At 33.5% G+C, this 113,001-nt stretch overlaps 6 protein-coding genes and 4 long non-coding RNA genes across 61 annotated transcripts in view; all 10 read left to right on the top strand.

Annotated features, from left to right (window-relative positions):
• Window positions 1–8,917: 8,917 nt before the first annotated feature.
• Window positions 8,918–12,702, top strand: LOC129874898 (uncharacterized). The gene is made up of 6 exons (XM_055950283.1): window positions 8,918–8,934; window positions 9,588–9,652; window positions 9,750–9,834; window positions 10,681–10,808; window positions 11,553–11,678; window positions 12,359–12,702. The coding sequence occupies exons 5-6, from the start codon at window positions 11,576–11,578 to the stop codon at window positions 12,682–12,684; spliced, it is 429 nt and encodes a 142-aa protein (XP_055806258.1). The 5' UTR covers window positions 8,918–8,934; window positions 9,588–9,652; window positions 9,750–9,834; window positions 10,681–10,808; window positions 11,553–11,575; the 3' UTR covers window positions 12,685–12,702.
• A 1,306-nt stretch (window positions 12,703–14,008) lies between these two features.
• LOC129872790 (uncharacterized) lies at window positions 14,009–18,031 on the top strand. Its single transcript, XM_055947674.1, has 9 exons — window positions 14,009–14,063; window positions 14,346–14,543; window positions 14,796–15,002; window positions 15,103–15,749; window positions 15,908–16,007; window positions 16,372–16,514; window positions 16,927–17,043; window positions 17,314–17,400; window positions 17,785–18,031. The coding sequence occupies exons 1-5, from the start codon at window positions 14,009–14,011 to the stop codon at window positions 16,001–16,003; spliced, it is 1,203 nt and encodes a 400-aa protein (XP_055803649.1). The 3' UTR covers window positions 16,004–16,007; window positions 16,372–16,514; window positions 16,927–17,043; window positions 17,314–17,400; window positions 17,785–18,031.
• A 2,301-nt stretch (window positions 18,032–20,332) lies between these two features.
• On the top strand, window positions 20,333–30,600 carry LOC129874893 (uncharacterized). 3 transcript variants are annotated; one of them, XR_008763022.1, is made up of 14 exons: window positions 20,345–20,381; window positions 20,533–20,750; window positions 20,841–21,161; window positions 21,600–21,659; window positions 21,937–22,155; window positions 22,713–24,608; window positions 25,687–27,096; window positions 27,172–27,331; window positions 27,522–27,669; window positions 27,975–28,107; window positions 28,832–28,870; window positions 28,992–29,036; window positions 29,823–29,880; window positions 30,283–30,600. It is a non-coding gene; the product is annotated as an uncharacterized LOC129874893 (long non-coding RNA). The 3 variants fall into 3 exon arrangements; XR_008763021.1 differs by lacking the exon at window positions 21,937–22,155 and having other exon boundaries at window positions 20,333–20,389; window positions 20,529–20,750; XR_008763020.1 differs by lacking the exon at window positions 21,937–22,155 and having other exon boundaries at window positions 20,338–20,381; window positions 20,529–20,750.
• Window positions 30,601–39,592: 8,992 nt separating this feature from the next.
• On the top strand, window positions 39,593–53,413 carry LOC129874890 (uncharacterized). 20 transcript variants are annotated; one of them, XR_008762975.1, is made up of 26 exons: window positions 39,593–39,741; window positions 39,890–40,045; window positions 40,357–40,470; window positions 41,212–41,250; window positions 41,372–41,419; window positions 41,862–42,011; window positions 42,101–42,158; window positions 42,640–42,730; window positions 42,806–42,952; window positions 43,043–43,058; window positions 43,175–43,263; window positions 44,816–44,935; window positions 45,274–45,575; window positions 45,665–45,794; window positions 45,890–45,993; window positions 46,882–46,926; window positions 47,144–47,319; window positions 47,397–47,503; window positions 47,654–47,702; window positions 48,424–48,485; window positions 48,878–49,019; window positions 49,317–49,471; window positions 49,558–49,666; window positions 49,736–49,810; window positions 49,901–50,006; window positions 52,417–53,413. It is a non-coding gene; the product is annotated as an uncharacterized LOC129874890 (long non-coding RNA). The 20 variants fall into 20 exon arrangements; XR_008762976.1 differs by having other exon boundaries at window positions 48,598–49,019; XR_008762991.1 differs by having other exon boundaries at window positions 48,424–49,019; window positions 52,417–52,491; window positions 52,975–53,413.
• A 1,017-nt stretch (window positions 53,414–54,430) lies between these two features.
• LOC129874891 (uncharacterized) lies at window positions 54,431–72,773 on the top strand. 27 transcript variants are annotated; one of them, XR_008763019.1, is made up of 28 exons: window positions 54,431–55,053; window positions 55,248–55,613; window positions 55,720–55,767; window positions 56,409–56,561; window positions 56,646–56,703; window positions 56,801–56,858; window positions 56,974–57,131; window positions 57,522–58,059; window positions 58,166–58,950; window positions 59,055–59,111; window positions 59,195–59,252; window positions 59,368–59,684; window positions 59,774–59,789; window positions 60,060–60,677; window positions 60,941–61,014; window positions 61,109–63,111; window positions 65,789–65,863; window positions 66,233–66,815; window positions 66,912–66,965; window positions 67,035–67,109; window positions 67,200–67,306; window positions 68,170–68,229; window positions 68,362–68,769; window positions 68,993–69,171; window positions 69,769–69,813; window positions 69,900–70,171; window positions 71,075–71,904; window positions 72,011–72,773. It is a non-coding gene; the product is annotated as an uncharacterized LOC129874891 (long non-coding RNA). The 27 variants fall into 27 exon arrangements; XR_008763017.1 differs by having other exon boundaries at window positions 68,993–69,813; window positions 69,900–69,936; window positions 70,065–70,171; XR_008763016.1 differs by having other exon boundaries at window positions 68,993–69,813; window positions 69,900–69,957; window positions 70,065–70,171.
• Window positions 72,774–74,753: 1,980 nt separating this feature from the next.
• Window positions 74,754–75,396, top strand: LOC129874450 (uncharacterized). The gene is made up of 2 exons (XR_008762892.1): window positions 74,754–75,070; window positions 75,284–75,396. It is a non-coding gene; the product is annotated as an uncharacterized LOC129874450 (long non-coding RNA).
• A 2,776-nt stretch (window positions 75,397–78,172) lies between these two features.
• Window positions 78,173–83,240, top strand: LOC129874447 (uncharacterized). The gene is made up of 16 exons (XM_055949733.1): window positions 78,173–78,480; window positions 78,694–78,806; window positions 78,908–79,016; window positions 79,112–79,176; window positions 79,952–79,990; window positions 80,209–80,305; window positions 80,417–80,504; window positions 80,669–80,732; window positions 80,821–80,897; window positions 81,003–81,084; window positions 81,323–81,402; window positions 81,564–81,648; window positions 81,740–81,808; window positions 81,887–81,954; window positions 82,036–82,084; window positions 82,587–83,240. The coding sequence occupies exons 1-16, from the start codon at window positions 78,414–78,416 to the stop codon at window positions 82,977–82,979; spliced, it is 1,545 nt and encodes a 514-aa protein (XP_055805708.1). The 5' UTR covers window positions 78,173–78,413; the 3' UTR covers window positions 82,980–83,240.
• Window positions 83,241–88,612: 5,372 nt separating this feature from the next.
• On the top strand, window positions 88,613–90,667 carry LOC129874449 (protein LATERAL ORGAN BOUNDARIES). 2 transcript variants are annotated; one of them, XM_055949734.1, is made up of 2 exons: window positions 88,613–88,792; window positions 89,981–90,667. In XM_055949734.1, exon 2 carries the CDS (start codon window positions 89,988–89,990, stop codon window positions 90,456–90,458), a length of 471 nt encoding a protein of 156 aa, XP_055805709.1. In that variant the 5' UTR covers window positions 88,613–88,792; window positions 89,981–89,987; the 3' UTR covers window positions 90,459–90,667. The 2 variants fall into 2 exon arrangements, with proteins under 2 accessions (XP_055805709.1, XP_055805710.1); XM_055949735.1 differs by having other exon boundaries at window positions 89,978–90,667.
• An 8,273-nt stretch (window positions 90,668–98,940) lies between these two features.
• Window positions 98,941–100,108, top strand: LOC129874541 (oleosin H2). The gene is made up of 2 exons (XM_055949839.1): window positions 98,941–99,336; window positions 99,923–100,108. Exons 1-2 carry the CDS (start codon window positions 98,967–98,969, stop codon window positions 100,066–100,068), a joined length of 516 nt encoding a protein of 171 aa, XP_055805814.1. The 5' UTR covers window positions 98,941–98,966; the 3' UTR covers window positions 100,069–100,108.
• Window positions 100,109–101,158: 1,050 nt separating this feature from the next.
• The window catches only part of LOC129873489 (protein RST1), a 14,803-nt gene continuing 2,960 nt past the window's right edge, over window positions 101,159–113,001 (top strand). For 2 of the 4 annotated variants that reach the window (XM_055948592.1, XM_055948595.1), the window contains exons 1-21: window positions 101,159–101,618; window positions 102,093–102,374; window positions 102,519–102,602; window positions 102,749–103,025; window positions 103,408–103,658; window positions 104,123–104,303; window positions 104,403–104,593; window positions 104,771–104,871; window positions 105,554–105,629; window positions 106,242–106,373; window positions 106,446–106,527; window positions 107,203–107,275; window positions 107,912–108,080; window positions 109,336–109,466; window positions 109,552–109,643; window positions 110,008–110,099; window positions 110,186–110,401; window positions 110,484–110,561; window positions 110,771–110,953; window positions 111,443–112,327; window positions 112,436–112,732. In XM_055948592.1, the coding sequence (XP_055804567.1) occupies window positions 101,232–101,618; window positions 102,093–102,374; window positions 102,519–102,602; window positions 102,749–103,025; window positions 103,408–103,658; window positions 104,123–104,303; window positions 104,403–104,593; window positions 104,771–104,871; window positions 105,554–105,629; window positions 106,242–106,373; window positions 106,446–106,527; window positions 107,203–107,275; window positions 107,912–108,080; window positions 109,336–109,466; window positions 109,552–109,643; window positions 110,008–110,099; window positions 110,186–110,401; window positions 110,484–110,561; window positions 110,771–110,953; window positions 111,443–112,327; window positions 112,436–112,732 (4,260 nt within the window). In that variant the 5' untranslated portion in view covers window positions 101,159–101,231. The remainder of the gene's footprint in view (window positions 101,619–102,092; window positions 102,375–102,518; window positions 102,603–102,748; window positions 103,026–103,407; window positions 103,659–104,122; window positions 104,304–104,402; window positions 104,594–104,770; window positions 104,872–105,553; window positions 105,630–106,241; window positions 106,374–106,445; window positions 106,528–107,202; window positions 107,276–107,911; window positions 108,081–109,335; window positions 109,467–109,551; window positions 109,644–110,007; window positions 110,100–110,185; window positions 110,402–110,483; window positions 110,562–110,770; window positions 110,954–111,442; window positions 112,328–112,435; window positions 112,733–113,001) is intronic. The other 2 variants (XM_055948593.1, XM_055948594.1) reach the window with 2 other exon arrangements.

Below are 113,001 nucleotides of genomic sequence, written 5' to 3'. Positions count from 1 at the left end.
TAGGTTTATCTTTTTCTTTTTAAAGATTCACTGGCCTTTTCTGATGAAAAATGTTGTCACTAACTTTAAACCTGAAAACTTGAGTACAACAGATATACTTAGCACATGGTAAGTAACAGAAGAACTTTATGATTTTTGGAAAACTAGAGCTATTGGAGTTAGCAATTTCTCTATTGAAAAATTGAATATCTTCTCGAAATAACTCTTCAGTTGCATTTGCATTATCAAAGTCGGGTTCTTGATTTGCTTTAGTAGCTCTTCATTTATCTTGTTCTGTTGTAATTTTCCATTCCAAGATGAATTTATTGCAACTTATGCATGAGAGGAATGTAAGTTCCAAATTCTATTTTTATGAACTACATTGATCTCTAAGACAACCACGTTAACATTTCAAGTGAATTGTTCTGTAATCTTTAACTTGCTTCCATTCAATTGTTATTAGAGTAAGTCCACAGAATATTATAATATCTTCAGTTCCGTAAAGCAGTTGCCAGTTTTTCAGCTTTTTCTCTTTGGAAACTATTTCCCTTTTCTTTTCCAATCTTTTTCCCAGACTACTTGGTTGGATGAATAGGAAAGTTCTCGATCTATCCTTCAGGTTGAAGCCAAAGGAACTTTCAAACGCATAAATATTTGAAATTCAGGCTCTTCTTCTTCTATTTAAACCTAAATAACCATTTTCACTTTAAAAACAAAAAACCCTAACAATGAAGAGAAAATAAGAGAATTTACCTTTAAAAATCGAAACCCTAACAGTGATAAGGGAGGACAATGACGGCGACAAGATTGACAGAGATGAAAGGAGAAGAAAAATTAGAAAGAAATAGAGATTAACAAGAGAAAATAGTTTTGAGAGAGATTTGAAAGAGTGCAGAGATGCGAGGATCGAAGAAGTTGGAGAAGAGAAGAAAAGTCTCAACTTACAAGAAGTTGAATATATTTGAAAAAAGAGTTTGGAACTATTATATTTTAAAAAAGATTAACAAGTTTTAAATATTACATTTTACCCCATTTAACCTAATCACCTAATTAAAAGTATTTTAACTTGGACTAGGTCAATTTGTCACCTACAACTCAATTTTCCTAGTTTCTTCCTCATTATTTTCCCTTCATTCACCTAAAAAAAAAAGGAAAAATGATTTTTTTATTATTGAGTATGGTTAGATGGACTTTGTTATATGTATAGAGTGTTAGTCAATCAAAATATCACACATTCACAAAAATGAATTTAATAGAGAATGTTTAAATGAATGTGTGGCATATTAGAAGTGATAAAATTAGGATAATAGCTTTCATGATGGACAAGATGCAAAAAACAAGGCAGAGATGATTTATGCATGTGGCGAATAGTAGAAATGTCTCTATTTGCAATAAATTTTTCTACTATATAGAAGAGTGATTCAAAGGACGACCAAGGACAATAAGGTAATTTTACGCAAACAAATGCACTCTCTGCATATAACTCTAGAACCATTCGACGCAAGATATTTAACCCACTCTAAACCATCGGTCTTCAGTTTTTCCGTCCCTCTTGTTGTTCCAACATCAACGAAACATATAGATTTTTCACAATTCTTCATAATTTCAGGTATATTTTCTTTCAAATTTTTCTACAAAATTCTTTCAGTTTTCTACCGACTTGAATTTTACGACTCAATTTTCGGACTGATGTCTTCGTTATTCTTTTGAATTCTCTTTCCCAATTTTATGGCTGAAATTCATGGTTGATGTGAAGGTTTATATAAGAAAATAACAAATTACTGATTGGTTCGAGTCCACACTTTTTGGAATTGAACCGTTTTATGGCTGAAATTCATGGTTGATGTGAAGGTTTTTATAAGAAAATAACAAATTACTGACTGGTTCGAGTCCACACTTTCTGGAATTGAACTGTTTTTCTTATCATTAAGTATGCCCATACCGATTCCTAAAGGCTATCCAACATTGTAGTCTAGATCCAGTTACTCTATACTTTAGCTCTTCATTCTCTTTGTGTCACTCCTTCTCTGTATAAATGTCTATGATATCGAAATTTCTTTCGGGAGTAAATAGACAATTGTTAGGTCTAGGGCTGTACAGGGCAAACCGATAAACCGCACCAAACCGACAAATCGAACCAAACCAAAAAAAATCCGACTAATGATTTGGTTTGACTTGGTTTGGTGTTTGGAAAAAAAAATGACCATTATAGGTTTGGTTTGGTTTTAACTAAAAAAAGTCAAACCGAACCCAAACCGACCCGATTATAGATATACTACTTTTAAATTATGTCTTACATAAAAATATTTATTAAAATGTAATTTATAAATATTTTTTAAAATTTTTTCGTAATTTTTGTTTTCTTTCTTACATTTAGATTTGGCTTGAAAAGCCCATCTAAATAATATACAAAAAAAGTCTATCTTATAAAATTATATTATAAAGTTAAAACTTCAAACAATGTTCTGCCTCCATCTTATATGTTGATATTTTGTACTAGAACTCTTTTTAAGAAACACTGCTCTGTGCTTTTTATTAGGTACTATGAAAAATCCGAGAAATCCGAAAAAATCCGAAAAATCCCCAAAAAATTAATATCGAAAAATCCGACTTTTATTGGTTTGGTTTGGTTTATAGATTTAATACCCGACACAAATGGTTTGATTTAGTTTATAAAATATCCGAACCAACCCGGTCCATATACACCCCTAGTTAGGTCTATAGTGATATGCCTTTTCAATTAGATTGAAATCGAATTGAGGGCTCTTCTTCTACTCGCTCTGTGGAGATCTCATGAACTAAAATCTAACAACGACAAAAAAACAACATACCCAGTATAGTTCCACAAGTGGAATTTATGGAGATAGAGTGTACACGGACCTCAACTCTAAATTGTTAGATGGTGAGTTTGTTTCTGATAAGCATTTGACTTAATGAAAGCAAAATCACAACACTGACCTCACGCACTAAAACCTAGCTCAAAAAATTATGTGAACTCACAAATTTGTTTTTTGATATTCTCCTTTACAGTAAGAAAATTATTGTGGTTAGTGCTCTTCATTACTTTTGCTATTAATTGCACAAGAAAAGAATGTTAAGATGAAATTTGAATATATCCTAAATAGTTGTGAAAGTTTCTTATTGCTTTTTGATTCTCATACACTAATTTAGACATAGTAACTTTGACAATCGGGTTATTACCTTATCTTCTTGTTGTATATAAACAATTTCGAGATGAACATCAACTCGCTCATCCCTTTGAAAACATATGAAGCATGAACCAATATAAGTTATCTGGTATTCAAATGATTCATCACGAGCTTGAGGCACGTAGGAAATACATAAGATATCCTTGCATTAGCAAGAGTGTTTTTGGAAGATGACATGTATAGCCTGAGAATAGAGCTGTCTTTTTTGAACCATTTTCTATCTCCTTGGAAATCATTTCGGAAGATGTCTGCATTTGAAGGAATCTTATTAGCAGGTTGTAGATTTTATTCTCCTCTCAACATGTTTTGGTAGTTTTGTGGCATCAAAATGGTATTGACTTTGAATGGCTAAACTTTCTCATATTTTAGGTCTTCTCTTCGTTGTTATATTTTATACTTCAATTAACTTCTTCTTTTCATTCTTGTGCTATAGATAGCTGCAAAAATTCATTTAGTCGTTATTGTATCATGTTATCACCAAAATACTAAGAGATCCTTCTTCGTTTGTATACTCTCCTAACCAAAATTGTATTGAGGCTTAAAATGTTACCTTAGAAGTCTAATGAACCAACAGATCTGAAAACTCAAATCATGCATTATTGACATTGTAAAATATGTTTTCCCTCAATGTTGTTTACTTGGAAGAGATACCCATCCACGTTTATACAAATAACATTCTGCAAGAGTTCCACGGCCTGTTTATGATCAGAATTATATTTTGATTGTCTTGATTATTATGTTTTTTTGAGTGAAGGGTCAAAAACAGACTTAAAGTATCTCGGTTTTTGAGTTTCATATCTAATCTATCACCAACTATTTATCAAAATACACTTTAATTATCCATTGTTGAGGTATGCCTTTTCACTATAGAAAACCTATTTCTCCAAGATAAATATTTGTCTCTTTGGTCCTGACTTTCATTCATTTACATTAAGTAATAATATTACTGATCAAATTTTTCATTTATCATTTGACATTGGCAGATAGTGATGAATTGGCGATAGTAATATTCCAAGTCAACATTTTGTCAGGTCTTTCATTAAGAGAACAATATTACTAAGTTTATTGCCCTTTTTCTCTGTCCAATAACTCCATTTTTTAATCATTACGTTAGTTTGATAGAGCGGCAACTGATATACTCTCCTAATAATAGGATTTAGTTATTTGCAATTTCAAAGCTTAAAATCTAAAAATCAGTGTCTGCATTCAGTTGTATTTTATGCAACTACAGTATGCTTTGTAATATCTTTATATGCCTTTTGTTTTAGTTTTCTTATTAGTATAACATTGTTAGAGATAGATGCACAAATCAATCGCGAATTTGAAATAGAGCTACTTGAGCTAAATTCTATATTTAATTTTTAAGAAATCTATTTTTTATATATAAATATTAATTTATAATCTCATAACTTAGGATTAAAATTTCGAATCATAATCTAAATTGACCTATGAAAATTGAATAAATTAAATAATATCAATGGAATAGAGTACTCTTATTTGAAAAAATAAATAAGTACTACGATAAAAAAAAACACTAAAAATAATATATTTGGTGTTAACGAGTTTCTTTTCGGCGGGTATTAACTAGTTCGAAAACTATAAAAGAGACACCACCTACACATTTTACAATGTCCGATGAAAACCCAAAACCCTGCTTAAGTCTTCCGCTGTTGGTAATCAATTTTTCCGGCGACCAGGTAATGCTACTGTTCTTCCCATCCATTAAAAAAGAAAGAAGGAAAATTCGAGAACTCGGTGAAGTTATACATGGGTATTCTTGGAACCCTAAATCAGATTATCTTGGAATTCGAGACCTTGATTAACTTGGAATTCTTGCATGCATTCTTTTTAAGAAAAAAAATCAAGAACTTGTAGTTTTCAAGAATATTCTTAAATGCATATTTTAAGGAAATCAAAGAAATTGTAGTTTTCAAGAATATATTGGCATTGCACCTATCAAGAAATCTTTTGAAGAAAATTATGTTGTTAGTCTCGCAGTGTGTGTCAAGAATTTGTTTTCTGATTTTGTTGATGTTTTGAGAATCGATAAGAGGTGGGCTGCTGAGAATATGGCAAGTCGTGCTTATATGCAGATTTAATCACTTAGACTAGTCTCACAAAAGGCAGTGAACGGTGGGGCTCTTCAATGAGTTCTTATGTTCCTTTGTTTGCTACTTCTGATGACGATGTCATATCCTTTATATGAAAATTGATATACCTTTTCTCCTTGTAGTATGCTGTTCCGTTCGTATATCACAACTCTATTACTTTTTTCCATGAGATTTATGAGACTGTTCTTTTTATGTTTGTTATTCTTATAAGTAGTTACTCCTAGTTTGAACTTATCCCACTTTCCATCAGGTATCTGTTGCTATAGGCATTGGGACCTTCTATGTGAAGGTGGATGACGATGGTAAGTTTTAGTTTCTTTGACATTGATCTAATATATTTTGATGTGCAGAAAGTTCTGTTCAATTTATTATTTAATTCATCATCTGAAGTTGTACTTTCTTTTGAAGGATATGGTGTTTCACGAGATGGACTGGTGCTGATGGGAGAAAAGTATGGTAATCTTTTTGCAAAATGTTGGACTGCCATCACCTTTTTTATAGTATTGGTGTTGCTGAACATAATTTCTTTTGCCTAACAGCTATGATGTTCATAACTTAGACTGATTGTTGTAGTCTATAGGATTGCATGCATTACTCATCTGATAAGCTGTTTGACAGTTCGTTGTTCACCCACATTCTCAAACCTTTTACTACACTTTATAGCTTATTCTCTTCAATATTCATATTCCTCCCTCTGAAGGATATATGCCTGTCTAAATGTGGAAACAAAGCATGACAAGCACTTCTTCTCAGACTAGTTATTCCATTCTGAGGAATCAATAACAGTTTATATCAGTTCGGTGCACCATTTTGTTAAAAGCAAGAATGATTATTGAGGATTTAATGTTGTCAAGTGTCATTTGTGCTCATTGTCTCTTCAGGTCCTTTTTATGTTTTAAGTGGGTTGATTATAGAAAGTGAATTATGAAATGTAACTTATAAGGGAAGAGCTTTTTTGTCCTAATACCATCAGTAACATGACAATGCTAGAGGTTCTCTCTTTTTGAATTATAAGGCCTTGAAGCTTGAATAGCTGCCAACTTAATTTGGAAAGCTATTCATGACATCATTCATGTTGTAGGAAATACTCCGCTAGCTAACAAGATTCTCTTGCACATGTTTCCTAAGAAAATAATTGTTTTCTTGATACTACAGGTTCCATGTTATTTTTGTGCGTCAATCTAACTGATGTTGATCTTTTAGAATTGCTTCAACAGGTTAGTCCATCTACACTAACTAGCTCTCATATTTCACTCCTTCATTTAATTAACTCTAATCTTTCTCATGTGGACTGGTGCTGATAGGAGAAAAATATGGTAATCTTTTTGCAAAATGTTGGACTACCATCAAATTTTCTATTGTATTGATGTTGCTGTACATAATTTCTTTTGCCCGACAACTATGATGTTCATAACTTGGACTGGTTGTTGTAGTCTATAGGATTTCATGCATTACTCAACTGATAAGCTGTTTGACGGTTTGTGATCATTAGTTTTTTTTTCCGCTGATGTTCTTTTATGTGTTGTTTGTGGTTTTACTTGTAATTGGGCAAAACTTGTACGACTGTACACAACACAAAATATTGATGCTTACATTTTGGTTTTGCTTTTATTATAAAATGTTCATGTACATCTCTTTCCTGGTGATTTATTTACAAGAAAATACTTTCTTTACCTGTACCGCCTCCCCAAAAGAAAAGGAGCAGCTTTGGGGGGGAGGGGGGGAGAGATTAAATATATTTTTTATTGATCACTACTGTATCTAGAGATGTTTTGATTATTTATTCTAGCTGAAGTTGAGCTGGAACATACATATTGGTTCTTAGGTACTTCTAGCCCAGCTTATGGAGACATTGACAGAAGGTGCATTTCAGTTTCGCTGAAACAGGTCCAGTGTTTCACGCGCCGCCTCCATGTTTTATTGTAATTCAGGTCAGTAGTACCTTCCAATCGATATGCTCTGCTATAAAATAAGTGATATGCTCATGAAACCAAAATACAAATATAGATGAGCTCTGCCTTCCAATACAAAATGTGTACTCGAGATTGAGCACATATAAAAACAATGTTGTACGTGTTATCATTTAACAAAACCTTTAAATGTAATTGTGTTCCTTATGTCTCCAGGAGTAACAAAGGATACTGGCATGTACCAACTGCCTCACAACTTGAATCTGAAGAGGAAAGGACGTTGTTTTTCATTAGGAGTGCCAATTCACCTTTGGCAAATCAAAACTCTGCCAGTGTAAACATATGTAAGTGCCTTTTACCAAAAAAATGGTGAACGGATATAAGATAGTCTTTTGTGAAATCTGACGGATTGACCAACTGACCTAAATGCCAAATTTGGGTCAAATATCCTCCAAAAATCCCATGTACATGTTGAGAATATCATCTTTTCAACTTACTGATCCCCATTCCTTATTATTGTTTTCTAGCTAAAAGAGTGAAATATCAAAAGGACACTGGATATAGCCTTAGGATTTGAATGAGTGATTTGAACTCAAAAACTTCGTACTTGCTGTATTTTCAAACTTCCCCTCCCCAACTCTATGAAATCTCAATTACTTATAAACCTGTGTGTCATATACACCTTTCTGTTTGTTGTCCGTTCTTCTGTTTTGTTGTATATGCAATATTGCGTGAAAGAATTGTTGGAGACTCTCTAATAAACAACCTTGGAGATGGAATGTTAAAAATAAAATTAATTTTAAGGTATCAATGTATTGGTCAACTGTTGTCTAAAAATCAACAACTTATGGGAGCTGAATCAGGTTCCACCCACAGGTATTTCCAATCAACTAATTAATGTGAAATCTAATCCATGACCAAATTAGCAATAAAACACCGACATGCAATTCAGAAATCAAGTAGAAAACTTCCCAAAATTCAAGATGTGGCAAAATCTATTCTGAAACACATGAACGGCTGAAAAAACAAAGGTAGTTCCAGTGAGCTTCGTGATTCCAGATTTCTAGCAAGTTCAGTTCTGTATCTTTTTTGAATTTCATGAGTACCTGTTAATTTTCATATGCAACCAATTGTGCAGTGGCTATGTTCTTTGTTATTTTTACAGACGGTGGCTATGTTGCTCAAATTCCCAGAAAATGTTTTGCTCCCTTTCTCTAAATTACTTCCATTTCTCATTCCTTTACTTGCAGTCTGCTTGGTTGATTTACTTCACTAATATCATCTTTGTACAAGTTTTAAGTGAACACTCATGTGCCTGGTAAATTGGTGATGCTTTTGTATCTTATATTCAGGACTACTTTTTGAATTTGATCCCCAAGGTATTCTTGGATTGGAGAAAGTCTGTAGTCTCAAGATATTTCTCTTTTGGACACATGTGGCATGCTTAAAAATCTGATCCGGGATTAGCAGCAAGTGGTTATATTGAGAATTAGAGTTCTGATTGCGAGCAATTAATTGAAGTGTTATAGCTGAGTATCATAGTTTCTGTAAACTATACAAAGATTTGAATATTTTTTGGCATGTGTTCTTCTATCTTTTCACATTATAATAAGAATGCCCCCGTGATTGTTCTTAGCTATTTTTTGCATTACAGGAGTTACATTCTTAGAAGTTGGTGTATCTAATATTCTACCATCCAAACAACTGATGTGCAACATCTTCGAGGTAGGTTCTCTTTTCATTAATATGGAGATCCAGATTAGCAATGATGTGGCCTACTAGAATGATCAAAAGTTTTCTGGGGACAATCCCTGTTACATCAATACGATTTTCCTTGCATTGGCTGTAATAACTTTTATCTCGGACTACCTCTATTCCCTTCTTTCTTTAGCTATGGTGAACAAAGATTTGAAATACAAAGTTCCATTCTCTGTTTTTTTGGTACGTCGGACTCATATTACAGGTCGCTACCAATGAAACATTTCATGTCTTCTTCTAATGTCTTATGGTGTGATGTTTCCAGAGGTGTGACATATACCTTACTCAAATCTAACTCCATTGGGCTGTTATACAATACCAAACATATTTAGAAGAAATGGAATAAGTAGAAGCTAAGATGATTGATAGTTTCAAATCTTACAAATTATATCATACACATTAGAATTATGCCCTTGATGAGTTGCAAACACCCGATAAAAGCTATTCTGAGACTGTCATCCTTATATTGGCATTTTGTGTTATAGCTAAATATCCAATACCACTGTCCTGATAGCTAATTTATGTCTTTTTTCCTCGTTTTGCTTGCGATTGGACTCGCTAATGTGTTCAAAGATTAGAAGACGATTAAAATCCTCACTGTGCTCTATCTAAATCTAAAGAGCATGCAGAAGTTGCAACACCAGAAGAAACCCACAGATTGTGTTGTTGTGGTTGAAGAGCTATGGTTTGTGATTTTACCTTCTGAAAAATTGTATCTTGATTAATGTGTGTTCTACTTTATTATTATTCAGTTTGTTCAATTGGTTGTGTGATATATTTAGGTGGAAAGCTTCGAATTTTTCAGCTCTCAAAAGAACGGGCCTGTGTCATTCTTCAATGTATAGAATCAGAAGTTATTGTCTTGCGGTAAGCTGAAGCACGTAAAAGAGTCACCAAGGTGGAAATAGGCTGTCAGAACATGAGAAGCTTCAAAAACTTGTTTTAAGTTGCACATAATATTGCTTAGTATAAGTAAAACCTATACTTTAGATCCAAAGTATATGTGAACTTAAACATTTATTAACAAATATGTATGCATTAGTATATTTGTCAGATCAATATTTGCCTAAGTAGAAGTGAAAAAAACAGTAGGCGGAGAATCTGCAAAATCAATTGATGTATGCTATTTTTGGGCGACTTAAATAAGGTAGAGTTGCAGAATGCTTTTCATCTTTATAGTTGAATTGGATGTCGTTGGATTAAATTAATTCAATTTCCTTTTGCTCTGTGGCTATTGTGAAAGTTAGTTTTGTATAATTGTATAAATGTAAGTTGCAGTGTTGGGCCCATGCTAAGCACGGCCACATGCCATCTAATTTGGAAAGAAATATGACGTTAATAGTGTGGCCAATGAACCTCTCGTGTGGTCCAGGGATGTCAATGTTTCAGACTCCTCCATTCTTGGATATCCAAGACTGCATTTGGTGTTCCAAACAATTCACACTTTGGCACCCCAAGATTTGATTCCTATTCCTTTGCCAACCAGCAGTATCCATGTCAGAGAGCAAAGGCTTACATTAGTGTCCTTTTTCTCATGTATAGGAGCAGATGCTATAAGATTATATAATGTTCAATGTGCATTACTATATGATCTACATCGATCTGAAATCCATGTCGCTCTTTTGTTAAATATTAGTACCAAGTACTATTTGTTCTTATTTTATATTGTTGGATATCCTAAGTGCTTAATCTAAGATCAAATTTGCAAACCAGGAAACGGAAGTACAACACCTTTGCTCAAGAGCTCTGGTTTTGGAAAGTCTGCATTTGGTTAATCAGAAAGGAAAGTAGAACAGCATCATACGAGTTGAGGTTTGAGGACTACCAGTTAGGTGCTAAAGGTATCCTTAACTGTTCTCATATATTAACAACATGCTTTTTAATTTCTCCACTTGTGCATTCTTGATAACCGAATCTGGGCATGTTCCTTTCGTATTCTTCTTTATGTGGTCTCTGGAATCGTGCATGTTGGTTCTATATATGAGAATTTAGTTTATCCACTTTCTTGCATTCTTGCATATTCTTGATAACTGAATCTGGGCATGTTCCTCTCTTTCTTTCTTTCCTCTTTTTTTTTTCTTGGTTCCGTGTTTATGCTTTCTTTGTGGGTCTTGCATATTGGTTTTAGTTAGTTGATGTATTGTTTATGTGGCTTAATTTCTCCTTCTTATCTGTTTCGATATATTGCCAATACTTCTTACTTTCAGCAATTTCCCATGTTCTTGGTATTAATTGGGTGCACTCAGATTACTCCGGAATACTAGTAGTATTCTTTATTAAACTGTTCTTGTGAAAAAATGAAGAGAAACTGTCCTTAGACTGTTAGCAATTAAAGTTTTAAAGCTTGGTGCAATCTTTTGAAGTCCTTTAATTTTGACCTAATTAAAAATTTGATAACCTATGATCACGGTATTTAATTTATCCATTTATGTGGATTCAAATTCTGCTTCTTCAAATATGTAATTGCTACGACAATATGCGCATAGTAGTTGTCTTCTTGATTCCTGTAAGTAAGTTGACTAAACAAATTCTTTGGTTACATAATTAATATAGCGATTGACTGTGTTTTGACGATCTTTTGACAGCTTCAAGCCCGTCATTTAGCAACATGAACCTATTTGGTTCTACATCCGGAATTCAACAGACTAGCAACTCCAGTGTGTTTGGAACAATAACCTCATCTCCTTTTGGAAGCTCAACATCTTTTGGCGGTAAAGACTTTTGTTATAACATTTTTAAGCTTGCATGATCACATCCAAACTAAAAAGAATAGTGTGCAATTTTCTCAGAAAAAAAAAATCACTATCATCAACATATTTTCTTTGTGCAACTTTCTGCGGTTAAAAACTGCCTCTGTTTCTAGCTGGATTTTGAAACATTAATATGTCTTATCAATTGAATTTTCCATAAAATGCTCTCTCATCTCTTTCTAAACACGCTCAGAAGAAAAGCCACTTGAGCTATTTCGTGGGAATAACCTATAGACACTATTTGATATGTTGTTCCCATGATTTCTCTGCCAAATGGATTAAGTGCAGCTTTCTTTTTTCGCCTGTGGTCCAGGTGAGGATTGGCATATAATATAGATACTACACTTATACTGCCAATTTCATGAAAGAAGAGATATAACACTTACTTTCCTAGAGCAGCGAGGCAGCTTTGGAATTGGTTGAAAAGCTAAATCTGCTCCTTGTGAAAGTAGCTGTGCACATTGAGCTGTACTTTTCTTCAAAAATGTTAAAAGTAATAACTGCAATACCTCAGTGGGATTTCTTATGGTGGGTAGTGTTATTGCTTATTTCTGAACCCGATCTTGAGCCAGCTATTGATGCTTGTTGTTGTCTTTAATTAGTGATTAGAAAATCAATTCAATCTGCTTTTCCTGCTGCAGGACCAGTAGCCTTTAATGCAGCAACGAATGCTACATCTGGTCAAACACACAACATATTTCCGGTCTCATCCACTTTACCATCTAATTTGGAAAGAAATATGACGTTAATAGTGTGGCCAATGAATCTCTCATGTGGTCTAGGAATGTCAATGTCTCAGACTCCTCCATTCTTGGATATCCAAGAGCTTCTGCATTTGGTGTTCCAAGCAACTCACACTTTACCCCCACAAGATTTGATTCCTATTCCTTTGGCCAACCAGCAGTATCCATGTCAGGGAGCAAAGGCTTACTTTATTGTCCATTTTCTCATGTATTGGAGCAGATGATATAAGATTATATACTGTTCGTGCATTACTATATGCCTTACATTGATCTGAAATCCACGTTGCTCTTTTGTTAAATATAATATTAGTACCAAGTACTATTTGTTATTATTTTATAGTTTTGGATATCCTAAGTGTTTAATCTTAGATCAAATTTGCAAAATAGGAAATGAAAGTACAACTCCTTTGCTCAAGAGCTCGGGTTTTGGAAAGTCTGCATTTGGTATTAATCACGAAGGAAGTAGAACAACATCATACATTGCAACTCCAGAGATAGACAGTACAAGACCCGGTGGTGCAAACATTCAATCCATTTGTGGAATGCAGACTTATCAAGATAAAAGCCATTACGAGTTGAGGTTTGAGGACTACCAGTTAGGTGATAAAGGTATCCTTAACTGTTCTCATATATTAACAACATGCTTTTTAATTTCTCCACTTGTGCATTCTTGATAATTGAATCTGGGCATGTTCCTTTCGTATTCTTCTTTTTTGGTAATGTGTTTATGCTTCTTTGTGGGTCTCATATGTTGGTTCAAATTAGTTGATATATAGTTTATGTGGTTTCATTTATTCTTCTCCATATCCATGATATATACTTGAGAACACGAAGATCTGCTTCTATATATTGAGAACACTTTTTACTTCCAGCAATTTTTCATGTTTATTATCGCGAAGAGTTCTTGGTATTACACTCTCTCCTTTTCAATTTTTTTGTCCGGTTTTGACTTGCTGGAGTTTAAGAAAGTAACGAATACTTTTGAATCTTGTGATCTTGAAATAAAGATATGTAGAATATACCGAAATGTCCTTTAATCTTTTGATCTTAATCATGCCATGTGAAAGTTGTGGAATTATAGAGTTGCCAAAACAGGAAAGAAGCATTCTCTTTTAAACGGACTAAAAAGAAAAGTAAGACAAACAAATTAAAACGGAAGGAGTTCATAGACTACCATAAATGACCAGGTGGACAGATAGATAGGGTGCACTCGTATTACTCTGGAATACTAGTAGTATTCTTATTAAACTTCCCTTTGAAAAAAACTATCCTTGGACTTTAAATATTTTAAAGCTTGGTGCAATCTTTCGAAGTGCTAGTAACTTAAATAAAAATTTGACTACCTATTGTCACGGTATTTATTCATCTTATGTGGATTCAGATTCTGCTTCTTCAAATATTTTATTTCTACCTTTATATGTGCATATCTTCCTGTAATTAAGTTGATTAAACGAATTCTTTGGCTCTGTCCAAATACACTCAGAAGAAAGACCACTTAAGCTGTGGCATAGGAATGATCTACATACACTCATTGAATATGTTATTCCCATGATTTCTCTGCCAATTGGATTAAATACAGCTTTCTTTATCGCCTGTGGTCCAGGTGAGGATTGAGATATATAGATGCTACACCCAATAATTCCAATTTCATGAAAGGGGAGATCATATTTACTTTTCTAGAGCAGCGAGGCGGCTTTGGAATTGGCTGAAAAGCTAAATCTGCTCCTTGTGAAAGTAGCTATGAACATTGAGCTGTACTTTTCTCCATAAATGTCGGTAATAACTGCAATATCTCAGTGGGATTTATTGTGCCAACTATTGATGCCTTGTAGTTGTCTTTAATTAGTGATTAACAAATAAATGCAATCTGTTTACCTAACTGCAGGGACATTAGCCTTTAATGCAGCAATGAATGCTACATCTAGTCAAACACAAAGCATATCTCCGGGCTCATCCACTTTACAAACATTTGGAAAGAAATATGACGTTAACAGCGTGGCCAAGGAATCTCTGATGAGGGATGCCAATGTCTCAGACTCCTCCATTCTTGGATATCCAAGAGCTCCTGCATTTGGTGTTCCAAGCAACTCACACTTTGCCACCCCAAGATTTGATTCCTATTCCTTCGGCCAACCAGCAGTATCCCCATATCAGGGAGCAAAGGTTTACTTTACTTTATGTCCGTTCAATGTGCATTACCATATGCTCTACATTGATTTGAAATCCATGTTGATCTTTTGTTAAATATTAGTACCAAGTACTATTTATTCCTACTTCATATTTTTGGATATCCTAAGTGTTTAATCTTTAGATCAAATTTGCAAACCATGAAAAGAAAGTGCAGCACCTTTGCTCAAGAGCTCTGGTTTTGTAAAGTCCGCATTTGGTATTAATCAGAAAGGAAGCAGAACAGCATCATACATTGCAACTCCAGATATAGATTGCACAATACCTGATGGTGCAAAAATTCAATCCATTTGTGGAATGCAGACTTATAAAGATAAAAGCCAGGAGGAGTTGAGGTTTGAGGACTACCAGTTAGGTGATAAAGTATCCTTAACTTGTTTTCTTATCTGTAGCTAACAAAGAAATTTACCTTGTATTTCATTAACTTTTTTGATACTTCATGGATGAATTTGCAGGTCAGAAATGTGGTTCTTCATGTGGTATTTCCGGTACACAGGGATTTGGTATCATCAACAACACACGGCCTTTCATATCACCAGTATTTAACCAAGCAACTGTTGATCAACTTTTTTATTCCCTTTTTCCAAGTACATTTGTAGTGGAAAGAGCAGAGGTTGACTCTCTATCAGATGAAATTTCTACAGCAACTGCATCTACCCCATTTCCGAAGTCACAGTCCATTTCCCATATATTTCCCCCCAATACATCATTGTTAAACTCTTGTGGCACTGGAAGTAGAGTGGAATCTACTGCCTCAGATGTTTCTTTTTCTCTGTGGATCCATTCAAGGCCGTTTGCACCTTTAAATCCATCTTCCAATTCTTCCACTACCTCCACCTTTTCTCCATTAAGGAATCCATGGTCTTTATCAACATCTGTCCCTCTATCTCCATGTTCAGTCTCACCTTCCACATATCCTTTGTTAGCAAAATCATCTGCCCATGTTTTTGGTCAAAAGAACTCTTTTTCTCCCACTCCTGTTTTAACTACAGGAGGCGCTCCACAATCCACATTATGCTTGAATTGCCTAAAGCTGTCTCAGCCTACTCCACCAGGACTTTGTAATGTTTCAAGCACTCCACTTGCTGTGAGTCAAAATACTGTAAGTGTTTCTCAACGTATATGCAATTAGATCTCATTGATATATCTCTGCCATTTGCTTTCTGTCATAAATAATATAAAAGGCACCTTGTAGTCTATAAAATCGGTAAAGGACTTCTATTGTGATGTTGTACATCTAAGTTGTTGCTACTCTTGCAGCCTCTGTTCTTTGGTCCTCTGCAGCCAGAAATGACTCCTAAAGTTGGAGCAATACTTCCAACAACCAACGCTTCTCACCCATCAACAAGTACTTAATGCAGTATGTCTTGCTCTTTTTGAAGTTGTCAGTATGTTGGATTGTAATCCATGTAACTAATCTTCCCAGCACCTGTTTTTTTAAGAAGGTGCTAGTTGCTCAGAAATTGGACGTGGAATTTGTCAGCCAAGTATCAATGACAAACTTAACCATCTATTGTTTTACTTTACTACGTGTGCTATTAATTGCCTAATTTTGACTTCTAGACTTTCCTGACATTCTTTTTATTTCCGCTACCTCTGTTATTACTCCAGAGTCTCGTTTTAACCTGATCGTTTTATTCTTCTTCTGTCTCTTCTTTTTTTGCCTCTGTGATCCTTTTATTTGTACTTTCTCATGCAGTAGCAATACCTTAACATATTTTCAGGTCTTACTTTCCGAGAATCATGGAAGTGAATGCGTCACCAATTATGCCTCCTGCTGAAATACAACCTTCAGTCCAAATCTCGGTTGAGCACCTGAATTTGGCAACATCCATCCAGCTGGATGTGTTCAATGGTCCCAAACCAAGTATCATACTCACTAGTAGTTACATGATGTTACTGGGATGTCTCATTACTATTGCTATAAATGTTATGAACCTTGAATGACAGATTTATTTATTACCTTTATTGTGTTGTAATTACTGATACTTTCCTGTCAAGGTAGATGTAACTGCAACTGCGTCTAGTTGCTGGCCTTTGGCTTTATATTTGTTCGGTTTTACTGCATCAATTAGGTTTATATCAATTAATTCCAGTATTTCTCCAATAAGATATAAACATCAATATAGTTGTCCAAGTTCCAAACAAACTCTTCAAAGTATCAGGCATGATTATGTTTTTATAGCTTCACTATGATTTTTAAACTCATATTGGTTATGTTTATGGTGAGTACAAAGGTTATAGGCTATTATGAAAGATTCTCCTGTTGTAAGTTGCAGGTTTCTAACAACCCTGCTCCGGTCAGACGAAGATCTGCATTGATAATTCGGAATTCATCTCTAAGTCAGCATAGGTTGCCACCTCAGAAATACAAACCTACAAGTGATAAACCAAAGGTGAGAAGTATAATTTTATGTGAGACATGTTTAGTAGTTAGTGGGCATGCTTTGTTTGATGGACCAAAAGTTTAAGTCAAATAAGATAAAACACAGATCATATGCAAAGATTGCAAGTAGGGGTATTCTTTTGGTGAAAAAATACAGGACAGTCCATATTTTCCTCTAATTCAAGTGAAACATTGGACAATTTAACAGGACTATAATATTTGTTTATGTAAGTACCCTTTTTCATGGATAACGAAAACATTTCTGGTGTACTAAGGACAGAAGTCATCATCATTCCAAGGGAAAATCCAAGGGACTGGGTTCGTCCTACCTCAGAATTTCCATTGGGGGCTGATTCATCTATGAACAGTAAGTTTTCTTTTTTAACAAGCGTTCCTTTTGTTGATTGGTTCAGGTGGTTTCTAATAAATGCATAAGTCACTTATCATAGTTACGTGTAATGTTTTAATGGATTACTTAATATCTAGTATCACTTTATGCCTGCTCCATCAAGATCCCATTTCCTTAAAGCTCAATGCTTCAAATTATCAAATTAAAACCAATTAGCTTCATGGATTGGTGATTCTTTGTGAGACTTTGGACACTAGAAAAATTATCATCTGTTATCTATTTGAGTATATCTGAGGATATAAAAGTTGACTTGCTATTTTACAAGTTCCAAGAATTATGAACCAAACTAACCAAGTTTGATATTTAATTGCGTAATAATTTCCTTTTTTGTTTAAAATGTAGGGATGCATGACAGAGACAAAGCTGGTGATAAGCCCAAGTTAGAGGCTGAAGAGATGCATCCTGTTAATTGTGATGATAAGCCCAACTGATATATTTTTACAATTTGCTCACTTTGAGTCTATCCCATTTACTTCTTTTGTGCTTATTCTGTCTCAGTAGTAGTGTTCCACCTTCTCCTCGTCCATGAACATGATAAATATTAGGGTGGGAACCATTAAACTTTCAAATAATTTTATAAAGATGTGTTCAGTCCAATTAATTAGTAATTAGTATTTTTAGTTTATATTATTTTTTTTTATATGATAGAGATAATCTTTTCGTTCTGTTTTGTAAAATTTAAAATTTTGGGCCATTTTTTTTAGATAAAGTATAAATTTATAGGATGTTGTGTGGTTCTGGATTAATATTTTAAAGTGATTCTGAATTAATATCTGAAATGATGTAATAAGTTTTATTTCTGGAAAATAATTATTTTTAATATGAACAAAATAGTGAAATAAGAATAAGAAACTCAAATAATGTTAACTTATTTTAAAAATTATTAATAAAAGGGCATTTTCTATATCTATTTTATTAGTTGAAAAGTCATTTTGAGCTAAAAATCTAAGGATAGAAATATTTTGAAACAAAAATATAGTAAAACATAAAATGACCCATTCTAAATAATTCTGATAAAAAACATACATTTCTCTTATGTTCATTTGATTTCTTGATTTGTTTTTCGTTGTTTTGAATTTTTTGGCTTTCTACATTGTGGCTTGGTGAGCTCATTTTTTTTTTTCATTTTCGTGCACCTTTGGTGCTAATGTGGCACCTTCTTCAACTAAATAAGTTGGATATGTTTGTACACATGTGCTTGCCACATCAGCAAATATATATATATATATATATATATATATATTATTATTATTTTTAGAATAAATTTTTTAAATTCTTTTTAAATTTTCTTATTTTCTTTATCTTGAAGTTAATACACGTAAAAAAAATTAAATTTCTTTTTCCTTCTATTTAAATTTTTTAAATTTTTTAAATTTTCTTATTATTTTCTTTATCTTGAAGTTAATTCTTTGTCTTGCCTTTTGATTTGATTTCAAATTTAATTCCAAATGCCTTGTATTTAAAATAGGTTAATTTTGAAAGGATACTTTTTAATTATTTTATTTTAAAAAAGTCACATAAGTTTTTTAAAAAAATTAAAGGTGTAAAAATAAGAAATAATGAAAGAAAAAAATTAAAGTGGAGAAGAGTGTGATGTGTCACTCATCACTTGCCTTAATAAGAGTGTGCACACTCTCTGTGCCGCGTCAGCTTTTAGGATGTATTTATTCCATTTTAAAATAGTTTAAGGGGTAATAAAATTCTGATTAAGTTAAAGTGTATCGCTGAAATTTCGGCTTTCCGTATTGTGGCTTGGTGAACTCCTTTTTCTTCTACATATATTTCTATGTTACCTATATTTATCGATTTATAGTTTTGTAATATCTAATTAATGTTAAATTATTTAATTTTTAAATTAATTCACTTTTGATTGATTCTTCAACTTAGCTACGTACATTTGTAAATGTTATTCTATAAATAAAGTATTAATAATCTAAATATAATATATTTTTTGTATTAGAAGAAACAAAAAAAAATAAAAAAGAAATAATTTGGAAAAGGTATTAAATAAAATAAAAATTTTGGGGAGGAATTTAATTTGGAAGCATAGCTTATTTATATACCACCACATTGCCATTTATTTACAATAACACCGACGTCTGTTCTTCTTTGTTGTCTCAAAAAATGTCGATATTTACCGCCCGCTCCAAGTAAGTAAATATTCATCCCTTATGCCTTTAATATTGTCTTGTGTTTCTGGGTTTTTTAATTTTCTTGATAACTGAATCTTGAGCTTCTCTGGAATCTTGCATGTTGGGGTCTCTCCATATCCATGATTCTTGACAACAAGAATTTTTTCTCATATATTGAAAAACACACTTTTTAATTTATCCACTTTCTTGCATTCTTGCTCTTCTCCTTTGTTGATTCCACTGATTTAGTTTTGATGATCGTTGAAACTATTGCAACTATCGGCAATGGGGATTGTCCCTGCCCATTATGACAAGTCTTTTTGGATAATGGACCGACTCCTTCAGACAAAATCAAAATAACAAAGATGTGCTTGGGGTAGTCTCCAGGGTTATGCTTTGAACATTTTTTAAATATTCTAAGTCCTTATTTTATCTATTGTTGATTGAGTAGTTCCCTCCTGAAAATGAGATCTTCTAATTATCTGTGTAATTTCATATAGGTTTCATTGAGATTTGTCTACTTAGCTTTGGGATTGTGGCCAACTGCATTTTTTTGTAAGTTCTCATTCCGCCTTTACTAAGCATAGGCAATTTTGAATTATTATTGAAGTTAAATTAATATGAGTGCTGTTTAGAGGTCCCTTGTTGGATGATCTCTGGTGAAAGACAACCTTCTCGAATAAGGAGTCTCTATCTGAAAACTATTTTGCGGCAAGATTTAGCTTTCTGTGATAAGGAAACCAATATGGGAGAGGTGGGGGGGGGGGCGGATGTCTGGTGATGCTCTTCTTATACAAGACGCCATGGGTGAGTAGGTACTCATGCTGAAAAGCTACTCTACTAAGCCCTTCTTTGTGAAACCACTACATAGTAATTTGCTTTCTACATAAAAGATCCTTTGTGAGGATATGATTGCTCTTTCTATTCTTGATATTATTTCCTTAACTGTGGCAGGTAGGGAAATTTGTATAGCTGACATCAACATTCCTTGCGGGCTTTGTCATTGCATTTACCAAAGGCTGGCTTCTCACACTTGTATTGTTATCCATCATTCCTCTACTTGTCATCTTTGGTGGAGTGATGTCCTTCATCCTATCTAGGATGGTGTCCCGTGGACAAGATGCTTATGCCAAGGCAGCAACGGTGGTTGAACAGACAATTGGCTCCTTTAAAATGGTATGTCATAAGTTTAAATTATTGTGATGCCCATGCTCTGATGAAATTTATATTGGGGGTAAAACAATTTTTGTTTCACTTTCTTTTCAGAAAATAACCACCAGTAGATGAGATGTATCTTGTTTCCTTCTCAGGCTGCATCTTTTACAGAGGAAAAGCAAGTTGTGGCTAGCTATAACGAGTCCCTAATTAAAGATTACCATTCAGGTTCAAATGAAGGGCTGGCAAGTAGATTAGGTCTTGGGTCGCATTTTGCTACATAAACATTTTGCTATTATGTACTCCAGCTATGCTTTGTCTATCTGGTACGGTGCAAGGTTCATCTTGGAAAAAGGATATATTGGTGGTCAAGTTCTCAATGTTTCCGACGCGAAGCTTCTCCATTAAGTAGCAAGCGATTTAATTTTTAAGGTACACTAATTTCACTACGCATAAGTTTGCGAGTGATTATACTGGATGCACTTAGTGTTTTTATAATAAACTAATAATAGTATAAGTGTACTAATTTGACGGGGCTTCTCAAAGCTTGCAGTACTGTGCTTAACACGTGCAATGGGGATACTGTACTTAAAAAGGGAAGAGATGAACCAGGACAATACTTATAATTCTTTCTATTTCTCCTTTTGGTCGATCATCCCTTCCCTCTAAGGACGTGAAAATAGGCGGAGCTGGAGAGTTAGTGAGAATTGAGGAGCATAAAATGATTTTTTTGATTAATCCCATTCCCCTTTTCTAATTCTTCTTTTCAACGTTGTAGTTTACATATTCCTCCTTTTAGAAGTTTATTTCTTGAAATGTATTTAGCTTGAAACCATAACTTAAAAAATTATGATAAGTAAATTTTTGTAGGGAGAATTTTCTGCAAAAAGGTGTGATGCTGGTGGTGAATTGGCGATGCATGAGAGGAATGTAAGTTTCAAATTCTATTTTTATGAACTACATTGATCTCTAAGACAGCCCTGTTAACATTTCAAGTGAATTGTTCTTTAATCTTTAACTTGCTTCCATTCAATTGTTATTAGAGTAAAAAAGGGGCAGCCCGGTGCACTAAAGCTCCCGCTATGCGCGGGGTCCGGGGAAGTCCACAGAATATTATAGTCTCTTCAGTTCCGTAAAGCAGTTGCCAGTTTTTCAGCTTTTTCTCTTTGGAAACTATTTCCCTTTTCTTTTCCAATTTTTTTCCCAGACTACTTGGTGGGATGAATAGGAAAGTTCTCGATCTATCCTTCAGGTTGAAGCCAAAGGAACTTTCTGTTTAGACGGCTTTTGCTGTAGGATGTAGAACTCCCAAAAATCGGAAAAGTGTAAAAGCAATGGGGGCAGTTAGGCTTGTTTTCAATTTGAAGCTGAAGTGCCAGAAAGCAATACTACAAGAAAGGCTCTATGCCTATTCCTAACTTCTGATGTAAGTGCTTAAAAGTTGAAACTGAAGAAAGTTGAAGAACTGTGAAACCCCTATTCTTCAGGGTTCAGATCATTTACTTATGTATTTGAACATTTGGAGAAGAGAGTGTGAAGATGACATGCAAGAAGGAAGAAATAAGAATAAAACTGGAAATAAACCTGTCTTTTTCGGTTTGATAGTGGGATTTCATTTAGTTTGTACCATAGTACTATTTTTTTTAAAATGAGAATACACAAAGGTATCATTAGCACTCTCTAAATCAACACCACTTTTGTAAGGGTCACCAATTAGTTTGCTCTATGCTATCTTTGTTTACCTCGTTAAATATATACCGACTTCAAGGAAGTTTTATGTTGTGCTTGATTGGTGGCAGGTAGGACATCACAACTGATATCTTCTTCTCAGTTGGGAAAAACTTGATCCATATAGTTGTACTTCTTATGCAACTAATGTTCTAAATGAAACTTACAAGATGACTGATTTATTACTCCAAAATAGTGTTTTTAGTTTACTTTTCTAAATTTTTCATTCTTTTAAAGTGCATCTCCGTTCTCCAGGTTGTGTGTACTGAAGGACCTGAGAAAAATTAGAGAACTGGGTTCTATGGGTGCTTCGTTCGATCATGGGAAGGATGGCAATCTGCATCTAGCCAGGGAAGGTGGCCACTCCCATTGCCGAATTGTCTATGTTGCTGATATGATAGGCAGAGAGATAGAAAGGGCCCTATTAGAGGCAGATGTTGAGGATCCTAATAAATATGTGTTTGAACACCATTTTGCTATAGATTTGTTGACCACTCAGGTAAGTTTATTCCTTTATAGCAACTGTTTGCATTGGTTATTATGGTGAAAACTTTTCTGTTCTAGCATCAATTTGGTCCAAAATGAAGGGCTGTTGCTTTAATCTAATTAAACTTGGCATTATTCTTTTGCTTATGTGTCATAGTTGACTCAAATGACATGCATTCAAACAATTGCTATGTTGGTGATCCCTGGTTCTTTCACCAATAACTTTTATCGTTTTTTGGGTTTAAAGATATTCATGATTATGATGTATGAATTTGTGTAGGTGCATTGATCATGATTCTGAAGATGTACCAATGGCATTTAACAAAGTTGCAACTTGACTACATTAGATCTTATACCTGTAGAAGTGTTCCCTGAAGCTCTATTAATTGGCGCTATTACTTTCAATTAATAGGTCTTAAAAATAAGTACTCATCAAAATGGGCATTCAATGAGTTGTTAAACTTGTGCTTGTCTTACATTTTTATTTTCCTATTGGTTTATCTTTTTCTTTTTAAAGATTCACTGGCCTTTTCTGATGAAAAATGTTGTCACTAACTTTAAACCTGAAAACTTGAGTCCAACAGATATACTTAGCACATGGTAAGTAACAGAAGAACTTTATGATTTTGGGAAAACTAGAGCTATTGGAGTTAGCAATTTCTCTATCGAATAACTGAAGATCTTCTCGAAATAACTCTTCAGTTGCATCTGCATTATCAAAGTCGGGTTCTTGATTAGCTTTGGTAGCTCTTCATTTGTCTTGTTCTGTTGTAATTTTCCATTCCAAGATGAATTTATTGCAACTTATGTGAGTATAGTGTTATAAATTATTGTTTTTTCACCTAAGGCAAATTAATGAATAGAAAGTGCACGTGTTTGTTCACTTGATAACCTTGAATAGCGCAGAGAATCTTTTGTTCATGATCCAATTAGAAGTTTTTTCTCGGGAATTACATATTGTGGCTATTATGCTTCTTATCTCCTACTTGACGTTTTGTATCATGTAGAATTTTAAGTCGAAGCTCTAAAGAACTAAAACTTTGGATTGAGTTTCATCCTGAAAATTCACCTTTTCATCCGATAAGTTACTTGTCTGTGTCGTTTACTTTTTGAAAGTCCTCAGTTAAACTTTTGATGTCATTGTAGTTTCAATGTTCTTATACTTTTACATATAAACAAAGTCTCTGAAATAGTTGGATCCATGTTTTTTGGGAAATGATAACCCGACATGAGATCTCAATCATAGAGGATCATCAAAAAGTTACATTTCATTTGGATGAGTCATTGATATTTGCTTTGGTTATCTTGACGGGGGTTGAGAGATTTCTCTACTAGAAATTTTGTAAAAGGAAATGGCCTGCGTAGATATATCATCGAAGTTAGATTTCGAAGAAGATACTATTGATCCTCATGTAGCCAGATTCTTCTTATTTGGTAAGTAGACAATGATATAAAAATGAAATTCCTAAATTTAAGTTTAGTATGTTAGAAAGTTGTATAAATAAAATATCCTTGATAATTTATACACTTGTTTGTCTACTGAAAGGTTAATTTTTAGAAAGTGGACTATATATTTTAATTTCCTCACTAAGGTGGTGTTTTTTGCAGGTTTAAGATTTTCTTATTTCTTTTCGAGCTTATTTCTTCTCAAGATATATTTTGAAGGTATGCCAAATATCATTCTTTCCCTCTTTAATTGATCATTTTACTTGTGTTCTATTATCTTTTGCTCTTGTTATATATGCAATCAATTAGTCATAAGCAAACACATTATCTGCAACTATTGATGATTTATGTGTCAATTGAGTTGATGCATTAACTTAATTAGCTTGATCCTCTTAAAACTATGAGCAAACACACTCTCTGTAAAATAAATTCCATGAACATGAAAAAAGAAAATCTGTATATGTCCATGATTTATGCGTTAATTATGTTAGTTCATTAACTTAAGCATTTAGATCCTTTTTCTTGACCATCAAACTTTTTGGGGAAAAACGACGAGATGGTTGTGGTACACCACTTGAAGGATAAGCAAGAGAAATTTCTTCCTCTTTCTTGGGTCCAATGTGATATTTGGGGATTTCAGAGTAAAGCATCATGTCTCTAGACCATGCATGACATGGAGGTAGTTGTCTTCTCAGATCCTCCTATTTGATTCTGTTTGGTTGAACCTAATGTCAAAGTTTTATTCACCATTCTATCCAAAAATTTAAAAAAATGTTGCCACATATTTTAAGGTTTCACAATAGCCGCAATAATTTGGAGATAGTGAATCTTATTACGCTCTTGATGTGGCAAAGCTCTTGAGCTCTGTTTTCCCCTTTTGGTCGAGTGAGTTCTGCATTTCGACTTACATTATTCAGAAATTGAAGTCAAATCTTCATCACCGTCCTCTACATCTGTAGCCACATGACCACATCAACACCACTCAAAACTGTAGAACCCTCAAGAAGAAAACTTCTCATAGATGAGGACAAAATATAATATAGCTAAATCAACTGAAAGATATGATTGGAGGCTGAGATTCTTAATGAATTGCTTGCTTCATTGTCAAGATTGGACAAAAAATGTGTAGCACTTGAGAATAATATTTGTTTCTCACTCTTTCTCCTGGATTTTGTAATTGCATGTCTATTACTAATCTCTTTGTTGTCGTAATTTCTCGCGTTTCTTCAACTTGTTTTGGTTCCATGTCAACTACTATTACTTTTGTTGCTTATAAGTTTCATGTTCTTTAATTCAGTTTTTTCTTTAATTTGTGGGAGTATTATTCCTGCGTCTGCACAACATGTTGGATACTTTGGATTTCTTTATGTCATACCACTCTTTCAGTTGTCTTCATCTTTTCAAGGTATCACCATGTTAGGTATGATTTTCTTGCACTTTTTGCACAAATCTTCTTCAAGCTCAAATTTTGGGTATCCATCTTTCTTAAACTTCTTCGTCTCCTTTGTGTTCAAACTGGGTATCCATCTTTACTATCAATTTGGATGCTAAAGTGGGTTGCTTAACAGTTGATGATAAAACTGGGTATCCGTCTTTAAACATATGTGTGTACATATATATACACAGTTGATGCATAGGCCTTTTCATGTTTTTTTGTTCCATTTTCGTTTGTGGGTCTGTAACTCTGTGTAGAATGTAAACATGCTTGATTTTGAAGATTCAGTTTATCTTTTTGGGAACCTTTTATGTAGTTGATTTTCATAGTCTTCTCTGGGCTAATTAACAAGAATTGCACTAGAACAAAGATTCAATTGATCAAGATGTCACCTACAACTCCAAGAGTAACTTCACAATCGTGGAGGGGAAGGTAAATTTGCACTTCTATGAATAAATGCAACTTCTAAATTGCAATTAAATGTGCTCAATCAAAATGAAATGACTGCATTCATCTACTTTTATGTCTAGACACTTACGTTGTTCAAATTCCAAGCACACATTCATGTCGATATTCGATTCGGATGCAGATTTAGAGGCCGGATTGTTCATCAAATAAATTTATGACTGAAAAGTAAGGATTCGAGTGCACGAGTGCTGGGATAGGACAAATAAATGTATATTACGACATATAAATAATATGATAAATAATATTCTCATGAAACCAAAATACAAATGCCGCATGTTCGACGTTTCTTTGTTGGAAATTGTTACAAAACTCACTGGAGGCCAAATGAATATTGTAAGGTTTTGAAGGTAAAGTTCTTTTGAGATTCAGTTGGTAGTATCCATTAGCGTAGGTATAAAACTACTAACTTGGTCTTTGTTCTTGCCATTGTTTACAAGACAAGATGTTGGTACAACAGGTAATTCTGTATAAGCCTAGCTGACACATGAGTTGACTGCTGGTTGCTAATAAGGAAATTTGTTGGGATTTTTCTTTTTGCATTCATTGTTCGTGATGTATTTTACAACCAACCAGTTTGAAGGAAGCAAATGCATTCCAAGTACTTGTAGTTTTCTCACAATTCAAACAAATGAAAAATATTGATTTACGTACTTTACTTCTAAATCTGTACTCTGTCCTATTTGATCTTTTGGATTGCATATATAATCTGGAAGCCTAAAGAGGGTCTTGCATTCTCCGAAAAGAGTCTCTGCTAAGAATCGCCCTTGTGCATCCCAGTGTCTTCAAAATTGTTGGTATTTAAAGGTCCGTCTCTGTTACACCAGCTAACTTAAGTATATTTCCTGTCTGGTTTCTTAGATTTTATTCATTTGCATGTAGTGAGTATGACCTGCTTTGCACACGTGCTTCTCCTTCCCCATTGCAGCTGTTGTCCAGTGAATTTGGGGTTCATTTGAGTTCCCTTAATAAATCGAATACAACTGATGGTTCATTCAAGCTCTCAGGATAGATCTCAGGTCCTGATGTTTACACAGTGAAGGTATACCGACCCAAATTGATGGATAAGAGATGTGATAAGTTGTCTTGTCTACACTTTGTTTCCCTAATTTAATTTGCAAATCTTTCAATATTTCTGTATCCACTTATTTCAGTATATTTTCCTGAACAAAGAAAATGGAAAACTAATCTTTAGTTAGCATTTACTATTTTCCCCTGATTTCAAATTACAGATGCCCACTCAACTGCAAAATCGGAACTTAATACGCTACCGGCACATCTTAGAGTACTCCACCGGATTACTGCTTTTAACTGTCCTGGTGACGATGTCTGATCAAAATCTTAAACCCTATATCAATTTCCGCTGATCTATCTGCTCAAGTAATACTACTGCTCTTTCCATTATCTTGGTATTCTTCCATCCATTGATAAAAGAAGAAGGAAGATTTGAGCGAGAACTGGATATTGTTAGATTATCTTGGAATTCTTGCTTGCAAGCTTTTAAATAAAAGTTCAAGAACTTGTTGGCTTTTTGAAGTTACATATTTTAGAAATTGTAGTTTTTAAGAATTTATTTTCATGGAACATATCAAGGAAATTCAAGAAGTCTTTTAAAATAAATAAATTATGTTGTCATTTTTGCAGGAATGTTAAGGGTGTTTAAGAATTTGTTTTTACTTTTTTAGGGAGATGAGGAGCATTAAGCGAATGCCTGAGGTTATTTGGAGTTCAATTCGGTCGGGGTTTGTTATCCTGTATGATTTCGCAAGGGTTTTTGAGGAGTTGGTTTTCAACTGCCTCAATGCTGGTGCTACCAAGGTATACTATTTTCCCTTTCAAAGTTTCAATATTCTTTATGACTTTACTAGACATTGAATTGAAAGATGTGGAGTTGTTATTAAAGGCCTCACTCACACAACTCTAAACAAAAAAATAGTTCAATTATAAGAAGTTGTGATTTGTAGTATATGAATGAAGACGCTCAATTGGACAAGATTTCATAAACACCCTCCTGTGGTCAGTTTCTTTTATATGGTCTAGACTTTTTTTCTTTGAAATGAACATGGTCTAGACTATTTAATTTTGATTGTTTCTTAAAAGTTGAAAATTGTGCCATGTAAGAGAGTGGGGAATTATATATTTTTTTCTGATTTTGTTAATGTTTTGAGGATCAATAGAGGAGGGCTGCTGCGAATATGGCAAGTCGTGCTTTTATGTAATTTAATCGCTTAGATTAATCGCTTAGACTAGTTGCACAAAAGGCAGTGATCGGTGAGGCTCTTCAATAAATTCTTATGTGCCTTTGTTTGCTACTTCTGATGACGAGGGCATATGCTTTATATGAAAATTGATATATCTTTCATCCTCTTAGTATGATCCATTCTAGTTCATAAGTATTTTTCTTTTTCAAATGAATATTCTTATATCGCAACTCTATTTCTTTTTTCCATGAGATTTACTTCCTTATAAGACTGTTCTTTTTATGTTTGTTATTCTTATAATTAGTGTAGTCGTAGTTTAAACTTAAATCAGTTTCCACCAGGTATATGTTGCTATGGGCATTGGAACCTGCTATGTTAAGGTGGTTGACAATGATAAGTATTAGCTTCTTTGACATTGATCTAATACATTTTGATGTGCAGATAGTTCTGCTCAATTTATTATTTTACTTTAGCACCTGAAGTTGGTACTTTCTTTTGAAGGACCTGGTGTCTCACGAGTCCAGGTGCTGATGGGAGAAAGATATGGTAATTTTCTTGCAAAGTGTTGGGCTGACATCATCTTTTCTATTGTACTGATGCTGCTGTACATAATTTATTATGCACAACTATGATGTTCATAACTTGAATGGTGGTTATTGTCTATAGGATTGCATGCATTACAACTAATACGTTGTTTGATGGTTTGTGTTCATTCGCATCTTTTTACAAATGTTCTTTTATTTACGGTTTTGTAGTTTTAATTTTAATTGGGCAAATTTGTATAGATGTACACAACACAAAATATTGATGCTTCCATGTTGGTTTTACTTTTATTTTAAGATGTTCATGTACGTTGATTTTCTGTTGCTTCATTTGCAATAAAATACTTTCTTTACCTGTACCGCTGCCACAAAAGAAAAAAAGAGGGGGGGAGGGGGGGATAGAATATATTTTTTGTTGATCACTACTGTATGTTGAGATGTTTTGATTATTTATTTTAATTAAAGTTGAGTTGGAACACACATATTGGTGCTTAGGTACTTTTAGCCCAGCTTATGGAGACGGTATATGTGCCTGTTTCTTTCATATTCTGTTATGCTTCCTTTCTTTCTGTTCATTTTAACTATGGTTTCTTATGCTTCCTTTACACCAGCGACCTCAAAAGCCCTATTTCTGACGTTTCTTTGTTGGAAATTGTTACTAAAGCTCACGGGAGGCCAAATGGATATTTTAAGTGTTAAAAGTAAAGTTCTTTTGAGATTTAGTTGGTAGTATCCATTAGGATAGGTATAAAATTACTAACTTGGTCTTTGTTCCTGCCATTGTTTATAGGACGGAAAGTGTTTGTACCTTGGAGTTGATGATTCTAGTCAAGACGTTGGTACAATAGGTAATTGTGTATAAGCCTACCTGATACATGAATTGACTGTTGTTTGCTAATAAGAAGATTTGTTGGGATTTTTCTTTTTGCATTCATTGTTCGTGATGTATTTTATAACCAACTAGTTTAAGGAAGCAAATGCACTCCAAGTACTTAATAGTTTTCCCACAATTCAAACAAATGAAAAGTATTGATTTACATACTTTACAGTTGTACTTTGGCCTGATTGATCCTTTAGTTTGCATATATGATCTGGTAGCCCAAAGATAGTCTTGCATTCTCTGAAAGAGTCTCTACTCTTGTACATCCTCTCCTTCAAATTATTAATATTGAAAGGTTCATCTTTGTTACATCAGCTAACTTAAGGATATTTTCTGTCTGGTTTCTTAAAATTTGTTCATTTGCATGAAGTGAGGATGACCGGCATTGAACACGTGCTTCTCCTTCTCCATTTCCGCTATTGTCCAGTGAGTTTGGGTTTCATCTGAGTTTCCTCAATAAATTGAATGCAAGTGATGGTTCATTCAAGCTCTCAGAATACATTTCAGGTCCTTATGTGTACACTTTGAAGGTATACAAGCCCAAATTGATGGATAAAAGATGTGATAAGTTATCTTTTCCTTTCCCTAACAACTGTTTTCCTCCAAAGTATTGATATTGAAAGGTCCTTCAATATTTGTGGAGCACGGTACATCTATACAGATTCAACAAATATATATATATATATATATATATATATATATATATATATATATAATGGACAACGTTTTCTTGTCCAGAAGGACATTTTGAATGGCTCGCTATGCCTTTTGGTTTTAAAACAGCTCCTCCTATTTTTCAAAGAAAAATGGACGATAAACGATATGTTTGGAGACTACAAGAATTTTGTATTAGTTTATAGATGATATTTTAGTATTTAGTAAAAATATCCAAGAACATCTAGGACACCTACAAACTGTTTTTAGGCTATTTGTAAAATATGGATTAATAATAATTAGTAAAAAGAAGATGAAATTATGTAAGACACATTAATTTCCTAGTAGTAACATTAGGAGATGGAAAAATAAAGTTACAGCCACATATAGCTAAAAATTTATTAGACATACCAGATAAATTAGATAATACAAAAAATTTACAAAAATTCTTAGGCCTTGTAAATTATGCTCGAAATTTCATACAAGACTTAGGAAAAATAGCTGGACCTTTATATGCTAAAACAAGAAGTAAAGGACAAAAATATTTTAATGCAGAAGATATTAAATTGATAAAATAAATGGTTAAAAATATATCAGACTTGAAAATCCCCTTAGAATCAGACTATCTAACCGTCCAAACAGATGAAAGTCAGTTAGGATGGAGAGCAGTTCTAAAAATCAGACCTAGTAAATATAGTAGTAAAAACGAAGAAATAATATGTGCATACCAAAGTGGTAAATATAAAGAGAAAGGAAATATGAGTAGCATCGACGCCGAGGTACTAGCAATAATATATGGGTTAAATAGCTTTAAACTATACATATTGAACAAAGAAGAAGTGTTGGTAAGAACAGACTGTGAAGCTATAGTCAAGTTTTACCAAACAATAAATAGTAAAGCAAGTAGCAAACGACGATGGTTAAATTTTATGGATGTTATATCTATATATAACAATATAGTCTTTGCATATGTAAAAGGAAAAAATAATGAATTAGTTGATAAGTTGTGTAGATTACAACTTAAAACTAATTAAACTAATTATATTTCAGCATGAGACCAACTAGCCAACATCCAGCAGACAAAAATAAGGGCATAGCCCAATTAGATTCATACGCTCGGACATTACTAGGTAAGATTAATTTTAGACCTCAAGGTACAGTTGAGATGATGAAAGGATTTATTTTGGTAAGATCAATTTAATTTTCTATCCTCAATGTAACCTATCTTTCAGAATCATGTCAGACTGTAATGTAGATAAATCTCAAAAATGTCTAGCAAACAATCTATGGATAGCCTATAATAAACAAGACACTAAATATTTTATTGCAGCAAACAATGGCATTGTGTCAATATTTTTCAGAGAAAAACAGAGAAAATAAATTTAAATATTATGTTGTTATACATGGTAAAACAAATGGTGTTTTCCAAACTTGGATAGAAGTAGTAGACTCAATAAATGGGGTAAAAAAACTCCTTTTTTCAAGGGCTTTAATAATTTTACCAAAGCTCTAAACTATGCCAGAGGAATGCTTGCGCCAAATTACTATATTTCTCCATCTCTCAAACAAAGACCAACCCAAACTCCTCAGTATAACATCCAAAAAGATTCAGACAAAATAATTTTTTGTGATCATTGTTCTAATATGACTGAGGCCTTCAAAGGACTCAATGCTAAAAATGAAGCCCTCATTCAAAAAAATGTGAGACTTATGAAGCAGCTAGAAACAGTCCAAGATAAATATGTTTCTAAGGCAGACATGAGTACTCAAACTCTAGACGAGAGTTCTCCATCTCAATCAAAAATGGATGAGAAGGGTGTGCATTCCCCTCTGAATGCTAAGAAATCTACTGTATCGAATCAAGATATAGCTAGTTCGGTTCAAACGATAGCCGGTAAAGACATATCAAATCCGTTGATGGCTGTCATATTGCCAAAAAGTGAAGAAGAAGGATCTTCTTCCTCACGAAGAAGATTACCTAAAACTTTTCAAAGAGATAGTTCCAGAAAGACTATGGCTCTGAAAAAGAAAAAAAATGAACAAATCCAAGCCATAATTAAACAGACACTAGAACAGTTCTTCAGAGACCAAAGACAAGATAAACATGTTATTAAGGACAGTCCCAATCCAAATAATGATAGATTAGTTTCAATACAGATGAATACACCAGTCCAATAAGAACTCCAAGTTCCAATGAAGACTATGGAAGTGATAATTATCAAAACGCCCAGGATCCATATGAAGATGACGATTCAGGCATGAATTTCAACTTTATATATATATATGGTGGCAACAACTCTCTCTCTCTCTCTCTCAAAACACACATTTTTATTCATATAAAGTTAGAGTAACTCGTTGTGTATAAAATGTAAAGAAATGCAAGTGATGGTTCATTCGACTTCAACTGTTGAAATGATTAGATTTGTATGTGTCACTTTCTAACCCTCTTCATTTTTTATTCATAAAATAATGGTAGGAGTATTTTTTGATCAAATTATTGACGGTAGGGGTATTTTTTGATCAAATTATTAATTGAGGATATGTTTGTTCAATTTTGTATAATTAAGAGCATTTTTGACATTTTTTTAATATAAAAAATACTATTTTATATGACCGATTAGAAATAAAAGATTCTCACATGAATTGAAAGGAGAGTGTAACAGCTGACATTCATGAAACTAAAAAAGAAATAAAAGATTGTAGCATGAATTGAGAGGAGAGTGTAACAGTTAACATTTATTAAACTAAAAAATAAATAAAAAATTATCACATGGTAATAGGTTTCATAATTAATTAATAGATGAGAAAGACCCATCTAGGAATAAAGATAATACATAATTTTTTGAATTAAATATAATATATCATTTTTTTGTGAAATTTATTTTAGGAGATTGTATGACGTTGATTAGAGGTGTCAATGATTTTCAAAAAAATCAACTTCACTGACTGATCCAAATTGTACCGCACTAATGAAAGTGACTACAAGTGACAACATAATTAACAACACTCAAAGTCCTAACACTAAAACTTCTTATAGTACTCCAATTGAAGCTAAATTAGTTCTAACATCTCAACTTCCGAATAGTAATTAGTAAACTACAAAGTATTCCAACGATCTTGGATAACAAACTACAAGTTATTTGATATCTTTTCTCTCTTATGATTTAAATTTTTTCTTATTGGATACATAAATTAACTAAACTCAATTTTTAAGTTTCATATTGATTGATTTTTTTCCGCTCATGTTATGTAAGTTATATTTTAATTTCTTCTCTTAATATTATTTTACACTATCATAATATAATGGGATGAATCTCTATCCTTTTTTTCTTGATTCATCACCTTTGAAACAATAAAAATGTCTAGACATTTTTTTTCAAAGTCATACTCAAGTATTACATGGTAGCATGTTCTCACTTTCATATTTAAAAAAAATATAAAAAAAAATTAATCGAACCGTACTGATACCGAAGAAAAATTAAGATAATGGGATGGTTTTGAAAAATCTAATTTTGATTATAAAAAATAAAATAATCAAAAAATGATATGATATAAATTTTATAAAATAACCGCTCAAACTGTACCATTGATATCTCTAAAATTGATGGCCTAAGCACTCAATTGGTTTGGCCACCCTCATTTTGCCTTATTAGCTCTAAGAAAACTCTTAATAGAGGTCTAGATCATTTGTTTTACACATACCTCATTTGTTTGTATTTAATGAAGGTCTTAATAATCTTTCAGATTTTAGTCATTAAATTTATTTGTTTTCAAAGCCTGAATCTTAATCATTCAGATATCAATCATTAAGTCTGTTTGTTTTCAAGGTCTAAATCTTAATCATTAAGTGCGTTTAACACCCCAAAAATTTCTACGCCAAGACCTGAAGCATTTTTCAGGTACGTATAGGATCGTACTCGATGACTTTAAAGTTCATTCATGAGTTAGGATCAATTCCTAAGTAATTCAAGGGTATTATATGTGATTTAGGGTCATAAGGGATCCCAAAAAAAAAAAAACCAAGTCGAGCCTAAAGAATTAGTCTCGGCTAAGTTTCCGAATGAGTTCGTATAAGGGTCAACTTCCAATGACCATATCTCTTTTAATATAACGAACTGGGTGGCCCATGACCTACCAAATTAAAGGTCTTTAAGTCTTCTTTCCAACGCCACTGAGATTGCAATTTTTGAAGTTCGGAGTCAAAAGTTATGGCCATTTGACTACAGACTAGTACTGCAGGAATTTCAGGCCTGGGCGACCAATGCAGGAAATTTAGGCTTGGCGCCCCACGCCACTATAGCGCCAGAAAACAGCCTCAGTAGTTTGGGGCTTGGCGCGACGCGCCACTATTAGATGTGCAGGATTTTAAGCCTATTTTGGCTTGGCGCTGCAGTGGCGCGACGCGCCACTATAGCGCCAGCAGGAGTTTTGCCCAATTTCCAGAATTTTGATGAAGGGCAGTTTGGGCATTTTTCCTAAAACATATATACACTAACATAGGACGTTTTAGACTCATTATTTTCAGTTTTTCACCTCTCAAAAGAACCCTAAACTTCATCCTCTTCTCTCTCAAATAATCCCCTCTAATTTTTCTATCAAACTCAAGGATTCAAGGCTCCTCATTGAAGACCAAGACTTCTCCAAATCTTCTTCAAGTTCCTCCCTAAGGTATGTGGGTTTTCATCCATGGGTTCTTCCACCCATGGAGCCCAAATATTTTCTCAACTTTGCATATCAATTTTTAAATGATGAAATCTTATGTTATTTTACCTAATGGTTCCAAATGCATAGATTATAGTATATTTAAGTTTATTTACTCCTATTGATATATATGTGTATTGACTCTTAATTTCAAGTGATGAAAAATTTTAGGAATTTTCATACTATGATTCCAAATGTATAGATTCTTGAATATTTGAAGTTTATTACCTATATTGACTTATGTTGATTCTTATTTACATGAAATGGATGGTTTATCAAGGTACTTATATGAAAGCTTGAAAGTAGTTTTAAAGTGCATATGGTGTGCTATTTTTAAGATGTTTGATTTGATGCATTCATATCACTCTCATGCATACAAGTATTCTTTAAATGTATTTGAAAGTTATATGAAATGAACCCACCTAGTTTTCTTATGTTGAAATGAAGTTGAATTGAAAGTTTGACTCCAAATAAAAGTTTATGAAGCAAATGCCCATGTTTAAGGGAGTCTTGTGAAATGATTGAATGAATGATTGATTGATAAAAGGGCTTCTTAGCCAAATTAAGGTTTCAATGTGAAAGGACAATTCTCACATTGAATCAAATGAAATGTCTAAGGTTATGATATGACATGTTTGACCTCCCTATAGGCCGTCAATGCTTTTGAACATTTTTCCAAAATGGAAGGTCCGATTAGCATGGTACCCGGAATGCCATCACTGATTGTAGACCTAATTTTCTTATAAATCAAGGTTCATTAGTAGAACGGTAAATAGGGCATGGTAGTCATGATGATATTATAAACCAAAGGTTTTAATGAGCTATTCCACCGATGATGATTTGATGTCTAAAGTTATACAATGCTTATGTTATTATGATATATAAATATTATTCCATGGGATTTGACCTAGCACCGAATGTAGCATGTAGATGGGAACTCGACCTAAGGGGTTCTTAAGTAAAGTCTCATGTTGCATTAACTATGTGCCACCATAGGAGCCCTTGTCGGCTAGGCCTTTGTAGCCACCAAATGTTAAATAATTAAATGTAATCTGAATGGAGTTCTACCTAGCAAGTAGTCTCCCCGTGCCAACGTAGGGGCTTATGTTGGATTCCATGTAATAGCTCGCATGGTCTTAAATGTCGGTTATGGTCACTTCCCCACAAAATGAATATTTTAAAGTTTCATATGATGATGTCTAATGCATGCATTCACTTATGCATATTGCTTACTCATGTCTCTCTTATGTTCTTCATTTCATAGCATACTCACATACTTAGTACATTCAAAGTATTAATGCATACTTTTGCCTACATGATATCACCATGTAGGAACCGGCATCACTCCTCGACCCCCCTCCACGTGGCTAGCTCAAGTTAGTTGAAGATTTCTTGTGGTGAGTTCCCATGTTTCGGGAACGACATCCTTTTTATTCTAAGCATATGTTATGTAGAATAGTAAGACTTTTATTAAGACATTTCTTGACACTTATATTGAGGGTGAGCTAGGGACATGTTTTAGCCCCCGCCAAGCCTATTAGTAGAGGTATGTTTGGACATAAATGAAAAAATGCTTTTATTTCCGCTTATTGTTGTTTACCATTACCAATGAAATGCTTAATGAATGCTAGTAGGCTTGGGTGAGGTACCTTCGGGTGTCTCATTCGCCGTGTCACGTCTAGGCCCTAGGCTCGGGTTGTGACAGTGCGTTTGTTTTTCTTAGTTTATAACCACTTAATGGGTCTGAATAGGTTAGAAGAATAAGATCTATAACAAAGTCTTAATATAATTAAAAATTTTATTTAAAAATTTATATAAATATGACAGTTCACCATCACTTCGTCTACTTTAACCCACTATGCAACAACAATCAATCACCACCACTTACTATCCACAACCACCTTCCTCAACCCAACTTAACCACAACTATCAGCAATCACCACCACCTATTATCCATACCCCCCATCCTCAGCATAACAACAACTCTCATCAGTCACAAAAATCAATTGTCATCACCATTAGCTACCAAAAATAATTATTACCACCAACCATTATTACATTCACTAATCACTATCGATAATTACTACAGTTAGTCATAATTATATATCACTAACACCCATCGTCATTCACCACTGTCATTAGTTATCAGTATAATTCCACTATAATTATCAATTGCTACCAACAATAACCACGTAAATCACTAGTACCAACCACTATACCATATTGCTTCCAACAATAACCAAGTAAATCACTAGTACCAACCACTATATCATAATACTATCCAAAACCACCATCATCAGTAAACACCATCCCAAATTGGCACATGCAATTACTATCATTAGTCATTACCACTCCTATTTGCCATATAAATTTTTTAAAATATTTTATTGATATAATATTAGATCAATTCAGTATTTTATTTGAATTTTATATTTATTATTTTTTAAATAAAGATAACTTTTATACAAATGTTTAGAAAACAAACAAACTTAACTATTTAATGTTCAGATCTTAACGTAACATCTTAATATTCAGATGTGTTTTCAGATTTAGACCTTTAAACCTTAATACACATCTTAATATTCAGATGTGGATTTAGATTCAAATGTCTTGATCTTAATACTCATGTTAATATTCAGATGTACATTCAGATTGAGACATTTTAATCTTAATGAAGATAAATGATGTCAAATCATGTGTAGGTTTCTAAGCAATCAGTTAATGAAAAGATTTAGACATCTTAATTTTAATAAAAACAAATGAGGTCAAATCATGTGTAGGTTTCTAAGCAATCACTTAGGGCCTGTTTGAAAAGCCACCTAGTAATTAGAATTGGTGTAATTACTAAGGTAATAATTACTAGCCTAGTAATTACATAATCTAGTAATTACAATGACCTGTTTGTTTGTCACAGTGGAATTTCAATGTAATTACAATTGTTATGTTTGATTGCACAAGTATAATTACAAGGTTATATTAAATTTTAAAAATAAAAGTTAATTTTCTAAATTTAAAATTTATGTTAGAAAAATAAGGATCTTTATAGATGATATTAAATTAAATATTAATTAATAAACATATGTTCTTAACTAATGTTATAAATAAATATTTTATTTATATTTTTAAATTAGTATACTTAAATAATTTAATCAAATAAACTAAAAGTATAAGATTTTTATGAACATCATGAAATGTATATTTGACAAAAATGTTAATATTATAAATATAATGTCATAAAATTATTATTAAAACATTTGACAAAAAAAATCTATCAAGTTTAACTAAACAATAAATGTTTTGCAATGTGAAATATCAAGTCAATAGTACTAAATAAATGAAATTGAAAATATGACATAAATCCTAAATTTGAAACAAAAAATTTAACATAATGCTCTTATATCAAATTTTAACACAACGTACATAAATATGATTTTAAAAATTAGAATACTAACAAAATTATTTTTAAAAAGAAATAGAATAATAAATAAATAAATAATATGAAAAATTGAATGGAATGAAAAAATAAAGGTTAAGAATGAGAATGAAATGAAATATAAATTAAAAAATTAAAAATATTGACCCTTTCGTGAACTAGAACCAGGGGAGGATGAGAGGAAAAGGGGATCAAAATATTCCATCAATAGAGTTCGGGCTTTCCATTCTTCCTCCTCCCCCCCTCACTCCCCCTTATCCCGCCTGGGGAGTACATTCGCAAGAATGAAACTCAAAAGAATTGATGGGCCCTCGCTCTTCTGACAAACTCAAAAATATGTAATTCTCAGCATATATATTTAAAAAATATTAGAAGAATAAAAATATTTTTTAAAAAAATAGTAGAAATAAAAAATAAATTAAAATTAAAAAATATAAATATAAATAGAAAAAGAATTTTAAAAAGCATAATGTTACATTATATAATGTGATTACACCAATTTCTTACCCTCTCTTGGGAATTGAAGAGTGTGTTTACTCTCCTTCAATTACACTCAATTCCTTTCTTACCAACAAACATGCCAATGCTCTTAATGAAAAAGGAAGTAATCGGACAATGACAATTAGTAAGTGTTTGTTTTCGTGATTGAACGTTTGTTAAAAAAGATGTTTTGCAAATAATTGTAAAATTATAAATATCTAAATTAAATAAAGCAATACTAAATATTTTAAAATTTTAAAATGAGATTATAATCGGTAGAAGTAGATGTACTATTCAACTACGAATTTGAATTTGAAGTACACTTACTTTTGCTTGGGTAAATTAGATCAACTTTTTCGCGTGCATTAACTAGTTGGAAAATTATAAAAGAGACACGACCTGTGCATTTTTAGAACTCAACACCATCATTTGCACCGACCGCCTATTTTCCCCTGCACATCTTAGATTTCTCCACCGGATTGCTGCTGTTAACTGTTCCGGTGGCGGTGTCCGATCAAAACCCTAAACCCTAAATCAATTTTCCCGTCGATCTATCTGTTGGTATTCTACTGCTTGCCATTATCTTGATATTCTTTCATTCATGAAAAAGGAAGAAGGAAAATTCAAGAACTTGTTGGTTTTTTGAAGTTACATTAGTATTTTCAAATGCATGTTTTTAAAAAGGTAAGTTATGTTGTCATCCTCGCAGGTTATGTTAAGGATGTTCAAGAATTTGTTTTCCCCAACTTCGCACGCTACCGGTGCATCTTAGATTACTCCACGGGATTGCTGCTATATTAACTGTCCCATTGACGACGTCCGATGAAAACCCTAAATCAATTTTCCCGCCGTTCTATCTGCTCAAGTAAATACTACTGCTCTTCCCATTATCTTGCTTTTCTTCTGTCCATTAAAACACAAAGAAGGAAAATTCGAGAACTCGATATTGCCAGATTATCTTGGAATTCTTGCATACTATAAAGAAAAAAATCAAGAACTTGTTGGCATGCATTCTCTTTAAGAAAAATTCAAGAACTTGTTGGCTTTTTGAAGAAATTGTAGTTTTTAAGAATTTATTGTCAAGCAAATTCAAGAAGTCTTTAAAAATAAATAAATTATGTTGTCATTCTCGCAGCCTATGTTAAGGATGTTCAAGAATTCGTTTTTACTTTTTAGGGAAATGGGGAGTATTACGCGAATACCTGAGGCTATTTGGAGTTCAATTCGGACAGGGGTTATCATGTTGTTGAGGAGTTGGTTTTCAACAGCCTCGAAGCTGGTGCCACCAAGGTGTGCTAATTTATCCTTTCAAAGTTTCAATACTCTATATGACTTTACTAGGTGTTGAATGGAAAGATGTGGAGTCTGTTCTTGAAGGCCCCACTCTCACAACTCTAAAATTTTTTTAAGTAGTTTAATTATTAGAAGTTGTGATTTGTAGTATCTTGAATGAGGACACTCAATTGGACAGGCTTTCATAAACGCCCTCACTGGCCATTTTCCTTTACATGGTCTAGACCTTTTGACTTCGATTGTATCTTAAAAATGGAAAATTGTGCCATGTAAGAGAATGGGGAATTATGGTTCATCCTTTCTGATTTTGTTAATGTTTTGAGGATCAGTAAAGATGGGCTGCTGAAAAAATCATAGTTAAGTGCCTAACGATGGCAAGTCGTCTTTCATGCAGTTTTAATCATTTAGACTAATTGCACCTGCAAATTTTTGTGTTGTTTGCACAAAAGGCAGAGACCGGTGAGGCTCTTCAATAAATTCTTATGTTCCTTTGTTTGCTACTTCTGATGACGGGGGCATATGCTTTATATGAAAATTGATACTATTTTTTCTCCTCTTAGTATGATGCTCCATTCTAGTATCATAATTTTTTTTCCAAATGAATATTCTTTTATCACAACACTTATTTCTTTTTCCATGAGATTTACTTCCTTGTAGGACAGTTCTTTTTGTGTTTGTTATTCTTATACGTTGTGTACTCCTAGATTGAACTTTAACCCAGTTTCCACTTTCCACCAGGTATCTGTTGCTATAGGCATTGACACCTGCTATATTAAGGTGGTTGACAATGTTAAGAATTAGTTTCTTTGACATTGATCTAATGCATTTTGATGTGCAAAAAGTTCTGCTCAATTTATTATTTTACTTAATCACCTGAAGTCGGTACCTTCTTTTGAAGGATCTGGTGTCTCACGAGATGGATTGGTGTTGATGGGAGAAAGATATGGTAATCTTTTTGCAAAATGTTGGACTGACATCATCTTTCTATTGTATTGATGCTTATGTATATAATTTATTATGCCCGACCACTATGATGTTCATAACTTGGAGTGATTGTTATTGTCTATGGGATTGCATGCATTACCTCAACTGATAGGCTGTTTGACGGTTTGTGTTCATTGATATTGTTTTACAGATGTTCTTTTATATATTATTTTCTGGTTTACTTGTCATTGGGAAAACTGGTATGGCTGTACATAACACAAAATATTGATGCTTACATTTTGTTTTTGCTTTTATTGTAAGATGTTCATGTACATCTCAATCCTGGTGCTTCATTTGCAATATATTTATATGTATCCCCCTTTTTTTTGGTGCTTCATCTTCTGTTGTGCTTCCTTTTTGTGTGGTTATTTTAACTATGGTTTTGTATGCTTGCTTTCCACCAGCGACATCAAAATACAGCCATTCAGATGATATGCATGCTTTCCTAGCAAGCTTTGGCTTTAATGGAGAGGGTTTGAGCTCTACTTCTGACATTTCTTTTTGGAAATTCAAAAACTCATGGGAGGCCAAATGGATATCGTAAGGTTTTGAAGGTGAAGTTCTTTTGAGTTTTAATTGGTAGTATCCATTAGGATAGGTATAAAATTACTAACCTGGTCTTTGTTCTTGCCACTGTTTACAGGATGACAAGTGTTTGTACCTTGGAATTGATGACTTCAGAGAAGATGTTGGTACAACAGGTAGTTCTGACATGAGTTGATACATGAGTTGACTGTTGTTTGCTAATAAGGAGATTTGTTGGGATTTTTCTTTTTGTAGTCATTTTTTCGTGATGTATTTTGCAACCAACCTTTTTTAAAGGAAGCAAATGCATTCCAAGCACTTCTAGTTTTCTCAAAATCAAACAAGTCAAAAAATATTGAATTACATACTTTACTTTTGAAGCTGTACTCTGATCTGATTGTACAAGTCTACCTGATACATGATACATGAGTTGACTGTTGTTTGCTAATAAGGAAATTTGTTGGGATTTTTCTTTTTGTAGTCATTTTTTCGTGATGTATTTTGCAACCAACCTTTTTTAAAGGAAGCAAATGCATTCCAAGCACTTCTAGTTTTCTCAAAATCAAACAAGTAAAAAAATATTGAATTACATACTTTACTTTTGAAGCTGTACTCTAATCTGATTGTTCTTTTGGTTTGCATATATAATCTTGGAAGTCCAAAGAGGTTTTTGCGTTCTCCGAAAGTCTCTGCTAAGAATCACCCTTGCGCATCCCAGTGTCTCCTTCAAAACTGTTTATATTGAAAGGTCCGTCTTTGATACACTAGCTAACTTAAGGATATTTCCTGTCTGGTTTCTTAGATTTTGTTCATTTGCATGCAGTGAGGATGACCTGCTTTTCCTTTTCCTTGTCGCTGTTGTCCACTGGGTTTGGGTATTCATCTGAGTTCCCTTAACAAATTGAATGCAAGTGTTTGTGCATTCAAGCTTTAAGGATATATCTCAGGTCCTGATGTTTACACAATGAAGGTATACTGGCCCAAATTTTATGGATGAAGAGATGTGATTAGTCATCTTTTCTTTTCTTTGTTTCCCTAACAACCACTGTTTAATTTGCAGGTCCTTGAGTATTTCTGTATCCACTTTAAGAAACAGAATACTAATCTTTGGTTAACATTTAATATATCGGATGCTTGTTTTTTATAGTGTTTTTGTTTTCCTTGACCTTTGTATTGCATATATCAATTCAAGATTTGTTTCCAATGGACCACTACATAAATTGCCCAAGATCTTTATATGATTTGACTTTGGAGCCTTCAAAGACCTCTGTGGAATTTAAGGTATGATTTTTTGTTGACATTTATGATTTAATTTTTGTTGGGGGTTGGGAAACGAATGCGATTCTTTGGTTTTACTTTTGTAGAATTGAGTGTGTTAGGCTTTGATTTGTGATAATTGGTTTGGGTGGTTCTTTGTAAAAATATATTTCAAAACACCTAATTATTATTTTGAAACTTTAATGTGGGTGAAATTAATAGGTTAAAACTGGCTAAACATTACTATTTATTACTATTCATATAGGATTTCAATGTATTTAAGAGGACCCCCTAACAGTTATAAGGCCCTTGCATCACAGTTGTTCCCGAGAACAACATACTCTCTCCCTTTGATTATGGGAGAACAATGCAATCTTTTGGTTGCGAAACCAAACAGACCAATGTTAACAAGGACATGTCATACATATTTGTATTACTGATTGTAGTGTTGTATTTCTCATTACAATGTGTTTGCTGCTTCTAAGACTGACAACTCTCAATGTTTGAACTCAGACTCCTGGTTTTTGCTTACCCAATCATTTCTGCTTCCCTTTAAATGGATTTTGCAGTCTTTTTCTTCAAATTTACATCAATTTTCATAAATCTAGATATTTGCTACATCAATCTTCTTGGAGCCTTGCTATCTTTAGGAGATTGTGACATCCTACTGTATTTTGATTTTTTAGTGGGATCAGGGTAGAGGGGTGGCTCATATTCTCAGGAGTTTCAAACTTGTAGGTAAATCTGGGTCATCTAATTCACAATAAAATTTTCTGTTATTCATAAAAAATTGAGCCCTACCAAAAAATTTAGGTTGATCTGCAGCTGTGGAGTTTGGAAACACAGCTTTGACCTATTAAATATGCTAAGACTGTTGATGTTTGGCATTATTCTAGAGACTCAGGAGCTTTCGAGGATACTTTTTTATGTATCCTTTGTTTCAAAAGGTACCAACTTACCTCCTTCAGGTTAGAGTTACTGAGTATCTTTTCTCTTCTTTGAAGAAATAAAATAGAGAAATATATTAGTGACTTGGATGTTAGAGGAAGTAACTTCATTTAAACATTTTACACTACTCTAATGTTCTAACAGTTTTAATAAATACTATAAATCATTAGCTAGAATAGGCTCCGAGGAAGTGATGAAATCTTATTTTTCTTTGATGAGTGGAGGAAATGGGAGCACATGTAACCAGCTACTCTAATGTTCTAACAGTTTTAATAAATACTATAAATCATTAACTAGAATGAGGGGATTAAGGAAAAGCTAGAATAGGCTCCAAGGAAGTGACAAAATCTTGTTTTTCTTTGATGAGTGGAGGAAATGGGAGCACATGTAACCAGAAGACTCTGTTTGGTTCCTCTTAGTTTTCGCTTGCAGTCCATGGACTAGATCAAACTTGAGAATTGTTGCACTTTTAGGATTACTGAATTTTGTTTCAACGGATTACATTGTCTGATTCTGTAGACATTTTGCTATGAACTGGATAGGAAGCTATTGACTTCAATTCCGTGTTATTTGTTAAAAGTGCTGGTCATCACCTGCTCAGAGTTTCTACTTTGTGTACCATATGTAGGTTAAGACGGGAGTGGTTTGACTTATCGGCACAAAAAAGGAAGAAAAAGGCGGTGTGTGTGGTTTTTCTCTTTATTGAGGATATTGTCGTGAATCTCTGGACTGCAAGTAAATTCTGCCGGTGAGAGCAATTGAGATATCAACATTTTTATGCAACATCACTTAGGATTCATTTTGTTTGATGTTATTGGTACATGTGGTTTTGTCCACTCCACATTCCCTTCCCTGTAGGCTATAGTTCCCCACCTACCTTCCTAAAAGAAGGGGGAGAGGGGGGAGGAAACAAATTGTGGAAGGTTTCGTTAGTGGAAGAGAGTTACTTAAGCATCAGATGGGTGCAAAGCATCTCAGTGCTATGACATCGTGTAGTTTTTTCATTTTTTTTTTCTCTTAAGAATATAGTTGTTGAAGTTTCCTCTCCTCATCTATTGCTATCCCATTCCCTGCTCCTCTTTTCAGATATACCTGTGAATTGTGATATCAAGAAAAAGAGGTGCAGGGCACAGAGTTGCAAAGCTACACTTGAGCTTCCTTCCCAGCAGCCAAAGAAACTGATTGGAGAGTGCACTGTCCGGAGAGAGATTCGATCTTCGCAGAATATTTTGTGGGGAAATGCTTCTGAAAAGCGTTATCCTGAGTCCAGATTCCTCTTGTCAAATTGAAAGTTCAAGTCGGTCAATTGATGGATCTCTTGCTGATTGCACAGTTGATGTAAACTCGAAATTCAGAAGCTCTGTGCAATCCCTTTCATCCAATGCCAGGTAATTTGTCCTTGAGTGCTTGTTTGTGTTAATAATCAACGATGTCAGAAAATGTGTGCAACTAATTAATGTTCTTTTCCACCGTGCAGAAACTAGACTGTTAAGGAGACTGCAGCATTCTGCAAAAGCTATCTGCTCAGAGCTTCCACAGCAGTCGTCCCATCAGTGTGATTAGTCTTCCACCCAAAGTTGTGTTGACGGTGTATTCCCTGATGAAAGGTAATGTTATCAAATTTCTTAGGAGGTTTAAGTCTGTTTCTGATATTATCTCAAATATGTTAGTAACTTGCACAATCTGATGTTTCTCTCTTCAGGACAAGTGTGAAAATGAAACTTGTTAACATCTGGAATAGCAAATTACAAACTCAAGGGGAGTGCAGGGAGTGCACAAGTACACGCGATGGGGAGTCAAAAGAAGGTTAACCAATCCTGCCATTTGTTCCTAATCTGAAAGCTGAATTTTTCTTGTGCGTTTTTTAGTTAATTAGCTTCATATCTTTCACCCACTTTTCAAGATTATCTTAGACTGCATTCTTATTAATCATGAAAGCATTAGAGATTACCATGTCGCTTTCTAAGTTTCCAAGGCCACATAGTCTCTTTCAAATTCCATCTTGTAATAAAATTGTCATGCCTGGCATTTTTTTATTCAAAATTTGAGAATTTGCACCAACAAAAACTAAGTTTCTTAATTCTGGGACAGAACGGAGGGACTTCCTTCCAAAGATCACAGTAAGATGGACTTTTACCCCTTCCAGTATGAGATGCAGAGTAGAACTGGAACAGAGAATTTAAGAATCAGGATATACTATACTCAATGTCTCTTTTGCGTCATGCATTTTGTTGGTGATTCATTGGTTCCTGCTGATACCATTGATAAAAACTGCCTGGAGGGTGCCAAAGTTCTCCAATAGGTTGATAAGATTGTGGCGGTCACAACACTTGCTATAATTGATCAGGACTATTCTGGCCATTCTTGGTTTCTCATGAATTCCTTATAGTGCAAAAAGGGCAGCCTGGTGCACTAAAGCTCCCGCTATGCGCGGGGTCCGGGGAATTCCTTATAGTGCATTTATTTTAAACAATTGTTTCTCTAAGGGATGGTTTGGTTGGATTCATTAGCAAATATAAATCATCATAAACTTCCGCATAAATAGTATAATATTTTTTGGCGATGTAAGAAAGTAATTTCCGCATAACTATGTAGCACTCAGTTATCTGCATTATATAGTCAAAGATTATGATCTTTTGTTTGATTCTAGCATTTATCTTCATTGGACATTACGCTAATTGTAATGTTCTACAGCATGCTGCAGATGAGCGAATTTTCCTGGAAGAACTGCCTGAGAAGGTAATGATTGTCTAAAAACTCATTGACGTGTTATTTCAACTTGGAGTCTGTAACAACATCAACAACAACGTACCCAGTGAAAAAAACTCATTGACGTGTTATTTCAACTTCTTTAGCCTGATCAGATAATGGTGCTCTACTTTTGGACATAGGATTTGATATCACCCAATTCTTCGTTTACTAACGTAGAACTCATACTGTTGGGAAATCTACACAGATAGGATCGCATACTTGGTTGGAGTCTGTAACAACATCAACAACAACGTACCTAGTGAAATCCCATAAGCACTTGGAGTCTGTATCTTATTGAATTATCAGGTCCTATCTGGACAAATGAGGAGAACAGTCTATCTTGATTCCGAGCAAGAATTGGTACATTGATTTTGGTAATAGGTAACATTGAATTTGAGTCTTGTGGGGATCTTTATAATAGGTAGCATTGATTTTGAGTCTTTGACTATGTTTTGCAGGTCATGCCTGAAATTGGTTACCAATTACTACACAACTATGCTGACCAAATTCAAAACTGGGGTTGGATCTGCAACGTTCATTCACAATCTTCAAGATCATTTACCAGGTAAGTTACTATCTTTGTTTAGATTTTCATTACACAACCAGTCTGTGGAACTTAATAAAATTGCCATTTACCAGAATCCATAAATTTTGCAACATTCATTAAAGTTGAACCTAACTCTGAGCATGAAGTTATATGTTTTGGTTAAAGCAGGAACTTAAATCTGATTCATAAGCAACCAACATCTGTCACACTTCTTGCGGTAACATTCTGTAATACTTGTCTCTGTCATATTATTCATTCAAATGGTTAAGTACATGTAAACCATTTGCAAATCAGTCTTAGTATTATAGTATTGATTGTAGTTGTTAATACAGGATTTAGGAAGTCATGTTAACTATTAGGAAATAAGAATTGGGATTAGGAATTATTGGGAATAAAGCTACCTGAGTAGTATAAATACAATAAGGCTGGGAGAGATTGCTCACCTATATTCTCGAAACTTTTACTACACTTTATAGCTTACTCTCTTCAACATTCATATTCCTCCCTCTGAAGCCTGTCTAAATGTGGGGAAAAAAGCATGATAAGCCCTTCTTCTCCGGTTAGTTCTTCCATTCCGAGGTATCAATAGCACAGTTTATATCAGTTCCGTGCTCCATCTTGTTGAAAGCAAGAAGGATTTTTGAGGGTTTAAGCCTTTCAAGTGTCATTTGTGCACATTGTCTCTTAAGAGGTCCATTTCATGTTTTAATTGGGTTTATTATAGTAAGTGAATTATGAATTGTAACTTCTAAGGGAAGAGCTTAATGCTGTAGAGGTTTTCTCTTTTTGATTTATAAAGCCTTGAAGCTTGAATAGCTTCCAACTTAATTTGGAAAACTATTCATGACATCATTCGTGTTTTAGGAAATACTCCATTAGCTAACAAGATTCTCTTGCACCTGTTTCATAAGAAAATGATTTTTTTCTTGATAATACAGGTTCCATGTATTTTGTGCGTTAATCTCTAACTGATGCGGATCTGTTAGAATTTATTCAACAGGTTAGTCCATTGACACTAACTTGCTCTCATATATTACTCCATTTTACTCTTAATCTTACTCATGGAATCTTGCTTAAATGTTGTGTCATGTTCTCTGATGGATCATCAATAGAGTACCCCAATCAATAGTCAATTGGATCCTGAATAACAAGGCTAGCAGGACTAAGTTCATATTTAATTTATGAATTTGTAACTACCTTGATGCTCTCTCCTCCATTACTAATGTCTTTGTTTTTATTTGTGTTGGAACAATAACTCTGATATGGATAGAGTGGAACAGATACAGTGGAATGAGGATCAATATAGCAGGCCAATTAATTTTGGGGGTGAAGCATAATTGATGGATTGATTCATCTGCAGTTAAAATGTTGCCATTCTATTTATTTTCGTAGGTGCAATTATGTTTGGAGATGCATTGTTTCTTCAGAATGATCTCTCATTGTTGAGGAGTTGAAGCAGGCAGACCTCATTGTGTTTTCAAGCGAGTGGAAAATTGCATTTCAGGAAATATCTGTGTTGGAACTGCATTTGATGGTATGTTTAAGAGAGGAAATTCCATACTATTAATGCCTGTAATTTGTGATTTATGTATATGTATATATGTGTGTGTGTGTGTGTGTATGTATGTTTTTTTGTTGATTACTACTGTATGTAGAGATGTTTGATTATTTATTCTAGTTGAAGTTGAGCTGGAACATACATATTGGTGCTTAAGTACTTTTAGCCCAGCTTATGGAGACAGTATATGTGCCTGTTTTGTTTCATCTTCTGACATGTTTCCTTTTTGTATGACCATTCTAACTATGGTGTCGTATGCTTCTTTTACACCAGTAACATCAAAATACAGTCATTCAGATGATATGCATGCTTTCACAACAAGCTATGGCTTTAAAGGAGAGACTCTGAGCTCTATTTCTAACGTTTCTTTGTTGGAAATTGTTACTAATACTCACAGGAAGCCAAATGGATATTGTAAGGTTTTGAAGGTACAATTCTTTTGAGATTTAGTGTGTATCCATTATGATAGGTATAAACCTACTAACTTAGTCTTTGTTTTTGCCATTGTTTACAGGACGGCAAGTGTTTGTACCTTGGAATTGATCATTTTGCTTTACATTTATTGTAATGTTCTACAACATGCTGCAGATGGGCAAATTCGTTTGGAAGAACTGCGTGAGAAGGTAATGATTGTCTAAAAATTCATTGAAGTGTCATTTCAACTTGGTGTTTGTAACTTATTGAATTATCAGGTCCTATCGGAAAGAATGAGGACAATAACCTATCCTAATTCTGAGCAAGAATTGGTACAATTATTTTGATAATAGGTAACATTGATTTTAAGTCTTGTGGGGATGTCTTGAAACACTTTATAATAGGTAACAATGATTTTTAAGTCTTTGACCATGCTTTTGCAGGTCATTCCTGAATTGGTTACCAATTACTACTCAGCTATGCTGATCAAATTCAAAGCTGGGGTTGGATCTGCAACAATCATTCTCAAACTTCTAGATCATTTACCAGGTAAATTACGATCTTTGTTTAGAGTTTCATCACACAACCAGTCTATGGAACTTGATAAAATTGATATTTACTAGAAATTCCATTGCATTAAATTTTGCTACATGCATTAAAGTTAAACCTAACTCTGAGCATGAAGTTATATGTTTTGGTTAAAGCTGGAACTTGAATCTGATTCACAAGCAGCCAACATTTGTCACACTTCTTGCGTTAACATCATATATTATTAAAAGTAGGAAGCTCCAAAATGCATAGTTGGATTACCATTTTACCCCTATATTAAATTAAGATATTATTAACATCTATTTAATTAAATAGTAAATAATAAATTATAATTACTTAATTATGCTTTGTATGAGATGTGGGTTGTATGTAATGGCTAATAAGTTATTATGGAACTTGAATGGCCAACAATCAGTTAAAAAATAGACAATAAAAAGAAGTAAATTGCGAACATTGAAAGAGAAGACTTGAATGCCCTCACCCCTAATTGGATTCAATGTATTAACGTGCATAAAACCAATTTTTTCATTCAATGTTGATTCCTTTCAACTTCCTACATTACATATTCATTCATTCCTACTTTTTTATTTTCTTCTTGTCACTTATAAAATAGATATGAAAACAATTGGACTTTGCCAAAAATCACTTTCATTAAAAAATATTTTTTCCATTTGGCATACCTGCTTACTATCTATAACACACACAATCAATTTATAGACTTAGCTGATTGATGAGAGTCAAAGGTAGATGTTTCATGCTGCATAAAGAAAGTTGTCAAGCATATTGATTGAAGGAAGTGAAACTCGGGCAAGGTTGTCACAGCAAAATTGTTTTCTTTTACTGTAACTATTGTTGTCCTCTATATGTTCTCTACATATATTTTCCATAATTATCATCATAAAACTAGATTTGGTTATATAAATTTTATCTATGATGTAGTACTTATTAATTTTCAGTGGAAAATAGTGTTACCTTTGTTATTTCTATATTATTGTTGTAACTAAAAAAAATTAATTCCAATATTAGGCTAATTACCAATTCAACTATAAACCTTACTGCTTTACTTCTTCTTCTCTTTAGTTTTAGCAGCAATAAGTTATGAATTATGTGGAATTTCCTAGGAGCTCTCACCCTTTTTGCTCCCTGGATAACTCTAACTCAGAACTTCAGATTGGAAGTGAGGGGTGCTTACCATCCGAGCAACTTCCTCTTGTTTATTTTCTGAAGTTGAATGTGTAATTTTATGAAATTAAAATCCAACCTTTTTACTAAGTCGACTAACAAAACTTTTAAAATATGCAAGTTTAAATCTTATATTAATGAATTTAAGTTTCTTTCACAATTTACTCTCCTTTTATAGTAAAATCACTAATAAGAAGAATTATAAATTAGATCAGAAAAAAACTTAGGTTAATGTATTAAATGACCAAGCATGGAAGGATGAAAATAGTGACTCTATCTTTCACTAATTTAATAAGATTGAAGTTTTATTTATCTTAACTTCAATGATATACAAGTAAAAGAATATTAGCAATGTAGAAAAAGATAACCTAGATCATCATAAACAAAAACTATATTTTCATATGATTTAATATATTACAATTACATATCAAAATTGATTTCGCAAAAGGGAGAAAAAAATAAGTACCTTAACTGACTTCCAAGAATACCATGATAAAGTCAGATTTATATATCTTGAAATACATGTGCGAAGAACTAGTTCTCTAATACTTGTCTGTCATATTATACATTCAAAAAGTTTATATGTAAACCATTTGCAAAACAATCTTAGAAGTGAAAGGTGTTAATACAGGATTAGTTGCTAACCTACATTCTCAAACCTTTTACTATATAGCTTATTCTCTTCAACATTCATAATCCTCCCTATGAAGGATATATGCCTGTCTAAATGTGGAAAACAAAGCCTAACAAGCACTTTTTCTCTGGCTAGTTATTCCATTCAGAGGTATCAATAACAGTTTATATCATTTCTGTCCATCTTGTTGAGCGCAAGAAGGATTTTTGAGGGTCCAAAAGTAACAAAATAATGCTAGACGTTATCTCTTTTTGAATTATAAGGCCTTGAAACTTGAATAGCTTTCAACTTAATTTGAAAACTATTTATGGCATCATTCATGTTTTAGAAAATACTCCACTAGCTAACAAGATTTTGTTGAACGTGTTTCATATGAAAATGATTGTTTTCGTAATAATACAAGTTCCTTGTATTTTGTGTGTTAATCTACTTGATGTGGATCTGTTAGAATTTATTCAAACAGGTTAGTCCATCGACTCTAACTAGCTCTCATATTTTACTCCATGTGACTCTAATCTTTCTCATGGGTTCTTGCTTATGTTCTTGCTTAAATGCTGTGTAATGTTCTCTGAGTAATGTATTTGCAACCCACAGCTTGCCGATACAGAAGGATCATCAATAGAGTACCCCCATCAGTGAACTGGGTCCTGAATAACAAGCCTTGCAAGAGTAAGTTAATATTTAATTCATGAATTTGGAGCTACCTTGATGCTCTCTCGCCTCCACCCACCCCGACAGAGAACAGGGAATTAGAACCAAAAGTGATTCTGAAGGCAACAATGAATCTCCAAACATAAAGCAGGCCAACTAATTTTGGGGGTGAGGCATAATTGATGTAATGTTTCCTGATGCTGCTATTGTATTTATTTATTTGTGTTTGGAGATGCATTGTTGCCTTCAGAATGTTCTCCCATTGTTGAGGAGTTTAAGCAGACCTCATTGTGTTTTGAAGTGAATGGAAAACTGCATTTCAGAAAATATTTGCATTAGAACTGCATTTGATGGTATGTTTTAAGAGTGGAATTCCATATTATTATTGACTGTAATATCTTTTCATTTGTAAGTGTGCTCATGGGCGATCAACTTTTGTCCTTCTTTTGCCAACTTGGGTGCTTTGCATGAGCAAATTTCTTACTTAGGTTCGTGCAGTAGGAGGTCCTCCGAGGCATGGCATGGATTACATCGGCATGAAATCAACCTAGAACGTGCAGCAAAGCGACTAAGATCAACTGTATCCTAGCGTTTAAAAGCTCTCGTGAGTATACCTAATTTGATTCTGCTTGCGATCAACTAGTTTTACTTTGAAGATATCCGGTCTGTGATTATCACATTGAAGGATAATCTGGATATGGAGCTCGGTACATCTAGTCAGATTCAATAAATAAATATATGTATTAAATGTAACACTAGCTTTTGGTGGTAGCAAGACTCTCTCTCAACACACACACATACATACACACGAAAAATAGGAAAAGGGAACAGATTGTACACTTTTCATGTAAAGTCATGGAAACTCATGTATATAGAATGTAAATAAATACTACGATTATGAATTAGATAATTTGATTGTAACATCATTCATCAATTTGTATTTCCCACTATTTAACCTTCTCTTTTTTGATCCATTAAGTAACAATAAGGTCATTTTTTGGACCAAATTTGTGACGGTCGCGACATTTTTAAATTACATTATTAATTGAAGGCATTTTTGTTCAATTTTTGAATTTAAAAAGATATTATTTTATTTGAATAATTTGAAATATAAGATTGTCACATGAATTTTGAGAGGAGAGAAATAAAAATTGTCAAATTGAGAGGAGTGCAACAAAACAATTAACTAGAGAGGAAAAGAAATTGTTTTCCTAGTTTGGGTACACTTCATGTGCCAAATACCCCCATAGTATATCTAAATTATACGTTATCTTGTTATTTTGGTAATAAGTTTCATAATTAACTAACGAGATGAAAGAATCATCTACTGTCAAATATAATACCAATTAAGATTTTTTTGTGAAATTTATTTTAGTAGGTTGTATGATATTGATGGCTTAAGCATTCAATAGGTTGGATGCTTCATTTGTAGTTGCTAACATCAAAAGTCAATAGGAAAACACTCTACGTAAAGATCTCTAAGCAATCTCTTAATAAAAAAGAAAGTGACCGAACAATGACATCTAGGAAGTGTGTGCTTTCGTGAATGTTAGTTAAAATGGATGTCATATATAAGTTATACAATTATTAATATTTAAGTTAAATAAAATAGTATTAAATATTTTGGAAGTTTAAATAGTATATTTAATTTTTAAGAAATCTATTTTATATGAATAAAATATTAATATATAATCTCATAACTTAAGATTAAAATTTTGAGCCATAATCTAAATCGACCTACGAAAATTTGATAAATTAAATAATTTAAGTTATATACAATGATAATAAATATCACACTATCAATGGAATAGACTCCTCTTATTTTAAAAAAATAAATAATTACTACAATAAAAAAACATTAAAAATAATATATTTTGTGTTAACGAGTTTCTTTTCCGCGTGTAATAACTAGTTCGAAAACTATAAAAGAGACACCACCTACACATTTTAGAACTCATCACCATCATATTACAGAAGCCCGCTTATCATATACGCTACCGGCGCATCTTAGAGTACGCCACCGGAATGCTGATCTTAACTGCCTCGGTGACGATGTCCGATGAAAATCCAAAACCCTGCTTAAGTCTTCCGCTGTTCTGTCTGCAGTTTTTCAGAAAGAACTTGTTGGTAATAAATTTCCCCTAAATCAATTTTCCCGGCGATGAAGTAATGCTACTGTTCTTCCCATCCATTAAAAAAGAAAGAAGGAAAATTCGAGAACTCGTTGGAGTTACATGGGTATTCTTGGAATTGGAGACCTTGATATTGTCAGATTAACTTGGAATTCTTGCATGCATTCTTTTTAAGAAAAAAAATCAAGAACTTGTAGTTATTCTTAAATGCATATTTTAAGGAAATCAAAGAAATTTAGTTTTCAAGAATATATTGGCATTGTACATATCAAGAAATCTTTTGAAGAAAATTATGTTGTTATTCTCGCAGTGTGTGTTAAGGATGTTCAAGAATTTGTTTTTACTTTTTTAGGGAGATGGGGGTCAATTCGGTGAGGGTATCATAAGGGTTGTTGAGGAGTTGGTTTTCAACAGCCTCGATGTTTCAATACTCCTTATGATTTACTAGGTAATGAATGGAAATTTGTGGAGTTGTTCTTGAAGGCCCCACTCTGAACAATTTAACTCTTTTAGGTAGTTCAATTATAAAAAGGTTGTGATTTGTGTATTTTGAATGAAGACACTCAATTGGACAGACTTTCGTAAATGTCCTCATTGGCCATTTTCCTTTATTTGTTCAAGAATTTGTTTTTACTTTTTTAGGGAGATGGGCTGCTGAGAATATGGCAAGTCGTGCTTATATGCAGATTTAGTCGTTTAGACTGGTCGCACAAAAGGCAATGAACGGTGAGGCTCTTCAATGAATTCTTATGTTCCTTTGTTTGCTACTTCTGATGACGAGGTCATATCCTTTAGATGAAAGTTGATATACCTTTTCTTCTCTTGGTATGCTGTTCCATTCTTATAGCACAACTCTATTTCTTTTTTTTCATGAGATTTATAGGACTGTTCTTTTTATGTTTGTTATTCTTATAAGTAGTGTCCTCCTAGTTTGAACTTAACCTAGTTTCCACAAGATATCTGTTGCTATAGGCATTGGGATCTGCTATGTGAAGGTGGATGACAATGGTAAGTTTTAACTTCTTTGACATTGATCTAATACATTTTGATGTGCAGAAAGTTCTGCTCAATTTATTATTTAATTCATCATCTGAAGTTGTAATTTCTTTGGAAGGATCTGGTGTTTCCCGAGATGTACTGGTGCTGATAGGAGAAAAATATGGTAATCTTTTTGCAAAATGTTGGACTGCCATCAACTTTTCTATTGTATTGATGCTATTGTACACAATTTCTTTTGCCTGACAACTATGATGTTCATAGCTTGGACTGGTTGTTGTAGTCTATAGGATTGCATGCATTACTCAACTAATAAAGCTGTTTGACGGTTTGTGTTCATTAGTTTTTTTTTTTTTTTGCAAATGTTCTTTTGTGTATTGTTTTGTAGTTTTACTTGTAATTGGGCAAAAATTGTATGGCTTTACACAACACAAAATATTGATGCTTACATTTTGGTTTTGCTTTTATTGTAAGATGTTTATGTACATCTCTTTCCTCGTGCTTCATTTGCAATAAAATACTTTCTTTACTTATACTGCCTCCCCAAAAGAAAAGGGGTAGCTTGGGGGGGGGAGAGGAGGGGGAGAGAGAGAGATTAAATATATTTTTTATTGATCACTATTGTATGTACATATGTTTTGATTATTTATTCAAGCTGAATTTGAGCTGGAACATACATATTGGTTCTTAGGTACTTCTAGCCCAACTTATAGAGACAGTATATGTGCCGGTTTCTTTCATCTTCTGTTATGCTTCCCTTTTGTCTGGCCATTTTAACTATGGTTTCGTATGCTTCCTTTACACTAGCGACATCAAAATACAGCCATTCAGATGATATGTATGCTTTCCCAGCAAACTTTGGTTTCAAAGGAGAGACTCTGAGCTCTATCTGACATTTCTTTATTGGAAATTATTACTAAAACTCACGGCAGGCCAAACGGATATTGTAAGGCTTTGAAGGTAAGGTACTTTATTTAGTTGGTAGTATCCATTAGGATCGCTATAAAACTTCTAACTTGGTCTTTGTTCTTACCATTTTTTCAGGACGGCAAGTGTTTGTACCTTTGAATTGATGATTGTAGACAAGATGTTGGTACAACAGGTAATTCTGTATAAGCCTACCTACCAGATACAAGAGATACAAGAGTTGACTGTTGTTTGCTAATAAGGAAATTTGTTGGAATTTTTCTTTTTTACAGTCATTGTTCGTGATGTATTTTAAAATCAACCAGTTCGAAGGAAGCTAATGCACTCCAAGTACTTCTAGCTTTCTCACAATTCAAACAAATGAAAAATACTGATTTACATACCTTACTTCTGAAGCTGTACTCTGACCTGATTGATCATTTGGTTTGCATATATAATCTCGAAGCCCAAAGAAGGTCTTGCATTCTCTGAAAGAGTCTCTGCTAATAATCGCTCTTGTGCATCCCAGTATCTCCTTCAAAATTTTTGATACTTAAGGAGTCTGAAAGAGTCTCTGCTAAGCATGACAAGCATTTCTTCTCAGGCTAGTTATTCCATTCTGAGGTATCAATAACAGTTTATATCAGTTATGTGCTCCATTTTGTTAAAAGCAAGAATGATTTTTAAGGATTTAAGGTTTTCAAGTGTCATTTGTGCGCATTGTCTCTTAAGGTCCTTTTTATGTTTTAAATGGGTTGATTATAGGAAGTGAATTATGAAATGTAACTTATAACTTATAAGGGAAGAGCTTTTTTGTCCTAATACCATCAGTAACAAGACAATGCTAGAGGCTCTCTCTTTTTGAATTATAAGGCCTCGAACCTTGAATAGCTGCCAAACTTAATTTGGAAAGCTATTCATGACATCATTCATGTTTTAGGAAATACTCCACTAGCTAACAAGATTCTCTTGCACATGTTTCATAAGAAAATAATTGTTTTCTTGATAATACAGGTTCCATGATATTTTGTGCGTTAATCTAACTGATGTGGATCTGTTAGAATTTCTTCAACAGGTTAGTCCATCTACACTAACTGGCTCTCATATTCCACTCCTTCATTTAATTAACTTTAATCTTTCTCATGTGGATCTTGCTTATGTTCTTGCTTAAACTAAGTTAATATTTAATTTCTGAATTTGGAGCTACCTTGATGCTCTCTCACCGCCTCCCACCCCACATAGGAAAAAGAGAAAGAACAAGTAATTAGAACCAAAAGTGATTTAAGATATTTTTCTTTACTCCTGATGTTTTTGTTTTCTTTTGTGTTGGAACAATACCTCTTATATGGATTGAGTAGAACAGATATAGAGGAATGAGGATCACTATAGCCGGCCAACTAATTTTGGGGTGAAGCATAATTGATGGATTGATTCCTGATGTTGCTATTTTATTTATTTATTTTCGTGGGTGCAATTATGTTTGGAGATGCATTGTTGCCTTCAGAATGTTCTCTCAAAGTTGAGGAGTTGAAGCAGACTTCGTTGTTTTCAAGTCAGTGGAAAGTTTGCATTCCAGGAATTATCTGTGTTGGAACTGCATTTGATAGTCTGTTTAAGAGTGAGTTCCATATTATTAATGACATCTTTTCATTTGTTAGTGTGCTCATTCCGACTATGGCCCCTCTTGTCAACTTGGGTGCTCTACATGAGCAGATTGCTAAGTCAGGTTCGTGGAGTAGGACTTCCTTCGAGGCATGTGGATTACATCGGCATGAAATCAACCTAGAACATACAGCAAAGCGACTAAGATCTAGCTGTATGTAGAGATGTTTTCATTATTTGTTCTAGCTGAAGTGATGCTTTGGTACTTTTAACCCTGCTTATGGAGACAGTATATGTTTCTGTTGTTTCTTTTTTGTCTGACCATTTTGACTATGGTACGACATGCTTGCTTTACTATAGCAACATCAAAATATAGCCATTCAGATGATATGCATGCTTTCCCAGCAAGATTTGGCTTTAAAGGAGATGTTTTGAGCTCTATTTCTTGCGTTTCCCAACAAGCTTTGGCTTTAAAAGATCTGTTGTCTCACAAGATGGACTGGTGCTGATGAGAGAAAGATATGGTAATCTTTTAGCAAAATGTTGGACTGACATCATCTTTTTTATTGTATTGATGCTTCTGTACATAATTTATTTTTGCCCGAAAAGATGTTCATAACTTGGAATGGTTGTTGTAGTCTACAGGATATTGATCAAATGATAGGCTGTTTGACGGTTTGTGATCATTAATATCCTTTTACAAATGTTCTTTTATTTATTATTTTGAGGGGAAAACTGGTATGGCTGTACACAACACAAAATATTGATGCTTACATTTTGTTTTTGCTTTTATTGTAAGGTGTTCATGTACATCACATTCCTGGTGCTTATTGGTGCTTAGGTACTTTTACCCCAGCTTATGTTCTTTTGAGTTTTAGTTGGTAGTATCCATTAGGATAGGTATAAAACTACTAACTTGGTCTTTGATCAATCATTGTTTACAAGACGACAAGAGTTTGTACCTCGGAATTGATGATTGTAGACAAAATGTTTGTACAACAGGTAATTCTGTAGAAGCCTTCCTAATACCTGAGTTGACTGATGTTTGCTAAAAAGGAAATTTCTTGGGATTTTTCTCTTTGCAGCCATTGTTCGTGATGTCTTTTACAACCAACCAGTTTGAAGGAAGCCAATGCACTTCAAGTATTTCTAGTTTTCTCACAGTTCAAACAAATGAAAAATACTGATTTACATACTTTACTTCTAAAGTTGTACTCTGATCTGATTAATCTTTTGGTTTGCATATATAATCTGGAAGCCCAAATAGGGTCTTGCATTCTCTGAAAGAGTCTCTGCTGAGAATCGCCCTTGTGCATCCCGGTGTCTCCTTCAGAAGTGTTGATATTGAAAGGTCCGTCTTTGTTACCCCTGCTGCTGTCTGGTTTCTTAGATTTTGTTCATTTCCATGCAGTGAGGATGACCTGCTTTGCACACGTGCTTCTCCTTCTCCTTCTCTATTGCCGCTATTATCCAATGGGTTTGGGATTCATCTGAGTTCCCTTAGCAAATTTAATGCAACCGATGGTTCATTCAAGCTCTCAGGATACATCTCAGGTCAATGTTTACACAGTGAAGGTATGCATGCCCAAATTGATGGATAAGAGATGTGAATAGTCTATCTTTTCTAATCTTTGTTTCCCTAACAACCATTGTTTAATTTGCAGGTCCTTGTATATTTCTGTATCCACTTATTTTAGTATATTTTCCTGAACAAAGAAAAAGGAAAACTAATATTTGGTTAGCATTTACCGTATCAGGTGCTTCTTTTTAGGGTGTTTTCTTTTTCCTTGACCTTCGTAACTCAAATATCAATTCAAGATTTGATTCCAAAGGACCAATACATTAATTACTTAATGACATAGCAATGAGTTTTGATAGTGCTTCTGACATTGAGCAACAAAGTAGATCTATGATATATCCACTGTTTTTGTTGAACCTAAACTACCCAAGATCTTTATATGATTTGACTTTGGAGCCTTCAAAGACCTCTGTGGAATTTTAGGTGAGATTCTTTGTTGGCATTTATTATTTAATTGTTTTGGGGTATCTAAACGAATGTGAGTCTTTGAATTTATTTTTGTAGAATTGAGTTTGTGTTAGGGTTTGTTTTGTGATAATTGGTTTGGGTTGTTTCCTTTAAAAAATATTTGACAACACCTAATCATTATTTGAAATTTTAATGGTCGTGAAATATATAGGTTAAAATTGGCTAAACATCATTATTTATAATCGTACAAGATTTCAAAGTATTAAAAGGGGCACCCTGACAGGCAAGGTCCTTGCGTCAAAGTTGTTCCCCAGAGAACAAAATAATCTCCCATTTGTTATGAGAGAACAATGCAAAACCACATTTCTAGCTTCTTTTGGTTGCAAAACCAAACAGGCCAATGTACTTTTTTTACTGCTTGGAGTGTTGTATTTCTTATTACAATGTATTTGCTGCTTCTAAGACTGACAATTCTTCCAGTTTGAACTTAGTCTCCTGGTTTTTACTTACCCAATCATTCCTGACCTGAAAAAAAACATGGGGAGTCAAAAAATGTACACGCGACGGGGAGTCAGAAGAAGGTAAAACCATTCCTACCATTGTTCCTTACCATGAATAAAAGTTGAATTTTTCTAGTGCATGTTTCAGTTAATTTTTCATTTCTTTCACCCAATTTTCAAGATTATCTTAGACTGCATTTCTTATTAATCATGAAAGTATTAGAGATTACAATGTCTCTTTCTAAGTCTCGTAGGCTACATTGTCTCATTCAAATTCCATCTTGCTTATGGTCTGATCTTGTAATAAAATTGTCATGCCTGACTTTTTTAATTCAAATTTTCAGAATTTGCACCAACAAAATCTCAAAGTTTCTTCATTTATGGGACAAAATGGAGGGACTTCTGTCCAGAGATTACAGTTGTGTACCTTAGCTATATCTTGGATATTTTTGCGGCTTCTTCTCTAATTTGTTAAGATGATGGAATTTTTTCTTTTCCAATATGAGATGCAGAGCGGTACTGGAATAGAGAATCTGAAGAATCAGGTTACTATACTCAATGTTACTTATGTCGTCTCGCATTTTGTTGGTGATTCATTGGTTATTGATACCACTGATAAATACTGCCTGGAGGGTACCAAAGTTCTCCAACAGTTTGATAAGAAGTTTATTCCGATTGTGGCAAACCCAACACTTGCTATAATTGATCAGGTTTATTCTGGCCTTTGCATTGTCCATTATAGCCATTCTTGGTTTCTGATGAATTTCCTTATAATACATTGTAGTCTATAGGATTGCATGCATTACTCAAGTGATAGGCTCTTTGACAGTTTGTATTCATTAGTATCTTTATCCATATGTTCTTTTATTTATTATTATGTGGTTTTACTTGTATGGCTGTACACAACACAAAATATTGATGTTTACATTTAGGTTTTTCTCTATTTTAAGTTGTTCATGGAATCGCTTTCCTGGTGCTTCATTTGCAATAAAACACTTTCTTTACCTTTACTGCCTCTCCAAAAGAATATGGGTAGCTTGGTTGGGGGGGGGGGGGACATGAAATATATTTTTGTTGATGACTACTGTTTGATTATTTATTCTAGCTGAAGTTGAGCTGGAACATACATGTTGGTGATTAGGTACTTTTAGCCCAGCTTATGGAGATAGTATATGTGCCTGTTCCTTTCATCTTCTGTCATGCTTCATTTTAGTCTGGCCATTTTAACTACGGTTTCGTATGCTTCATGTACACCAGTGACATCAAAATACAACCATTCCGATGATATGCATGCTTTCTGAGTAAGTTTTAGCCTTAAAGGTGAGGCTCTGAGCTCTATTTCTGACATTTCTTTGTTGGAAATTGTTGCTAAAACTCACGGGAGGTCAAATGGACATCGTAAGGTTTTGAAGCTAAATTCCTTATGAGTTTTAGTTGGTAGTATCCACTAGGATAGGTATAAAACTACTAACTTGGTCTTTATTCTTATCATTGTTTACGGGGCAAGTGTTTTGTACCTTGAAATTGATGATTGTAGACAAGATGTTGGTAGAACAGGTAATTCTGTATAAGCCTGTTTGACTGGTGTTTGCTAATAAGGAAATTTGTTGGCATTTTTCTTTTTGCAGTCATTGTTCATGATGTATTTTTCAACCAACCAGTTCGAACTTCAAAGGAAGCAAATGCACTCCAAGTACTTCTAGTTTTCTCACAATTTAAACAAACAAAAAATATTGATTTACTTACTTTACTTCTTAAGTTGTACTCTGTCATGATTGATCTTTTGGTTTGCTTGTATAATCCACAAGCCCAAAGAGGGTCTTGCATTCTCTGAAAGAGACTGCTAAGAATCACACCTGTGCATCCCAGTGTCTCCTTCAAAATTGTTGATATTGATAGGTCTGTCTCTGTTATTCCAACTAACTTAAGGATATTTCCTGTCTAGCATCTTAGATTTTGTTCATTTGCAAGCCGTGAGGATGACCTGCTTTGCACATGTGCTAGGGATTCATCTGAGTTCCCTTTACAAATTGAATGCAAGCGATGGTTCATTCAAACTCTCAGGATACATCTCAGGTCCTGAAGTTTACGCAATGAAGGCATACAGGCCCAAATTGATGGATAAGATATCTAACTCTGTTTCCCTAACAACCACACTCAATTTCCTGGTCCTTCAATATTTCTGTACCTACTTTTTCTGTATATTTTCCTGACCAAAGAAAAACGGGAAACTAATCTTTGGTTAACATTTTCTATATCAGATGCTTGTTTTTTACGGTGTTTCTTTTTTCTTTGACCTTCGTGGTGCAGATATCAATTCAAGATTTGTTTTCCAAAGGACCAATACATAAATTACTTAATAACATAGCTATGGCCTATGTGTTTTGACAGTGTTTTTGACATTGAGAAGCGAAGTAGATCTCAAATATATCCACTGTTTTTGTTGAACCTCAACTGTCCATGATGTTTATATAATTCGACCTTGGAGCCTTCAAAGACCTCTGTGGAATATAAGGTGAGATCTTTTGTTGGAATTTATGGTCTAATTTGTTAGGCTTTGAATTTATTTTATAGAATTGAGTTTGTGTTAGTGTTTGATTTGTGAGAATTGGTTTGAGTTGTTTTCTGTAAAAAGATATTTCAAAACCCCTAATCATTTTTTGAAACTTTAATTTGGGTGAAATTAAATGGTTAAAACTGGCTAAACATCATTATTTATTACTAAACTCTATTGGATTTCAAAGTATTAAAAAGGACCCCCTGACTCCGGCAAGGTCCTTCTGTCACAACTGTTCCCAAAGAACAAAATAATCTCCCTTTGTTTTCGGAGAACAATGCTAAACCACGTTTCTAGCTTCTGGGTTTCAAAACCACGTTTCTAGCTTCTTTTGGTTGCAAAACCAAACAGGCCAATGTAAACAAGGACATGTCATACATTTGTTTTACTGATTGGAGTATTGTATTTCGTATTGCAATGTGTTTGCTATTTCTAAGACCGATAATTCTTCCAGTTTGAGCTTAGTCTCCAAGTTTTTGCTTACCCAATCATTTCTGCTTCCCTTTAAATGGATTTTGCGGTTTTTTTAAAAAAAAATTACGTCAATTTTCATAGATCTAGATAATTTCTACATCAATCTTCTTGAAGCCTTTTTATCTTTAGGAAATGGTGAAATCCAGCTGTATAATGATTTTTTTGATTTCTGACCTAGTGTTTTTAAAATGGTATGGTTCTTTGTTGTTCCTCTCTGTTTTCTTGGAATTCCTAATAGAAATTTATTGCATACATCGGTAATGCTTGTTAATAAGCTTGTGATTGATTTGCCATTGCACCACAAGAAGAAGATTTGTCATGGGATGTATATTTTTCCCACAAGTATCAATTTTGGATTTTACTAGCCCTGGGCTTTGGTAAGTGATGAGGACTCAAAACGGGATTGTGATAGGGAGCATATCACAAGTCTGTTGAACCCTATCTTCGACAATGAGCGTGATATTTAAGTGGGATCAGGGTAAGGAGGTGGCTCGTATTGTCAGGAGTTTTTAACTTGTAGGGCTGTCTGATTTCATCAGAAAATTTTCTGTTATTTAAGAAAAAAATTGAGCCCAACCAGAAAATTTAGGTTGATCTCCACTCTTCAGCTGTGGAGGTTGGAAACACAGCTTTGACCTATTAAATATGCTAATTCTGTTGATCTTTGTCAATATTCTAGAGACTCATTTAGCTTTTGAGGATACCTTTTATGTATCCTTTGTTTCAAAAGGTATCAACTTACCTCCTTCATGTTAGAATTAGTATATTTTCTCTTCTTTGAAGTAATGAAAGAGAAATATATTTAAGACGTGGTGATAATAGAATATAAGTTACATCTATAAACAGGCATGAGATACAATTCACATCTCTTATTTAATGGGTGAGGGACTAACTTTATACTAACACCTAGCATAATCTAATATTGGACACCAGTCAAGCCCAAAGTGGGGAAGCCACCTTAGTTTGCTTATAGTGAAAACATAAGAAACTGAATATCATGGAAGATCTGGCTAGGGAAGTTCCAGTAGTTGGAAGCTTACCAGGAAAGTGAATGTTACTGTCAGAAAAATGACCAGAAAGAGGCGCTTCACTACAGGAATAATCACTGATAAGAGGCATGATGTTGTGGGAATGCTCCTAGGAAAGAGGAGTGACATGACCAGACAATCATTGGTAAAGAGTCAAAACTCTGTCAGAAAGTTATAGGAAAGACGCGTGACTATTTGAATGGTTTTCGTAGAGAGGCAGGACATCGCTAGAACTATTGGAAAGAGGTATGCTTGACCAGTTGCCAAAAAGAGGCATGTTCTCTCCGGAACGACTACCGAAGAGAGATGTGATACTGAAGAGAGAATGGTGCCTATCTTTTGGTGGGTGGGGGTTGGCTGTTGGAGAGCAATAATGCTAGTTGCCTGTATTGCCTTAGGCTGCCTGGTAGTAGGTCTAACCTGTTTTAGATACAATCCATATCTTAGAGTAACTAGCTTCATTTGAACACTTTTAACACTACTCTAATGTTTTAACAATTTTAATAAATACTAGAAATTACTAATTAGAATGCAAGGATTAAGGAAAAGCTAGAATAGGCTCTGAGGAAGTGACAAAATTTTCTTATTTTTCTTTGATGAGTGGAGGAAGTGGGAGCACATGTAAGCAGAATACCGCGTTTGGTTCCTCTTAGTTTTTGACTGCAGATCATGGACTAGATCAAACTTGAGAACTGTTGCACTTTTTAGGATTACTGAATTTTGTTTCAAGTGATTACCTTGCCTGAATTATGTAGACATTTTGCTATGAACTGGATAGGAAGCTATTAACTTCAATGCCATGTTATTTGTTTGAAATGCTGGTCATCACTAGCTCAGAATTTCTACTTTGTGTACCATGTGTAGTTTAAGAGAGGAGTGGTTTGACTTCTCACCACAAAAAGGAAAAGAGAGAGAGAGAGGGAGGGAGGGGGGGAAGTGTGGTTCTTGTTCGTCTATTAGAACATGTCACTTGTTCATTTTTGTTCCATGTTAGATGTGCAATTAAATTGAGGGAAATGATGTGCAGCATTTAACTCCCCTTGTTGGCACCATTGATACTGATTGTGTTAATCTGATAAAGCTATTTTGATGTGTTTTTTAAGAATCTCTTATGGTGACTAGTTGGTTGTTAGTGTTGCTTGTGGGATTGGCGCCATCCTTCTCTTTATTGAGGATACTATCGTGAATCTCTGGACTGGAAGTAATAGGTGAGAGCAATTATACTTGATATTTTTATGCAACATCACTTAGGATTCATCTATTTGATGTTATTTGTACATGTGGATTTGTCCACTCCACATTCCCTTCCCTGTAGGCTGTAGCCCCTCACCTGCCTCCCTAAAATAAAAGGGGGGGTGGGGGTAGGGAGAGGGGGAAAGGAAAAAATCTGTGTAAGGATGGTTACTGGAAGAGAGAGTTACTTATGCATCAGATGGTGCATAGCATTTCAGTATTATGCCATCATGTAGGTTATATTACTTTCTTTTCTCTTAAGCTACTTTTGGAAAACCTAGATAAGAATATAGTTGGAAAACCTCCTCATCTATTACTGTCCCATTCCCTGCTCCTCTTTTCAGGAACACCTGTTAATTAGGAGATAAAGAAAAGGAGGTGCAGGGCCCAGAGTTGCCAAGCGACACTTGAACTCCTTACCCACAGCCAAAAGAAGCTGACTGGAGAGTGCACTGTCAGAAGAGAGATTCGATCTTCACAGAATATTCTGTGGGGAAGTGCTTCTGAAAAGCATGATCCCCAGTCCAGTTTCCTCTGTCAGATCGAAAGTTCAAGTTTGTCAATTTATGGCTCTCTTGCTCATTGTATAGTCAGTGTGAACTGGAAATCCAGAAACTCTGCGCAGCCCCTTTCATCTAATGTTTTCCTACAGAGGATGATTTCCTGGATAACAAATTCAGTGCTTCAGCTAGCTCCAGGTATAAATCAGACTGCCTGCTAGGTTCAGGATGGGAGGATGAGTCTCAAACAATTGTAGCTGGCAGATCAACAGAGGATGCCTCATTTTGGGAGTCTCTTGAACTTGATGACAGTTCAAATGTGATGCATGAGAGAAGGAATCCATTTAGTTGGAGCTGTTCTTTGCACAGAAGCCTGATACATGATGGATCATCTTTCGATAGTGATGAAGATATTAAGTTTGAAAAAGTAACTATAGAATATACTTCGCGAGACGGTCACATGACAATGATATTTTATTTGATTCTACCATTTATCTTCGTTGAACATTGCACTCATTTTCAGGTTCTACAGCATGTTGCAGATGAGCTAATTCGTTTGGAAGAATTGCGTGAGAAAGTAATGATTGTCTAAAAACTCATTGAAGTGTCGTTTTAACATGGAGTTTGTAACTTATTGAAATATCAGGTCCTATTTGGAAAAATGAGGACAACAACCTATGTTGATTCTGAGCACGAATTGGTGCGTTTATTTTGATTATAGGTAACATTTATTTTGAGTCTTGTTGGGGAAGTCTTGAAACTCCTTATAAATAGGTACATTGATTTTGAGTCTTTGACCATGATTTTTCAGGTAGTCCCTGAAATTGGTTGCCAATTACTACACAACTATGCTGACCAAATTCAAAACTGGGGTTGGATCTGCAACATTCATTCTCAAGCTTCAAGATCATTTACCAGGTCAATAATGATCTTTGTTTGGATTTTTATCAGACAATCAGTCTATGAAACTTGATAAAATTGCCTTTTGTCAGAAATTCCATTGCACTAAATTTTGCAACAATTCATCAAAGTTAAACTTAACTCTGAGCATGAAGTTATATGTTTTGGTTAAAGGAGGAACTTAAATCTGATTCACAAGAAGCCAACATCTGTCACACTTCTTGCTGTAACATTCTCTAACACTTGTCTCTGTCATATTATACATTCAAAAAGTGAAAGTACATGTAAACCATTTGTAAATCAGTCTTAGAAGGGAAAGGTATTGTAGTACTGATTATAGTTGTTAATACAGGACTAGTTGCTCACCTACTTTCTCAAACCTTTTACTACACTTTATAGCTTATTCTCTTTGACATTCATCTTCCTCCCTCTGAAGGATATATGCTCTGTCTAAATGTGGAAAAAACAAAGCATGACAAGCACCACTTCTCATACTAGTTATTCCATTCTGAGGTATCAATAACAGTTTATATCAGTTCTGTGTTCCTTCTTGTTGAAAGCAAGAAGGATTTTCGAGGGTTTAAGCCTTTCAAGTGTCATTTGTGAGCAGTGTCCCTTAAGGTCCATTTTATGTTTTAATTGGGTTGATTATAGCAAGTGAATTATGAATTGTAACTTATAAGGGAAGAGCTTTTTGGTTCTAATACCATCAGTAACAAGACAATGCTAGAGGTTCTCTCTGGCCTTGGAAGCTTGAATAGCTTCCAACTTAATTTGAAAAACTATTTATCATATCATTGATATTTTATGAAATACTCCACTAGCTGACAAGATTCTTTACACTGTTTCATAAGAAAATGATTGTTTTCTGGATAATACAGGTTCCATGTATTTTGTGCATTAATCTAACTGATGTGGATTGGTTAGAATTTATTCAACAGGTTAGTCCATCGACACTAACTAGCTCTAATGTTTTACTCCTTCATTTAACTTTAATCTTTCTCATAGAATCCTTGCTCAAGTTCTTGCTTATATGTCGTGTCATGTTCTCTGAACTATGCTTGGAGATGCAGTGTTGCCTTCAGATTGTTCTCCCATTGTTGAGGAATTGAAGCAGACTTCATTTGTGTTTTCAAGTGAGGGGAAAATTGTATTTCAAGAAATATCTGCGTTGGAACTGCATTTGATGGTATGTTTAAGAGAGAATTTCATGTTATTAATGACATCTTTTTGTTTGTTAGTGTGCTCATGAGTAGATTGCTAAGTTAGGTTCATGGAGTAAGGGTTCCTCCCATGGATAGCATGGGTTACATCGACATGAAATCAACCTAGAACGTGCGGTGAAGTATCCTAGTGTCAAAAATTTGTCGTGCCTCGTGAGTATACCTTATTTGGTTCGCTGCTACCTACCAAGCAATAATTTCACGCCGAAGATATCCAATTTGCAATCACATTGAAGGATAACTTGAATCTGGAGCAAGGTACATCTATATCGATTCAACAAATAAATGTATGTACATAATGTAACACTAGCTTTTGGTACGGGAGAGAGACACACACACCGGAAGTGATAGGTCCATCTGAAAGAGTCTCTGCTGAGAATCGCCCTTGTGCATCCCAGCGTCTGCTTCAAAAGTGTTGATATTGAAAGGTCCATCTTTTTACCCCAGCTAACTCAAGGATATTTCCTGTCTGATTTCTTAGGTTTTGTTCATTTGCATTCAGTGAAGATGACCTGCTTTGCACATGTGCTTCTCCTTCTCCATTGCCGCTATTTTCTAGTGGGTTTGGGATTCAGCTGAGTTCCCTTAACAAATTTAATGCAAATGATGGTTCATTCAAGCTCTCAGGATACATCTCAGGTCAATGTTTACACAGTGAAGGTATACAGGCCCAAATTGATGGATAAGAGATGTGATAAGCTATCTTTTCTACTCCTTGTTTCCCGAAAACTACTGTTATTATTTGCAGGTCCTTCTATATTTCTGTATCCACTTATTTTAGTATATTTTCCTGAACAAAGAAAACTGAAAACTAATCTTTGGTTAGCATTTACTATATCGGGTGCTTCCTTTTATGGTGTTTTTATTTTCCTTGACCTTCGTAATGCAGATATCTATTCAAGATTTGTTTCCAAAGGACCAATACATAAATTACTTAATAACACAGCTAATGCAGATATCAATTCAAGATTTGTTTCCAAAGGACCTTCGTAATGCAGATATCAACTCAAAAGATTTGTTTTACTCTTTTATGTTGCAATTTTGTGATATTACTGAAGAAAAGGAGAGTGATATAGGGTGCTTTATCTTTTATTTCATCTCTTTGTGACCATCTGGTGGAGTATATTCTTATGTTGATACTGAGGCCCATATCAATATAAATGTGGGTCCCTTTTTACATGGTCAAGGATTATGATCTTTTATTTGATTCTAGCATTTATCTTCATTGAACATTACACTCATTGTTATGTTCTACAGCATGCTGCAGATGAGCGAATTCGTTTGGAAGAACTGCGTGAGAAGGTAATGATTTTCTAAAAACTCATTGATGTTTCATTGCAACTTGGAGTCTGTAACTTAGTGAATTATGAGGTCTTATCTAAACAAAGGAGGAGGACAACCTATCTTGATTCCGAGCAAGAGTTGGTACGTTTATGGTCATCTAATGTGAGTTAGAGTTTATCTTTGCTGTGTGCCGCTTGGCTTGTGGGGAAGTCTTGATACTCTTTATGATGAGTAAAATTGATTTTGAGTCTTTGACCATGCTTTTGTAGGTCATCCCTGAAATTGGTTACCAATTATTTTACAACTATGCTGACCAAATTTAGAACTGTTGGTGGATCTGCAACATTCATTCGCAAGCTTCAAGATCATTTACCAGGTAAGTTACGGATCTTTGTTTAGATTTTCATCACAACCAGTCTATGGAACTTGATAAAATTGCCATTTACCAGAAATTTCATTCCACAAAATTTTGCAACATTCATTAAAGTTAAACCTAACTCTGTCACACTTCTTGCAGTAATATTCTCTAATACTTGTCTCTGTCATATTATACATTGAAAAAGTTAAGTACATGTAAACCTTTTGGAAATCAGTCTTAGAAGGGAAAGGTATTATTGATTTATAGTATTGATTGTAGTTGTTAATACTGGATTAGGAAGTGACATCAACTATTAGGAAAGAAGAATTGGGATTAGTAATTATTGGGAATAAAGCTACGCTATATAGTATAAATACACAGGCTGGGAGAGATTGCTCACCTACATTCTCGAACCCTTTACTACACTTTATAGCTTATTCACTTTTGCATTCCTATTCCTCCCTTTGAAGTATATATGCCTAAGTGTGGGAAACAAAGCAGGACAAGCACTTCTTCCCAGTCTAGTTATTCCATTATTGAGGTATCAATACAACATTTTATATCAGTTCTATGCTCCATCTTGTTTAAAGCAATAAGGATTTTTGGGTTTATGGCTTTCAAGTGTCATTTGTGCGCATTGTCTCCTATAGTCCATTTTATGTTTTAATTGTGTTATTATAGAGAGTGAATTATGAATTGCAACTTCTAAGGGAAGAGCTTTTTTGTTCTAATACCATCAATAACAAGACAATGCTAGAGGTTCTCTCTTTTTAATTTTTAAGGCCGTGAAGCTTGAATAGCTTCCAACTTCTTTGGAAAACTATTCATGACATCGTTCATGTTTTAGGAAATACTCCACTAGCTAACAAGATTTGTTTGCATGTGTTTCATAAGAAAATGGTTGTTTTCTTGATAATACAGGGTCCATGTATTTTGGGCGTTAACCTTACTAATGTGGATCTGTTAGAATTTCTTCAACGGGTTAGTGCATCGACACTAATTAGCTCTCATGTTTCACTCCTTCAAGGTACTTGTCTACCCTTTTAAGTTTCAATACTCAGTTATGATTTTACTAGGTATTGAATGGAAAGTTGTGGAGTTGTTCTTGAAGGCCCCACTCAAACAACTTGAATTTTTTAGTAGTTTAATTATAAGAAGTTTTGATTTGTAGTATTTTGAATAAAGACACTCAATTGGACAGACTTTCGCAATCTCCCTCAATGGCCATTCCTTGACATGGTCTAGACTTCTTGATTTTGATTGTTTCTTAAAAGTTGAAATTATGCCGTGTAAGAGAATGGGGAGTTATATGTTTTCTGATTTTCTTAATGTTTTGAGGATCATTAGAGGTGAGCTACTGAGGATATGGCAAATCGTGCTATTATGCAATTTTAATTGCTTAGACTAGTTGCACCAAAGGCAGTGACCGGTGAGGCTCGTCAATGAATTCTTATGTTCCTTCGTTTGCTACTTCTGATGTTGATGGCATATGCTATATCTGCAAATTGATATACCTTTTCTCCTCTTAGTATGATGTTCCATTCTAGTATCATAATTCTTTTTTTTCCCATGAGTAATTCTTATATCACAATATTTCTTTTTTCCATGAGATTTATTTTCTTGTAGGACTGTTCTTTTTATGTTTGTTATTCTTATAAGTGGTGTACTCCTAGTTTGAACTTAACCCAGTTTCCACCAGATATCTGTTGCTATAGGCATTGGCACCTGCTATGTTAAGGTGGATGACAATGGTAAGTTTTAATTTCTTTGACATTGATGTAATGCATTTTGATGTGAAGAAAGCTCTGCTCAATTTATTATTTATTTCATCATCTGAAGTTGTACTTTCTCTTGAAGGATCTGGTGTTCTATGAGATGGACTGGTGCTGATGGGAGAAAATATGGTACTAAGGGCAGCCCGTTGCACTAAAGCTCTCGCTATGCGCAGGGTCCGGAGAATGTTGGACTGGCATCGTCTTTTCTATTGTATTGTATAGGATTGCAAGCTGATAGGCTATTTGATGGTTTGTGTTCATTAGCATCCTTTTACATTCTTTTATTTATTGAACGACCACGGGGGAGAGATATGATACTGAAGAGAGAAGGGCACTGATTGTAAAGGGTGCCGGTCTTTGGTGGGTGGGGGTGGGTTGTTGGAGTGCAGTTTTGCTAGTTGCTAGTATTGGCTAAGGCTGCCTGCCAGCAGGTCTAACCTGTATGAGATACATTCCACATCTTAAGAGGAACTAGCTTCATTTGAACACTTTTAACACTACACTAATGTTTTAACTGTTTTAATAAATACTAGAGATTATTAATTAGAATGAGGGGATTAAGGAAAAGGTAGAATAGGCTCCGAGGAAGCGACAAAATTTTCTTATTTTTCTTTGATGAGTGGAATGAGTGGAGGAAGTGGGAGCACATGTAATCAGAGGTCTGCGTTTGGTTCCTCTTAGTTTTCGACTGCTGACCATGGACTAGATAAAACTTGAGAGTTGTTGCACTTTTTAGGATTACTGAATTTTCATTTAACTGATTACATTGGTTGATTATGTTGACATTTTGCTATGGAATGGAATCTATTGACTTCAATGCCATGCTATTTATTAGAAATGCTGCTCATCACCAGCTCAGAATTTCCACTTTGATTGTATAGTTTCACCAAAAGGGTGATTTATTAAAAAAAACTAGTTAATACAAAATACATATATCATTTTTTGTAAAATTTTATTCGAGTATTTATTTATTTTTTAATAAGAAGCATCTATTTCATCGATAATGGGAAATTTGTTTTCATCGGACATAACTTAAGTTATTTAATTTGTGTAATTTTCATAAGTCGATTTAGAATATGATATTTATGATTTGAAAGTTTAATTCTAATTCTAAGTTATGAGATTATAAATTAATATTTTATACACATTAAATAAATTTCTTGAAAAATAAATATTTAATTTAGCCCAAAGTAACTCTATTTTAAATAGTAAGATTCATAGAATTTCTAAACAGGAATATATTTAGTGATTTCTCACTCTGTACAGGGAAAGAAGGGAACTTTTGACGGTTTATTGCTTGCTAAACCGAAAGTAACCAACTAAACGTCTCCCAGCTTTAGTTGGGGAAAAAAAAAATAAGTCTACAAATTATTTAAAGTTTTCTCTCTTGGGGATAGGTTGAGTGGCAAGCCTCACTTGCATACCCTCTTCATCCATCGCAACACTGAATTTGCACTCCAAGTATTCTGTTTTGGTCCTGCTCAGTTTGAATCCTTTGGACTCCAGAGTTTGTCTCCAAACCTCCAATCTATCGTTGACTCTGTCCTGACTTTCATCAGTCAATACTATGTCATCCGCAAATAGCATACACCATGAAACCTCCTCTTGAATAAACCGTGTCAGCTCATCCATTACCGAGGCAAAAAGAAACAGACTCAAACACAAATTTTTGATGTAGTCCCATTTCAATAGGAAAATGCTCTAAGTCACCTCTTACCGTCCTAACTCGAAGTCTTGGTTCCAGCATACATGTCCTTTATTACTATAATATACACCATCGAGACACTTTTAGCCTCCAGACACCTCTAGAGAACATTCTTCGGAACTCTATCATAAGCCTTTTCAAGATCAATTAACAACATATGAAGATCCCCTTTTCTTTCTCTAAACTTCTCCACCAGTCTTCGCATAAGATGGATTGCTTCAGTAGTCAACTGCCCCGGCATGAATCTGAATTAATTCTCCGAAATTGACACTCCTCTCCTCACTCTCATCTCCACCACTCTCTCCCATATCTTCATAGTGTGACTTAGCAATTTGAACAAAAAACAAAATTTTTCAGAAATTTGCCCAAAAATAAGTAAACTAATTTTTTTATTTTTAATTAGCTTGTTATACAATTTCACGTGAATAAATCTCTGTTTGATTGACATATGATATATTTTAATATTTTTTATTCCGTAATAATTTAATTTACCAATTAGAGTTGTAAATACACCTCAATCAAACATTTTTTTGGATTATATAGATCCACAAAAAAAGTACAAGACAGGTACATAAGTTGAAATATATTAAACCTTCAATTTAAACTTGTTTTATTTCTACTTTATGATCATTACTACTTCCTCTATTTCATATTAACTTAATTTTCGAAGCTTTTTTCATAGTTCAAAATAAGTGAATTGTTCAAAGTTCAAGATAAATATTTAAATTTGTTTCCATCCTTGCCCTTCATTTATTTCTAGGTGATAAGTTCAAGAGAGTTAATTGTTTATATTTATAATTTTATTTTAAATTATTTTTATTTTCAATAATAGTTTGACAATTACTAAAATAATAAAAGTGGAAAGTAATGTTTATTTCATGTCCTAAACTTTTCTTCTTAATAAGTGTACGTTGCTTCACAAAATTCAGTTAATATGAAATAGAGGGAGTACTTTTTTTTTCTCGATGAAGGGATTAATCTGTCATCACTCTTATTTCAACGGAGTAAATCGCATTATTTTAAAGGGCCAAAATGAATATTACCCGTATTACATGGGCCATTCGTAAAACCGCCAAGCGCGAAATATTTTAAATTGCTTTCCCGCCTTGTCGGAAAACTAGCTCGCGCCAAATCCAACTTTAGCTTCATTAGCAAGTCTCTCTTCAACGCCGCTCTCATTTCCATTACTTCACAGCTGCAATACAGCAACTCGCTGGCTGTACTCCTTCAGCCCTTTTTCGTTAAACAACACGAACAGCAACTCTCGTTTGCACTCGAGCTAGAAGCGGATCTAGAAGTTTTACTTACAGCGCGGATTGAGTTCTATTGTATTGTAGGGTTTCTCCTCAATCCTCATCATTTTTCTGTAAATGGACGCATTCAAGAACCAGTCGTTCTTCCAAGATATCAAATCAAGGGAGGTTCATGGATACAGAGGTTTGCCCCAAAAATACTTACTCGATTAACAGTATTTTTTTCATAATACTTCTCACTTAAAAAAAGTAATTAAAATTTGGGGTAGGGGAAGTGAAAATGGGGAGGCGAATTACAAGGTGTGAAATCGAACTAGTGAAAGCGAAAGTTCAGACAGTAACATTCCCTTATTACTTCTCGCTTACTTTTGTTATGGTGACAATTCTTCTTTTCCAGTTAAAAGACGACCTTATATCAGTCACGAATTGTCTAATTTCAACCAAATTGGAGCCGTAGCAGTTGACCACGACGGGTTCACGCCACCTCCAATGGCCATATCTTTCTGCAAGGTTGGATTAATTTTTGATTTTGAGGCACTACTCTAATTGGATCCAAGTTAACTCAGATTAGTCGGGCTCTAATATAACTATTAGCCATAACCTGGGAAAAAGGAGAAAGAGCTTAAACCCTGTAACAATGGTGAAGGCCTATCTCCGGTATGAACCAGCGGCCTCTTTTGGTGTTATAGTTTTCAGTGAATCGAACATTGTCTATGACAATTCCGGTAAACACTTGTTGGCGCCGGCATTAGAGAAAATTAGTTTATGGCATGTGAGGCAGTGTGTTTGTATTAAAACACTAACGCCTACACCTTCGTCGAACTCGAAAGGTCCTTCTTTTGCCGTTACATCAATTGTATTGGCTAAGGCTGCCTGCCAGCAGGTCTAACCTGTATGAGATACATTCCACATCTTAAGAGGAACTAGCTTCATTTGAACACTTTTAACACTACACTAATGTTTTAACTGTTTTAATAAATACTAGAGATTATTAATTAGAATGAGGGGATTAAGGAAAAGGTAGAATAGGCTCCGAGGAAGCGACAAAATTTTCTTATTTTTCTTTGATGAGTGGAATGAGTGGAGGAAGTGGGAGCACATGTAATCAGAGGTCTGCGTTTGGTTCCTCTTAGTTTTCGACTGCTGACCATGGACTAGATAAAACTTGAGAGTTGTTGCACTTTTTAGGATTACTGAATTTTCATTTAACTGATTACATTGGTTGATTATGTTGACATTTTGCTATGGAATGGAATCTATTGACTTCAATGCCATGCTATTTATTAGAAATGCTGCTCATCACCAGCTCAGAATTTCCACTTTGATTGTATAGTTTCACCAAAAGGGTGATTTATTAAAAAAAACTAGTTAATACAAAATACATATATCATTTTTTGTAAAATTTTATTCGAGTATTTATTTATTTTTTAATAAGAAGCATCTATTTCATCGATAATGGGAAATTTGTTTTCATCGGACATAACTTAAGTTATTTAATTTGTGTAATTTTCATAAGTCGATTTAGAATATGATATTTATGATTTGAAAGTTTAATTCTAATTCTAAGTTATGAGATTATAAATTAATATTTTATACACATTAAATAAATTTCTTGAAAAATAAATATTTAATTTAGCCCAAAGTAACTCTATTTTAAATAGTAAGATTCATAGAATTTCTAAACAGGAATATATTTAGTGATTTCTCACTCTGTACAGGGAAAGAAGGGAACTTTTGACGGTTTATTGCTTGCTAAACCGAAAGTAACCAACTAAACGTCTCCCAGCTTTAGTTGGGGAAAAAAAAAATAAGTCTACAAATTATTTAAAGTTTTCTCTCTTGGGGATAGGTTGAGTGGCAAGCCTCACTTGCATACCCTCTTCATCCATCGCAACACTGAATTTGCACTCCAAGTATTCTGTTTTGGTCCTGCTCAGTTTGAATCCTTTGGACTCCAGAGTTTGTCTCCAAACCTCCAATCTATCGTTGACTCTGTCCTGACTTTCATCAGTCAATACTATGTCATCCGCAAATAGCATACACCATGAAACCTCCTCTTGAATAAACCGTGTCAGCTCATCCATTACCGAGGCAAAAAGAAACAGACTCAAACACAAATTTTTGATGTAGTCCCATTTCAATAGGAAAATGCTCTAAGTCACCTCTTACCGTCCTAACTCGAAGTCTTGGTTCCAGCATACATGTCCTTTATTACTATAATATACACCATCGAGACACTTTTAGCCTCCAGACACCTCTAGAGAACATTCTTCGGAACTCTATCATAAGCCTTTTCAAGATCAATTAACAACATATGAAGATCCCCTTTTCTTTCTCTAAACTTCTCCACCAGTCTTCGCATAAGATGGATTGCTTCAGTAGTCAACTGCCCCGGCATGAATCTGAATTAATTCTCCGAAATTGACACTCCTCTCCTCACTCTCATCTCCACCACTCTCTCCCATATCTTCATAGTGTGACTTAGCAATTTGAACAAAAAACAAAATTTTTCAGAAATTTGCCCAAAAATAAGTAAACTAATTTTTTTATTTTTAATTAGCTTGTTATACAATTTCACGTGAATAAATCTCTGTTTGATTGACATATGATATATTTTAATATTTTTTATTCCGTAATAATTTAATTTACCAATTAGAGTTGTAAATACACCTCAATCAAACATTTTTTTGGATTATATAGATCCACAAAAAAAGTACAAGACAGGTACATAAGTTGAAATATATTAAACCTTCAATTTAAACTTGTTTTATTTCTACTTTATGATCATTACTACTTCCTCTATTTCATATTAACTTAATTTTCGAAGCTTTTTTCATAGTTCAAAATAAGTGAATTGTTCAAAGTTCAAGATAAATATTTAAATTTGTTTCCATCCTTGCCCTTCATTTATTTCTAGGTGATAAGTTCAAGAGAGTTAATTGTTTATATTTATAATTTTATTTTAAATTATTTTTATTTTCAATAATAGTTTGACAATTACTAAAATAATAAAAGTGGAAAGTAATGTTTATTTCATGTCCTAAACTTTTCTTCTTAATAAGTGTACGTTGCTTCACAAAATTCAGTTAATATGAAATAGAGGGAGTACTTTTTTTTTCTCGATGAAGGGATTAATCTGTCATCACTCTTATTTCAACGGAGTAAATCGCATTATTTTAAAGGGCCAAAATGAATATTACCCGTATTACATGGGCCATTCGTAAAACCGCCAAGCGCGAAATATTTTAAATTGCTTTCCCGCCTTGTCGGAAAACTAGCTCGCGCCAAATCCAACTTTAGCTTCATTAGCAAGTCTCTCTTCAACGCCGCTCTCATTTCCATTACTTCACAGCTGCAATACAGCAACTCGCTGGCTGTACTCCTTCAGCCCTTTTTCGTTAAACAACACGAACAGCAACTCTCGTTTGCACTCGAGCTAGAAGCGGATCTAGAAGTTTTACTTACAGCGCGGATTGAGTTCTATTGTATTGTAGGGTTTCTCCTCAATCCTCATCATTTTTCTGTAAATGGACGCATTCAAGAACCAGTCGTTCTTCCAAGATATCAAATCAAGGGAGGTTCATGGATACAGAGGTTTGCCCCAAAAATACTTACTCGATTAACAGTATTTTTTTCATAATACTTCTCACTTAAAAAAAGTAATTAAAATTTGGGGTAGGGGAAGTGAAAATGGGGAGGCGAATTACAAGGTGTGAAATCGAACTAGTGAAAGCGAAAGTTCAGACAGTAACATTCCCTTATTACTTCTCGCTTACTTTTGTTATGGTGACAATTCTTCTTTTCCAGTTAAAAGACGACCTTATATCAGTCACGAATTGTCTAATTTCAACCAAATTGGAGCCGTAGCAGTTGACCACGACGGGTTCACGCCACCTCCAATGGCCATATCTTTCTGCAAGGTTGGATTAGCTTTATACCTCATTATGTGTGGATCGGGTAAAAAAATTGTGCTAATTCAAGAGATTTCTGTAAATGACACATTTGGGCGTTTTTTTGTCAGACAAATAAAAACTCGCATATTGTTGCTGTCACTGATGAGGGTGGCTACCTTAGCTTGTTTAACACTCGGGTGCAATTTCCTTCTTCTTTTACTCACCTGCAAAATGCAGGTAAGCTATCAAGCTTATAGTTAAGAGACTCTCAATTTAGCGTTTCAAGGTATCTTTTGTTGAGGTTTTTTAGATGAAAATTTTGCAATTTACAGAAAAAGCTAAGGTATCAGAGTGGGTTGCTCATGATAATGCCATATTTGATGTATGTTGGATCAAGGTACGTCTCAGCTCCCTAGACTTCAGAAGCTATTTCATTCACTAAGGCTACTTTGTGTGTATCCAATATCATGCACAAATGAAATTTATGCAACTGAAATGCAAATAGACCAAATAGATCAGGATAGAAGATGAAATTTTGAGGCATCTATTCCTAATGAGGGGATTTTGAACAGGAGATATCTAAGGGGGAAATATTTTAATGTTCAAACTAAGAACCAAAACATCCATGTATTTATTTTTGTGCATGACTATATCAGTAATATAGTCACAAGACTGATGAATGTGTGAAGCTATTTCATGCAAAATTAGATTTCTAGAATTGCTATCATTCTCCTCAAGTTTTTTCTAGAAGAAACAGAGCTGAAGATATGTCTTTTGATAAAAAAGCTATAAACTCTTTGAAACCATAGTAAACATAGTCCTCTTCCTAATGTTGTTCTAGCAGGCAAAAGTTCATAATTTGAGTTTCATCATTACCCATCAGTGAAGAATCTTCACTATTTAGCTCAAGGAAAATAATCCAGCTATGGTTAGGGGCCTGTTGAGTGTTGAAGATTATCCTAAGTAAATAAAGGTGTTCCATTCCTAACAGTTTCATCTTTTAGATAAGGCTGACACAACTCAACAAAGAGGAAGCTGTTGAAACCAATTTATGGATCATAATGTGTTTAATAAGTTCCTGACATGTTTATTTTCTGTTTGATTTTTCTAAAAAATCTTTTCAGAACACTTGTTCCTTAATAAAGACTAGATATTTTTGATTTTCTTTGCAGGAAGATACCAATATATTAACAGCTTCAGGTGATCAAAGTGTGAGTTATAATTTCACTTCCTTTCCTGTATTGTAGCTAATTAGTTTAATTTGTCTTTCTGAATCCTCTCTATGTACTCAAAGGAATAATCTTTGTTACAAATTGTCAAAACCATTAGATATCTGATCATTTGAGTGTTGTATTCTTATAATTGATTTCAGTTACACAATTGCTTTTCTTTTACATTATTAATAAATTTCCATGATCAACTTGAGCAGATTAAGGTATGGGATGCACAAGGAAAGCAATGTGTGAGAGCACTAATGGGTCACACTGGCAGTGTGAAATCCATTTGTCCTCATCCTACAAATCATGGTGGGTTGGGTCTTTATTTTTCTTTCTGGAGCCATTGATTTTTCTTCTATAACTTGGCAAAAGACATGATATGCCATCATTTTGATGTGTTAATTTTTTGGTTCGATACAGATATTATTGTTTCTGGTTCTAGAGATGGGTCTTTTGCACTTTGGGACTTAAGGTGCTCTGACAGTAGCAGTGACAACCTTTGCATACCGTAAGTACAATGTTACCCCTACATTAGACTAGAATGGTGGTTCAAGATCGTGCATTACTATTGTTATGATAAACAGGGACAACTCTTTTTCTTCATCATTAGTAAAAGAAAGAATTAGAATTATTCATAAATGACCCTTTAAAGAACTTGTCTTCTGTATTCAGGCCAATTGCTAACGTCCATGAGGCTCACATTTCTCCTTGTCAGAGGCGGACTAGACGTGGAAAGGTTAGTCCCATAATCATTACTTCAAAAGACTCAGCTCTCCATATTTTCATGCAACCAATTTTATCCTCACTGAGCACAACTATTTCAGGCTTCTGCAGTGAGTATTACATCTATTCTTTTCCTAAAAGATGAGCTATCCATAGCTAGTGCTGGAGCAGTTGACAGGTGACTGATAAAACTTGCCATGCTTTTCAAATTAAGCATGCAACTCAGGCAGGGATTTCATTGTTAGATTATGCAATACTCACTCCCTTTCTCCATAAATTTCAGTGTCATAAAGTTCTGGGATACAAGGAATCTCAAATGTCCTGTTGTTCAGGCATGCCCTCATCCTGATGTATCAACTCAGAAGGTAATATCAATAAATAATCCATTTTAGATGTGTTTTTTTTCTAGAATATTCATTTTTTTTACTTTCTTCACTGTCTCTCAATAGAATACAACAATGTCAATTCTTGATTAAGATGAAACCAGGCTGCCACCATGTGGCTGTGATGTTGAAGCTTGGAGGCTTGGTTGTAATTCAGAGGGTCCAATTTGTTGAACATTCAGAAATCCCTTATGTGATACCAATTTTCTCTCTTGTTCAGGTACAACGATATCACGGAGTATCTAGTTTGTCTCAAGATTTAAATGGAGCGTTTATTTCTGCATCATGCATGGACAACAGGTATTCCAATTCTTTGAAGTGCGTATTTTGGCTTGGTTTATTTTTTCTTTATCCACAATATACTCGGGGATTTTTAGATTATGTGTGCCCAATGCACTCTCAAAAAAAAAAAACACCATGCCCAATGATACTTTTTCTCTCGATTTTGCTGTCTCTTTCAGAATCTACCTCTACAATGTACTTCAGGCAGAAAAAGGGCCTGTTAAAACTTTCAAAGGATGCAAAATAGAATCATTTTTTGTCAAGGTGAGTGCTATTCTCAAATTTCTGCTGCTTGTAACTTGGATATAATCCTTGAAACTAAGTGAAACTAGCCTTGATTTTGATGTAATTGCAGTCAGCAATAAGTCCTGATGCAGCTCATATTCTTAGTGGTTCCAGTGATGGAAATGCCTACGTATGGCAGGTCAGTTTTTTCAACTATAAAAGTTTCTCATTGGAGTTCTCTCTATGTAGTGTCAAACTTATTAGTTCAATGAATCAGGTAAACAAACCTCTTGAAGATCCAATTATGTTGAAAGGCCATGATGGAGAAGTTACAGCACTAGATTGGTAAGTTTGCTCAATGCTATAGATTCTACGCTTGTGTACCTATTCAAATCTAAACCTAACGTTTGAAAACTACTGTTGCAGGTGCACATCAGAAACAGGCAAAGTTGCTACGTCATCAGATGATTTCACAGTAAGTTGTACAGAAATATAGTAGGCCTCCATGATCAAAGTGTTGGATAAATGAACTAGGTTCATCCCAAGAACATGAATTTACTTATTTCATGATTCATAAAACTTAATGTATTAGTCTGAAGATGCATGCCTTGTTTTATTCATGAACTAATAGAGAAAAGATTACAGTACATGTAATAGATTAGGAACTTGTTAGAAGAATTCCTACAAATACCTAGGTACTATATCAATTTTATTTAAGACAAATCGGAAGAAGCAAAAAAGAAAGCTTTCCAAATGGAATGCTCATCCTCTCCTAAGTTTCAAACATTTGGTATTAGAGCCAAATTTCTTGAGGGTACATATGACTAAGAATTCAGAATTCTTGAAGGTCAAGAGATTGATTTATAAATCAAACACTTTTGTCTTGCAAAATTTTGTGATTCTTGTTCTCTTATGTTTATGTTTGCTCCCTTTAGGAAGATGTCAATAATGTGTTATTTCTATCAAATCTGTGCCAGGTGCGGTTTTGGAATATCCACAACAGTTGTTACTCAAACACAAGATCTCCATCATCCATTCGAAGGAGAGTAACAGCACTTTCATGTATGCAACGTCGGAAGCTGTTTTCAGATGAAAAACAAGCCAGCATCAAGAATGTCTCTGCTAGCTGTGACTCAAACTTGACATGTCATCAAGAGTTGCCTGATCCTCTCACAGTCCCTGAGATGAGTACTCCAGTATCAAAGAAGAGAAAACCTTTACCAATTTTTGAGCCTCAAGAGAACTTTGAGAAAACCCCAGAAGCTGCAAAGAGAAGTCCTTCATCTGTTCTGAATCCCCCTTCCTCTTTGAGAAAGACAATCAGAGATTACTTTATAGTCACTCCTCCTTCAAGCTTACACAGTAAATGATAACCTCTATCTTGAAGAATGTAGCTTTCTGTTTATAAAATAGCAAATAGATTCAGATATACACTCCGTCGAGGATTACGGGCAAAGACTCTCGTTAAGTAGCTCCATGTTTTCCATCACATACCATTTCTCTAGCCAAGAGCAAAACGAAATTCATTATGAAAACTAGAAAAGATCCAAAAAGTCACTGTAAATAGAGTGAATTGCTTTATGTACTGATGCTTTGGTCTTTTGATTACTAGTTGGATTAGTTCTCAGCTTCGTTTGGCTTAGATTTGACAATAAACTCCTTTTTTTCGTAACATGTCTAATTTTCCCAAGTTGTAATATATTGATTGAATTATGACATGTTATTGATCTATTTTGACTTAAGCAAACTTTGAGTGGTTTAGTTCATGATTTGTAACTGCTGAGAGCTATATACTGAATAATATTATGATGTGATGATCTATTTTGACTTAAGCAAACTTTGAGTGGTTTAGTTCATAATCTTCCAGTTTCTTGTAATGATGATCGTCAAGTTAGGGACTTTATTCACCTCTTGACAATTTTGGAACAAGGCCATAACTGGATTGACCTAAACAACACATAGGAGGATCATATTAGTTTATTATGATAAAAAAATATATTACTCTCAAGGATGGATTCTATTGTGATTGGCATGTGGATCACTAGCAACCTAGCAATTTGTCTTACATACCACAATCGAAGAAAATGCAATATTTCAAATTTGATAACAAAAATAGTACGTAATTCTAAATTGCTTTTTGTCTCATTTTATTAGTTATGGTGGAAACATGAGCAAAGAGTTTTGAGTGTGGGACTGTGGAGTGATGGCGTCACTTTAATTTGTAGCCGTAAATATTAAATTATTACAATTTAGAAAGTGAGTGTGTATCTATTTATAGCCAACAAAGGGTGTGTATCTACCTATTCAGAATAGATTAATCTGTTCAGAATAGGCATAATGTCTTTTGGGAAAAAATGTCTTTTCGGAAGGAACACGTCCTTTTCGAAACATTTCTGCGAAATTCAAATTAATTTCGTTTGGTGAATTAATTAGTTAATTCGGTTCCGCCAATTTAATTAATTCAAATTAATCCGTGAATTAATTAATTAATCAATAATTTTGAATTAATATTGAATTAATATTCAGGAAAGGGAAATCAATTAATGAAATTAATAAATAGATTTCGTCTAAAAAATTATCAATCAATCACATGCCGAAATCGAAGCCGAGCCGACCGAGCGACGACGGCGCGAGGAGCACCTCTACTTAATCCTTTAAGAGTTAAATGAAGTGTTTTCTTATATAAGGACAAGACATTAATAATTTTTTATTTTTTTTTATTTGGTTCCCCCACATTTCTTAATTCTTATTTCTCATTCATACCTCGCTTAAACCCAACATTGATCACATGTAGGTTTTTGAGGACATAACCTTAAATAGAAAAATCTGAAGATTGATGATCATAGATAGAAGATTAGTAGGTAGTTGAAGGAATTTTTCTTTTCAATTTTATTAGGATTACTCTCACGTTATCATAATCTTTGATTTAAATATAAAATGTTATTATCTTGCTCAGACCCTACTTCTACGATTTTAGTTGGTCGGCAAATATGAAAAACCTAGGACTCCTTTTTTTAGTTTTTTTTTTATAGTCCATATATACTCTAGTGGAATGGATCATATATTCTAAATTTCTTCCCTTTTTCAATTTATTTATCCACTTCCGATTTGACATAATTATTACGAAGAGAGTTGAAATAATAAATTGTTTAACTTTTGTACGAGTAGAATAGACAATGAAAATATGGATAATAGTATTTTCAATCCCTTAATTATTATAAAAATTTTATTTTGATTCTTATAATATTATGATTTAATATTCCTAATCTTCCATTAATTAAATTGTGTGGTTTTTGATCCCTTCACATACGAAACGCGTTATAATATGTAATAATATTTTAGAAGTATAATACTCTCAAATATAGAGTAACACTTAATAATACAAACTTAACGTAATATATGATAATTAAATAATGAAATTATTAATAATCTTAGAAATTTGTAAATGTTCACGAGAAAATGGACAAAAAGGCGCATTTTGAATCGTGACTTGTTCTTAAATGCACGCGCAAATTACTTCACATCATGCGCTAATTTTTCGCATAAAAGACGCAACTTTAGGAATTGGGATCCATGTTAGGATTGCGTAATTATTAACTTTATTCTTAGCCTTGCCAAAAATAAAAAAATCACTAGTCACTTTATTCTTTTCCCCTCTAAAATATTATGGAAGCAATTATGGTAAGGGTGGGAGGAATTAAGATCTCTCGTTCACTTACACTTTATTTGAATGATTGTTATGTATTGTTTCATAACATATTCTATCGTATTGTACTGTTGTATAGTATTGTTTCATTCTCCATCGTTATATAATGTCACACATCAAAGTAGAGTACATAGTAGAGCTACTATGAAAATGTATGGTAGATGATAAAATAAAATTATTAAATAATAAGTAAAGACAAAATAAGAAGAAGATATTAAGATAACGATACGATCACACCAAATCAGTCGTTATACAAAATGATTCTAATGTCGTTACGTAACAATGAATTTAAACAATACGATATAATAAAATTTAAGTAACAATCAAAACAAATATTATATTTAAACTAACAATACAATACAATACATTAGATAACAACCATCAAAACAAGGTGTTACAAAATAAAGATAATAAAATAGTCTTTTAGATCTCTCGTGTATAAAAAATGAAGATCTCTTATGACTAAAAAATAAAATTTAATAAAAATTAAAAGATATATATATATATATATATATATATATGGCCAACAAAACGAATTTTTCCGTTACATAAAGTCGCCCGTGAACTCTGAATAATAAACAAATTACAAGGGACCAAAATTTAACGAATAGAAAATGTTGGTACTATTATATTCACTTCTAAGAACCAATAATCTGCTGCTTAATCATTAGAATTTTACCTTTATAGTGTTTTAAAAATTATTCGAACCTCTGCAACCCATTTAATTTATTGATCAATATTTAATTGCAATCTAAGCAATGGTTGAGCAATTATAAGACAAGAATCTTAGCACTAGGCATACTATTATTTATTAATTATTAGTTCTATAATTTTCAAAGAGTTTGAGAATCTAACATAAATTCTTTTTATTAATTTATGGGCTAAAGCTACACATACTATATGGGTAAAAACATTAAGAAAAGAGAATTGGCCTTATAATTGAGTAATGGTTTTTATTATTTTTAATAAAACATGCAATGTTTATAGATTAGAAAATTAAAGATAGATTCATGTACCTCAAAAAGAAGTCTTATCTAATGGATGTTTAATACTAATAATCATGAGAAATGACGCTTGATTTCCACAATCATTAATTGATATATACAAAAATAATACCCTCTCCGCTCCTTTTTGCTTTTCAAATTTTGACTTAGCACACCGATTAAAAAAATAATGATTGGTATAGTGAGTTTATCATTTTACACCTATTAATAAATAGAATTTTAAACATATTTACTCACTATATTTTTCAAAGGTACTAACTCAAAGTCATTAACTCAATGTTAATAAATAATAGGAGGAAAAAAAATTGTTCTTTCTTAATTTATTCAAATTGACAAATAAAAAAGAAAATCAAATTAGAAAATTTTTGATAATTAAATAGAAACGAATAGAGTATTCTTATAAGGTGTTTAATTGACCATGCATGTCAACTCTAAATGTCTATCTATCTATTATATTCTTTTTTTAAAATAGAAAAAGAAATGTTTGAGCATGTAAAAAGATTAGTACTAGCAATGAAACCCAAAATTCAGATCAATTTCTCTTTGGTCTAATATATATTACTATAATTAATGATTCACGTGACTTATAATCTCATCTAAAATTTAAAAAAATTATTAAAAAATGAGATACATTTATGTATATATAATAATTTATCATGGATCTACAGCACAACATTACTATCTAAAATTTCAAATTTCTGACAACTGCTTATGACATATGGAATTATTTGTCTAGTTGTCTAATAAGATTCTTTTTTTTTTTCATTTTAATTATAGCTCGAGAATGAAATTAAAGAGCAAAAAGAATGATGAAGACATGAAGTATAAGAAACAGTATAGCATATTAAATTATCCGTCCTCTCAAGAAGATTTTATTTCAGTATTGAATTATTGTTTACAAAGATTTAGTTACTGTTTCAATAATAGAGCCAAACAGTAACGTTTCAGGAATTTCACAATATTTTCTATTGCACATTTATTTGGTAGGTGGGGGCCTTTTATATTAAACTTTGAACTACAAAAATAATATTTGCTTCTTTCATAAATTCGAGCAGTTTGTACAATTTGTCAAAAACAATATAGCCACATTACTGAGAGTTTGGGTACGAATTAATGCTTTATGTATCACGAGAAAGAGATAAAAACTATATGATAATAGGAGAAAATTTTTTAGCCTTAAATTGGGATATTCAAAAAAAAAACATGTTGTTCCAATTTAACACCGTCAAGAATTTTCTGACTATATGCATGGAAACAAGCTAAGTTCATCTATCAAAGTACTTTTCAATCTTTTTCGATGTTTTTTAATAGAGCTTCAAACTTAAATATATGAGTTCGATATAATTTAATAATTTTAGTTCAAATAATTAATATATATATATATATATATATTAACAAATTATTATATGAAAAATTAAATTTAAAATTCAATTACTAACACTTAATTAGGTTGCTATAGAATCTATAAAAAAAAATCAAATCTTGAATGCGTTTTCTTTATTTTGTGCCTTATATCCATTATCAATTAAGTCATGCTCTCAATTCGTATTTATGCAAACATGAGGCAGATGGTCAGGGTGCAATCAAACGTCCAAAATAAATTTTGGCCATCAACCTCTAATATAGATGGATAGATTTGATTTAGAAGTTTTTTATAAATTTATTTTAATTTTATATCTTTTTAATATATATATATATATATACATATACATATAGATTCGTCATTTCCATCTAATTTACTGAGCAGAGTAAAAAAGGTCTTGCAATTATTAAATTGATGCACAGTGGAAAATGGTTATTGATTTTACCATGCATGTACATGTCATGCCGACAGAAAATTAGGTAAGTGTTCCCATAGAATAATTATATATATGCAAAGAAATGATAGTTGAAGCTAAGAGTCAAAATTAATAAAGTCAATCTGTTTAAATTACTATTTCACATAGTCGATTGCATAAATATATTTTCTACATTATTGATGTGTATAATTTAATATACTCTCGATCGCTTTTTATACCCTAACCATTTTAAAAAAACATATCACTAGAGTTAACATCAAACAAGGGAATGTCATATAAAAGCTACTTACAATTTTCATTAAATTTCAAAAAGATAATTATAAGTAATTTTTCATAATAAATAACGTTAATTAATATAGTGTAAAATAATTATTAATTTTTTCTCTCTCGAAAGCAATGGATATATGTGTCCCATAAGTTTTACTTGATTAGGAAATACGCACTTATTTAAATGTGCTTAGTTCCTTTTACTTCCCACTAGCTTCCATCACCCATTCACTTATTTATGTTTATTGCCTTCTCTTATTCTTTTCTCTCTCTCCAATTCTAGGGTTTCTAATTTTCTCTCCAAAAAAAAAAACACAAAAAAACTCTACTAATGGCTAACATGCTCTTACAAGAATCAAAGTACATAGCTTGAAAGACTTTGCAACTATACCACAAGGAAAATTAAGGTATCTTTTTTTTTGTTTCTTCGATTTTATAGGTCTGACATCCCTATAAAATCCCTTTCAACGTGTACATCGATCTATTAGTAAGTAACATGAGTTATTTATCTTTTTCAAGTATATTGACAACATGTGTTTAATTTGAAGGACAATGCTATGAAATTCAATAGCTAGCTAGTGTGACTTTTTATAATTAGGTTTTTTTTGGTTCATGTTGGTTTGATGTAAAAAAAAAAAAAAGACATGTTTTGCGGAACTTTGCAGGTGGAATGTCGGATATACTTTAAAGGCAGCATAGTAAGTTCATAATATGTTCCACTGTTTTTGATGGAAATTAAACTGGTCATATGTTCATAGAATTTTAGCACTCATATATTCAATCAATATCCCATTATTAATAATTAGTGTGTTTTAGTAAATCGAGAAATCAAGATTACTGAGCATGATGAATTATAAGGTTTCCCTTGTGAGCAATTTATGTCAAAATGAAGGGCCATTTTTTATTTGACTAAAAAGGATATATATATAGAGAGAGGAGATTCATGCTAGCTAGGTTTTATGCTTATCATTTTAGGCTTTTGCTAATTTGCTAGTATTTGACTACTTTTGTGCAAAGGAATATGAAACCTATTTCTGCCTTGATCCTAAAATACTTAGAAATTAATAAATGTCATTTCTTATCACTCTTGTCCTTGAGGACTCATCTTAAATATTAACACGCATAAATTAATATAGACACACACATATATATATATAGTTGCATATTTAGTCCCACTTCATTAAGGATCGGAGTTCAAATTAAAGCATAAATTAGCTGAGTTTAAGTGATTTATACAACATTACTGCAAAAATAATATTTTACACAATCAAGTTGTCCAAAATTATAAGAATCCTTTTAAAAATAAGATATTTTACCTGCTACAACAGAAAAAAAAATTAAAAAAGACAGTCCGATGCACTAAAGCTCTCGCTATGCGCAGGATTCGGGAAAAGACCGACCACAAAACTCTATTGTAAAAGATTGTGGGTGTATAACTAAAACTTAAATACAAGTTATAGGTATATATAAATAATGCTTTATATCTATCAACACGTATCTTTTCATTAGACTGGTGTTATTGAATCCTGGTACCTTAAACATGGTTAATTAGTACTAATTAAGATTCTGCACAAAATTGTTTGATTAATTAGCAGGAAACCAATGGCTTCTTCGAGCAGTTACTCGAACCCTCCATGTGCAGCTTGCAAATTCTTGAGAAGAAAATGTTTACCAGGTTGCATCTTTGCTCCTTATTTTCCACCAGAAGAGCCACAAAAATTCGCAAACGTACACAAAATATTTGGTGCAAGCAACGTAAGTAAACTCCTGAACGAAATTCAACCTCACCAGAGAGAAGACGCGGTTAATTCTCTTGCTTATGAAGCTGAAGCGCGTATGAAAGATCCAGTTTATGGTTGTGTTGGAGCTATTTCAGTACTACAAAGACAAGTTATACGTCTTCAAAAAGAACTCGATGCTACAAATGCTGATTTAATGCGATATGCTAGTAATACTAATCCAAATTTGGGTTATGGGAGAAGTACTGGATTTCATCAAACTAATTATGGATTTTCTCCTAATACTACAATATGGAACAATAACCCTGATCAGGCTGCAGATGATGATATATAGTAACTAGCATCTGAAATTCATGTCCCAATTATGATTTTTAATTATTTATTTACTTGTTTCTGTGATGCTATATAAATATAGTTACTGAGCATTATTATTAATTGCTCCGTTTTGAATGGGCAATTAAGTGCATCTGTATTGTACAAAAACTGAATTATGAATATATGGTGATGATTTGGGTATTGTTCTAATTAAGTTTTATGTGCCAATCAATTTTTCGAATATTTTTATTTTTATATATAGAAAGAGCTTAGTTTATACACTGTTAAGTTGATATACAATAATATCACATTATCAATACGTAAGTTTTCAAGACAAGTCTAATATATGATAATTTGGAAGAAGAAGAAAAGAGGGGCTAACTTGTTATAATTATTTAATTAGTATCAAACTGATGTGTAAAACGTCTTTGCAGTGATAGTATATAAAGCTATCTACACTGACATATTTTAATTTTTTTTCACGTGTCCTAATAAACCTCCTAGAGTTTTTTTTTTTAAAACAAAAAGATAGAGATGGATGTTTATTATCAATCAGAATTATAATGGAACATCTTTTAACTTAAAATTAATCAGGTCCAGATATGAATATATGATTGAATTTACTTTAACTTAGGAGAGGGCGTCCTATTTATCTTCTACAGAGAATTAGTGCATTGGCCCATTGCTAGTAAAGTTCAAGACTGGCCGTCAGAATCTTGTACACTAATAAATGATCCCAAAAGGAAATTTGTTTCTTATAATAAACGTCTGTCCTCCTCTTCTTCTTTTTTTCCTTTTTTAAAAAAGATTATGTTAAACTTAATTAAATAATCAACCCTCTGGTACTTGGGGTGAGGAAAATATTTTTCTACAAAATATTTGAAAAACAAGTGAAACTTCTACTTCTTTCTAATGTTTGACAAGTAATCAAAAAATATATTATCGTAAGAATATTTATATTTTATCTAAGAAAATACTATGAGAGTGCATGAAATGTAGTTGGGAAGTGGGGGGGGGGGGGTCGGGGTGCATGGCGAGAGTTAGGATGGTCATGGGAGGGGAGGGGGTGTTGAGTGGGGAGGAAAGAGAGATGATTTTTTTTCTATTTGGCTATTCACTTAATGTCTAAACTCCGTATTGAAGCTCCAACTAAATTTGGATTGCACACTTCATGATTCATTTGGAAATAACGCTCCAACGGATTTTCTTCATAATTGAGATAATGAATTTTCAATATCACTTATCTTAAAAAAAAATTCACTTTAATTAAAGAAGTCATTTTCCTTATTTTTAAAAAACTTATTTTTTAGAAAAAGTATTTTTCAAACTATTTTGAGCAACCAAAAATATTGTTCTTCCTTACCACGCGCCCTTGAAGTAAAATAAAAAATTTGAAGGGAGAGATTTTATTTCTCTTGGAATTGATACAAATTAAATCAATTCCCTATGAATAGAAGAAGAAAAATTGTTTGCAAGCTAATTACAAGTTTACAACCTTTTCACATACAAAGTGAAATGTGTTTTAATGGTTGAGCATTTTCATTATCAATCAATAAGTCGAAAGTTCAAGTAACATTTAACAAGAACCATTGATTCTCCCAAAAGGGGCTAAAAAGCATCTTCACAAAAGTACTTGTAATTTTTTCTTATTGCAAACCTTTTGAGAAAACTCTATACTTAGAGCTTTTTTGGATTAGTTTATAACTTGTTTATAAGTTATTTTTAGTTTTTTGAGTATTTGACTGATTAATTTAAAATTATTTTGTGCTTAAAATAAGCTCAAAAAATAATTGGATTTGTTTAACTTAGCTTATTTAAAACAGCTTATAAATCAAAAAAATAAGTTGAGTTATCCCAATTTTTTTTTTAATTTATAATAAATAATTTTCAACTTATAACCGGCTTAAAAAAATTTATCCACATAGACTCTTACTTAATTGCAAACTACGGTCAACAAAACTTGTTGCAAAATAACCATATTTTAAAGAAATTTGTGGCAACTACCTTCCAACTTGAATTAATTTGACTTTGGCAGGATTGTACTATAATATTAGTAATTAATCATACTAAGATTAGAATTTTATGAGTTTTAAATTTTTAAAATAGTGATATTAATTATTGTATTCTGAATTTAATTTTTGTAAATATTTAATAAAATTTTAATATAAATATAAAATTTGAATTAAAGTCATTGAGTTCAATTAAATTCATACATCGTATTTCAATTCTATTAATCAAAATAAATGCTAAAATTCTATGAAGAACCGAGCTATTCCAATTTGATTTGACTAAACAAAAAATTTGATGATTAATAGTAGCTAGTTCAACAAGAGCAAAACCCCGTTTTTATAATAAGGATTGTGGTGGAACAGTAAATATTTTTTTATCTTTAACCAAAGGTTTTAATATTCGAGTCCCCCTGAATATAGAATCGTTTTTGTTAGGAAGCATTTTTTCTTTAATGTGAAATTTTTCAATATGATCCAAATTTAATCGAATTTTTATATAAATACCAAATATCGAATAATTATTTTTTTTAATTCGTTCTCTTTCTATTTTAAAAAACATCAGTAAAATTTCTGACTAAGTCTGATAGGGAGTTTTTACCATACTAATTAATCTGTTGATAGTAACGTTTTGGCATCTTGAATTAAATAATAACATATATTGTACAATATGACACTGTCCTGGTCTAGCTATAACAGTTGCCTACTCTTATAGGGTCCGGAAAAATATTGTTCTTCCATGTGAGATAAACCGAAAAATATGTGAACCCACACAGCTATTTCTAGCAGCTAGCGACAATTCTAATTCTTGTCCCCTTTATTTTTCTATCCTTTTCAATAAATGCTTTTCAAATTTTATTTTCTGCAACTCTTCAAATGACAAGATACATACTTCTCCAACTGTCTAGACTATATGAGCAAGAATTTAATACACTTTTGGTAAAGTGATAGACTGCTTTATCTTTAATTAAAAATTTTGAATTTAATTTATATTAGAAAAAAAAATTATTAGAAGCGTCACACCTAAATTTAATTGATACTTTAATTCATGCTTAGAATGAAAAACTTTAAAAAAAATAATTAAAATTAATTGTGTGCAGGTAATATAAAAACTGAAAAGTGAGGCCTATTCCTTTACGATATACAAGCGAAAGAAAAAGTTTAACCACAAAAAGAAATAAAAGAAGTTCACTCTTTTCCAAATTCAAGAATCCGTCACATCCTTCGTCCAATTCCTCCTGTTTAAAAGAGGCCCCCTCCTAACCGCCCAAAGATCCCCTTGTCCATTTCAGGTGACCTGTAGCCTCTAGGCCCTACTACTGCTACTTTTTTTATTTTTTTAAATAACTTTGGGGAAAAATCATCAACTTTCGCCTTAATTTCATAGAATAACTATTAAATAATCAAATAAACTTTGTGCATATTTTGACGATTTTCTATCGGATAAATTTATTTGAATAGATAAAAAAAAAATCACCTTATACACTTTAGGTGAACTCTAGTACCTAGGGCGGCCTAATATTGTTATCTTTTGATATTTGTGGTATGCTTAATCATATTTCGATTAATTTTATAAAGTACTTATTAAGTATTAAGTAACTTCACTCATCAACATTTAGATAAATAAAATAAAAAATTATCCATTTCAGGTGACCTCCAGACTCTAGGCCCTAGAACTACTATTTTTTGATAATTCTGTTTTCGGATCAATTTGTACATATTTTGATTAATTTTATGAATGTCTGCTAGATATTGGATATTTTGATCCGTCAAGATTTGAATAAATAAAAAAAATACCATCTAGTATTATTTTTTTTGCTTCCATTAAAAATTAAATATGAGACCTCATAGTTGACGACAACCAACTTCATTAAAACCTACTTAAGTTACAAGTTACAACCTTGGGACTAATGCTGCTATTTTAATTTAAAATTATTATTTTTATGTTAGATATTTCTTTTAGTCTATCTATCACAAAAGAAATATCATACATCCTTAATTATTTAAGAATTTTTTCAAAAAATAAATAAATTATTTTACTCATAATAAAATGATTTTCTATAGTTATAAATACAAAGATCGAAATATTTAACTATATTTTATAGAAAGAGCTTCCTCACTTCTCTTTAATCAGAGGTCTTCAATTTTAACTCTTACTCTGAGTGTATTAAAAATTTCATGTAAGAAGTGCTTTATCTTTAAATAAGCCTTTACGCAATGCATATTTGAATTAGCAGATATCTAATACAAATATCGAACACCGTCTAAAAAAAAAAAGCAAAAGAAAAACATTGAATTCGAACTCCTTCAGTGTTAAAATTGTGACATTTTAGTTATCAATACGTCCTCTGGAAACTGAATCCATGTTCATTCTTTCATGTCAATGGGTAAAAGTCCCTCAAGAGACCACGGGCATGCGCAGTTTGACTTTGGTCAATGGACTCTACCTTAATGGGCCCAACAACCGCCCTTATCTTGACTTGGACTTCAAAAAAATGATGATCCAGTGAATAACTGCAGCCCAAACTAAATTTTTGGCGTTTTGATTTGATTGATTTGAAAAGTTAAAGGCCCCTCTCCACTTACGCATAGTATTAAGGAGCATCTCCGATTCTAACACCAAATTTGGTATAAATTAATTCTAACCTATTGCATCAAATTTTACATTAAAGTTTGGTGCTACATAATATATAAAAAAAATTAAAGTTTTAATCTAAAATTAATATTATAAAAATATTTACGTAAAACTAATAAAATGTTTTAATTAAAATATACCAATTTATATAATATTTAATTAAAAGTATTGTATAAAATAATAATAAAAAAATATTAATAAACGATAATTGGTGTGATGAATAGTGTAACACAAAATTTGGTGCTACACTATTCACATGCCAAATTTGGCATGGGTTGGAGCAACTTTGCACCAAAATTTACACCAAATATAGCATTTGGTGTAAAATTCGGCATTGGTTGGAGATTGGTTAAGGAAAAAGTATCTAATTACACAAATATTCTATCACATTTACTAAGTTTGAAATAATTATACATTGTCTTACCAATTAATAATTTCATATCAGATTTCATGTAAGATACATCTAAATACATGATTTTTTGATACCAAATACACTGAAATAGAGAGAGGCAAGCGAGAATATAGGAGGGAGAGAGGCAAGCGAGAGAGGAAGAGAGGCGAGCAAAAGAGGAGAAAGGCGAGCGAGAGCGTCAAACACATGCGAATTCACTTAGATATAGTGTATCTGAAACAAACTACACCTAATTTTGACAACATATATCTGTGATACATGTATTTGGACACACCTGATACATGTATCCAAAAACCTAATTCATGTAAGATTCGTAATATTGAAAATCCGCGTGAAGGAAAGTAATTTGCTCGTAGATTAGTGAAATTTATGTTGTTTGCCCAATAAATTACACTATTTATCCATACAATAATGTGAAAATATAATTTTATGCTTGATAAAAAAAATATTTATTTTGAATGATAAAAATTAAAGACGAACACAAAAACTCGATATAACCTATCAACCATCCGTAGCTTTCGGCCCCTTTCCCTGTCACTTGTCCTTTCTCTATCTCCCTTCCGTGTTTTTTGCCTTTTTGTCCTAGTGGAACTCTCTTTCCTTAACTAGTGAACAAACAAACAGTGCACAAAATGGCTACACCACGGGTTACAGTTTAGTGAGACTGATATGAGTCTTTCGTACAATATGTGGGTCTAATTTTCATTATTTTTTCATTCTTTCTCTTTCTTGATTCGTAATGTAATAAAAAATTCAAATAACTATGAGCATGACGATAGCCACAGTTAAAATGCGTAGAGTTTAGTAATAGTGGTTGAAGTGTAATTTGATACAATATGTGAGGATTCAATATTTGTTATTGATATATTGCTTTCCCTTCTTGATCCAAATGTGATGGAAATTCAAAAGAGGTATGGGCATGACTATAGCTAGGGAGGGTATGGTCTACATGCAAACAATAAATAAGATGGCTACGAAGGTTAATAGTTTAGTGATATTGATAGAAATCTTGTATACAATATATATGAATTCAATTCTCATCATCTCTGTGTAAAAGGGCAGCCCGATGCACTTAAGCTCCCGCTATGCGCGGGGTCCGGGGAAGGGCCCGACCACAAGGGTCTGTTGTACGCAGCCTTACCTTGCATTTCTGCCAGAGGCTGTTTCCAAGGCTTGAACCCGTGACCTCCTGGTCACATGGCAGCAACTTTACCAGTTAATCCAAGGCTCCCCTTCTCTCATCATCTCTGTGTAAACATAGAAAATTCAAAAGAAATATAAAAATTCAAAAGAAATATAGGCAATATTATAGCCAAGCATTGTACCTTGTTCACCTCATATGTACAATTTTACTTTCTTTTGTTGCATGATTAATTTATCTGCCATTACATTTTTTAATATTTGCATCGACTTATTTAGGATTGAGGTGTAATCAAATTGTTTTTATCATCTGGTTTATTTTTATTATTCTATTTTCTCTTAGTTTCTTTTTATAATATCAAGAATATACTCCCTCCATTTACTTTTACTTAATTATTATTCTAAAAAAAAATAAATTAACTTTTACTTGTCACGTTTAACAAATCAAGAAAAGAAAAATAATATTTTTCTTGTTTTACCCTCAACATTAATTAGTTATTTTCCAAATCATTTTTCAAAGACCTAAAATTATGCATCAATTAATATGGATATTGTGGTAATAGACTCATATTAATCATTAATTTTTAAGGAGTGTGCAAAATCTAAAAAGGACAAGTAAAAGTGAACGAGAGAGTATAACACTACTACTTTTGGGCTTGGGCTTTGTCAATAGGCAATCTTGGGCTTCATTGGTTACTGTTGTACTTAATTCAGAATTGTCAATCACAACTCAAAGGAGATCATATAATAATTCAACCAAGACAAGTTAGTGTGTCCAAATTGAGAAAACAGTACTCCAAGCCTTTGTAAATGCATTTAAAGTAATATATATTGACAGTATGAAAATTGGTTGCATGATAAGTATAATTTAAAACATTATAACAATTAACAAGTTACTTAGCTCTTTTTTAGATTTATCACCCAAATTTACAATAAATAATTACATGTAATTCTTAACAAATAATTTCAGTGATTGAAATTAAACTCCTTTTCCCACTGGGAATTTGCCCATTAAGACATGAAACATTGGGCTTCTGTGCTGAGGCTTTTGATTCAAACAACAGGCCATCTTGGGCTCCACCCACTATGAGGCCCTTACATTCTATAAACACGGAAAAATTACTTGATTGAGTGTTTTTTAAAAATTAATTATTGATTTCAGCGATGTTTTTTATTTATTACCATTTATAGCAATACATAACAATATTATGATAAATCTACATTTGTATTAAAAGTGAATTATGCATACAATATAAATGTATTATAAGTGTTTTAAAATATATATTATGTTTGTGTAGTAAGAAAATGACATAATGTATTATAAGTCTATTAAAGTATGTGATAAATGTATTATCCATCTATAAAACTTGTATTATATATGTTTTATAAATAGTTCTCTGCAATTTGTATTAAAACTGTATTATAAATATATTATAAGTGTTCAGTGATTTTTTTTTTATTGCTATAGATGATAAATATTTTCTTAATATTGTATATTTATATAAGTTTCTATAAACAAACCAATACGCCAAATGGAACTTTTTTTTTTTTAACCAACAGGGTTAGCCACATTGTTGGTAGCATTACAGACTAAGTTAGATACTGAGTTTAGAAAATCTAAAGATATACAACTAGCGTTAGTATCTAACAAAAGAAGCTCCATTAATATCTGCTTCTAGTATTTTCAAAACAAACACCGGGGGAGATCACTAGGAAAAGCTTACAACTATATTTTTTTAGAAAAATAAGTGGAGATGGGGCTCTAGTGGTGGGGTTGAAGAAGAGCGTGGTGGAGGATACGGATGACACAATTCACGTAAAATGTCATTGAGTTTGTTTTTTTTAATTTCATTAAGGTCGTCATTTTCCTAGTTTTTAAAACTCCTGCAGAAAAATATTTTCAAATTTTTGATCAATTAAATATGAGAAAATAAACAAAATATAACCCCCCCCCCCAAAAAAAAAAAAAAAAACGAAACACACTAAAACTGACTAAATATATTAATCTTAGTAATTAAAGTCGAAAAATACATTTCTTTTAAAAGAAAATACTAAATTATTTATATTTTGAGGTGTCAATCAAACAAAATAAGCCAGCTAGTTTAGGCAGGCCCCATACGAAGGCGTTACAATTCAAAACACAAAACAGACATAGAACTAGAGGTAAAAGACACAATTTTTCTTCCTTGTAATGCAACTTGTTCCTCATGCACTCTTAATTTACATGCATTCCAACACGTTGCACTCTCTTCCCCACTTTAAAACTACTAACACAAACCCCATTTCTCTCATCTTAATTCACTTCAGATCTCTATTTATTATTATTTCAGCGCGATGGGTGACCGCCACGCACACGGGCAGCATCAAATTCACCCACAACATCAACTTCATGTTCAGCCACACCACCGCCCTCTTCATGAAGTTCGTGGAATGAAAAGCCAAAAGGGTCCTTCAGCTACACAAATCCTAGCTATTGTAACTCTTCTTCCTGTTGGTGGTACCCTTCTTTGTCTTGCTGGCATTACTCTTGCTGGCACTTTAATTGGACTTGCTGTTGCAACTCCAGTGTTTCTACTCTTTAGCCCAGTTCTTGTACCTGCTACTCTTACTGTTGGCCTTGCTGTTACTGGCTTTTTGACTTCTGGTGCTTTTGGCGTTACTGGTCTTTCATCTTTCTCTTGGATCCTCAATTATTTCAAACAAGGTAATAATACTTTGAACTAACCTTTTTTTGAGGCATATGAGTACACTCTATCCTCTGACTTAATAAGAGTTCATTGGATATGTTGTTGTTGTTAAAAGTTCAGGCATTTTATATATATATATATATAGTTTATGTAAAATAACTGAACATGAATCATGTTTGTATACACTTTACTCATGTAAAAGGATAAAATTTGTATTTTTTTATTTATTAATCTTAATAAAAAGGTAAATTTGTAAAATTTTATGTATTGAGCTTAAAAAGGGTAAAATTGTAATTTTTTATTTTATTTTATATATATATATATATATATATATATATATATATATATATATTATCTATTGAGCTTAGAAAGGGCAGATATGTATAAAAAATATTATGTATTTAGCTTAAAAAGGGTAGATTTGTAATTTTAATGTATCGAGGGTATGACATGAATGGTGGTCATGAAATTGGATTTGCACGCTTAGATGTGCATTTTTAGCCCCAAGGAGTTATCATTTTAATAGTTTAAGCTTAGTTGTTGGAATTAACAAATAATATTTTTTTGTTGGTATAATTATATATGTATGTGTTCAATATATAGGTAAATCGATGGCCCCGGAGAATATAGAAGCGGCAAAGAGGAGCATGGGGGATGCTGCAGTGCACCTGGGGCAAAAGACAAAGGATGCTGGACAAACAATCCAGAGCAAAGCACATGAAGGGAAAGAAGGAACCAGGACTACTTAATTTAATTACTATGTTATTAAGTTGGAAATAAAAAATGTATTGCGATAATGTGCATTTTAATCTTTGCTGCTTAATTTGCTCTCTTGAGCTTTTTGGTGTCGCATGTAATGCGACGTGCACTTTGTGTTTTTTTCACTCTTGCATCGCTTTTGGCTGTTCTTAATTAGTTGCCAATCATCAAAATCAATATCTATCACAGTAGTAGTATTTGTCAATCATCAATTTCATCGTCGTTCAACTGAACGGAAACTAATTGTGATTTAAATTATATAACCTAACAATTTGTTCACGTACGTCTAAACATCACAAACATTAGCTGTTGCAGACTTGCAGTAGACATTGGCCTTATTTCCAAGGTAATAGATTTATTTTAATAGATAAACAATTTAATTACACAAACATTTATACCATATATAATAATCCGTTCTCTAATTTAAAATAATTACATATTTTCTGCTACAAAATTTCAAGACAGATGCACCCCTTCTTCCCTCTTTCTTCTATCTCCCTCTCTTTTTGCTCTCTAATGTATTAATGCATTTTTCCATACTAGATACATTCTCAAAAATATGTATTCAAAAAATATGAATACATAGTGAGAGAGACGAGATAGGGAGGGAGGGAGAGAGGAGCTAGCGAGAGAGTTAATGTATTTCGATATATACGAATTACATTTAAATATGCTATATTTAAAATAAATTACATTTAATTTGATCCAAATATATTAGAAATACATATATTTGAGTATACTCAAATACATATATTTGGCCAGATATATATGATAGGTATGATAGGTAATTTTTAAATTGATATAGTAAACACAGCTCATAATTAGAATTAATTAGAATATAAACTAGAATTAATTAGAATATAAACTAGAATTAATTAGAATGTAAACTAGTAGAATTTGTGTGATTTGCTTTTATTTTATTATGAAGGTGTACATACTGCAACTCATTTCTAAATTTATGTTGCTCGGATATAAGCACGAAAAACAAACAAACAAACCATAGTATTTTTTTTTTAAAAAACTCAATTAACATAGAAACATTTGTTGTGTTATTTTTGCATAAATTTCATATGTCAGTTCTTTTGCCCCCTCGTACTCTACTTGCCCGCCACACTTCTTTTCACAAATCTCCAAGTCCTTCATTTTGCCCAAAATGGACTCTTACTCTCAACTGCTGGAGAAAACTCGAATCCCTCAACCATCCCTGCAGAAATTCGCAGTCATCTCGATCTTCGAGAAGCTTCGATCGGCTCCGCCGTATTTGAACCCTGATTCTGGCCCTGGAATTGACGCCATTACTCAGTGCCTTCATTCAACCTCCGCTTCTGTACTTGATCAATCGGTTCGAGAGCTATGCCGTCTCGTCAGAGACTCCAAATTGGACCTATCTCGCGGGTTACTGGAGCTCCAGTCTGCCCTCGAAGCATCCGATTCTCGTTTTGTCAGTCTTTTCGTCAAAGGAATAGGTTTTCTTGTTCGGTTGGGTTTCCAGAAGAATTCATTGCGCTCTCTATCTTCAGAGTCTCATCCATTTGTCAAGGTAATCGCAACGTTATGCTAAGTTATCAGAACGTGCACCTTCGCTGTTTTAAGCTGGAGTGTATTTGTTATTAAAATTGTGATAAATCAAAATTCTATATCGCTATATTAATCAGTGTTGTGCTACGATTTCTATGTCACTTTTTACTGCCAGGGCTAAGTTTGATTAAACGCAAAGCTATAAAATGAATTTGATTGGGCTTGTTTGAAAGATTTATTGGACTTGATCAGCTAGGGTAATGACATTGTACACAACATAAGCACTTGGATTGCAAAATGGGATAGATATTAGTTTTGGTAACGTGGCAATCGGATTCAGCAAGAAACAAACATATTTGCAGATAGTAGTGAACAGTCACGTGCTCGTTCTGGCAGTTTATGAGCAATTAGTGTCTGATGAGTTTATTGCTTTAAAAATATCAATTAATTTATTTTGGTAATGGTTCTGATGTTGAATTGGTTAACGGATGGACAGGTGATTTCTTGCCGGGTGGAGGTTCAAACAGAGCTAGTGCAACAAGTGCTTATCTTTATAATGCAGAGCAAGCATTTGGGAATGGTGGAAGTTTGTGAATTTTTGGTACCTTTCTTGAATTATTCAATTATTAGGATGCCCTCATCTGTTTCAGTTTCTTCATTTATAAGAAGTTTGGTATCGTCATTAGCTGGACTTTGTTGTTCAATTCCTTTGGAGGCCATTCCTGTTATTAAGCTCCTCATTGGGCATTTGAAGTTCTTTCCATGCAATAATGCAGACGTAAGTGTATTATGTATTATGCAAGATATGTTTTTTCCTTTTTATTCTTGCTGTGGCGTCTGTTTGTCCGTTGGATGCCTGCGCTTTCTGATAGATATTTTGCCATCAATATGCTAGTGCTTACGCTCCGTGGTAAATGTGCAGGATCTTACTAATATTTCACACTGCCTTGAATGCATTGTAGATGCATATGTGGTGGTCCTTCAACAATTGGTGGAAATGGGATCGGTATACAAACTGGCATTTCCTTTTTCTTTCCCGCTTTTTGATTTTTTTTTGGTTGCATTTTTTGAATTGAAGTTACTTTTTGTTACATTTTGAGATTCATATTGTGGTCTAGACTTACTAATTGCAAGTGGCATCATCAATGCTAGCAGCTGCTTCATGACGTTCAGTTATGTGGTGTGGAGCTACTGGATGTTATGTTCTCCTTATGTACAAATCCAAAGCACACGAGTTCAATTGAGAACATTTTAGAAGTATCAAGGCGCATATTGATTGTGCAAAAAGATCTTGGTTTGAGCTATATACCTGAATTATCAACAATTACGCTGTCCTTATTTATGGTACTTGTGCAGTCTGAACTTGAACACGAACAATTCTTGGAGGTGAAACTTATTCTATTTCTGTTGAAGTGGAAAAATGAGAATGGTATGGTTACTAGTATTGTTGATTTTCTGGAAAAAGGTTGATAATCTGATGCATTATATATATAAATATTCTATTCAAATTGTTCTGGATGTCAAACAAAAATCTATTTAGTACCGAAGGCACATACCAGTGCACAGTTGCCTCCCGTTGTATGCATTTGAGTACTAAGGTGCTATTTCTTATCCTATTAGCCTGGAAGATATCACCTCAGTCTGCACTATCAAGTAAATCTTTGAAGATTTTTAATATTTCAAAAGTAAAATAGTGCGTTTATGAACACATTTTCTTTTGAGAATATCTATACGCTTTACTGGATAAATAACTGTCTCTGTGGCTTATTTTTCTTCACTAGCTAAATAAAATTGTTAAACTACTTTTGCAGAGAATTATATCTTTAGAGATGCATATGATTTGAATGAAGAGCTCTTATTCATCTTCCCTGCTATCATCCTTCTTTCTTCTCCATCTAAATCAGTAAAACAAGCAGCAACCGATTTGCTTCACATTTTGGGAAAGCTTTCGAGTAAGCTACTTATTGCACAAAAGACTGGACAGCCAAAAGGAATGAAATTTCCGTCTATTAGTACACCTAAATACATAGTCTTCAGACTCTTGCAGCATATATGGCTTCAGGTTTATTTCATTGTCCTGGACTTCAAAATTATATGTCGTTGTCAAAGTGTGTAAATGATATTAGTTAAGGCACCTACATTCTGTAAGTGAGATGGACATAAACATATGTGTTTCTTGTCAGTATTTACTAGATCATCATGCAAGACTTCATGTAAAACACACACACACACAAAAAAAAAGAAGAAGAAAAGAAAAAATCAATCTAATTTTACACTTGAATTGCAAGAAGTAGAGCCACATTCCATCCATCTGTTCAAATAACATTCTCTGAATAGCAATGATAGTGTTTCATGAAAATTCAATCTTTGCTAGATTCTTGTTCTTATTTTTAGGTGTGGCATTGACTCAATGATTTCAGTGCCCAAGGAGCAATTGAAGCATTATTTACATGTTCTTTTTTTGCTAATTTTGCTCCTATTGGAAGTACATTTTGTACTTACCCTATAATGGTTGGCTTTTTTCAGGACCTATCCCCATTTCCTGGTTCTTTTTATCTGAATTATGAGCCTAGTCATGTCACTTCTATTAGAGACAAGCATTATGTATCAAAAACTTGGAGCTCCTTGGTTACCGACCACCTGCATTGTATTATTGCAAGAAGAAAGTCCTCATTCATCTCTCAGTCTCAGAAGATCTTTCTGACCGGTTAAGTTCTCATAAGCTATTCCTGTTGAGTTCAGGTTCCACTTGCAAATTTTTGTTGTTAAAATTCTATAATATCTGTTCTATCCTTTGTTCTTGCAGATATGCCCATGATACTCAGTGCAATTGCCTGTGTCCTCATCATGCATCAAACAGATGGGAGCTCTTCTGTTGATATCTTGGATAATAGCAGCAGAGCGGATCCTAAACTTGGTGTCCCTATGTTGCTAGTCATTCAATTCTACAATCATATATTTTCCACGAACATAAGTGTTGACTGTCATGGAGTTCTGGTGAATTTTAGTTTGTTACGTCAAGATCTATTAGCCATATTTCTTATCTCATCCGTATTTACTCTATTTTCTGGTGGATGACTTCTCATTACTTGGATACTTCACCCGTTGAACAGTTTTTGTTTGGGTTAATTTCGGTGGACTCATAGTCACTGTTCTGTTTCAAAAAATGTGCAGCTAAAGCTTCTGGAACTGCTGCCATCTCTTGCTTCCCATCCTGCAATCATACCTCTCACTATTCAGACACTGTTGCCTATGCTTCAGAATGATAAGAAACCGTATGTTGACTATACTCTCTTTTGAAAACTGTTGTTTGTTTTGCAGGTGGATATATCTTATTGCCTATGGATGATGTATTGTATTATTTGATCATTTCCTTTCAGCCTATAAATTTTCCTCTCTCTCGAAAATGTTGTAATTGCATATCATTATGTCAAACAGTTCATGTGGAAGCCTGGCAACTTGATTTTTGCTTGAGAATATCTGAATTTTGATTGGTCTAAGAGTTTTGGTCAATTATCACTGTGTTGCGCATTGTTTGCTCTTAAGGGTATAAATCTTTGGTTAGGAAAGTGATCAGTCATCTGGCCAATAGTTATTCCATCTTTTTCCTGTGTACGCAGTTTTTGATAAGTAGGGTAAACAGCATGCTGCACCATCTTGAGTTCTGCTGCTTCTACTTTTTTTAATGGTAGTTTACTCTTAAGTAAGTTGAATACATCATAACATGATAGAGATAGGTTATATCTGAACATGCATACATGCTGCCCTTCTCCTGATGAAAATTTATTCGCCATTTATAGCCTTTTGTTATGAGAGCTGGTCAATGGTCTCTTTAATTGTAGTATATTTGCACTTGTTAATGATCTAAGGTCTCATCATTCTACTGAAAATATAGGTGGATATGTACTTCATACATTTATCTATTAATACTCTTGATGCATGTTATTTGTCTTATAGTGTTCTATTTGCCACTGCTATTCGCTTACTTTGCAAAACCTGGGAATTCAATGACCGTGTCTTTGGGACCTTGCAGGCAAGATTATCAACCTTAAAACCATTCTCATAACTATCATTGTTTTGTGATTCCTTTTACTGATGCTTGTAGTGAACTTGTTATGTGCTAAACATGACAAACTTTTTTCCCCATTGCATTAATCCTTTACTAGACCGAGAGAGTATTTTTTTTATTGGAAGGGGAGAGATTCTATCAGTTTGTTCACAGCTTTCATTTATCAAATTTTAGACAACACGATTAGAAGTCTAGAACTGGTGTAGTCCAATCTTATAAAGGAATACTTTAGCAGTTACTATGGTATGGCACCACAAAATTATCAACTGGGATGAATATATATTGGTCAAAGTTTTCTTAGATGATTGAATAGTTTAGCAGTTACTTCGGGTTATCTGAATATAAAAAATTGATGATCCATGACCTATCTTATAAAAACTTGATACATTAAAAAAAATGAGCTATATCATAAAAAACTTGATTCAGCCTGAAGATAGGTGGATACATTTGTTAGGTAGTTCTGAAGTGACATGTTATTACTTGATGGTAATTTTTAAAGTTTTCATTGTCAGGTCAGATTACCCTTAATATGTGGCACAAATAGTCATTGTTTTTCTTTTTTCTGGTGAAAACTAGGGAGTACTACTTGCAAATAGATTTACTCAGTTTGCGTCTCAGCGAGATATTTGCATTAGTATGGCTGTTTCCATCTGTGATATCTGCAGAAGAAATCCTGATCGTGGAGTGGACCTTATTTTATCTATTGCGGTATGTTCTTCTAGTTAGTTTCTTTAGTACACGTAATTCCAGGCTCCTTAATTATATTATTTCAATTGACAGGCTTGCATTGAGAATCAAGATCCTTTAATGCAGTCTCTGGGTCTTCAAAGCCTTGGCCACCTATGTGAAGCAGATGCCATTGGTAAACCTACACTATAGGTGCTAAATCTTCAAATGTCAAATTCGTATGAGATGTTGGTAATTTGACATAACCCGTCTCGATCCACCCGAGACAGGGCTGGAACTAAAAAAGATTGTTTTTTTCTCTCTAATGCATCTGGAAAATGTACTTCCCATGAAAAAATATTAGAGCTGCTAAGAACACAGAAAATTCTCCAAGATTTTTTTTGGTCAGGAAAAACTTTTCCAAGATTGTGGTAATACATCTAGTTTATCTGCAGGAAAAGATAGGTACTTTTTAGCATTTTTTTGTGGTGTTGGATGATATATCTCTTCAAAGATGTGGCCTTTACAGATCTAGAAAGAGATTGAATGCAGCTTTTGCTTGATTTGCAAATGAGATATAGCACTACACGGCCTATTTTGTGCTTGAAAGAAGAACTGCTACGTCTGTATTTCCTTATTCTCATTAGGATTTGGTGGATAACTTGTGTTCTTCTGTTTCTTCTATTTTGTCATTTCTTTGCTTTCTTATAGTGAAAGAAAAAACACTTAGATGTAGTTAAGAGGTTTTGATTGATTCTCTACGTCCCCGTAACTTAAAAACTAGCATGCTTTTTGATTCTTTTTCATTTCACATGCAATTTCCTTTTCAAATTTTCCCTTTGACACCAATTATGTCATGCACTTATTTCAGATTTTTATTCTGCTTGGGATGTGATTGCCAAGCATGTGCTAAACTACTCAGCGAACGCCATGGTTGCTCACAGGTAAGTTAAGGTTATCACACATTTGGTTAACCATGAAAAAGTGATTATCCAGTATCTGATTTTCTGTGCCAAGTTATGAAGATCACCTTTCCACTGATCAAACTTCAGAATGATAACTCTGATAATATGCTTTGCGATATCTCCTGAGAAACAAACATTCTACTCTAGTATTTTTTGTACGGTAGTTCTAAGTTTTCTCTGTGACTACACAATCTGTAATGTTGCTGTCCCTCTAAATATTTCCCAGTGTCTTCCTAATGCCGGACACTAATACAATTACCTTAGAGATAAAAAAGAAAGTAGTTCTCTGTGACTGTTTTTTTTTTTTGGTGTGTGTGTGTGCGTGCGTGTGTGTATAAGGACAGGAAGATTCTGAGCTTTACTAAGCAGACTTGTATTTTCCGTTGCGGGTTTCCTCAATGACTGCTTGTACTATCACTAACAAATTTGAGTTTTCTTGTATATTATTTGAAGGCGCGTGTTTCAAAGTTTTGCTAATTTCTTTCTAGCTTCTCTCTTCCTTTTTTTCATCATTTACTCTACTCATGAGCATTGCACGTTCTCATATGCTCTTAACATTTCTTGCCAAATCTGAACAAACATTTTAAAAGTTTTTCCTTCTATCTCAATTGTCAGCCTCTGTCTTCTTTTGAACTGGGGTGCGATGGATGCTCAAGCATACCCTGAAGCATCAGTAGATGTGTTGAAGATACTATGGAATATTGGAACCTCCCAAGACTTTAGACAAGCTTCCTTATGGTCCAAAGCTCGGGCATCTGCCTTTGTGGCATTAGCCAGTTATGAGGTAAATCTTGTTATTGCCCTTGCTGCCTACTATAGTATTTTAATAGACAAATCTTAAATATTTATGGGCTCCCTGCATTCAGTGTGCTCTTGCCTGATAAAGAATCTGAGCATCTAACCCAAAATCTTTAAGTAAATAGGTGACAACAACAACAACATATCCAGTATAATTTCACGAGTGAGGTCTGAGGAGGGTGCCGTGTACGCAACCTTACCCCTTCTTTGTGAAGGTAGATCAAGGAAATGGGTGAATTGACCCAAAATCTATACGAACCATTTTGGATGCCCTTATATACTCAATGTATGTGTAATGTACTTTTTTGGGGTTCAAACTGGATTTGAATGCAGACCCGAGTATGCGAACAGTTTAGCGAATGTTAGCTTTGATATCATGTTAGAAAAGTCAAGTATCAAAATCTTGATTCTTGGCCATTTTGTTGCCATTTTTGGTTTTCATACTAATACCCATGTTAATGTTGGAGTAATGCTGGTATTCCTTTATACCAAAGTCAATGTTGAATAATATAACAAAATATTAGCAATAGCCGCATAAGAGGATGTGATGATGAAAATGTCCTTTATATTATCTCTTGTTAAGTTAATCTCTTGTTATCTCTTATTTGGTTCTGATAATGTTTGTAGTGTCGGTTTAAAAGATGTTTGTAGTATTGATCAACATAATAAGAAACTACTCAAAATAAACTTTTCATGCTCAGAAGAGTAATGCAGTTTCCATATTACAAAAAACATAGTAATTCAATATTTATTATTTATTCATCTGTTTTTATATTTCAGTTAAAATTGTTCTTATTTGAGATAGTTGATAATTAGAAATTATATTTGATCTTTGATAAATGTTCTCTAGTTATTTTATATCACATATGGTAATAAAATTAAAAATTAATCAGATAAAAGTAGAGAAAATAGGTCAAAGATATTATTGGACACAAATCTTTATCAAATATATAACCATACACATGTTTTAAATTATACAATTTAGATCTGTAATTAATACAATTGATCAAACATCTAATAATAATTGGAGATAGTCCTTTGCTTGTGACCAAATGATCTTTACTCCCCAAGGCCACAAATGATTAGCTAAGATCTTTTAAAACCACTTTGGATACTGTCTTAATATCAATATGGCGAACTTGTTACTCGTTTTGTATCTCATTTTGCTCAGTTCAGGCGAGTTTTCTACTTAATAACTCCCTTATCTCATAGCTGTTGTTTCAAAATATGCATTTCCTTAGGTAGAGCATCTTGAAAGAAGTATTCCAGATTTCAAGGACAGAAACTTGGAGTATCTTGTGTCCGAGACTGACCCTGAAGTGCTTACTGCGCTGGAAGAATTTGAAGTGAAACTTTTATCTTTCGAGCACATGTGAGACATGATATTGTTATTTTCTGCATGTTAGATTAAATTTTGTTGTCAAAGATGCCAAACTACTATTTTTAATTTTTTGCAGCACCCGTCGAAGATTAGTAAAGCAGAAAAGGGTGTCTGCAAACAAAATTGAGAAGCTGTTAGATGTCTTTCCGCGTCTCATGTTTGCTTCAGGTACTGGCATACAGTTTCTCTAGTTTTTTCCAAATGGTTGGCTCCTAAGTTGTCATCTGGGTTCCCAACAATCAAATATGATTTTGCTTCTTGGTGAGGCCTTTTTCCCCTCACAAGCACCTAGGTTAGCATATTTCTATAACTCACACTCTTTGTTTGCGATATTTTTAATCGCATAGAAATGGTCATTTTTCTCCTTGACTAGATGCAAATAAGTCTGACATGTAGCATTTAAAAGGGTCTAGGCCTTTGTCCTACAGACTTGGTTTGTGTTTTAAATTATGTCAAAGTAAGTAGAACGAAAATCATCTTTTATTCACTCGTTGCACCTTATTTATATACTTTCTTATCGGTGGCAATCAAGGAAAAGAAAGTAGAGAAAAAGAATTACCTGGTGCAGCTCTGTTTTGCCTTTCCTTCACAAAGAAAGATTCAAGGAAGCCAGGAGCAGCAGAGGTAAGATAACTAAAATATGGGACTGCAACCAATTTTGTTTTTCTGTGTTCCGCCAGGAATCTTCACGTGCATTGTTTGATGCTCAGGACTTGCAAGATGTACAAGTTAAATATGAAGCCTCACTGGTTGATATAGCAACATCTCTTCAACTGTCAAGAAATATATTGATAGCAATTCTTTCTTTGCAATCATGGAAGCCCTTCATGCGGAGGTGGATGAGAGACCATATCTTGTTACTTGATGCTAAGCTGCAGATTGCTGTTTTAGACAAAACTCCTAAAGCTGCTATGGAAATTCTTAAGGTGTTTTTGTGTACTCTCTACTTGATTTTTTGAGCTTATTTTTCAGCATCACAGAACTTCAAGTCTGCATTTTGTCATGCAGAGTATGACAGCAATTGCACCGAGAGCTCTCCCCCGTTCTGCTGAGAATATTGCATTAGCTGTTGGAGCCCTTTGTTCGGTAATTGATTTCTCTCCTTGCTTTTGGAAAATTCTACTTGAAAGATAAGACCTTTCTCAGGAGCTTATATTTTGCTGTACTGGAGTAGGAAGACTGACGTGGATTACATTTGTCATAAAATCATCTCGAGGGACTAATGTTCATGTGACTTTGTAGGTGTATTTGGAAATTATAGGCCTTCTGTCTCTCTGACTATTTCTTGCTTTTAGGTGTTGCCCGCTTCCGCGCATGGTGTTAAAGCAGCCGCCTCAAAGTTTTTGCTGGATTGGTTGTTCCAACATGAACATGAGCATCGCCAGTGGTCAGCAGCAATCTCTCTTGGTGTGATATCAAGTTGCCTACACCTCACTGATCACAAGCAGAAATTTGAGAATATCAATGCACTGCTTGAGGTATGAAGTTCATTTGTTATTCACATCTATCATTTTTCGTATTCAGTGATCACAAGCAGTTGGATTAGCCTTGTTGACCTCTTAATGCATTTTTTAGTTTATTGACTCTGACCTCCCAGACTAGTTTGCATTTCTTTGGAATTCAAAATGTTAGAATGTGTAGTTTTGTAGATGTAAAAATGCTAGATTAGAGTGCTTATATTTGTTTGGTGTGTGTATTTGAGGACTGAGGTCATGTTGTTCCTTACTATGAACAATATGAATATGCATTTTATTTTGAGGATAAGAGGTTTTCGGTAGAAAGTAAATGTATCTTTGTAGTTGATGGTAATTTTCTTTGTCAGGACAGTGGAAAATAGCATATATTTCTTGCAATTAGCAAATGTTTATGACAATTGAATGAAACAGAATGAACATAAGACTTGATTAAGAAGCAATGGAAGTTGTAGAAAGATTGCTCAAAGCATGCTTAGAATGAGGTCATTTCAGGTTGCATCTGTGAGCAAAAGCACGCTTGTGAAAGGAGCTTGCGGAGTTGGGTTAGGTTTTTCATGTCAAGCTCTTCTAGCCAGAACTGATGCTGATGCTGATGCTCATCCGAGCAAAGAGACACACAAGATAGAGGAAGCAGACTTGCTGAGAAAGATCATTAAGACCTTAGCACAGTTGATCTCTCAATTCACACCTTCTTCGGCGGATGTTCTTGGAACACTTTCACTATCTTTTCGACTCGGATCAGATAATTTGAATTCAAATTTTTCTGGTGAATTTCTTGGCTCGATGAGTGAGAATTTAGAGGAAGATGTGTGGGGCATTGCAGGGCTTGTATTGGGTTTTGGTAATTGTGTTGGTGCAATGTACAGAGCTGGGATGTATGATGCAGTTCTCAATGTGAAATCGTTACTTATTTCGTGGATTCCACACCCTACTGAAGTTACAACTATGAGCAAAGATCATGAAATTTTATTATCCGTGGGCTCGTGTCTTGCTGTACCTATTGTACTGGCCATGTGCCAGAGGTTTGAACTTATTGATGATGCAGAGCTGGAACATCTATTGAGTTACTACAAGGAACTAATCTCTGAGCTACTCTCTATTAAAAGATTTGACACCTTCCACCAGAGCTTATTGATGGCATCTTGTTTGGGGGCAGGAAGTCTTGTTGGTGTGGTTTTGAATGAAGGGTTGCACTGTTTGAAAATTGAACACATTAAAGAATTGCTTCTATTGTTCAGAAAAAGTTACTCTGACTCCAATCCTCCACTTATTCATCTTGGTGCCATGCTTGGAGTTGTAAATGCATTAGGAGCAGGTGCAGGGACACTGATTGAACCCCACCCTCTGAGCTCATCACATTCTTCTTCTGATCAGAAGGTGAGAAACTTGGTGTTATATATATATATATAGTAGAAAGCTATTGCAAAACCCAATAAACCTGTATCTTGTCATCTCTTTACTTGATGATTTTTCTATTGTTCGCAGGAAGCTTCTTATATATCCGGTCCTTTAATTACAAATGCTGTTCTCGAGCCTGATTTAACATCTCTAGTGCAAGAGATGTTCCTAGTTGCGCAAAATTCTGATGCTCATCAGTTGCAGCAGCATGCAGCATGGGCAATTTCATTTCTTAGACAGTATTTGTGGGTCAAAGAACTTCAAAATGATGAAAGTACCACAGAGAATGATTCTGTAGGTTCGAAGACCGTCTCACAAAGTTTTCCTGAGGACAACACGGTCATGAAATTGTCTCTGTGGCTAATGCATCTGAACTATCTTGGGGTAAAATATTTTTGCTTATTCAATAATTCAGTGTTATTATGTTTAAGCAGCATTCTTCCTGTGGATTTGTGGAGGCATTGGTTGCATTATAGAATATTAGGTGCACAACTTAATTTTTTTCTTTTCTTAACCTTTCATAGTGCCATTAACTTTCTTAGTTGTTTAGTTTTAACATATTTACAACAACAACAACAACAACATACCAAGTGAATCCCACAAAGTGGGGTCTGAGTTTCAACAGATTTGGCATACTCTATTGGTAGTTTTCT

The sequence above is a fragment of the Solanum dulcamara genome, chromosome 11 (genome assembly GCF_947179165.1).
Source record: "Solanum dulcamara chromosome 11, daSolDulc1.2, whole genome shotgun sequence".
Classification (NCBI taxonomy): Eukaryota; Viridiplantae; Streptophyta; class Magnoliopsida; order Solanales; family Solanaceae; genus Solanum; species Solanum dulcamara.
The sequence above is the reverse complement of the archived record's forward strand: the minus strand, read 5'-3'. Positions and strand labels throughout refer to the sequence as shown.

Coding starts and splice junctions, on each gene's coding strand:
- LOC129874898 (XM_055950283.1), top strand. CDS start 11,576: ATGAACCTATTTGGTTCTACATCCGGAATTCAACAGACTAGCAACTCC. Junction 11,679..12,358: donor AAGCTCAACATCTTTTGGCG/GTAAAGACTTTT, acceptor TTCCTGCTGCAG/GACCAGTAGCCTTTAATGCA.
- LOC129872790 (XM_055947674.1), top strand. CDS start 14,009: ATGATTTCTCTGCCAATTGGATTAAATACAGCTTTCTTTATCGCCTGT. Junction 15,003..15,102: donor GTTTGAGGACTACCAGTTAG/GTGATAAAGTAT, acceptor ATGAATTTGCAG/GTCAGAAATGTGGTTCTTCA. Junction 15,750..15,907: donor TTGCTGTGAGTCAAAATACT/GTAAGTGTTTCT, acceptor CTACTCTTGCAG/CCTCTGTTCTTTGGTCCTCT.
- LOC129874447 (XM_055949733.1), top strand. CDS start 78,414: ATGGACGCATTCAAGAACCAGTCGTTCTTCCAAGATATCAAATCAAGG. Junction 80,505..80,668: donor AGTGACAACCTTTGCATACC/GTAAGTACAATG, acceptor TTCTGTATTCAG/GCCAATTGCTAACGTCCATG. Junction 82,085..82,586: donor CGTCATCAGATGATTTCACA/GTAAGTTGTACA, acceptor AATCTGTGCCAG/GTGCGGTTTTGGAATATCCA.
- LOC129874449 (XM_055949734.1), top strand. CDS start 89,988: ATGGCTTCTTCGAGCAGTTACTCGAACCCTCCATGTGCAGCTTGCAAA.
- LOC129874541 (XM_055949839.1), top strand. CDS start 98,967: ATGGGTGACCGCCACGCACACGGGCAGCATCAAATTCACCCACAACAT. Junction 99,337..99,922: donor CCTCAATTATTTCAAACAAG/GTAATAATACTT, acceptor TTCAATATATAG/GTAAATCGATGGCCCCGGAG.